Here is a 144,179-nt window from a genome sequence, read left to right on the forward strand (position 1 = left end):
CACGGAGCCAACAGCGTGAGCAAGAGGCGAAGGAGCGGTTCAAGTCAAGGGCGTTCCTCACATATGTCTGCAATTTTTCGCCGAAATTAGGTAGAATCATAAGGAAACATTATGTCAAGGTAACATTCAAGCCACCTACAAAGACTTGTGCCGTTCTCGGTTCGGTAAAGGACGATCTGAGATTGCGGAGGGCCGGAATCTACAGAATATCTCTTCAGTGAGGAAAAGCCTGTGCTTGTCAGACAACACGCACATTGCGAGAAAGGTGCGTTGAACATGACCGCCACACTCACCTTTCGCAACTCAGTAATTCAGCCACAGCCGAGCATTGTATCTCCACAGGGCAGTCCATGGTTTATTCTGACACGAAATCTTGGCCTCGGGGAGATCCTTCTGGGATTCAGTTGTTAAGAAATCTGTGGAGACAGGTTTGGGGTAAAATCTTATTAACATTGATGGCAGAGCTCAAATCGAAAAATGCGTGGTACCCAGTGATTTCTTCAATATCTAAAGAAATGAAACGTTGTATGAAAAGTGAAACGTCTAGGGGCAGATAATTTTTATTAATCTGGCATTTGAATTTTAACTCCGTAAGTCCGCATTCCGACAGAGAGCGCGCATATACACACAACAAAAAAAGTTTTGCATCACCCCGGTTCCCAGGACTCCTGAAGATAGACGTTGACTGTGGATATTGTATCACAGACACAGTTCCTTTGACTGTTCAGACATGTCACTAAACCCACCCAATGATGTGAACTGCCGGCCTGGGTGGCCGAGCGGTTCTAGGCGCTACAGTCTGGAACCGCGCGACCGCTACGGTCGCAGGTTCGAATCCTGCCTCGGGCATGGACGTGTGTGATGTCCTTAGGTTAGTTAGGTTTAATTAGTTCTAAGTTCTAGGGGACTGATGACCTTAGAAGTTAAGTCCCATAGCGCTCAGAGCCATTTGAACCAAAGATGTGAACAAACATGCCTGAGCAGCGTCTATTAGACGGACGGGGTTCGACGGCAGATCAGTTCCAGTCATTCCATCAGGAAGAAAGTACACGGCTCGTGTTGTCTGTAGTTCAACCATGCCTAGACGGTCAATACCGCTCTTCGATCGCGTCCGCATTGTAAATTGTGCCAGGAAGGATTCTCAACAAGGAAAGTGTCCAGGCGTCCTGGAGTGAATGAAAGCGATGTTGTTCGGACATGGAGGAGATACAGAGAGACAGTAACTGTGGATGACATACCTCGCTCAAGCCGCCCAAGTGCTAACACTGCAGTGGATGACCTCTACCTACGGATTACGGCTCGGAGGAACACTGACAGCAAGGTCATCATGTTGAATAATGCTTTTCTTGCAGCCACAGGACGTCGTGTTACGACTCCAACTGTGCTCAGTAGGCTGCATGATGCGCAACTTCACTCCCGACGTCCATGGCGAGATCCATCACTGCAACCACGACAATATGCAGCGCGGCACAGATGGGCCCAACAACATGCCGAATGAACCGAGGGTTGGCATCACGTTCTCTTTACCGATGAGTGTCGCGTATGCCTTCAACCAGACAACCCGGTCAGGCTGAACGTCTTAGATACAGTGTCCAGCGAGTGCACCAAGGTGGAGGTTCCCTGATGTTTTGGGGTGGCATTATGTGGGGCCAACGTACGCCGCTGATGGTCATGGAAGGAATCATAACGGCTTTACGATACGTGAATCCCATCCTCCGACCGATGGTGCAACCATATCGGCAGCATAATGGTGAGCCATTCGTCTTCTTCATGGACAAAAGTTCGCGCCCCAATCGTACACATCTTGTGAATGACTTCCTTCAAGATAATGACATCGCTCGACTAGAGTGGCCAGCGTGTTCTCCAGACACGAACCCTATCGAACATGCCTGTGATAGATTGAAAAGGGCTATTTATGGACGATGTGGCCCACCAACCACTCTGAGAGATCTACACCGAATCGCCGTTGAGGAGTGGGAGAATCTGGACCAACAGTGCCTTGATGAACTTGTGGATAGTACTCCACGACGAATACAGGCATGCAATGGAAGAGGACATGCTTCTGGGTATCAGAGGTACCGGAGTGTACAGCAGTCTGGACCACCATCTCTGAAGGTCTCACTGTATGGTGGTACAACGTACAATGTGTGGTTTTCATGAGCAATATAAAGGGTTGAAATGATGTTTACGTTGATCACTTTTCCAATTTTCTGTACAGGTTCCGGAACTCTCTGAACTGAGGTGATGCAAAACTATTTTTGATGTGTGTAGTATCACCATTACACAGGTGGCTTGCACTATAGATGGAGCTATGTTCGGAGAGGGCGCGAAACTCGACAGAGCTCGCTCATGCAGTGGCTGCCTTTGCGCATGCGACTTCGCGCCAATTTTTGGTATACAGTTACCGGCGAGAACTAGCAATCTCCAGTGCAAAACGCTCAACTGAAGATGGTTGAAATATCGTGGCAAGAAGCCGACGTCATCCTGCTGCAATCCCGAAAGTTGAAGGAACACCTGTTGATTTTGCAGGCACCGCTCTCACATGGCACCGGTAAGCAGAAAGTCAGTTAAATAATTAACACAACCGAGGATAAATCAGATGAGATCCTCAAAATATCTCTGACATTTTGCGGGACCACTTGCGATCACCTATGGCAAACGCTTATAATTATACACGCCGAAAAGGATATTACTCACTACAATCTATTTTATTTCATTGTCTACACTAACTGAAAGTAAGTGTCTGCGACAACTGCTCCACAGCCAATTTTATCTGCAATTCCTACGGATACAGACCCGTGTTAGCTTGTCCATTAAATATACACTCCTGGAAATGGAAAAAAGAACACATTGACACCGGTGTGTCAGACCCACCATACTTGCTCCGGACACTGCGAGAGGGCTGTACAAGCAATGATCACACGCACGGCACAGCGGACACACCAGGAACCGCGGTGTTGGCCGTCGAATGGCGCTAGCTGCGCAGCATTTGTGCACCGCCGCCGTCAGTGTCAGCCAGTTTGCCGTGGCATACGGAGCTCCATCGCAGTCTTTAACACTGGTAGCATGCCGCGACAGCGTGGACGTGAACCGTATGTGCAGTTGACGGACTTTGAGCGAGGGCGTACAGTGGGCATGCGGGAGGCCGGGTGGACGTACCGCCGAATTGCTCAACACGTGGGGCGTGAGGTCTCCACAGTACATCGATGTTGTCGCCAGTGGTCGGTGGAAGGTTCACGTGCCCGTCGACCTGGGACCGGACCGCAGCGACGCACGGATGCACGCCAAGACCGTAGGATCCTACGCAGTGCCGTAGGGGACCGCACCGCCACTTCCCAGCAAATTAGGGACACTGTTGCTCCTGGGGTATCGGCGAGGACCATTCGCAACCGTCTCCATGAAGCTGGGCTACGGTCCCGCACACCGATAGGCCGTCTTCCGCTCACGCCCCAACATCGTGCAACCCGCCTCCAGTGGTGTCGCGACAGGCGTGAATGGAGGGACGAATGGAGACGTGTCGTCTTCAGCGATGAGAGTCGCTTCTGCCTTGGTGCCAATGATGGTCGTATGCGTGTTTGGCGCCGTGCAGGTGAGCGCCACAATCAGAACTGCATACGACCGAGGCACACAGGGCCAACACCCGCCATCATGGTGTGGGAAGCGATCTCCTACACTGGCCGTACACCACTGGTGATCGTCGAGGGGACACTGAATAGTGCACGGTACATCCAAACCGTCATCGAACCCATCGTTCTACCATTCCTAGACAGGCAAGGGAACTTGCTGTTCCAACAGGACAATGCACGTCCGCATGTATCCCGTGCCACCCAACGTGCTCTAGAAGGTGTAAGTCAACTACCCTGGCCAGCAAGATCTCCGGATCTGTCCCCCATTGAGCATGTTTGGGACTGGATGAAGCGCCGTCTCACGCGGTCTGCACGTCCAGCACGAACGCTGGTCCAACTGAGGCGCCAGGTGGAAATGGCATGGCAAGCCGTTCCACAGGACCACATCCAGCATCTCTACGATCGTCTCCATGGGAGAATAGCAGCCTGCATTGCTGCGAAAGGTGGATATACACTGTACTAGTGCCGACATTGTGCATGCTCTGTTGCCTGAGTCTATGTGCCTGTGGTTCTGTCAGTGTGATCATGTGATGTATCTGACCCCAGGAATGTGTCAATAAAGTTTCCCCTTCCTGGGACAATGAATTCACGGTGTTCTTATTTCAATTTCCAGGAGTGTAGATTTAAATCGCCACAACTTCTAATTGAGCCAACTAGCTTCTTTATTACTGCTATGGTCGATGCTTCTGGCGAGAAGATACTGGCGACATTACTCCCATATTCTAAAAATTATGCAATTCCTCTTCAACTTGATCTCGCACAACGAAAGACACTAGACGTTCTCTACTAATCTTAAGCACTGCTTATTCATTTAACTATGTTGCATAACCTAAGAACAATGAGGTGACAAAAGTCACAGGATACCTCCTAATATCGTGTCGATCCTCCTTTTGCCCAGCGTAGTGCAGCAACCCGATTGGATTCACCTGCATAGGGCATGGATGTGTGTGATGTCCTTAGATTAGTTAGGTTTAAGTAGTTCTAAATCTAGGGAACTGATGACCTCAGCTGTCAAGTCCCGTAGTGCTTAGAGCCATTTGATCCATTCTTGGTTGGATTCAAGAAGTCGTAAGTCCCTCACAGAAATATTGAGCCATAGGAACATGAAGTCCATGAATGGCTGCTAATGGTCTCCAAGTATCAGAACATAACCGTTCCCAGTCAACGATCGGTTCAGCTGGACCAATATCATTATGGAGCCACCACCACCTTGCATAGTGTCTTGTTAACAACTTGGGTCCATGGCGTCGTGGAATTTGCGCCACACTCGGTCCATACCATCAGCTCATACCAACTGACAGCTGAACACATCTGGCCAGAACACGGGTTTCCTGTCGTCTAGGGTCCAACCGATGTGATAAAGAGCCAGGAGAAGAACTGCAGCCGATGTCGTGCTTTTAGCAAAGGTACTATCGTCTACATCTACATCCATACTCCGCAACCCACCTGACGGTGTGTGGAGGAGGGTGCCTTGAGCACCTTTATCGGTTCTCCCTTCTATTCCAGTCTCGTATTGTTCGTGGAAAGAAGGATTGTCGGTATGCCTCTGTGTGGGCTCTAATCTCTCTGATTTTATCCTCATGGTCTCTTCGCGAGATATACGTAGGATAGAGCAAAATTTCTGCTTGACTCCTTGGTGAAGGTACGTTCTCGAAACTTTAACAAAAGCCCGTACCGAGCTACTGAGCGTCTCTCCTGAAGAGTCTTCCACTGGAGTTTATCTATCATCTCCGTAACGCTTTCGCGATTACTAAATGATCCTGTAATGAGGCGCGCTGCTCTCCGTTGGATCTTCTCTATCTCTTCTATCAACTCTATCTGGTATGGATCCCACACTGCTGAGCAGTATTCAAGCAGTGGGCGAACAAACGTACTGTAACCTACTTCCTTTGTTTTCGGATTGCATTTCCTTAGGATTCTTCCAATGAATCTCAGTCTGGCATCTGCTTTACCGACGATCAACTTTATATGATCATTCCATTTTAAATCACTCCTAATGCGTACTCCCAGATAATTTACGGAATTAACTGCTTCCAGTTGCTGACCTGCTATATTGTAGCTAAATGATATGGGATCTTTCTTTCTATGTATTCGCAGCACATTACACTTGTCTACATTGAGATTCAATTGCCATTCCCTGCACCATGCATCAATTCGCTGCAGATCCTCCTGCATTTCAGTACAATTTTCCATTGTTACAACCTCTCGATATACCACAGCACCATCCGCAAAAAGCCTCAGTGAACTTCCTATATTATCCACAAGGTCATTTATGTATATTGTGAATAGCAACGGTCCTACGACACTCCCCTGCGGCACACCTGAAATCACTCTTACTTCGGAAGACTTCTCTCCATTGAGAATGACATGCTGCGTTCTGTTATCTAGGAACTCTTCAATCCAATCACACAATTGGTCTGATAGTCCATATGCTCTTACTTTGTTCATTAAACGACTGTGGGGAACTGTATCGAAGGTCTTGCGGAAGTCAAGAAACACGGCATCTACCTGGGAACCCGTGTCTATGGCGCTCTGAGTCTCGTGGACGAATAGCGCGAGCTGGGTTTCACACGATCGTCTTTTTCGAAACCCATGCTGATTCCTACAGAATAGATTTCTAGTTTCCAGAAATGTCATTATACTCGAACATAATACGTGTTCCAAAATTCTACAACTGATCGACGTTAGAGATATAGGTCTATAATTCTGCACATCTGTTCGACGTCCCTTCTTGAAAACGGGGATGACCTGTGTCCTTTTCCAATCCTTTGGAACGCTACGCTCTTCTAGAGACCTACGGTACACCGCTGCAAGAAGGGGGGCAAGTTCCTTCGCGTACTCTGTGTAAAATCGAACTGGTATCCCATCAGGTCCAGCGGCCTTTCCTCTTTTGAGCGATTTTAATTGCTTCTCTATCCCTCTGTCGTCTATTTCGATATCTACCACTTTGTCATCTGTGCGACAATCTAGAGAAGGAACTACAGTGCAGTCTTCCTCTGTGAAACAGCTTTGGAAAAAGACATTTAGTATTTCGGCCTTTAGTCTGTCATCCTCTGTTTCAGTACCATTTTGGTCACAGAGTGTCTGGACATTTTGTTTTGATCCACCTACCGCTTTGACATAAGACCAAAATTTCTTAGGATTTTCTGCCAAGTCAGTACATAGAACTTTACTTTCGAATTCATTGAACGCCTCTCGCATGGCCCTCCTCACATTACATTTCGCTTCGCGTAATTTTTGTTGGTCTGCAAGGCGTTGGCTATGTTTATGTTTGCTGCCATAGCCCATTAACGCCAAATTTCGCCAACTGTCGTAACGCATATGTCAGTCGTACGTCTCACATTGATTTCTGTGGTTATTCCACTCAGTGTTGCGTGCTCTGTTAACAATCACAACTCTACGCAAACGCCGTTGCTCTCGGTGGTTAAGTGAAAGCCGTCGACCACTGCGTTGTTCGTGGTGAAAGGTAAAGCCTGAAATTTAATATTCTCGGCTCACTCTTGACACAGTGAATCTCGGAAATCTGAATTTCCTAATGGTTTCCGGAATGGAATGTCACCTGCACCTAGCTCCAATTCAGATTCCGCGTTCAACGTCTATTAACTCCTGTCGTGCGACTAAAATCACATCGGAAATCTTTCCACATGAATCATTTTCGTGAAAATGACAGCTCCGTCACCGCACCGCTCTTTTATACATTTTATACGCGACACTACTGCCTTCTGTATATATTCATATCGCTATCCCGTAAATTCTGTCACCTTAGTGTGTTCATAACGTTTTAAGTTCTATAACGTTTTAAGTTCTTTGTATGCAGTCGCAATGGAAGCTAGACACATTTGATGAAAGTTCTGGAAACTATAAAACACAGAAGTGTAGAAGCAGAAAAAGTTAGTCGTCGTCAATAGAGTTTGCCACCAGCACGGTTAGCTACTGAGGTACTTGTTTATACTTAGCGTGGACTACGACCTGATCCGCAACGACCGACCAATGGTGGCCGAGGGGTTCTAGGAGCTTCAGTCTGGAACCGTACGACCGCTACGGTCGCAGGTTCGAATCCTGCCTCGGGCACGGATGTGTGTGTTGTCCTTAGGTTAGGTAGGTTTAAGTAATTCTAAGTTCTACGGGACTGATGACCTCAGATGTTAAGTCCCAAAGTGCTCAGAGCGATTTGAACCATTTTTTTTTTTTAATCCGCAACGAAATCGACTTTCCATTGTACTTCACCATTCTGGACTAAGAATACCATAGCTGTGGGGAGCCATTGCGCTGACACGTGACCATCTTAATCAGAGACATGACCTCGTCTGTGTTCACCTGAAATTCTGCCGTTGCTCCACTAATTTTTAGCCGCAGTATGAGCTTCTGCATTCTGTCCGCCACTGATATCGGCACCAGCAAGGCAGCTTGCAACAAGCTAGCCGCTTTTGTTGTCTCTTACCGGCCAAGGCAGACACTTGCTAGATGCTCCTGCCTGCGTCATACAGAACGAAGCCGACGAGACGTTCGGGCCTTGTGGCATGCGTCACAGCTCGTGACACTATAGGTCTTACGACTTCAAGCGTCCGTCTTCGGCGGGAAGTGAGTTACTGTTTGAGACGAATCTAATAATTCCTCACCGCACGTTTTAGTCACGCAAGCTCCCGATATCAAATGACAAAATTAATACTTTTAGTGGGTATGCTATACTGATTTCTTGCGGGCTCCAGCCGTAGTTGAGCGTTCGCGATATATGTCGGCCACGTCGTCGAGCGTGACGTCACAAGTTTGTTACGAAGCCCGTATTTACCGTAGGCCCGCCTTCAAAAAAGGTGACCTATGGAAAGGGGCAGTGACGCAGTGATTCCCTGGACCGAAATCTGGGCAAGATTTCCTAACTTTCCCGTGACTCTTCGACAACCATGTGGAGGAATGTTTTGTATGAGTTTCCGTTCGTTTTGGAACACGCCGACAGCGAACTAAGACTTTCTGTTTTTCTGCATCTACCATCGATGAGCCAACTATAGATATAAGTGATGAATCCTGCTTCATTAGCCTACCGGACCATCAGGTCTTCGGTAAAACTGATGAAGACGTTGACTGATCGTACGACACAATGACGGCTACTGCTAAAAAGACGTCTCGTTAAATATAGCTTGCGCTGCCACTGTTACTTTGCGAGCTTTGGCAACTTGTAGCAAATCATCAGGGTTGGATCACATGACTCTAAAGCCTTTGCATTAAATGCGAACATGTATAATAAAATTATGGATTAATGCATCCGCACACGATGTGCTACAATGGTTGCAAGAAAAATAACACTTGTGTGCTGAGCCTTGTAAGTCAGCAGCCCATATTGCGACTGTTTTCTTACATTCCTCAACCACATTGATTAAATTTGAGCCCAGTTGCAACTATCCGGGTTTGATGACTGTAAGAGTCAGCAGAGCGCAAACATCAGAAAATCTCAAACAGCTGGCGTTCGAGAGTGGATGTGGGTTTCGTATCACTTTGTACAATTCTTCACTAAGAGGCAGAAAGAGTGCTCTCTGCTGCTACAGGGTCAGTTCTGTGACTTGCTTTGGAGTGAAGGGCAAAACGACGTAAATAGACCACCAATTGTCATTTGCCTTCACGAAGCAAGCAAACGACTGAAGGGGAGCTGTTGTTCGTTTTGTGGTCATTGTAATCAGTGTCTATGTGGCTATTACAGATTCCACTGCTTGTCTTGCTGCTGCTACTGCTTTTACTGTTGGAATTCCTACTGCTTTTCTTGTTGTTGTTACTGCTGCTGCTGTTTTTGCTGTTGCAGCTGCATCTTCTACTTCCACAGCTTTATAAACTCTGGATTCATGTTTCACACTCAATAACAGCAAAGTGAGAAAATTCCTCATCGTCACGTACTCTGCCTACGTACATCACTCGTACTGCCAGTGAGGCGGAGACTACTGGAACAAACAGGCCGTTCCTGTTACCGATAATGGCAAAGTTAATGAAGTGAAAGTTTATCCAGAAGCAAGGTCCAGAGCGTAGCGAGAATCTTCGTAAACATGTGCAAAACTATCTAGAAGGTACTGAGATAAGAAACATATACACAGCCACATTAGGTGTGGCAGCGAAGTAATGTGTGTGCGAGATATAAGACGTTCAGGGTAACATTGTTCCGAGAATTGCATTGAATTTCTTCCATGGAATACCAAAACACACATACAGGTTGGTTCAAAATGGCTCTGAGCACTATGGCACTTAACATCTGTGGTCATCAGTCCCCTAGAACTTAGAACTACTGAAACCTAACTAACCTAAGGACGCCACAGACATCCATGCCCGAGGCAGGATTCGAACTTGCGACCGTAGCGGTCACGCGGTTCCAGACTGAAGCGCTTAGAACCGCACGGCCACACCGGCCGGCAGGTTGGTTCTTGTAATATACTACTGGGATTATAGATACCTGATTGCTGAGATAGTGTTAGCATAACGGAATTTAAACGCGAGGAAAGTCCATATTTAAGACAGTTGGCTTACACCTGTAACGTAAAAAGTGTCTCATTGCTGGGAGTATCACGGAGAATTAAAAGACTGCATACAGGCCTTCTTTGACTATGCATGTGCGGTCCTACTACATTAGATTAACTAACTAACTAACGCCCAAGTGACGCTTTTTGATGACAGATTACACATTACTGTGCGGATAATATATGGTTTATTCTATAAGTTTTATGTTCTCCCACAGATGGCTATTCGTTCTGTTGAACACACCCTCTGTTTTAAACAGCGCGAAAACACATGAAGAAGAAGAAAAAGATGAGAAATAGTGGTATTCTGTATATTGCATTAGGTATAAATCTGCGAATGACACTTAACATGGGAAGTACACTAGCTGTTGTTTGATACGAGAGTTAAGGTTTTCCGTAGGCAACTATGCGTCGATGTGAAAATACTGTGATGTGGGTGCTGTCACTGTAGGGGCAGCTACACAACTTGCTTTTGGCAACCTCTCCTACTGCTGTGTATCACCCTTGAAGGGCGAAGAGTAAATACATTGACTTCATTTCCCCCATTTTGTAATTCAGGAATGCGCTGTGGTGCACGATACTCCAACGGCTGTCATTCGAAGCAATTCTTTTAAATGCCGCCGGCCGGTCTGGCCGAGCGGTTCTAGCCGCTTGCCGGCAGAAGTGGCCGTGCGGTTAAAGGCGCTGCAGTCTGGAACCGCAAGACCGCTACGGTCGCAGGTTCAAATCCTGCCTCGGGCATGGATGTTTGTGATGTCCTTAGGTTCGTTAGGTTTAACTGGTTCAAGTTGTAGGGGACTAATGACCTCAGCAGTTGAGTCCCATAGTGCTCAGAGCCATTTGAACCATTTATTTCTAGGCGCTTCAGTCTGGAACCGCGCTGCTGCTACGGTCGCAGATTCGAATCCTGCCTCGGGCATGGATGTGTGTGATGTCCTTAGGTTAGTTAGGTTTAAGTAGTTCTAAGTCTAGGGGACTGATGACCTCAGGTGTTAAGTCCCATAGTACTCAGAGGCATTTGAACCATTTTTTTGCACACGAAGAGCCATTGCACTCACCATATGTGGCTATGTGGAGTAGATTCACAGTCACCTTTATTCTCGGTCAGCTCCACTTTGCAGATATAATACGTTCCAGAGGACCTGTGAGGTGTACCGTGACGTGTGCACGTTATGTTGACCTCCTTGTACAGCATGTGATACCTCCTTTGAAAAAGAGTAACTGTGTAGAAACCACCGTTTTCATGCTACTGTCTCTCACCCAGTGAAAGATCTATCTAATGCAACGTTTCACAAACGTGATATCTGCAGTGGTTTTCCAGGTGCATAGCCTCACCTGATCCGAATCCATGCGACTTTTGGCTTTGAGGATATCTAAAAGAAGGCATTTACCAGAGACACGTTCGGTCTCTACCTGTTCTGATGGCCAGTATACAGGAACACGTAACTCAGATTCCACCGAAACAGCTGCGGCCAACTGCAATTCGTGTCGTTTTACGGATGCAACACCTCGTCGACGTCTTAAGTGCTCACATTGAACAAGTAGTGTAAGCGGCAGTTAACAATAAAATCAACGTTATGCCTTCTTTGACCTTTTCTGCCCCCGCCCCTTTCCAATCCATTACATATGGAAACATTTCTATACGTCTTTCTTACATTCACAGGGCCAGATTTGTACCTGGTGGCAAAAATTGTGATTAATTATTTTCCAGCGTAGATCGGTTCCACATTAATGAATTAGGATGTCCATCAAGTTTTGCTAAAATAGGAAAAATACAACCCACACTGAACATCTGTGAGTAGCTACATTTTAATTATAACGGCCTGGTATTAAATGATACGTTTAATCAGCGAGTAGCAGGAGACTTCTTAGAAATAACCACCACCGTTTTATAATAATGACCGCTAGCGGAATTTTCTCCTATGTACAGCCTGAAGTAGAATAAGAGCTGTGTGGCGACCTTAACACTCCATCGCGTGGGTAGAAGGCATCTTCGGACCAGGAGTGGGAAATCGCATCAGCTAACAAGTCTCTGAGTTGTCTCTGCGGAAACTGTTCTAGCAAATCCATATGTATGTCAGTTGTTACCAACTTTTTCGGACAAAAAAAGAAAAGGCCATTGACTCTGTTGTGCATTAAACCTTACAACACATTCATTTTATGGGAATCCCAAACGTGATTAAAGTCAACATGCAGACTTACCGTATCCTTCATTCTCACACTGTGCTTGTTTGGTTTACCTTGTATGTGAAATGGAGCCTCGTCTGAAAAACAAATTCGTTAATAATAATGATTGCTAGTGGCGATTCGTGTCACTATCAGAGCCACAAAAGTTTTTCGGCAATTTCCATCATCTGGTTGTAACGACTATCTCATCTGGATTTTATATGTAGACTTCTTCGCACTGTGGTCCTAAGAAATCTCTAGTTCACGAGATGCACATCGACTACCTTTAGAAGGACGTCTATTACACAGCTGCGAAACTCTGTTCACTCATCGTACTCCGCCCTGATCGCGAAGAGTCCAACACACCGCCGCTCTGTTTAAACTTCATGTGCCACGCAACCATATTCCTTCTGTCAAGTGCTTTGTTCTGTACTGTCCCGTGATACACTACTGGCCATTAAAATTGCTACACCACGAAGATGGAGTGCTACAGACGCGAAATTTAACCGACAAGAAGAAGATGCTGTGTTATGTAAATGATTAGCTTTTCAGAGCATTCATACAAGGTTGGCGCCAGTGGCGCCACCTACAACGTGCTGACATGAGGAAATTATGCAACCGATTTCTCATACACAAACAGCAGTTGACCGGCGTTGCCTGGTGAAACGTTGTTTGATGCCTCGTGTAAGGAGGAGAAATGTGTACCATCACGTTTCCGACTTTGATAAAGGTCGGATTGTAGACTATCGCGAATGCGGTTTATCGTATCGCGACATTGCTGCTCGCGTTGGTCGAGATCCAATGACTGTTAGCAGAATATGGAATCGGTGGGTTCAGGAGGGCAATACGGAACGCCATACTGGATCCCAACGGCCTCGTATCACTAGCAATCGAGATGACAGGAATCTTACCCGCATGGTGTAACGGATCGTGAAGCCACGTCTCGATCCCTGAGTCAACAGATGGGGACGTTTGGAACACAACAACTATCTGCATGAACAGTTCGACGACGTTTGCAGCAGCATGGACTATCAGCTCGGAGACGATGGATGCGGTTACCTTTGACGCTGCATCACAGACAGGAGCGCCCGCGATGGTGTACTCAACGAGGAACCTGGGTGCACGAATGGCAAAACGTTATTTTTTGGATGAATCCGTTCTGTTTACAGCATCATGATGGTCGCATCAGTGTTTGGCAACATCGCAGTGAACGCGCATTGGAAGCGTGTATTCGTCATCGCCCTACTGGTGTATCACCCGGCGTGATGGTATGGGGTGCCATTGGTTACACGTCTTGGTCACCTATTGTTTGCATTGACGGCACTTTGAATAGTGGACGTTACATTTCAGATGTGTTACGACCCGTGGCTCTACCCTTCATTCTATCCCTGCGAAACCCTACATTTCAGCAGGATCATGCACGACCGCATGTTGAGGTCATGTACGGACCTTTCTGGATACAGAAAATGTTCAAATGCTGCCGTGGTCAGCACATTCTCCAGATCTCTCACCAATTGAAAACGTCTGGTCAATGGTCGCCGAGCAACTGGCTCGTCACAATACGCCAGTCACTACTCTTGATGAACTGTGGTATCGTGTTGAAGCTGCATGGGCAGCTGTACCTGTACACGCCATCCAAGCTCTTTTTGAGTCAATGCCCAGGCGTATCAAGGCCGTTTTTACGACCAGAGGTGGTTGTTCTGGGTACTGATTTCTCAGGATCTATGGACCCAAATTACGTGAAAATGTAATCACATGTCAGTTCTCGTATAATATATTTGTACAATTAATACCCGTTTATCATCTGAATGTCTTCTTGGTGTAGCAATTTTAATGGCCAGTAGTGTGCCACAGCTCACACTGCGACTTCTCCTCGAGTGGCACTTTTTCTGCAACAACGGTGATTGAAGTACTCTCGCTCCGCAAATAAAGTTGGTGATTTACTGTTTTATTTCTCACAAATCAGAGATTAGTGAAATAAAATAGACTCACCTTGTACGTTTATGATTATGAATATACCACAATGTCGATGTGTTCCACCTCAGGTGCACGAAAGTCTTCGAGATGATATACCATATACAGGCACAATACCGATCAAAATTCTTTGCAAAAACGTTCTCAGAGGCGTTCTGTAAGTGCATACCATACATTTCCTAAAAATCCATACACTTACGCACAGCACTCTGAATGGGAGGGCTATCACACATTAAGTTTGATTCCACAGTATTCCACTTGATATGTGCTTTAACTGTTTTAGGGTAGTCTAGTAGCACAGGAGCTGTTTGATTGGTGAATAATGCGGCTCATTCGTTGTGTGAAATTATTAGTCTCAGTCTACGTTGAACCCTCGATCTATGCTTTTACATTGTAAGTCACAGAAAATAACAGTACCTTAATACGACAGGTATGCCATGGTATTGATAGCGGCAACAGTTGATGTATATCGCTGCGATGTGGTATAGGATAGTCTCAAATCCCTGCTGAAAGTGTTTCATAGTGTTTCTGCATTTTAGGCGGTCTGTTTATATTTCTTCTCTGTGCGAAGTTTTTGAATATACGCATTGAGGATATCAGAACTAGATGGAACAAGGCGAGGCTCTTAACATTAATTTTTGATCCTATATAGTTTTTATGGATGAAGGTTATCGCTAAAGTTCCTCTGCGCGCAGTGTGAAGTGGAATAAGCATGGCCGTCAGACGCCACATTCAGTAAGCCCTCATATAACATGGCATGTACCGGCGGCACTTCTCTCAAGTTCAAAGAGCCGTCGCGCGACGCATGCTAAAACACTACCGCTACATATGAGGCAAGTGCACGTCAATGACGCGTTTTTTTAGGCTCCGGTGATTGAATAAAGTAGCAAAAGTTGTAAAAGTCAAGTTGTTAAATGAGTTTAGTTCTTTTATTATTGAGAAATAGAGTAACGGTCATTGTTGGTGGTGACGAGCATTCTTCCTACTGCATCTCATACGCATCTAAAAAGAATACAATGATTTCAGAATAAAATTCGGTCCTGAAGCTTTTCCCATTTACGAGCCGTAGCACTTTAACACGAACATCACTTTTGTGAGGTCTGTATCTGACAGAAGCGAGAGCAGCAAATTCGGAGTTCGGAGACAGTGGCCGGATCATACGTAATTTGCGCTTGTACAAAATAATAGCAAGTCGCTGTTAAATGATCCGCAAATAATCTCAAGAGCTCGTTTTGCTTATAGCAAAATGAAATCAATGACTGAATGCGAATTGTATTTGGCACATTGCGTCTCTCTGCAATGACCTGCTGAGCTTTCGGTTGGAACTAGTTTTCCTGGAACAAATATGTCAGAATCATAATTCATGTACAACTTAATAATTGCGAGGAGTACTTTTAGCTGTAAAAGGTAACAAATATGTAAACGTAATTAATTATAAATCAATGATGTATCTACGACAGAGACACTTCTGCTTATTTAGATGAAGACAAGAGAAGTGGGGAGATTCAATTTGCCTTTTTATAAAACACATGAAAATAGAATTTCTCCGATTCGTTTCAGCCACGAGCTGATTTTATTTAATATTGTTGATCTAAATGTACAGTCCATACGCGTTTTTTTTGTGTTTCTCACAGGCAGCTTGAAAAATTTTTTTAATAAAAGAGCTCACATTCGCGTAAGAAAAATACTTTGAAATAATTCATCCACAAAAAGAGACATTCTTCGCTTAATGCTTCAATGTTAAAGCCAGGACGGTGACGCAATCATGATCACGCACACAACAGCTGATATGCGTCAAGTCCTGACACTTGCTTAATTCTGCTTCTCATAGAGCACAGGCCTCGAATGGAGAGCAAATGATGACATTGATGTCAGTGCGATGCTGGCATAACAAGTGTGTAACGCCAGTATAATGCTGGTGCGATCCCGTCTGATCGTTCAGATCATTTTGATAATTGGAATAATTTATTATAAGTGCAGAATTCAATACAAAATGGATCAAAGGGGTCCGTCCAGAGCAGAGCAGAGAACGTGAATGATTCCTATTGGACCGAGATGGAGCTTGATTCCCATTGTACAACCTCCATCTCTCCTCCCTCAGTGACCTTGGCACATGTCTTCAGTGGCTTTCAATATGACACTGGCCATAAGGTGCTAACGGATGCTGAGTCAGAGTTCTTTTTGCCAGAACGTATACTGCACCTCTACTACTGGCGTCATCATAAATTGAGTGGTACTAAGTGAAACAAGAAAATCTTGGTAGTGGTACGATTAAAGTCAGTTAATTGTTCATTCAGAGGTCATAAGACATTTCTATTCTTCTCCCTTAAAATTTATAAAGTGACACTTTCTTATGGGATCTATGGAACATTCTGAATGAATTAATGTTATTTGTAAATAGCTGCATTACATATTATGTCTTCCTTCTTTCTTCTTTGTTGCAGTTAGTTCAGAATCAGAATTCCAGAGTAATTTCTTTTTCCACATTTCTTATACCTTGCACATTGTTTCACCGCAAATACTTTACAGGGCATGGCTGCATGAAAGCGAGACATCTTCTGCAGCTTATGCAAGAAGCTGCGGAAACGGACCACTTCGAGCGAGCCCGGCGAACTTACGTGAGGGTGCTTACCTGCTCGTAAGCCAGATACCCAGATCTAATCTTCAGCATTCTTCTGTAGCACCACATTTCGAAAGCTTCTATTCTCTTCTTGTCCAAACTATTTATCGTCCATGTTTCACTTCCATACATGGCTACGCTCCATAAAAATACTTTCAGAAACGACTTCCTGACTCTTAAATCTATACTCAGTGTTAACAAATTTCTCTTCTTCAGAAACGCTTTCCTTGCCATAGCCAGTCTACGTTTTATATCCTCCCTACTTCAACCGTCATCAGTTAATTTGCTCCCCAAATAGCGAAACTCCTTTACTACTTTAAGTGTCTCATCTCCTAATATAAATCCCTCAGCATCATCTGACTTAATTCGGCTGCATTCCACTATCCTCGTTTTGCTTTTGTTGATGTTCATCTTATACCCTCCTTTCAAGACACTGTCCATTCCGTCCAACAGCTCTTCCAAGTCCTTTGCTGTTTCTGACAGAATTACAATGTCATCGGCGAACCTCAAAGTTTTTATTTCTTCTCCATGGATTTTAATACCTCCTCCGAATTTTTATTTTGTTTCCTTCACTGCTTGCTCAATATATAGATTGAATAACATCGGGGAGAGGCTACAGACCTGTCTCACTCCCTTCCCAACCACTGCTTCCCTTTCATGCCCCTCGACTCTTATAACTGCCATCTGGTTTCTGTACAAATTGTAAATAGCTTTTCGCTCCCTGTATTTTACACCTGCCACCTTCAGAATTTGAAAGAGAGTATTCCAGTCAACATTGTCAAAAGCGTTCTCCAAGTCTACAAATGCTAGAAACGTAGGTTTGCCTTTCCTTAATCTTTCTTCTAAGATAAGTCGTAAGGTCAGTATTGCCTCTCGTGTTCCAATATTTCTACGGAATCCAAACTGATCTTCCCCAAGGGCGGCTTCTACTAGTTTTTCCAATCGTCTGTAAAGAATTCGCGTTAGTATTTTAAGCTGTGGCTTATTGAACATATTGTTCGGTAATTTTCACACCTGTCAACACCTGCTTTCTTTGGGATTGGAATTATTATATTCTTCTTGAAGTCTGAGGGTATTTCGCCTGTCTCATATATCTTCCTTACCAGATGGTAGAGTTTTGTCAGGACTGGCTCTCCCAAGGCCGTCAATAGTTCTAATGGAATGTTGTCTACTCCCGGGGCCTTGTTTCGACTCAGGTCTTTCAGTGCTCTGTCAAACTGTTCACGCAGTATCGTATCTCCCATTTCACCTTCATCTTCATCCTCTTCCATTTCCATAATACTGTCCTCAAGTACATTGCCCTTGCATAGACCCTCTATATACCCCTTCCACCTTTCTGTTTTCCCTTCTTTGCTTGGAACTTGGTTTTCATCTGAGCTCTTGGTATTCATACAAGTGGTTCTCTTTTCTCCAAAGGTCTCTTTAATTTTCCTGTAGGCAGTATCTATCTTACCCCTAGTGAGATAAGCCTCTACATCCTTACATTTGTCCTCTAGCCATCCCTGCTTAGCCATTTTGTACTTCCTGTCGATATCATTTTTGGGACGTTTGTGTTCCTTTTTGCCTGCTTCATTTACTGCATTTTTATATTTTTTCCTTTCATCAGTTAGATTCAATATTTCATCTGTTACCCAAGGATTTCTACTAGCCCTCGTCTTTTTACCTACTAGATCCTCTGCTGCCTTCACTACTTCATCTCTCAAAGCTACCCATTCTTCTTCTACTGTATTTCTTTTCACCATTCCTGTCAATTGTTCCCTTATGTTCTCCCTGAAACTCTGTACAGCCTCTGGTTTAGTCAGTTTATCCAGGTCCCATCTCCTTAAATTCCCACCATTTTGCAGTTTCTTCAGTTTTAATCTACAGCTCATAACTAATAGATTGTGGTCAGAGTCCACATCTGCCCCTGGAAATGTCTTACAATTTAAAATCTAGTCCCTAAATCTCTGTCTTACCATTATATAATCTGTCTGAAACCTGTCAGTATCCCAGGCTTCTTCCACGTATACAACCTTCTTTTATGATTCTTGAACCAAGTGTCAGCTTTGATTAAGTTGTGTTCTGTGCAAATTCTATGTGATCGTTTCTTAGCTTTGGTTACTGATCATAACTTGAAACCAGTGCCTATGAGTTTAATTTGTACACCATAGCACTGAAGATGATCACTATGTGATTGAAAATCGATTTTGCTATCAATAAACCATCAATATCACGGCCACCGCTGACCTTCCTTCAAAGTTCTAAACATGCTGTAGGTAAAAAGTAATTATAGGTGGACCATTTTCAGTCTATATTTCTTTCACAAAGTCCCAAAGCTCTTTCTCTGGACATTGCAGGACTTTATGGTAATGGAGGTTAGTCTGAAACTTGCGATTTCTTTTAAATTCATCGTGTACTCACCTCTGGACTACTGTGTGCACTTGTCTACTTTTATTGCAACTGTATGACTAGTAGTTGGTCGTAATATATGAAATGTAGATATAGCTCGTCAAAAAGAAAACGATGTCCTGTAGGAAACTGGGTACAGGAGAGTAACAAGAAGAAAACGACATAGTTCATGAGAGGAAACCTCTGTTAACCTTGCAAGCATTATCAACATACCTAACAAATCTGCCGTGTCAGAACAATATTGATTCTAAAAGCATTACAAAATGCATACGAATGAAAATAAATTATCGTTACATACGTATATTAAGTTAATGATGTTTGTTCTGTACAGTAAAAACATAAAAGTACGTGTATCTGCACATTTCATGTGACGAATTACTAAGCCGATACCTGAGGACACTCGGGCTACACATAAATTCACGAACAATGTCGCCACAACACTGGTAGAACATGACTGCCAAACGTCAGACGAGCTGCATTTTACAGATGATGGAGAGTCAAGCGCGCAGTTAAAATCGATCTCTGCGCTAATTTGATAGCTGAGTTTATGGACATTCACGTCCTTCTAAGTGCCCATTGTCACATCTACCTCCTGGTTTAAAGTTCGTCTGAATTAACACGTTACTACCGAGACATTATAGATCACGCGTCTTCCGGTGATACATGCAAGGCAATACTAACAGTTAGCACAATCTACGGCCTAGTCCTGATATCTGCAAGGTGATACGGCGTACGGCGGAGACTTCTGCCGATGATCAGAGTAGGGTCGAGGAGATGCTTGGCTTCCTTTCACACGTGCGCATTCTTCTTTCGTTTTCTTATTTCAGTCACACAAAGCTCCAGGGTCCACGGTATTACACACAGCAGGCCAAGGACGGTAAGAACCCAGATACTTGAACTAAAGCTGCCAGTCAAATCCTTTAGTTTACCTGAAAAAGAGAAACGGAATTGTATTAATGTGCTGATACCTATGAATTGTAGTACGGAATTTAACATTTAAATTACAAGTTTTACACATTCAGAAGGCTTAAATTTGCTGTTACAAAATATGTTATAAACTATTTTGATTTAATGATTGATTGAACTATAAAAACTGAAAGAAAATTATTGAAACAACATTACATTATTTCCTGTAATAAAACTAGTGCGTAATTGTAACGCTCAATCTAAAATGGGTTTTTCTCTTTTTTTCATTTGCTTTGCTCTGCACAGTTTAATACTATTTTTGCAGTTCATTTCACGTAATGTGGCAAATGTAAAAAATTATGATGAAATCAAAGATATATAGAGTGGACACTGCGCATGACGTCATTTTACTGAAATCAACATCTAAGTCACGTGACTCCGGGCTCGAAGCCGATTATGTCATTACGCATTTCTAGTGCAGAATTTACATTTTTTTTACAGATCAAATGTTGTGTTGTTGTGCTTTTTCCTAGATGCAGAAGTAAAGACCTTCACATATGCTCAGATAAGTCTTTCTTTGTATCCTGCAGGTTAGGTATAGTGACGAAAATCTCAGTTGTTGAAATGAATTACTTTAAAAAACTTGATATTTCCATAAGTTGAAAGTTAGGACGTATGTTCGTCTGGGGATGTAAAACTTGGTGAATAACTAAGCTTTGAGATGACATATCATTAATATGTAGCTCACTACGCCAGTGTAATCCATAACCCATTACCCTATCCATTCTATATGCACTTCAGTTTTCCTCAACAATTTCACTTTTGTCAATTTCGACGCTTAGCCAAGTTTCTGTTCCACTGTTTTTAAGTCTATTTCAAACTACGTCACTCTATTTGATGTGTTTCATCAAATTTCACAAGGAACTGAAACCTCATCTGTAAGATGTATTTCTTTGTCTCGTGAACCAAAACGTCAGGATCTTCTTGAAACGTAATTGACTCAATAGCTGAATAATATAGTAGCGAATACAGAGGCTCATTAAAGTATACAACACATGCGTTTTCTATAATCTAAAGGCTAGACGTAGACAGTCTGGCATTCCAAGATGCTGATAAGTAGATGTTTAACATGTTGGTAAGTGAATGAGGTATTATTTATGTTATTGAAAAATCTAAAACGCACTTTTGCATTCAATAATTACGTCGTTGTTAGATATAACATAATATCATAGAATTTATACAAAAGTATTCTTGTTCAGAATATGATTGTACACAATAACGCCATATTAAACAACCACTGCATACATTTGAGGAATTGTTAATCCCCAAAACAAGTACCAAATACAGAGTGAATTAATGTAAAATAATGTGCATCTATGGAAAAAACTGCATATTCCCTGAGAGTCTGTAATATTATTAATAATTGGAGGAAGTGTTAAGTAAATTACGACGCATAATAATTTATAAATTCATTTGTAAAGCGACAAATCGATTGTCACTGATTAATTATCTGATAATGAAAAATATTACATTAATTATTAAAAAGATGCCATTACTATCAAGATAGTAACTGCGAGGTCTGTCTTAGAGTCTTCGTGTCTGTCTCAAAGTCTTTGTGAAGTATTTGAGTTTTCTTAGACATAGCAATAAACCACATTTATTTTCTATAAAAAGTGTGTGATTTTACAAAATTTCCGTACCGTGGATCAACAAATGTTTTTTCCATGATAATCAAAAATTCTATCGATTTAATGTGATAACGCTGTATCTAATTTAAGAATGAGAAAATATGCAATACTTAAATAACATGATGTACACCAAAAATAGACGTGGTGCTAGTTTATTTTCGCAGTTTCAACAGAAAATACACAATATGTAGTGTTTACTTAATTTCGATCTTCTGAATGTAGAATCAATTAATTTCAGCAGCTAGTCATTCGACAGTATAACATGGTGCAAACATAAAAATAGAAGACCCAGAACAAAGTTCTCGGATTAGAAAGGATGTAAGACAGGGCTACAGTCTTTCGCCCCTACTATTGAATCAACACGTCTAAGAAGCAAAGCCAGAAATGAAAGAAAGTTTCAGAAATGGGATTAAAATTCAGGGAGAAAGATTGTCAATGATAAGATGTGTTGATATTATTCCTATGCTCAATGAAACTGAAGAAGAAGACTTACAGAACCTACTGAATGGAATAAACAGTCAAACGAGAACAGAATGTGGATTGAGACTAAACCGAAGCAATACGAAAGCATCAGCAATAAGAGTAGCGACAAATGTAATATCTACGTTGGCGACCATGAAGCAAACGAAGTTAAGGAATTTTGCTACCTTGAAATCAAAATAATATGTGGAGGACGAAGCAAGGAGGATGTAGAGTAACACGGAGTGCGTCATTAATCAAAAGACATCTATTAGTATCAAACTTAGGGCTTAACTTCAGGAAGAAATTTCTGAGAATGTGCGTTTGGAGCACAGCATTCTGTGGGAAGTGAATGATGAACTCTGGGAAAAGCGAAAAAGAGAAGAATCGAAGCATGTGATATGTGGTATTATAGAAGAATGTTGAAAATTAAGTGGTCTGACAAGATATGGAACGAGGAGGTTCTTCACAGAATCGACGAAGAAAGGAATACATGGGAAACACTGACAAGAGGAGACAAGGATGATAGTCTATGTGTTAAGCCTCAAGGAAAACTTCCGTCGTATTTGAATCACTTATAGAGGGAAAGACTGTAGGAGAAGACAGGGATTGGAACACATCCAACAAAGGGAGCACATGTAACTCTGAAATGAAGACTTTGGCACAAGACTGGTGATTAAAAAAAAAGTAGATGATGGAGTATATCCTAAAATCTCTGGACTGGATGGAGAGTCGCCTAATCGGAAAAAAGCCTTATACGCAACCCAAACACATAAATCTACGTGTAGTTATCGTCTGAGCCTTTTAGGGAGGCCCTTCAGATATTTACCTAGGAGAGGCCCGAAGGCGACGTTGAGGAGCCCAGTGAAGACACTCTGCAGTCCGAAGGCAGCGGGGAAGCGGTCCGGGCTGCACACCTCTCCCAGGACCAGTGTGAATACGCACAGGATGAAGCACTTGGAGTAGCCCAGAAGTGCCGACAGCACCATAACGGACGTGTAATCCGCGAAGAAGATGTACACTGCAAACATAGGAATACTTATTTGTTTGACTTTATTTATTTATACGTCACGTTCCATAGGACCAAATTGAGGAGCAAATCTCCAAGGTCATGGAACGTGTCAGTTCAAGAAATTACAATGTAAAAGTAGTAACAGATAAAAATAAAATGTTAATGAACCCGAAAAAGTCAAGCCATTAGTTTAACGCAATCAACAGCACAACAAGAATCAGCTTAATTTTTCAAGGAACTCCTCGACAGAACAGGAGTGACCCATGAGGATACTCTTCAGCTTCGAAAGCGCGTGGATTACTGCTAAGATTTTTGAATTTTTGTGGTAGCTTATTGAAAATGGATACAGCAGTATACTGCACACTTTTCTGCACAAGAGTTAAGGAAGTCCGATCCAAATGCAGGTTTGATTTCTGCCGAGTATTAACTGAGTGAAAGCTGCTTATTCTTTGGAAATAAGCTGATGTTGTTTACAAGAAAAGGCATTGAATAATACATATATTGTCAAATATAATGTCTAAATAAGCAGACTAGTGAACAGAAGTCGACAAGATGTTCGCCAGCTTACACCACTTATTGCCCGAACCGCCCGCTTCTGAGCTAAAAATATCCTTTTAGGATGGGAAGCACTACCCCAAAATATAATAGCATATGACATAAACGAATGAAAATAAGCAAAGTAGACTAATTATCGTGTCCAACGATCACTTACTTCAGACACCGTTCGAATAGTAAAAATGGCAGCGTTAAGTCTTTGAAGAAGATCCTAAACGTGGGCTTTCCACGACAGTTTTCTTCTATCTGAACACCAAGAAATCTGAACTGTTCAGTTTCACTAATCATATGACCATTCTGAGAAATTAAGATGACAGGTTTTGTTGAATTACATGTTAGATACTGTAAAATCTGAGTCTCCCTGTGATTTAGCTTATGTCATGATCCGCATTGTTTGAAACTGAGCCAATGTTGCACACAACATCCATTACTACCAAGCTAATGTCATCAGCAAACAGATATATATTCAAGTTACCCGCAATACTAGAGGACATCTCATTTATATAAATAAGGGACAGGAGTGGCCCCAACACCGATCTCTGGGGCACCCCCCATTTTACAATACCCCACTCACGCCCCACATCACAGCCATTCTCAACATTGTGGATAATGACTTTTTGCTGCGTGTTGCTAAAGTAAGAGGCGAACTATCTGTGAGCTACTCCCTGTATTCTGTAATGGTCCAACTTCTGGAGCAATATTTTGTGATCAACACAATAAATATCTTAGTTAAATCAAAAAATATTTCTTGCGTTCGAAACCTTTTGTTTAACCCATCTAGTGCCCCACAGAGAAAAGAGAATATAGCATTTTCAGTTGTTAAAGACTTCTAAAGCCTAACTGTTCATTTGATAGCAAATTGCGTGATATAAAATGATCAATTATCAGATAAATTAAGGTATAATCATTTTCAATAACTTTAGCAAACACTGATGGCATAGAAATAGGTCTAAAATTGTCTAAATTATCCTTTTATACCTTTTTATAAAGTAGCTTTAATACTGAGCACTTTAATTGTTCAGGAAGCTGGCCATTCCAAAGGAAAAATTACAAATATGGCTAAATACAGAGCTATCATGTGCAGCACAGTACTTTAATATTCTGCTAGGCACTGCATCTTATCCATGAGAGTTCTCAGTCTTAAGTGATTTAGTTATTGACTCTGTCTCCCCCTTGTCTGTATCACAGAGGAGTATTTCAGATATCAGTCTCGGGAAGGCATTTGCCAAAAGAGTTATATGATTCCCTGTAGAAACTAATTTTTTTTTTAATTCACCAGGAATGCTCCGAAAATGATTGTAAAATACTGTATATATGTCTGATTTATCAGTAACAGAAACATTTTTACTACATTTTTAAGCACCTTACAGTACTGTTTGCAATGGGCTACTGCAGCTTGATTGTGACTACTTCTACTTTGGTTACAGATAAGGTATTTTAACAAATGAATGCAATGAAATAAACATTATGTCTGTATGTAGTGTACATCCAAATAACTTTTATTTAAGAGCTTTGAGTCATCAGCCTTCTGACTGGACTGATGCACCCAGGCATGAAATGGTCTCCTGTGCCAACCTCTTCATCTCAGAGTAGGACTTGCACCCAACGTCCTCAATTATTTGCTGGATATATTACAATATGTGCCTTCTTCTACAGTTCTTACTCCCTACAGCTCTGTCAAGTAGCATGGAATTTATTCCCTGATGAGTTAACTCAAGTCCTATCATTCTGTTCCTTGCTCTTTTCAGTATTTTCCATATGTTCCTTTCTTCACGGGTTCTGCAGATAATCTCTCCATACCTTATAAGTCTACCTAATTTTCAACTTCCTTCTATCCATCACATCTCAAATGCTTTTATCCCCTTCTTTTCCGACTTTCACACTGTCCATGATTCAGTACCATACAGTGCTTGAAACGTGCGTTCTTTGCAATTTATTCCTAAAATTAATGCCTGTGATTTATACTAGCAGACTTCATTTATTCAGGAATGCCCTCATTGTATATGTTGGTCTACATTGTGTGTCCACCTTCCTTTGTCTGTTATGTGTCCTTTTTTTTCAGTTTACCAGAATTCCTTCACTTTGTCTACTTTGTGGTTCCCAATGTTATTGCTAAGTTAATGCCAATTTCATATCTGCTACTCCTCGTTATTGTCATCTTTCTTCAGGTTACTGTCTATCAGTCTCCAGTGATCATTAGCTGTTTGTTATATTAAGCAGTTCTTCTGCTGTGAGAATAGCAACGTCATCAATGAATCTTAGCATTGATATCATCTCACACGGAATCGGAATCTCACTCCTAAACCTTCGTTTATTTCCGTCATTGCTCCTTCAGTCTACAGGTCGAACAGTTGAGACGAAACACTACATGGATTTCTTAAACCCTTTCTAATCCGAGCACTTTGTTTTCCACAATTAGTGTCGCGTCGTAATTCTTGTGCATGTTATACATTACCCCTCTTTCTGTACAGTTCATACGTATCATTCCACCTTCTTACAGTGCTGAACGCTCTTCCCAAGTTGACAAATCCGGTGAAAGTGTCTTGATGTTCTTAAATCTTGCTTCCATTATCAAGCACAGCGTCAGAAGTCTACCTCCCATACTTTTACCTTTCCTACATCGAAAATCATCGTCGTTTAACTGATTGACAGTTTTCTTCTCCATTATTCTGTATATTATTCTTGTCACACTGTCGACGCATTAGCTGTTAGTTGTGCGACAATCCTCGCTCTTATATGTCATTACTCTCTTTGCGACTGTGTATGATACTTTTCCGAAAGTCTGATGACATGTCTCCAGACTGGTAGATTCTACAAACCAACATGAGTAGTCGTTTTGTTTCCACTTCTCCCACTTAGTTTTTTCTTACAGCAAGTCTTCCAAACCTCAGTTAATCCCTGGCTGTAAAACTGGATACTTTATGTTCTCGATATCAACTCCCAATTCTTCTACTGTTATGTCATCAGGCAATTCCTCCCCATCGCAGAGGCTTTCAAGGTACTTTTCCCGCCTATCTGTTCTCTTCTCTGGGTTTAATGATGGAATCCCTCGTGCATTCTTAATTTTGACGTTTTCGTTTCAATTCACGGAAGTTTGTTTTGACTTTTCTCTGTGCTTAACGACGATTGACTATTTCGTTTCCTATTTCTTCCCATTTTTTCTGCAGCCATTGCGCCTTGGGTTCCTTGCACTTCGTACAAATTTCACTACTAAGTGGCTTTTGAATTATATATCGCTCTATTCCTCTCTTTTCATGCAAATTTTTTAATTTCCTTCTTCCGCTGGTCCAGTTGATTTGTTAGATTACCCAAAGTTTCCAGCAATTATCTTCCTTGTACTCATACCTGTACGCCTTACTATCCAATACTTAGTTTCTAAGCCACAGTGAGGCTGTCCATCTGGAATCTTCGCGTATCTCAAGGTCTTTTTCAAGTCTGCCTCCTCCTCCAAAGACTTTTGAACACTATATTCGATAATGCCCACTCCCCTCCCCCCACCCCATGAACCACGGATCTTGCCGTTGGTGGGGAGGCTAGGGTGTCTCAGCAATACAGATAGCCGTACCGTAGGTGCAACCACAACGGAGGGGTATCTGTTAAGAGGCCAGACAAACGTGTGGTTCCTGAAGAGGGGCAGCAGCCTTTTCAGTAGTTGCAGGGGCAACAGTCTGGATGATTGACTGATCTGGCCTTGTAACACTAACCAAAACGGCCTTGCTGTGCTGGTACTGCCAACGGCTGAAAGCAAGGGGAAACTACAGCCGTAATTTTTCTCTAGGGCGTGCTGCTTTACTGTATGGTTAAATGATGATGGCGTCCTCTTGGGTAAAATATTCCGGACGTAAAATAGTCCCCCATTCGGATCTCCGTGCGGGGACTACTCAAGAGGACATCGTTATCAGGAGAACGAAAACTGGCGTTCTACGGATCGGAGCGTGGAATGTCAGATCCCTTAATCGGGCAGGTAGGTTAGAAAATTTAAAAAGGGAAATGGATAGGTTAAAGTTAGATATAGTGGGAATTAGTGAAGTTCGGTGGCAGGAGAAACAAGACTTTTGGTCAGGTGAATACCGGATTATAAATACAAAATCAAATAGGGGTAATGCAGGAGTAGGTTTAATAATGAATAAAAAAAATAGGAGTGCGGGTAAGCTACCACATTATTGTGGCCAAGATAGACACGAAGCCCACGCCTACTACAGTAGTTCAAGTTTGTGTGCCAACTAGCTCTGCAGATGACGAAGAAATTGAAGAAATGTATGACGAAATAAAAGAAATTATTCAGATAGTGAAGGGAGACGAAAATTTAATAGTCATGGGTGACTGGAATTCGGTAGTAAGAAAAGGGAGAGAAGGAAACGTAGTAGGTGAATACGGATTGGGGGAGAGAAATGAAAGAGGAAGCCGTCTGGTAGAATTTTGCACAGAGCATAACTTAATCATAGCTAACACTTGGTTCAAGAATCATAGAAGAAGGTTGTATACATGTAAGAATCCTGGAGATCTAGAAGGTATGAGATAGATTATATAATGGTAAGAAAGAGATTTAGGAACCAGGTTTTAAATTGTAAGACATTTCCAGGGGCAGATGTGGACTCTGACCGCAATCTATTGGTTATGAACTGTAGATTAAAACTGAAGAAACTACAAAAAGATGGGAATTTAAGGAGATGGAACGTGGATAAACTGACTAAACCAAAAGTTGTACAGAGTTTCAGGGAGAGCATGAGGGAACAACTGACACGAATGGTGAAAAGAAATACAGCAGAAGAAGAATGGGTAGCTTTGAGGGATGAAATAGTGAAGTCAGCAGAGGATCAAGTAGGTAAAAAGACGAGGGCTAGTAGAAATCCTTAGGTAACGGAAGATATATTGAACCTAATTGATGAAAGGAGAAAATATAAAAATGCAATTAATGAAACAGGCAAAAAGGAATACAAACGTCTCAAAAATGAGATCGACAGGAAGTGCAAAATGGCTAAGCAGGGATGGCTAGAGGACAAATGTAAGGATGTAGAGGCTTATCTCACTGGGGGTAAGATAGATACTGCTTACAGGAAAATTAGAGACCTTTGGAGAAAAGAGAACCACTTGTATGAATATAAAGAGCTCAGATGGAAACCTAGTTCTAAGCAAAGAAGGGAAAGCAGAAAGGTTTAGGAGTATAGGGAGGGTCCATACAAGGGCGATGTACTTGCGGAGAATATTATGGAAATGGAAGAGGATGTAGATGAAGATGAAAGGGGATACTGCGTGAAGAGTTTGACAGAGCACTGAAAGACCTAAGTCAAAACAAGGGCCCGGGAGTAAACAACATTCCATTAGAACTACTGACATCTGCTGAGCAAAATGTATGAGACAGGAGAAACGGGGGGGAGGGGAGGGGGGTTGTTTTGGGGAAGAGACCAAACAGCGAGGTCATCGGTCTCATTGGACTAGTGAAGGACGGGGAGAGAATTCGGCCGTGCCCTTTCAAAGGAACCATCCCGGCATTTACCTGGAGCGATTTAGGGAAATCACGGAAAACCTAAATCAGGATGGCCGGACGCGGGATTGAACCGTCGTCCTCCCGAATGCGAGTCCAGTGTGCTAACCACTGCGCCACCTCGCTCGGTCGACAGGCGAAATGCCCTCGGACTTCAAGAAGAATATGATAATTCCAATTCGAAAGAAAGCAGGTGTTGACAGATGTGAAAATTACCGAACTATCAGTTTAATAAGTCACGGCTGCAAAATACTAACCCGAATTCTTTACAGACGAATGGAAAAACTGGTAGAAGCCGACCTCGGGGATGGTCAGTTTGGATTCCGTAGAAATATGGGAACACGTGAGACAATAATGACCCTACGACTTTTCTTATAAGCTAGATTAAGAAAAGGCAAACCTACGTTTCTAGCATTTGTAGGCTTAGAGAAGAGAAATTTGTTAACATCGAGTATAGATTTAAGTGTCAGGAAGTCGTTTCTGAAAGTATTTGTATGGAGTGTAGCCATGTATGGAAGTGAAACGTGGGCGATAAATAGTTTGGACAAAAAGAGAATAGAAGCTTTCGAAATGTGGTGCTACAGCAGAATGCTGAAGATTAGATGGGTAGATCACATAAATAATGAGGAGGTATTGAATAGGATTGAGGATAAGAGGAATTTGTGGTACAACTTGACTAGAAGAAGGGATCGGTTGGTAGGACATGTTCTGAGGCATCAAGGGATCACCAATTTAGTATTGGAGGGCAACGTGGAGGGTAAAAATCGTAGAGGGAGACCAAGAGATGAATACACTAAGCAGATTTAGAAGGATGTAGGCTGCAGTACGTACTGGGAGATGAAGAAGCTTGCACAGGATAGAGTAGCATGGAGAGCTGCATCAAACCAGTCTCAGGGCTGAAGACCACAACAACAACAACATATATTTCGTGTTTTCGAAGATTTTCCTAACATGTCAAATTACCTTGCCGTGTGTTTTTTACCCATTAAAAGTTAGACTTGACAACATATGAAAAAATACGTATTGCATTATTTTGACCCTTCTACATAACCTTTATCTTGTATTCTTTTCTTTTATTTCTTTTTTTTTTCATTTACTGCCCTGTCAGGAGTAGAACTATAATGGGAAGACACGTGCGAAGAGCTACGCAAAATACAATCTATGTTAACTGAATCTTCCGTCGGTTCTTGCTAGAACAACATTATAATAAATCAAAAGCGCTAGTTTGCTATTGTTCTACAGTATTACTTTTATTGTGTTAACCGGTTTCCGGCTTACAAGGCCATCTCCAGACACTTACCAAAGAAGTTACAGTGTTTCTAAACAATAATGGAAAGAAGTTACACATCTAGGTTGTAGCAAAAACGTACAGCGAATAACATCTTTGACAGTGTGGTGGTAATGTAATGTAAAATGTAAAGGTTGAATAGTAAATAAATAAAAACCGAGTTAAAAGGGGAAAACAGGAACAGGAACAGGAAGCCCACATAAGGTTACATTAACAAACAAAGTCAATAAAATAAAATAAAACTAATACTTCACGAAGTTACTTGAGGAGGTATAATACATGGACAGTAATACACAAACCAACTACAAGAAGAAAGAATTATCAATTTAATTACAGAATGTATCAGGAACTTAAGCAATATCAAAAAGATAAATAGAAAGGAGTAGATGCAGGAAACTGGGGGAGTGGAGGGAACATACAGTAAATGCTATCTTTGAGAGTGTGGTGGTACTGTATTTTAAAATGTAAAAAAGCTGAACAATACACTAATTTGATTTTATTGGTTTTGTTTATTAATTTAAACTGTTATGTAGGTTTGTTGTTCCAGTTTTTTGTTAAAGTTTTTTCTGTATACTTCGTTTTTATTTATTTACTGCTCAAATTTTTACTTTTTACATTGCATTTCCAGCAACTGTCAAAGATGTTATTTGCTGCTCGTTTCTGCTTCAATCTAGATGTGTAACTTCTCTTCCAGTGTAGTTTACAAACATTGTAACTTCATTAGTTACAATACTCAGTAAATGACTGAAGATGGCCTTGTAAACCGAAAACCGGTTAACACAATAAAAGTAATACCAAACAACAAATACAATTGATGTTTGATTTTAATGATATCTTCTAGCGTTACGAAGTCTATCTGAGCAGGTGCTTCGGCCATCAGGACATTATCGAATGCCTTTTATTCATCGTAGACGTTAAATTTCCTTCTATGATGCGACGAACAGATGGTATTCGAATGAAAACGACACTCTTTACGTAGACAAATTTCATTCATTCCTTCTGACTGATAATAAATCCAAACAATTTTTTTCGTACGCAGCACAGGCCATCGCAGAATGCTTATATGCACTAGAAAAATAATATTATCAAGTATCAAAGAAATTATCTCGTTGTTGCTCTAATTTTAGTTGTTAGTGTTTTCTGTGTGTTTGGTATAAGACATAATAATTCTGTCAGCTGTTATAGGTCAACTCGTTCTTAAGCAGCGGTGTACCATGTCACAAAATGGCAACAATGCCTGTGAGTTGTGCATCATGAAATCGTAAGCTTTTGGTTCGCTGATATACTCACTTGTTCTGAGGAGAACAGACACAGCAGCACTGATGAGGAATAAGATTCTGTTGTTGGGGACGCAACAGGCCCCTATTACTACAAGGGTGAATCGCCCTAGCAGGTCCGCCACGCCCGCAACTGACATGCAGAATGCGGATTCCTCGCGGCTGAGGTTGTTGTGAAACAGGTACAGCGGCAGCAACGTCATGAACATCATGTCTACGAAGAAGACCAGCGACGTGCCGATCAGGACGTTAGTGAATCGGAGGTCTTGCATTAGCCGCAGATCCAACAGGTCTATAATTACTGACCACCACCTACAAAGAAAAATACACAATTTAAAAGATTTTCATAGTAAAATGTGTTTGCTGCAACAGGAGAAATATGTTACTATTTCAAGAAACTTCATCCAAGTTACGGCTTATGCTTTTTGTTGACTTTTTCTTGTTAGCATTTTTTGCATACTTGGCGTAAGTTGTACAAGGTGAGAGCTAACTAGTAAAATATGTATTATTAGTAACTCGATATGCGGGAAAAAGTTGTAACGTAACAGCGCTATACGCACTTATATTCTGACGTTGTTTATCCATGTTAACAATGTCTATCTATTCTTTTTGCGAGATTGATTACTGAGCATTGCCAGTATTACTTACGTTTGAATTTATTGTTTCTACACTGTAAAGGAAACATCGTGAATATTTAATGAAACTGAATCATAACTAGGTATGTATGAACTGAAACTCTGTACGAATTAATCTTGCCAGGAGAGAAAAATACCACTATTTTCGAACTTGGTCTTCTACCACGATAAAGACTGCCACTCTTTGCACCTCCTAGCACGTAGCTTCCAGGAAGAGCATCATCAGTCACCGTGTAGCCACTGCTGAATTCAGTGAACTTCAAACAGCTGCAGTGGTCCCAAGTAGTGAAAAATCCAACAACTGATGTTAAACTGCCTCGGGTCGAAGAATAAGGATGCGCACAAGCCATGTTAAGGCTCTGACCATAATCTAATAATACAAGGCTGCATTCAATGCAGTGGGAGTAATATGAATTTGGTACCGTCGTACTTGTCGTGTTGAGCTTGGGTATAACTTGCTGCAGATGATCTAAAGCTGCTGCAGTCTGCTGATTGGAAGCTGCATAGAAATTTTCAGTTGTTCTAGGACAACATTACACATACTTATTTTAGTTTCGTGAAGAAGAAAAGCTGCCTTTATCTGCCTATCACATTTTAACAAGAAAATACATCTGACTTTTGTAATGTTAACATTGCAGTTATTGATATCTGTATTTTACACATATTACTTCCCATTTCTATGCTGTTTTGCAGAAAGTTTAGTTGTGACTTATAAATGTAACATCTTTCCCAGTTCGTTAAAGGAGCTGTGAAGACTTAACCCATTCAGCTTTAATGTGGTATCTAAATCTCTGTTCGTACAAGTGTAATTAAGATTAGACTAGAAAACAACAATCAGTAACACACAAATATCAGTAACATTTTCTTGGATGTTGTTATAAAGGAAATACTTTTACCTGTTACTACGTCATATACGATTCGAATAGAAATTATGAACTAAATCTGTCATTCTAACAGCACATCAAAGTTTTACTTATTTTTCTTATGACGGAACATATCTGGTATTGACATATGGATAGGGAGTTACTGCCTGCTTCACCATCTTGATCATTATTATAATCTAAAAGCTGTGCAACAGAGAATAGCGATAGTTAGTTGTCACTATAGTCGACATAATCATCTCCAAAGATTCAGCAACAGTTTTAGATATTTAAGATAATTGTCATTTATTGTTCGGTCTCAGTTGCACATTTTTATTAGATTTCATGTTTTGGTCATTCTGAATCATTTTCAGATATAAATATCTGAAGTGTGATTCTGAATAGACAAGACACAAGTACTTAGATCTATGGACGATCTAGAGTGATCGAACCATGTAATCTAATAAAATATATGTAAATCAGACGGAACAATAAATGAGAATTATCACAGTTGGTCACCTGGTTACTTCATAAAATAAATAATTGCCCTATAGCGACCGGTCAGCGATGGTATAAAAGATTTACAGGTGGAATTTCTGAAGGTGAGTTGTGCTATTTCCAGCCTATTATAAGCATGGGCACTGAATTGGTTATTGTACCCAGTGTAATCTCTTGCCTGGTTAGTTATTATTTCCAATGAAGCACTCCACAAAACTAACTTGGATGAATTGTCAGTTATGATCTCTCTCGGCACATGAATAATATATGTCTTCTAATTAGAGTGACATATGTAATTAAGAAATGGTGTGGTGAACTCAATGATAACATAACAAATGAATATGTAATTATAATACATTAAATATCAATGTAATTGGCGAAATAGCACTGCAGGTAAAGACTAAACAAAAACAGTAAAAATGTCTTCATGAGTAAAATTTCAAGCTGCAGCGTTACAGAGATGCCAGTGAAAATATAAGTGGGAACATGATTCGGAAACGATGATGTGAGAAATGTAGATAGCGAACCATTAAACGAAATTAGCAATTATAAGGAATGATTGAGGAATGCTTGCGGATTACTTGTATTAATAATTCATATTAATTGATAGGATAATTTTACTGCAATTCAGATGATTAAAGTTCATCTATCCATACCAGTATGTTCCTGAGGAACTACAGAACTGTCTTACCGGTTGCTGCACAGTTATCATCTCACATTCTATAATTTAAGACGTTAAGTAAGTTTGGCGGACGGTTCATTTCAAAAGCGTTATCTTTCTTCACATTACAGAAATGACCACTGTGCGGAGGGATCTCTTGGAAGACTGCCGTTAAAAAGAAGTGGCGTGAGGTACCATAACAAATACGCCTCTGCAGCCGCTCGGTCTATTTTTCGCGTCTACTATCCTTAGAAAGCAGACTCACATCAGTTGGACCTATAGAGGGGAATGGGTACTGTTTTGTGTTAAATGGCACTGCTGTTGGTATTGCTATACTGCGGAGGCAAAGACTGATTACTTCTCTTTCATTTTGCTCATTTCATTCGGTTCATGGTAGTTCAGTCCCGGACCATTTACTTCATACGGACGTGATTCCATATTAGAACAGTATTGGACACCAGCCCCTGGTGTTCCGAGATGGTAGGAGTAAGTAAAAGTGATCACAAGAGTTAAATCGGAATGGTTCCCATTAATCACATTCATGCTCTACTGGTTGCTGCACAGGTACTGATCACCACATTCAAAACCCTGGCTATGGAATAATCATGAGGTGATATAGCTAAGATTTCCCTCGTTACTCCGATTGCACAATCTTTTGGCAACGGCAACTATCTTCCGAGCGCTCACTACACGCCGTCACTCATAGGCCAGCTGCCAGTGACTGATGCTTTCTGTAGGCGGGAACAAAGGCATAGCTGCGTTCGTTGTTCCCAGCCACAACTCCACCGAAGGAAGTCTCCCGCCCTCCTTTGATTTACGCAGGAAAGATGATAGTCCGATAATTTTTGAAGAGACATCGTATATCTAAAGTTGTAGACAGTTGCCAACCCATTAAAAGTGTTTCTGTCAATGAGTTGCAAGCAGGAGTTGCTTTTCAGGGAAAATACCTGAAAGAGACTGCTGGTAGGGAGACAGAGCGAGTGCTTTTCCAATCATTTTCAGTTGACGATACCATTCATCTAAGCTGCCCCTGTAGAGAGCGATGGAGAGATCGCATTGTCGTCGCTAAGACTAAGGACTACGAAACCTCACGTATCCTTCCAGTGTATGAAAATGGGTTATACCTCAGGAGATCAACCAAATCTCAGGTGACGTGACTCGCACATACGAGATTTATATGGGAAGTCCGAAACACGCGAAAATACATGTCAATTTGTGCTTCAAGTTCACAGAATGTCTTGAGTAAACATCTTTATGAATATTCGCTCATCAGTTACATTTTTTGTAGAACCTCAGTAAACATTACAAAACCTGCATTACATACAGCTCTTAGAAATTATTTTTCAGTCGTAACTTTCCTTTGCCTTTCCTTTTCACCCTTTTCTTGTTAGTAGTAACAAATAAAATATATTGAGAATTATTTCGGGTTATTTGAAATGTAAGTAACGTAAGACGTCAAATTAAAAGAAATTTCCGCACTGGAACTCGACCCCGTGGCCTTCGTATCACCGTTCTGTGCTGTTTTCGCTGCAACAATCAGCGGCTGGCAAATACGCTGCCATAAATGGCTCATACCTCGCCCGACCCGAGCCAAAAATTCTATTTTTTCTGAAAGTTTGGGAATTTGGGGCTTCTATTTCTGTCACTTTCATTTCAAGCCAAGGCCCTCAAATATCACAAATCTGGACGAAATCGGTCGGACGAGTGAACGCGGTCCCCTTGTAAGAATCCATGCCAATGGTTAATCAATATCCGCCAAAAACTACTAGTACGCAAACATCCTCATTGCCAGCACCAAGTCTCTTCAAGGCCGCTATAACATCTCTTTCTCGATACTGTTGTTAACGTAGAGTTTTTATTTCGTTTTTACTTTCCTCACAGCTATCTGCGGTCTACACTCTTTAAACGTATACATATTTCGTTTGGTGATACACCGCGTTTGTTCCTGTTGTGATAGTCTTTCCTTCTAACGTCAGTGAGGCATGGCTTCAGTTATTCAGTTAAACACTCACATGTTCTTTACAACAAGCAGTCGTATTCAACCTTCTTTCTAATCGGAATCACTTTATCAGCACTCCATGGGAGCTATGAGGAGGACAGCTGCAAAAGTCTTCACTGATTTAAAGCATACTTCTGAGCGAAAGCTTCGGCTTCTACTGACAGCGTTGTGTAACATCGGATGAGCTTTCAACATACCTATATAAACTTACGTTCGATTCCATGCAGCATCTGGGCGGGGACAGCGAATCTAGCCAGTCTACACTACTTCGCAGACCCTTGTTGTGTGTAAAAGGAACGCGTAACTAGCCACTGGAGCTAACGTAAAACTTTGAGAAGCCACCGAAAGCGTTAAACCTACGACAGTTTACAGACTCTGACGGGAGCTCTGTCCGGTTATATAGAGAATTTGCCAGTGATATAGCTCCACTGTTAAGCGCAATTTTCTACTGAACCATTATACTAAGAACCGTTTCCAACGCCTGGGAAAGATTCTATGATGGAAAAAGTTGGCACATGCAATTATTATTTTCAGTTGACACCAAATCTATTGGACTACGTTATACGTACACTATGTGGTCAAAAGTATCCGGACACCCACGAAAACATGCGATTTTCATATTAGGTGCATTGTGATGCCACCTACTGCCAGGTACTCCAAACCAGCGACCTCAATAATCATTAGACATCGTGAGAGACCAGAATGGGGCTCTCCGCGGAAGTCACCGTCTTCGAACGTTGTCAGGTGATTGGGTGTCACTTGTGTCATTCGTCTGTACGTGAGATTTCCACACACCTAAACATCCCTACGCCCAATGTTTCCGATGTGACAGTAAAGTGGAAACATGAAGGGACATATACAGCACAAAAGGGTGCAGGCCGACCTCATTTGTTGACTGATAGAAACCGCCGACAGTTGAAGAGGTTCGTAATGTATAATAGGCAGACATCTATCCATACCATCACATAGGAATTCCAAACTGCATCAGGATCCACTGCAAGTACTATGACAGGTAGGCGGGAGGTGAGGAAACTTGGATTTCAGGGTCGAACGGCTGTTCATAAGCCACACATCACGCCGGTAAATGCCAAACGACGCCTCGCTTGGTGTAAAAAGCGTAAACATTGGACGATTGAACACTGAAAAAGCATTGTTTGAAGTGTCGAATACGGTACACTAGGTGGCGATCCGATGGCAGGGTGTGGATATGGCGAATGCCCAGTGAACATCATCTGCCAGCGTGTGCAGTGCCCACAGTAAAATTCGGAGGCGGTGGTGTTATGGTGTGGTCGTGTTTTTCATGGAGGGGCTTGCGCCCCTTGTTGTTTTGCGTGGCACTATCACAGCACAGGCCTACACTGATGTTTTAAGCGCCTTCTTGCTTCCAACTGTTGAAGGACAATTTGGGGATGGCGACTGCATCTTTCTACACGATCGAACAACTGTTCATAATGCACGGCCTGTGGCGGAGTGGTTACACGACAATAACATCCCTGTAATAGACTGGCCTGCACAGAGTCCTGACCTGAATCCGACAGAACACCTATGGGATGTTTTGGAACGCCGACTTCGTGCCAGGCTTCAACGACCGACATCGATATCTTTCTTCAGTGCAGCATTCCGTGAAGAATGGACTGTCATTCCCCAAGAAACCTTCCAGCACCTGATTGAACGTATGTCTGCGAGAGTGAAGTTGTCATCGAGGCTAAGGTTGGGCCAACACCATATTGAATTCCAGCATTAGTGATGGAGGGGGCCACGAACTTGTAAGTCATTTTCAGCCAGGTGCCTGGATACGTTTGATCACATAGTGTTATGTACAGTAGTTCCATCCTACAAATATAATGTGTGTTAAATATCTTGTACGGCTTATTGTGTATTTTGGTGGTGGGGGTCAAGAACGTTAGTTGTACTAAGAGAAAATCTTAAATTTCATGAAGGCTCGAAATTGTCATCTTATGATGGAACATCACACTCGAAACCAAATTTTGATGACTCAGTTGTTTTATAGTTTTTGTTTTGTTTACTAAGTAATTTGTGAAGGATTGCGGATGAAGTGATTGAATTTCTTGGTGTCTATGCATGATTCTATTCTACCAATTATATATAAATATGTCTTGAGGTTGATAAAAGCAGCCCAATTGAAAAAAACTTGACCACAGCATTATATTTTCTAGTTTTTCTCGTCATATTCATAGTGCTTTAGAAAAATCTCTTGGGTTTAGTTTACGAACACCATCACTGAGAACTTGATGATATCCTTAGAAAGGTTGAAATGTGTTGCAGGAGAAGTCGTTGATCCTTTTTGTTATTTTGTGAACAAAATAGTGTAGGTCCAAGTTTTATTAAACTGTTATAATTGGTGCGCCATGATACACACCAACTGACACCACCTGTAGCAAATGTAGGCTACTGTGTTTTGGTTAACATCTTAAGAAGGCCAAACCCGGCCTAAAGCGGTAGTAAAAGCTACATAAAACCTTATCCGAACTGTTCATCATATTACAAGAAATATCCGATTTGGATAAGATATTTTAAATTTTCGTTAGAAACTGAGTCGTTTTGGTCTCGTCCCGTGGGCTATCAGCTGCTCTACTGAAGCTGAAGACTGTCCAGTGCGAATGATTGTCTCTGATCGGTTCACGTTCGCGAGAATTGAGTTAGAGCTCACGCAAAATAACGAGGCACCGGCGCTTAAACACCTTCTCGTCAACGCTGGGCGAGTCCATCCCACTGTTCCCAAGGAAAGGCCGCGTCAGTTGACTGCCTCTAGCCGAGCTACTCACTTCGAGTGTTCTAGTCGCTGTCTCTTTATGACATGGCATGGCACCAGTCTTAACGCATCACTAAAATAGGGAAAGTCCTTCATTATCGGACACGTGTGATCATACGCTATACTGTTAAATTTTTATCCGAAGAGGCAAATGGGGACGCGAAGATTTCTTTAAAAATTGTTCTTGCAGGAACCACTGACTATTGCAGCCGCTCTATAACGCGAATAAAGCGTCGCAGCGAGTACAGGTGTTGGAAAAAAATACGGAAAAACCGCGAGCGATGCATGCTTGAACATAAATGCAGACGCTACCCATCACTGCGGGTGGTGCTGTTGTATTTGACAACGAACCTGTGCAGTACCCACAATACCTTGTGCGTGTCAGTTACGGCCAGAACAGTGTTCTGTCATGTTGTGAGTGCATTACTCCGGAGCTAAGTGAATTCGAACGTGGGCAAGTTGTTGGTGCTCGTATGGTGGGGGCTTTTGTAACCAAGACAGCCGAAGTGTTTCGTGTTTCAAGAGGCACCATATCGAAGATTTATCCTGCATACAGGGAAAGCGGAAAAACATCACCCTCTTAGTCAAATCACGGATGAAAGCGTGTGTCGAGTGACGAAAAATAAAAGGACGACAGTTGCAAAATCAGTCCAGAATTGAATATCGCACTCGCGAATCCTGTCAGCATCAAATCAACGCATAGGAATCTCCATAAGCGGGACCCTGCAAGGTGAACTGGATTTCCAAAACCTCGCACACTGTTCCAAATGCTCGTAACACGGAAACCAAACGCAAACCAAAAAACCTGAACTAAGAAGCTACGGAATTTAATCGGTTGACGCTTGTTGCTCATAGCTGCCAACGTCTGTTTTGTTCATCAAATAAAAAGTGTAAATGACTTCTCCTGCAACACAATGCAACTTTTCTATAATGTGGTTTTATTTCTAATGAGAGAACCACGTTCTCGAATTTACATGTGTCATACGCCGTTCCAAGCCTACGACGCAGACTGCTCGCTGACAACAGTGAAACGTGGCGGGTGTTTGGTGACGATTCAGGCAACCATATACTTCATGGCTCTGTCGTTACTCTGTAACGTCACATTACTGCCTAAGATATGCTGCTGAACAGGTATATCCTATGGTACAATATTTGTTCCCCAATGGTGAGGCTGTGTTCTAAAGAGACAGGGCCCCTCTTTCCACATTTCGCATCGTGCAGGACTGGTTATGTGCACTGAAGAATGAACTGTCACATTTTCTCTACCCCCTAAAATCACCAGATCTCAAAATTGTTCAGCCTTTGTGGTTTATTTGGAGAGACAGATAATAGTTACCTGAAGTTGCCGTTAGTTTGCAGGAAGGACGGTGTAAAATATACTTGAAAATCATACAGGACCTGTATTTATCCATTATGAGACGACTGAAAGCTGTTTTGAATACCAACGGTTTTCCTACACCGTTTTAGGCGCGTTTGGTGTTTCCCTATTTTTGTTCACCGCCTGCACTTTTCAACGCTTCATTACACCGAAGAAGGCCAAGAAAATTTTGCTTTTAGGTAGTTGAACAAACAAGATGTCAGAAGACTTACATATTATTTCTGCATGGCACATGTTTATTTTACTTTGTTGATATATTAGAAAGCCATACACACCACTATACTACATCTTTCACACCTTTTTTGTTTCACGACACTCCTTTCTGGCAGCGCACGATCGATGGGTTTTTGCTTCGTTAATAATTTGTTTATTTGATTCTTTGTCGCTGTCATACTTAGGAATTATTTGCATACTAAGGTAGTGGTTCTCAAAATGTGCGGCAGGGTGCACTGGTGCGCACTAGAAAATTTCAGGGTGCTCCCTGTAATATTTTAGGAAAACATATGCCCAAATATAAAAGAACATATAGCTACTCAATTTTATTCATTTCACGTCAGGTTTAACACGGAACGAGTTCTTACGTTTTGTCGGATTATTCAGTTTGGTTAAGGAAATAAGGTGGCTTATTCTCCCTATTCGGAATGTTTGTTTAATAGTTTCTCATGCCTTTCGTCTTGGCAGGGTAAGAGGCATTTGGGTGACACTCGTGCTTCAAGATTCTCTTACAGTTTTATACAGAGTTTCCAGAATGAGATTTTCACTCTGCAGCGGAGTGTGCGCTGATATTTATACAGAGTTATTTGTTCGTATTGTGATAATGTATGTTTTTTATTGATGCAAGTTGTATTTTCTGTAGTCTGGACGCGAAATTAAAAATAAAGTGTTATTTTATCACAGTATTTGTTTCCTATACTGACTGTTGTCAAATATTCCTCAGAAATGTGTATGCAGTGTACCCATAATTATTTGAGGTCATTTACATGCGTCCGAAGGTCAAAAGGTTTGAGAACCCCTGCTCTAAGGCAAGTGAAACGAGGCACCACGATGGAGTTACCCGAATGGAACGACAATCGGCAGATGGGCTGTACATTTGTAGACAAACAAATAATTGCAATTTCAGAAAAATTGTACGAGTTGTTCAAGGGAAAGAGCTTCACAAATAGAGGAAGACAGTAACACGTTGGTCCACTTCTGACCCTTATGCAAGGAGTTATTCGGCTTGGTATTGACTGACAGGATTGTTGGATGTCCAGCCAAATTCTGTGCAATTTGCTCGTTAGATCGTCAAAATCCCAAGCTGGTTAGAGGGCCCTACCCACAACGCTCATATTATCAATTGGGGTGCGATTCGGCGACCTTTCTGGCCGATGTATGATTTGGCAAGAACTTAGGTAAGCGTGTGCGGGCGGGCATTATCTTGTTGAAATATAAGACCAATATGGCTTGCCATAAAGAGCAACAAAACGGGGCGTAGAATATCGTCGACGTACCGTTGTGCTGTAAGCGTGCCGGCCGTTCGTTGTGGCCGAGCAGTTCTAGGCGCTTCAGTCCGGAACCGCGCGACTGCTACCGTCGCAGGTTCGAATCCTTCCTCGGGCATGGATGTGTGTGATGTCCTTAGGTTAGTTAGGTTTAAGTAGTTCTAAGACTAGGGGGCTGATGACCTCAGATGTTAAGTCCCATGGTGCTTGGAGCCATTTGAAACATTTGTAAGTGTGCCACGGATGACAACCAACGAGTTCTGCTATGAAATGAAATACCATCCCTGATCATCGCTCGTGCTTGTCGGTATGTATGGCAATCCACCAGTCAGCTTGGTATTCCACCTATGTCCAGTCGTCCCTAGACACGTCTTCACTGGTCATCAGGGATCGATTCGGAACGGGAACCGTCATTTAGTTCTACTGCAGTCACTGAGATTCCAGGGCGAATGTGCGGCCTTGTTGGTGTACACGGTCAATGATAGTTGGAGCAAATGGAGCCTTGCGCTCAGCCTCCTTTCTGTGAGCCGTCCATTAACGGTCCTTGTGGTCACTGAAGCACCAGTTGCGCGTTTGATCGATGATAACGATGAATTCGGGGCTCCGACTGCCTCTCTGACCATTGCTCGGTGCTCAGGTTCTGTCGTCTGTCTAGGTCGACTACTTCCTTCTAGACTTCTCGTACGGCCATGGTTCAAGCTTTGCTGGCAATATCGTCGGATAGTCTTAGATTGCACATTGAATTTCAAAATTTATCGAATTATTGAGTGTACTGTCATAGCTTTCTAATACAATAGTGTGCATGCTCGCGAGCTGTAGCTTACAAGTTATATGAGATAAAATTTTCTGCATAGCTTCAGCTGTTGAACAGCACGTCCCGTACCGCACTGTCTTCGTTCATAACGGAGACCCTACTACTATTGCTGTCTCCACCACTAACACGCTGTCTGCGCAGGTGCGGGCCAAGTTAGTACGTGTGCGTTCTACTATAGAGCTGGCGCTCTCAGTTGTGCAAGCAGTAGAATTTAAGGTTGGATGCTTTGTAGTAGGAAAGCACACACACACACACACACACACACACACACACACACACACACACACACACACACACATACACGTCTCGCTACAAAGGACAACATTCTTCAAAAAATTGATTAAAGTAAGTCTGATCCCCTGGCTTCGACCTAAGTTTTCAGTATTATTCCCTAGTTCACTATCAGGTGGATCGTGAAACTGGAAATCCTTTGCTACATATTCCTAAGTGGGAGTCCATTTGCCCTGCTCTCAGTCTACTGGGCTACTTGACTGACGAGAACACATTTCTATAATTTCTCTCACAGGTAATGTATTTAACAAAAATCAGGCGCTGTATTTGGATCGATGATATTTCAGTGAAGTAGTGATCTTTAATTTTCTTTTTCGTCCACATTTTGTTGTGTACCGGCTTCTGATAGTATGAAATTCAATGTGTTGACAGAGACATCAAAAGCCTGGTTACACTTTATGGAGAACAAACTATCAGTTGCAGTAGTTGTCATTCTATGAGGGCTATTTTTTTCCAAGGACTGATCGGTTGCGAAATGGAAATCACAGTGAAAATCTAAAATATTGTATTTGAAACATTCGCCTACACCTTCTAGATAGTTTTCTACATAGTCACCGCTCCTTCGGAGACATATACATAAGTGTGGTACCAACATTCCAAAACCCACGTCAGGGAAGGCAGCCTATGCTTTATGCCACTGATCTATGCTAGTCTGCAGCTCGCCGTCTGTGGGAAAATACTGCGATCAAAGCCAGGCATTCATGTGATCAACGAGGTGAGAATCAAAGGGAGCCAAGTGCGGGCTGTGAGGTGGGTGACCAAACACTCCGTATCGAGAAATCTGCAGGAGCGTCTTTGTTATTGCTGTAGTGTGCCACCCAGCATTCATGAAGAAGGACGATGCCTGATGACAACATTCCTCTTCAGTTCTGAATTGCCCTTAGTAGGCGATTCTGTCGAATCGCCTATTCTACTAGCTGTACAACGTCATCGGCTGACTCTCGCTTACTTCCCTGACCGCCTGCGTCATAAACATACGGTATGTACTTCCTGGTTAAAAGTTCCTGCACCATTGCCGCACTTTGCTGTCATGCATGAATGTTACATAATGTGGGCTGCCTGAACCACTCAGCATGAAGAAATCGAATAACAGTACGCGCTTCGCATTTGGCGGGATTCTTTACTGTTTGGCACCCTTACGTGCTCTATGTACGCTCAGAAAGGGTCATCGGACTTTAACTGTGGTTTTAATTTCGCAAGCGATCGGATATTGCAAAAATAGTAGCACTCACGTAACCTATTTATCGGATGGGAATGGGAACTAGCGCCGGCCGCTGGTGGCCGAGCGGTTCTGGCGCTACAGTCTGGAACCGCGCGACCGCTACGGTCGCAGGTTCGAATCCTGCCTCGGGCATGGATGTGTGTGTTGTCCTTAGGTTAGTTAAGTTTAAGTAGTTCTAAGTTCTAGGGGACTTATGACCTCAGCAGTTGAGTCCCATAGTGCTCAGAGCCATTTGAACCATTTTTTGGGAACTAGCTGGAGAGTGTTGTGGAGTTGGCTAGGAACGGTAATGAAAAGTGCAAGTTTAGAGTGTAATGGGATTTTGCGTTTCTTTTTTTATTCCGTGACCGTCTGAATAAACCAATATTTCTGAAATTTCACCAGCCATGTTCAATAATATCGATCAGCCAAGTTACATTGCTCCAATGGTGTCAACTCACCTAGATTTCACAGTTTATTTAAAATTTTCAGTGTTCACCGAGCTCAAGGTACCTGCAGAGAAACTGCTGCTTAGAGATTAGTTGTTTCAGAGCATTACACTGCAATAGAGAGCAAAGTAAACTGCTTGGGAAAAAAATGAAGCATCCAGAACACCTGGTAAGATTTCAATCTCACTTCATACATATGCACACCATCAGTGTGTACGTGAATGAGTGGAATTGCAATTCCCAGTCAGAGGCAGAATGACCAGCGAATTAAATTGGTGTTGTTCGTGTTTAACCTAGGTACCAGGCCTAGTAGGCTATTAAGAGGCATAAAGTGCATTAGACATTGCGTGATTACTGTGAAGTACATTGTTGTTCCAGGTACTTGCGTAGGATACCGTTATCAATACCAGGGAGAATTTAAAAGGGCCTTATTGTGGGTCTCCATTTGGTCGGATAGTTGAAACGTGCAGTGTTCAGATTTGGAAGGGGGACAGTGACCTGATAATAGTCTGCTTGGAAACGTTAGGGTGGGCATACTCGTCATCAAGCTTCCGATCGACCATGTCGGAGGATCACCGTATTGTCCATCACGAACATCCTAACCCTTTCACGTCTGCGCCTGCTACCCAAGAAAAGTTCTACATTCTGTATCACCCCATACGATTAGTCAAAGGCAAGCAGTAACGGTTTAAGGAATTTCTGTTCCCTGCCTAGGTTACCGCCAGCACCACAATACAAATGACTGCGTTTGAAGCGCTGCTGGTAAATGCTATCGCACTGTGTTCAGCGATGACCCGCGTTTCTGCCCTACCGTTTCCGACCTGGGGAAAAGTTGCATTGACATCATTTAGGAGAGGCACAGAGGTAATACTATTGGTGTGGGGAGCCATCAGGTATGTCTGGCACTAGCGCGTTCTGGCCACATGCACACTCTGATAGGTGTCGAAAGGGTTCCCTATACTGCCGACCCTTAGATGTCGGTGAATGGCCTGTCTGCGTAAAGTTAACATTTTTCAGGTGCCCAGCGAAGGTGTGCAAGTGGAACAGAGAGTGTCGCCAAAACTGGGAGGTCTTAAAGGGACCCATTGCCGGTCTATTCACGCCAGTTTCAATTTCGCAGCCCCTCGTGCACATGTCACAAGTAGGTGGGAACAGAAAGGCTGAAAAAGCATAAACATTCTTTGCTGCTTTGGACCCCATTCAAACTCCTTCGAATGGTCTGAACGGTCCCCACCGCTTCCACTCTGTATACAAGAGCAAAATTGCGGTCGCTTTTCTCTTCAGAGGGGGAAGATCACGTGCAGTGGTGTTGCTGGTCCACGATGTCCTTAGAGAATGGCTGAATCGCTCGGGGGGTGTCAACAGTGTCAAAGGTTGTCAAAACAGCCGCCCTGTTGCTCATCAGAATGCGAACTGTCCTTTTCGACCGCAAAATGTGTGAAAATGACGTTCTTTATGCCACCTCTTGAGGACTTCGTTCTGAACGGCAGCGTGTCTCAGATATTTTCCTGGGCCACCCACAAATAGCCCCGCGTGATTTCCACACTAGGCATCACATTCGGAGTACGACTAACTTCCAGTCGTCTGACACGTCCACGGTGGCGTTGGAAAGAACTGTGAGAAACAGGCTGCCAATGTGATATCGTTTGCTCACCTTACAATTCACATGAACTTCGACCTCTGTCCTTACTTTCACATCTTCCTGTTTGAAGCGTCGCCGAGCCTGAAGGTGACGTTGCAGGGCACCATGTTTTTGCACCGTTACAGAGAAAGTCAAATTTTAAACATCGCATGCAATGGGAGACAGCTAGAAGCTTTCAAATAAGTGGCCCTTTAATTATATACACAGAGTGTATGTCTCTCCTAAGAGATAGGCGCATTTTGTTTCAGCAGATAGTTCGAATCAGTCCAAACAAATACAGCTCATCACGTCTTCCATGTTGATCCCAGCGTAGGTGGAAAGTATCGGTTTGTTTCACGTTGCAAACAAATTCATTTCTTAAGTGGAAATTTACGTGCTCTTTCGACAGGGCGATATTCGTCTTATCGATGTGTGTTAACAGAGACAGTAAAGCACGAGGAATAACCAGTATTCCTGCAGTGACTCCACCGCCCTGGCCCACACTGACTGCCGCCATGCAGAAGCGCTGCAGAGTCGCTGATGGAGTACTGATTATTCTTCGTGTTTTAGAGTTTCTGTTAATACATACGGATAAAACGAATAGTGTACTGGACTAATTTCGGACCATTCTATCGAATGTGCACGTAAAATTGCGATTCAAAAATCGTTTTATTTGTGATGGCAAACATACAGACGTTTTACTTCGACGCAGGACATCGTATGAAAGACGAGGGGAGCACGATTTGTTTGGGCTGACTCCCACTACATCCGAAACATCAGAGAAAATGCACCTGATGACCCACAGAAATGACACACACACACACACACACACACACACACACACACACACACACACATACACTATGTGATCAAAAGTATCCGGACACCTGCCTGAAAATGACTTACAAGTTCGTGGCGCCCTCCATCGGTAATGCTGGAATTCAATATGGAGTTGGCCCACCCTTATCCTTGATAACAGCTTCCACTCTCGCAGGTATGCGTTCAAACAGGTGCTGGAAGGTTTCTTAGGGGATGGCAGCCCATTCTTCACGGAGTGCTGCACTGAGCAGAGGTAACGATTTCGGTAGGTGAGGCCTGGGACGAGGTCGGCGTTCCAAAACATCTAAAAGGTGTTCTATAGGATTCACGTCAGGACTCTGTGCCGCGCGGGATTAGCCGAGCTGTCTGGGGCGCTGCAGTCATGGTCTGTGCGGCTGGTCCCGGCGGAGGTTCGAGGCCCTCCTCGGGCATAGGTGTGTGTGTTTGTCCTTAGGAAATTTAGGTTAAGTAGTGTGTAAGCTTAGGGACTGCTGACCTTAGCAGTTAAGTCCCATAAGATTACACACACATTTGAACTTTTTTTTTCAGGATTCTGTGCAGGCCAGTCCATTACAGGGATGTTACTGTCGTGTAACCACTCCGCCACATGCCGTGCATTATGAACATGCTCGATCGTGTTGGAAGATGCAATCGCCATTGCCGAATTGCTCTTCAACAGCGGGAAGCAAGAAGGTGCTTAAAAAATCAATTTAGGCCTGTGCTGTTATAGTACCACGAAGAACAACAAGGGGTGCAAGCCCCTCCATGAAAAACATGACCACACCATAACACCACCGCATCCGAATTTTACTGTTGGCACTACACACGCTGGCAGATGACTTTCACCGGGAAGTCGCTATACCCACACCCTGCCGTCGGATCGCCACCTTGTGTACCGTGATTAGTCACTCTATACAACGTTTTTCCACTGATCAATCGCCCATTGTTTACGCTCCTGGGTAGATGTCTGCCAATTACACATTACGACCCTCTTCAACTGTCGGCGGTCTCTGTCAGTCAACAGACGAAGTCCGACTGTACGCTTTTGTGCTGTACGTCACCCTTCACGTTTCGACTTCACTATCACATCGGAAACAGTGGACCTAGGGATGTTTAGGAGTGTGGAAATCTTGCGTACAGACGTATGACACAAGTGACACCCAATCACCTGACAACGTTCGAAGTCGGTGAGTTCCGCGGAGAGCCCCATTCTGCTCTCTCACGATGTGTAATGATTATTGAGGTCGCTGGTTTGGAGTACCTGGCACTAGGTGGCAGCACAATGTACTTAATATGAAAAACGTATGTTTTTGGGCGTGTCCTGATACTTCTGATCAGATAGTAGAAAGGTATATCAAATATCTGTATCTGGCCCATCGGGGGATATACATACTTGTTACACGTTAAAGTGCTCTACACAGATTCTCCCAGGTACTTGACATCAATCGATTTCTAGTGTTTGTTCACCGATTCTTTAGTCAAACGTAATCTAATATTTTCTTGTGGATATACTTCTGTTGAGACTTCCGTTGATGTTAGTCTCTTATGATGGTGTCGTCAATTGATTATTGCTTCCTGATGACGTACCAATGAGAACAGAGAGCACTCTAACCTTTTGGACTGGTTCTCCGTCGTCTGCATGGCCTGTTCCGGGAAAGGGATGCTGTTGAAGCTGGCGATAGAGATGCGTGGACGCCGGACGGCGTCGCTGATCCTTGCCACGCTGCTGCTGCGCCGCCGCTCCTGCAAAAATACATCACACACACACAAGGCGCTTCAGTAGTAGCTGATTAAACTGGGAAGGTTGCGCTGCATCCAGGGTAAGGTGTCAGATTCACCTTCCCTCACGCAGGAGAGCCATGTGGTCAGATGTCTTGCCCTTTGTAGTACAATTATGAGCTGTAGGGAAGCGTCCATTTCACGGCTGAGTCAAGGTTTGCCCCGAGGGGTGAATCATCTGACACACCAGAGACTGGTTACAAGCTTGCTATTATTTTGGAAATGGATGGAGACGGACGTGGAGCCGCAAGAGTAGTGATTTCTGGTAGTATCATGTTAGGAGCGGAGCACGATTGTCAGTCCATGTGCCTACAAAGGATGCTATGGGTACTGCGGTTTATATTACTGAGAATGACAGCCTTCAACAGCATATGTGTCTTGTTCTTGATATATTATGCCCTAGGTTCAGTTCTGATAGTCAATAATGTCCAGTTAAGCAAGGATGAATACAGGATTATCATTGGAACATGATTCCCCCAGAATGACGAACGTACTCCCTCATCTTAAATCCTGTTGAGGATTCTTTCCTCTAAGTGTAACATGGCGTTGATGAAGCTGGTATTAGGGAAGGTCGGAGAAGGAAATACGTCGTGCTCTTTCAAATGCGCCTTCCCGGCTTTGGGCTTAATCTCTGTAAGGAAACCACGATGTAACACGTCGGGGGGTACAAATGGGAGGGGGTGGGGGGGGGGGGGGACCTTAAACTGGTGGTGTCGTTCCTACTTTTCTTGACCGTGCACCCTGTCCACACCACGTACCTGGCAATCCCGCGGCTGTCGTAATGTTCTGCTCCACACTGCTGCTAGCTTGCCTGAAATTATCTATCGAAATATGCAAGCGGGTTTAGGGGAGCCACTCAACGTTAAAACACAACTCTGTCCTATGTCTGGTATGAACATCTATATTCTGAGATGATACGGAAACCACAGGTTGCACTGTTTACAACTTTACACTCTAAATAGTAAATGTTATCCCAATTAACAATTTTGATTATTAACAGTCCAAAATATCATTCGGACGAGCGTACGCGTAACCGACACGACGCGGGTGATTGTTGATGATGCGGAAGCCGAATGATCGAACGAAAGTTCTTACGCTCGTCGCACATACAGATATCTGGTAATCGTCCTCCTTGTAACGATATAACACTGTTCGTAAAGTTAGTTTTTCAGTTCTCAGTTCTCACTTGTACGAGCTTGCGCGTAACCGTCGCGGCGCGGCTGATGGTTGATGATGCGGAACGCGATGATCGAACGCACGTTCTCACGCTCGCTACAAATCATTGGCACATGATTGCACTCTTTTGTGGTAAATAGTATTACTGATTCACATTTGTTCATTCTTGGAGACCGAACACGGCACGGATGATCGATGCTATGCGATACGCAACGAGAGGATACATAAATATGTTATTAACGCCACTGCTCATTTTCAATTACTTCTTGACGCACTTTCCTCTGAACCATTTCCATATGTCATCACTTTACTGTAATAGCACTTGTAGCAACACTTAAATCTGAATACTAACAATGCTTCTACACTCCTGGAAATTGAAATAAGAACACCGTGAATTCATTGTCCCAGGAAGGGGAAACTTTATTGACACATTCCTGGGGTCAGATGCATCACATGATCACACTGACAGAACCACAGGCACATAGACACTGGCAACAGAGCATGCACAATGTCGGCACTAGTACAGTGTATATCCACCTTTCGCAGCAATGCGGGCTGCTATTCTCCCATGGAGACGATCGTAGAGATGCTGGATGTAGTCCTGTGGAACGGCTTGCCATGCCATTTCCACCTGGCGCCTCAGTTGGACCAGCGTTCGTACTGGACGTGCAGACCGCGTGAGACGACGCTTCATCCAGTCCCAAACATGCTCAATGGGGGACAGATCCGGAGATCTTGCTGGCCAGGGTAGTTGACTTACACCTTCTAGAGCACGTTGGGTGGCACGGGATACATGCGGACGTGCATTGTCCTGTTGGAACAGCAAGTTCCCTTGCCGGTCTAGGAATGGTAGAACGATGGGTTCGATGACGGTTTGGATGTACCGTGCACTATTCAGTGTCCCCTCGACGATCACCAGTGGTGTACGGCCAGTGTAGGAGATCCCACACCATGATGCCGGGTGTTGGCCCTGTGTGCCTCGGTCGTATGTAGTCCTGATTGTGGCGCTCACCTGCACGGCGCCAAACACGCATACGACCATCATTGGCACCAAGGCAGAAGCGACTCTCATCGCTGAAGACGACACGTCTCCATTCGTCCCTCCATTCACACCTGTCGCGACACCACTGGAGGCGGACTGCACGATGTTGGGGCGTGAGCGGAAGACGGCCTAACGGTGTGCGGGACCGTAGCCCAGCTTCATGGAGACGGTTGCGAATGGCCCTCGCCGATACCCCAGGAGCAACAGTGTCCCTAATTTGCTGGGAAGTGGCGGTGCGGTCCCCTACGGCACTGCGTAGGATCCTACGGTCTTGGCGTGCATCCGTGCGTCGCTGCGGTCCGGTCCCAGGTCGACGGGCACGTGCACCTTCCGCCGACCACTGGCGACAACATCGATGTACTGTGGAGACCTCACGCCCCACGTGTTGAGCAATTCGGCGGTACGTCCACCCGGCCTCCCGCATGCCCACTATACGCCCTCGCTCAAAGTCCGTCAACTGCACATACAGTTCACGTCCACGCTGTCGCGGCATGCTACCAGTGTTAAAGACTGCGATGGAGCTCCGTATGCCACGGCAAACTGGCTGACACTGACGGCGGCGGTGCACAAATGCTGCGCAGCTAGCGCCATTCGACGGCCAACACCGCGGTTCCTGGTGTGTCCGCTGTGCCGTGCGTGTGATCATTGCTTGTACAGCCCTCTCGCAGTGTCCGGAGCAAGTATGGTGGGTCTGACACACCGGTGTCAATGTGTTCTTTTTTCCATTTCCAGGAGTGTACATGAAGAGCTACACACTACACAACATAACAGTACCGTTGTAAGAGGTCCGAGCAGATGTAATTTCGATGTATTGCTCACGCGCTGCCTGCGATATGTAAGGTATAAGAGAATTTCAGATCAGAGAGCAGTGTTGACTGCAGGAGGAACTGTGTAGCTGTAGCGGTAAGTTGTTGCTAGCGAGCAGTCTGGTCTGGTCTGGTGTATCGTGTTGGCTGGGCCGGTCGTGGTGCAGCGATGCCGGAGCCTGACTATTATTGTATAAGGTAAAAAAGCAGCCTCGCGCATAAGTAGTATTGTTGTCTAAAGTCCCATGTAAATGTTTTAAAAATGTCCTAATAATAATCTTCCTCATAAAAAAATAACTTTTAACAACCATTCATTTCAATTTTAAAGAATTTGCTAATTTCTCCAATCCACGATCATCCCGATTATAGCAAAAGAAAAATCAGTTGTTTCCTTTCATAAATGACAAATCTATTGGCCAGCATTGCACAGGGCTGTATTGTAAGAGCAGATATATATGCGTTATCCGGCAACTTCATTGAGGTACTATGTCCGGTTTTATGTATGAATTTCAAGTTAAACAGCACGACACATTTAAAGCCAAACATTACCCTATTCCGTATATTCACAGAGAACAAGTTAAGAAAGAATTGCAAGCTATGCTTGACCATGGTATTATTGAACCGGCAGTTAGTCCGTACATAAACCCGCTCCATATTGTTGTTAAGAAAAAGGATGGTTCACTTCGCCTCGTACTTGATTCGCGTCACACCAATGACATTATTATTAATGAAACAGATCGTCCTCAAACACTAGAAGAACTTCTACAGAAATTTCATGGTACTGCTATTTATTCCACATTAGATTTGAAATCGAGATTTTGGCAAATTCAGCTCCATCCGAACTGCAGAAAGTACACAGCGTTTCTCTGTTTTGGTGACTGTTATCAATTTTGCAAATTACCGTTCGGTTTAACAATTTGTTCAGCAGCATTTATTCGCGGTTTGAATAGTATACTTCCGACAGAACTTAAAGACAGAATCACAACGTATGTAGACGACATTCTTATTGCAGAAGCTAACTGGTCTGAACATAATCTGATTCTTGAACAACTGTTGCAAACTTTTCGTTCACAAGGACTCACAGTTAATCTTAGCAAATCGCACTTTGGTAAAACTTCCATAAAATTTCTTGGACATCTAATTTCAGCAGAAGGCATTGCGCCTGACCCGGAAAAACTTCAAGCTTTACGTGACATTACTGTTCCAACGACGAAGAAACAACTACGCAGCTTTCTGGGTTTAATTAACTTTTTCCGTAAATTTATTCATTACGCTGCTTTAGACACCCCTAGATTATGCCAGTTGACGGGTAGAAACACTATTTGGTCGTGGGATAGCCAAGCACAGTCTGAATTTGTCAATCTGAAACAAGCTTTGTTGAATGCACCACTTTTACCACACCCAGTTCTTCTAGAAATTTTTCCATTGCCACCGACAGTTCTAACACCGCTTTAGGCGTACACATTTTTCAGGAAATTGAAGAAGACGGTACTACAGTAATTAAAAACATCGCCTTTGCGAGTCGCATTCTGTCACCTGCTGAACGCAATTATTCTGTTACAGAACTTGAAACATTATGTGTTGTATGGGCATTTACGAGATTTAGGCATTTTCTTTATGGAAGACATACTACCGTTTACACAGACTATAGAACTATCCAGTTTTTACTTTCAGCAAAATTTACACACGACAGATTAAGCAGATGGAAACTTTATTTACTGGAATTTAATTCTACATTTGTTCACATTCCCGGTACACAAAATATTGTAGCAGACGCACTATCCCGTTCTCTCAGCAACAATCAGCAAGACATCGCAACCAACTTCTGCCAAGCAAATTTTAGCGTCATGTACAGTATATTCAACAAGTTGCATTCGAAAATTTTATTTCGTCATCATTACGAGACATAGCACAAGAACAGAACAAACCATTACACTGTACGCAATAACATTCTGTTTCGCCGCTCTCACCCTGACAGCAACAATTGGTTACTATGCATTCCTGACGAACTTGTTAACAAATTAATTTGGTATACTCATTTAAGTTACGCACATTATGGAGCCAGAAAATGTTTTCTTATACTGAGACAGAACTGTTATTTTACGAACATGGAGAAACGTATTCGACGAGTTTTAACGTCATGTAAAATCTGCCAGAAGGCTAAGTCAGACACGACTTCACATATTCCTCCGTTACATCCCACTGTACCCGTTAAATCGAGACACATGGCCGCTGTAGACATTTTTGGTCCGATTCCCAGAACTAATAGAGGTTTTTGCTACATCTTTGTCGCTGTTGAACTCACTTCGAAATTTGTTACCTTCACTCCGTTACGCAAAGCTACTGCTAAATCTATTTCGAATGCATTTGTAAAACATTTTTTATTTCATGTAGGGCATGTATTAAAAGTAATTTCCGACAATGGACCACAATTTCGATCTGCTATATGGTCACGTATGTTACGAGCAAGAAACATTTCTCCGATCTATATATCCAGGTATCACGCTTCTTCGAACCCTTGTGAACGACTAATGAAAGAAATTGGTAAACTATTTAGAATATACTGCCATAAAAAACATATTGATTGGGATACACACATACTCTCATTCCAGGATGTAATTAACTCCATACCAAAAGAATCTACTATGCTATCTCCGACTGTTATACTGAAAAATGTTGAACCACCCAACAAAATTAAAGAACTAGTATCTTTTCCTACATCTCGTCGACTACGCCACCATGAAATAATTGACATTGCGCTGAACAACATCAAACGTGCCGCAGAGAGCCAGAGAAAACAGCAAAAACAGGTTTGTACACGCCGTGACTTTCACATAGGACAGAAGATATTAGTACGTACGCACTATTTATCCAACAGAGGAAAGAGTAGATGCAGTAAATTTGAGCTTCTATACGCAGGTCCATACAGAATTCGCAGCATTCCTCACCCCAATGTCGTACACGTCGAAACTTTGAGAACCAGAAAAAGCAAAGGCAATCACCATACCTCCAATATTAAACCCTTTATTGAATGAATATACTTTATGATTTATCACACTGTAATGCCATTTCCTGAATCTTAGATGACCACTTATGCAATTATATTTATATGAACACTTACTGATAATTATCATATTTTTTCTTGGCAAGCGCCCGGCAAGGTAAGGTTAGTAGGTCGCTTTTCTTGTCGTTACACATCAGACCGTGCACATTTTTCCAGATAAACTTACATATTTTATGACCACTTATGCAATTCTATCTATGTGACTACTTACTGATGATTATCATATTTTTTCTTGGCAAGTACCCGGCAAGGTAAGGTTAGCAGGTCGCTTTTCTTGTCGTTATATCTCAGACCGTGCACCTTTTCCATTTTTTGGTGTATGTATGATTGTTTTCCTATCGAAAGTAGAATTTTTGTCTGTATGCACTATGTAATCTTTAAGATATAACAAACACCAGTTGACTTTGACATTTTTTCTTATGATATCTCAATATCTTGACTATTCTACACTTTTTGCCACTACATTACGATACTGTGTGTACATTTTTTGCACTTGAAAACTGTCTATGTTTTTGACCTAATACGTTTTCTGTCATGCTATGCTTATGCTTAATTGTACCACTATAAACAAGTTTTTATCTAATGGGTATACGATTTAAATGCAAGATATTAATCCTTATTCATCATTTTCAGAAAGCAATAACGTGTACAAGAAATAAATTAAACAAACCACAGTAGATTACTATGAAATGGGAATTTCACCTTCGGAATGAACGAAAGTAAATGCAATATCTTGTCATGAAGAGTAAATGGATCAGAATTAACAAGCATTAACCAGAATATACTATACACATCGTATGATAGCAGTCTTAACTAATTATTTTTCTTTCAGAATACCAGGCGATTGATGCAGGCTGTCAGACAGAACTACACATCTTAGTTTTAGTGATGAAATATGCTAGAAATAAGAAACTCTATAGTATTAATAGTTGTATGAAGTAAATGGTAATATGAATAATGAATAATGAAGTGTCCTCTTTTGCAGATGGTAATAAATGATGATGAATAGTTATATGAAGAATATGCTAATATGAATAATGAAGTTTTTCTTTGCAGATGATGATAGTGATGAAGTTATGGTAATATGAATAATGAAGTTTTTCTTTGCAGATGAGAATAATGATGACGTTTATATATATTTACTACTAGTTAAGAGATGGTATGTAGTTATTTAAGTATTTGTTGCAGTTCGTTTTGACAGTATGTATTACATCGCATGGTATAATGACTGAATGTTTTGGAAAGGACAGTCAGAGTACATACATATTGAGTACACGTTTCATTACCTGTTAATTCGAAGTTCACTACTTTTCAGCATAATATGCGTTTCTTCTTTCAGCTCAATAATCCATTTTGTATTTTTTCCAGGAGAAGCTATTCATGAAATTAATGTGCTATAAGCAGTTAGTCATTAAACCTGTACTAGTACTTGCATTTTTTTCCCATTTGTGTGTATCATTCATGAATGTGATCACATATACTCTACTTGTTTCATAACCTTGCTACAGCTGACTCATGACGAATGACGTTATTAATCCTTATTTCCAGCAATAAGTCAAAAGCAAATATTTTCATGCCCCAGCAATTAATTGTCGATCCCAACGCAATGAATTGCTAGCAAAAAAAAAAAAAAAAAATTATTGCCAGTCCCAAATATTACCAGTATACAACCAAATAATGCTACCAGTTTAAGATATATTTCTACTTCTAAATATAATACAAATTTCTCTGTTGTATTGAATCCATTATATCTATGTATTACTGGACTACAGACCTTGAGTAATAGTTACAGTGTGTTGCATTTTAAATATGTCCTATGTCACTTGAATGATGAGTTCTGAGTAATACTGAATGATGACTTATGCATTAATGCTATTCCAATAATTAATTCTTGTTTTGAATGATGACTTCTGAATAATACTGAATAATGTGTTGTAAAACTATATGAATACTTTGTAACTGGCCAATGAGCGCCAATAATTACCGCAATCAGATGAGTTATGAATAGTGTTTTGTAATATTCAATTCTTGTTACATGTTTAGTGCCAATAATTATTATATTGAGATGACTTATGAATAATGTTCTGTAATACTCCATACATACATAGAAATGTTTAGTAACTAGCCAATGAATGCCAATAATTACTCAAATCGGTTGATAGATTAGTGTAATTCTCAATGATGACTAGCATAAGACTTAATGTCCTTCACCTTCTGACCTAATTACCAGAAATTACTGCAATATCCGTTTGTCCTGTCCATCCTCATGATCATGGAGCACTATATTTGGTTTTTGCACCAATTCTACGTTGATGTGAGAGTATGGATTCTACAAGAATGTGGTGTTGACATATCAAGCTGTCCACCACCTTGAACGATGGAGATGTTATTATGGTCCTACTGTTTGGTGTACCTAATGTACTACCAAAATGATAACAATGAATATTAATACAACATTTCAGTGTCTTGGCTACACTGATAAATACTTCAGGGAAGAGAACTTCATATTGTCTCACTTCGTGTTGTGCTTCTGTAGAAAGATATGGACTTTCAGTACAGCTACGTGCAACCTACTATGCTACAACCATGATGCAATCCTTCCCATTCCTTTCCTAGTTCTTGTAAAATGCTGAAGATTTTTACAGTGCGTGTGCACTTTATTTCATTTGTTAACAAGATCAGTTGTCCTAAGTATGCTAAAGACTTTTACAGTGCGTGTGCACTTTATTTCATTTGTTAATATGATCAGTCGTCCTAAATATTCTAAAGACTTCTACAGTGCGTGTGCACTTTATTTCATTTTTAGGGTAATCAGTTCTTGCAAAATGCTAAAGATCTTTACAGTGCGTGTGCACTTTATTTCATTTTTTAATAAGATCAGTTCTTGTTAAATACTAAAGACTTATACAGTGCGTGTGCACTTTATGTCATTTGTTAATATATTTTGTATTCAGTGCGTGTGCACTTTATTTCACTCCATGATATGTTGTAAATTTGCTAAAGACTTCTACAATGCATGTGCACTTATTTTCATTTTTAGGGTAATCAGTTCTTGTAAAATGCTAAAGATTTTTACAGTGCGTGTGCACTTTATTTCATTTGTTAATAAGATCAGTTGTCCTATAAATACTAAAGACTTACACAGTGCGTGTGCACTTTATCTCATTTGTTAATATATTTTGTATTCAGTGCGTGTGCACTTTATTTCACTTCATGATATGTTATGTAAAAATGCTAAAGACTTATACAGTGCGTGTGCACTTTGTCATTTGTTAATATCTATTGTACTCATTGCGTATACACTTTGTCAATCAGTAATGGATATACTCTGTGACTGTAGACTTAGTAACTAAATAGATTTTAGAAAAATTTTTTGCTCATGGCAAGTCCAATTGACTCACCATCGCTGCCAAATTTTTGACCCCCCCCCCCCCCCCCAGTGGAGGGTTATGTAAGAGGTCCGAGCAGATGTAATTTCGATGTATTGCTCACGCGCTGCCTGCGATATGTCAGGTATAAGAGAATCTCAGACCAGAGAGCAGTGTTGACTGCAGGAGGAACTGTGTAGTTGTAGCAGTAGGTTGTTGCTAGCGAGCAGTCTGGTCTGGTCTGGTGTATTGTGTTGGCTGGGCCGGTCGTGGTGCAGCGATGCCGGAGCCTGACCATTATTGTATAAGGTAAAAAAGCAGCCTCGCGCATAAGTAGTATTGTTGTCTAAAGTCCCATGTAAATGTTTTAAAAATGTCCTAATAATAATCTTTCTCATAAAAGAAAATAACTTTTAACAACCATTCATTTCAATTTTAAAGAATTTGCTAATTTCTCCAATCCATGATCATCCCGATTATTGCAAAAGAAAAATCAGTTGTTTCCTTTCATAAATGACAAATCTATTGGCCAGCATTGCACAGGGCTGTGCCAGAAAAATTTATTGTAAGAGCAGATATATATGCGTTATCCGGCGACTTCATTGAGGTAAGAATTTTTCTTTTTTTTATTCAGAATGACCTTTCAGGGCCATGACGCAGCACTGCTGACGTCCAAAATTTACCAGGTTAAATTCGCAGTCAATTATTGAAAAGTTACAAGTGAGCGACAATTTAATTGAGAGGTTAATTACATTGTATTATCACCAGGTTACTGAATTAATTTTTTGTTGAGACGTTACACTGAATGTGAACGACATAATTATAATGTTTACTGTTGAGAAGTTTAGGAATTTTTGTGTTGTGAGGTTACGCCAAATGTGAAGGAATTCTGTGTAGGTTTCACCGTGTCCCGCCCTCGACTCAGTACAGACGCGGATGCCCGCAAAGATACTCCACAACTAAGCCAGACATCTGACAATACGCTTACAACGAGTAACCTAAATCTGGACTGAAGGAAGACATCGAAGCAATTCAGGTGCGGGCTGCTAGATTTGTTACCTCTAAGTTCTAACACCCCCCCCCCCCTCCATGAACCATGGACCTATGCCGTTGGTGGGGAGGCTTGCGTGCCTCAGCGATACAGATGGCCGTACCGTAGGTGCAACCAAAACGGAGGGATATCTGTTGAGAGGCCAGACAAACGTGTGGTACCTGAAGAGGGGCAGCAGCCTTTTCAGTAGTTGCAGGTGCAACTGTCTGAATGATTGACTGATCTGGCCTTGTACACTAGCCAAAACGGCCTTGCTGTGCTGGTACTGCGAACAGCTGAAAGCAAGGGGAAACTACAGCCGTAATTTTTCTCGGGGGCATGCAGCTTTACTGTATGGTTAAATGATGATGACGTCCTCTTGGGTAAAATATTCCGGAGGTAAAATTGTCCCCCATTCGGGTCTCCGGGCAGGGATTACTCAAGAGGACGTCGTTATCAAAAAACTGGTGTTCTACGGATCAGAGCGTGGAATGTCAGATCCCTTAATCGGGCAGGCAGCTTAGAAAATTTAAAAAGGGAAATGGATAGGTTAAATTTAGATATAGTGGGAATTAGTGAAGTTCGGCGGCAGGAGGAACAAGGCTTTTGGTCAGGTGAATACAGGGTTATAAATGCAAAATCAAATACGGGTAATGCATTAGTAGTTTTAATGGTTAAAATGGCTCTGAGCACTATGGGACTTAACACCTGAGGTCATCAGTCCCTAGAACTAAGAATCTACTTAAACCTAACTAACCTAAGGACATTACACACATCCATGCCCGAGGCAGGATTCGAACCTGCGACCGTAGCGGTCGCGCGGTTCCAGACTGAAGCGCCTAGAACCGCTCGGCCACTCCGGCCGGCGTAGGTTTAGTAATGAATAAAATAATAGGAGTGTGGGTAAGCTACTACAAACAGCATAATGAACGCATTATTGTGGCCAAGATAGACACGAAGCAAACACCTACTACAGTAATACAAGTTTATATGCCAACTAGCTCTGCAGATGATGAAGAAATTGAAGAAATGTATGATGAGATAAAAAAAATTATTCAGGTAGTGAAGGGAGACGAAAATTTAATAGTCATGGGTGACTGGAATTCGAGAGTAGGAAAAGGGAGAGAAGGAAACATAGTAGGTGAATATGGATTGGGGGAAAGAAATGAAAGAGGAAGCCGTCTGGTAGAATTTTGCGCAGAGCATACGTTAATCATAGTTAACACTTGGTTCAAGAATCATAAAAGAAGGTTGTACACATGGAATAATCCTGGAAATAGTAGAAGGTATCAGATAGATTATATAACGGTAAGACAGAGATTTAGGAACCAGGTATTAAATTGTAAGACATTTCCAGGGGCAGATGTGGACTCTGGCCACAATCTATTGGTTATGAACTGTAGATTAAAACTGAAGAAACTGCAAAAAGGTGGGAATTTAAGGAGATGGGACCTGGATAAACTGACTAAACCAGAGGTTGTACAGAGTTTCAGGGAAAGCATAAGGGAACAATTGACAGGAATGGGGGAAAGAAATACAGTAGAAGAAGAATGAGTAGCTTTGAGAGATGAAGTAGTGAAGGCAGCAGAGGATCTAGTAGGTAAAAAGACGAGGGCTAGTAGAAATCCTTGGGTAACAGATGAAATATTGAATTTAATTGATGAAAGGAGAAAATATAAAAACGCAGTAAATGAAGCAGGCAAAAAGGAATACAAACGTGTCAAAAATGAGATCGATAGAAAGTGCAAAATGGCTAAGCAGGGATGGCTAGAGGACAAATGTAAGGATGTAGAGGCTTATCTCACTAGGAGTAAGATAGATACTGCCAACAGGAAAATTAAAGAGACCTTTGGAGAAAAGAGAACCACTTGTATGAATATCAAGAGCTCAGATGGAAACCCAGTTCTATGCAAAGAAGTGAAAGCAGAAAGGTGGAAGGAGTATATAGAGGGTCTATACAAGGGCGATGTACTTGAGGACAATATTATGAAAATGGAAGAGGATGTAGATGAAGATGAAATGGGAGATATGATACTGCATGAAGAGTTTGACAGAGCACTGAAAGACCTGAGTCGAAACAAGGCCCCGGGAGTAGACGACATTCCATTAGAACTACTGACGGCATTGGGAGAGCCAGTCCTGAAAAAACTCTACCATCTGGTGGGAAAGATGTATGAGAAAAGCGAAATACCCTCAGACTTCAAGAAGAATATAATAATTCCAATCCCAAAGAAAGCAGGTGTTGACAGGTGTGAAAATTACCGAACAATCGGTTCAATAAGCCACAGCTTAAAATACTAACGCGAATTCTTTACAGACGATTGGAAAAACTAGTAGAAGCCGCCCTTGGGGAAGATCAGTTTGGATTCCGTAGAACTATTGGAACACGTGAGGCAATACTGACCTTACGACGTACGACTTATCGGCGGGGTCAGGGATTTTCTCTGCCTCGTGATGACTGGGTGTTGTGTGATGTCCTTAGGTTAGTTAGGTTTAAGTAGTTCTAAGTTCTAGGGGACTGATGACCATAGATGTTAAGTCCCATAGTGCTCAGAGCCATTTGAACTATTTGACCTTACGACTTATTTTAGAAGAAAGATTAAGGAAAGGCTAACCTACGTTTCTAGCATTTGTAGTCTTAGAGAAACCTTTTGACAATGTTGACTGGAGTAGTCTCTTTCATATTCTAAAGGTGGCAGGGGTAAAATACAGACAGCGAAATGGTATTTACAATTTGTACAGAAACCAGATGGCAGTTATAAGAGTCAAGGGACATGAGAGGGAAGCAGCGGTTGGGAAGGGAGTGAGACAGGGTTGTAGCCTCTCCCCGATGTTATTCAATCTGTATAATGAGACAGCAGTAAAGGAAACAAAAAAAAATCGGAGTAGGTATTAAAATCTATGGAGAAGAAATAAAAACTTTGATGTTCGCCGATGACGTTGTAATTCTGTCAGAGTAAAACGAGGATAATGGAATGTAGTCGAATTAAGTCGGGTGATGCTGAGGGAATTAGATTAGGAAATAAGACACTTAAAGTAGTAAAGGAGTTTTGCTATTTGGGGAGCAAAATAACTGATGATGGTTGAAGTAGAGATGATATAAAATGTAGACTGGCAATGGCAAGGAAAGCGTTTCTGAATAAGAGAAATTTGTTAACATTGAGTATAGATTTAAGTGTCAGGAAGTCGTTTCCGAAAGTATTTGTATGGAGTGTAGCCATGTACGGAAGTGAAACATGGGCGATAAATAGTTTGGACAAGAAGAGAATAGAAGCTTTCGAAATGTGGTGCTACAGAAGAATGCTGAAGATTAGATGGGTAGATCACACAACTAATCAGGAGGTATTGAATAGAATTGGGGAGAAGAGGAGTTTGTGACACAACTTGACAAGCAGAAGAGATCGGTTGGTAGGACATGTTCTGAGGCATCAAGGGATCACAAATTTAGCATTGGAGGGCAGCGTGGAGGGTAAAAATCGTAGAGGGACACCAAGAGATGAATACACTAAGCAGATTCAGAAGGATGTAGGTTGCAGTAAGTATTGGGAGATGAAGAAGCTTGCACAGGATAGAGTAGCATGGAGAGCAGCATCAAACCAGTGTCAGGACTGAAGACCACAACAACAACAAGTTCGAACAACACGTCAGCGTTACGGAGATGCTTCTTGAACTCAAATGGGAATCACTGGAGGGAAGAAGGCGTTCTTTTTGAGAATCATTATTGAGAAAATTTAGAGAACCGGCATTTGAAGCTGAATTCCGAACGATTCTACTACAGCCAACAATCACTGCGCGTCAGGACCACGAAGATAAGATAACAGAAATTAGGGCTCATATGGAGGCATTTACACAACCGTTTTCCCATAGCTCTTTTTGCGAGTGGGACAGGAAAGGAAATGACAAGTAGTGGTAGACGAATCCCTCCGCCACGCACCACACGTTGGCTTGCGTATTAGGTGTAGCTGTAGACGTTGATGGATGGCCGTCCTGCCAAATACGTATCCTGTACAGAGTAAGATGGGGCAAGGGTTAGTGAACTCGCTTTCGGGAGTACTATTGTTCGAACCCTTTTCAGCCCATCCAAATTTAGGTTTTCGGTTATTACCCTAAATCGATTAAGGTATATATCGAGATAGTTCCTCAGTAAATTACGAGGGCGATATTCATCCCCTTACTTGTCTAATATGAGATTGTACTCCGCCTCTAATGACTTCACTGGCTATGGGACATTAAACTCTAACCTTTCTTCTTTCGAATCCAGTGTCTTGCCTTTGCGTTACCTCGCTCGATTCTAGCCGGAAGGCGTGCAGCGCTAACAACACCACCATCGATGTCACTCTCCATAAATTATTTGTGCATAAATGTAAGTGCATTCAAGAGAGCAGCCATACTGACACAACCCAGGCGAGATATGTGCCTAATTTATTCCTTGTATTGGCACCACACATCCTACTGACACTTTTTGCGATACTGGAGAAACCTCATTATCACCGTCTCACCTGGGATACAGAATGTTGACAAGGAACTTCCAGAACACTAATTATCGCCGTGTCACATGTTGTTTGGTGGCCGTGGAAGGTTTTAAGACATTTAAGGTGCATATGACGATTTGATTCCATTGCAAAAGGATAAAAAACCTGCCCAATATGAGTCAATGTTCCGACTCTTATAACAACGTTACCAACATTACGTTAAACTACAGTTTTCTTTTCTTTCGAAGATCTCTTAACTTATATGTAAGAGTACAAATGGCTACTGCTTGTCATATACGGGTTTGTAGTTTGTTAATTACTTCTATTCAGCCGGCTGGAAGTGGCCGTGCGGTTCTAGGCGCTGCAGTCTGGAACAGCGAGACCGCTACGGTCGCAGGTTCGAATCCTGCCTCGGGCATGGATGTGTGTGATGTCCTTAGGTTAGTTAGGTTTAACTAGTTTTAAGTTCTAGGCGACTAATGACCTCAGAAGTTGAGTCCCATAGTGCTCAGAGCCATTTGAAGCATTTTTGAACTTCTATTCAAACCACCTCCATTACCGAGCTCACTAGACTTCGGAGGTAATCAGTTCGATCGTGGTAGTGGAAGAGATATTGACCGCCAGTATTTGGCCAGTAAGTGGAGGAAAGATTCCACATCACCTGACTTTGCGCCGGTGCTCTGCGTTAAATTCCAAAACTCTGCGAAGTGTCTCAAGTACATTGTTAATGGTGATCGGCGTATCTGATTGACAGGCTAACCTCTGCGTCTCCCTTGGTGGCATTCAAGAGAGCAGACTATGCGATAACACCTGGTTTCATTCCCCCTATTGCTTCAGTCATAACACCGCAAGCACAACCCCACACTACACGAGCACTTATCAGTCATCCACATTTGACACTTCGTAATAAGCAGAGCAAGGCAACGCGAAATCACCTGCACTAGGACTTGGCCCATGACGCCAAAGCTTCATTCCCGTGTCCGTCACTTGTATTCTTTTTTTTCTTTTTTTGTTTACTTTATTTGGTCTTCATCATTATAACACTATTTAGCCACGCTTTTATTCTGAGCGTGCGGCCAACTTTGACATCTGTTCACGAAGTCCTCCGCCTTAGAGAATGGATTGATCAGGAGAAACAAGTTTCATCAGGATTTGGTAACTGTTGTCTTGTCTAATAGACTTTTTGTGGGGAAATAATGAAAGAGGCGTCTGAAAGAGATTTGTGCCCGTCTCGATTTACTGTAGGGTATTGCAGAGGATTTTCGTTACTGATGTTGCCTGTGTATCTGCATAATCCTCAAAAAGAAATGGATCGGGAAAAAATCGTTCAATAAATATACAATGAGTCTGTGGCTAACATCCCCAACTGCATAACTTCCGTCTATTATGCCTGTAGAATCCGCCGATAGTTCTAAAAACTTTCGTTTCCGTTATCAATATTTTAAAGTGGGTTGCAAAAATATTGCCTCTTAGAAGCCAGTGAACCAAAAGTGTGAAAAAATCTTATTGAAATCCTTAAAGTCGGTACTTAGGCTGTTAGGAAAGTAAGTTGAAATTGTATTTTTCAGCAGATGTATTACATTTTTATTCAGTTTCCTTCATCAGTATGTAGCCGGCCATGATTATTTCTTGTTGATCGGGCCGTCGACGAAGAGGTCATTAGAAACGGAGCACAACCTGGAATAAGGCCATTGTAGTGAATGAAATAGGACGCTTTCATTTGAAAGGAATCGTTCCAGCACTCCCCCTGATCGATCAGTGAAACCTACAGATAGATGCCCACACAGGGCTTTGAGTCATACTTCTCCTGAACATGAGTCATTTGTGCTGACTACTGACTCATCTCACTCGGTTTCTTGTTGGTGCTGTTGTGGTCCTCAGTCCGAGGACTTGTTTGATGGAACTCACCATGCTAGTTAGCGCTGTACAAGTCGGTTCATCTCAACGCACTTACTGGGACCTACATCCATTTGAACCTTCTTGGTACACTCGAACCTTGACCGCCTAGTAAAATCATTCTCTGTCCCCCGACGTCTCTCCATTACCAAATTAACAATTCTTGATGCCTCAGGATCTGTCCTATCCAACAATCATTTCTTTGCGTCAGGCTGTGTCATCAGTGCCGTATTCAGTGATTATTCTACCTATCCATCTAATCTTCAGCAGTATTCTGTAATATTTCGTTTAAAAAGTTTATACATCTTCTTGTCTGCACTGTTTATCGTCCAAATTTCACTTCCATATACGGCTACGCTCTACCCAAGAACTTTCAGAAATGGCTTACCAACATCTAAATGTAATGGTCATTTTATCCATGCTAGATCTTGTGAACTCCGCGGCCGTTAATGAATGTTGTCTACCGACCACAAATGTTTTTATATTAGAGCCGTAAACAGCTTCGGGCATTCATACCCGTCTTCAGATGGCTAAAGTTTCCAGTTACTTCAGTGTTTTCAAAAGCAGCTTCAGCTCCGGCGCTGTATAAGAATATTTCAGTTAAAACAAAAGTCTTGTAAACTATTTAACCTAGTGAGGCTGGGTGCGTTATTCATCACATTTAAATGTATATTCGATTCGAGATTCGCCCCTCATTCCAAGGTTAATACCAAGTACGTATCTACAAGTATGCTCGAACGACTTGTCTGGAATATCGGTAATAAAGTACATTCTGAAAATCTCATACTTTAATGGCTTAATGCCGAAATTGCAATTGCATGATAAAACACTGAAAAGAAATTGAAATTCTTTAAAAATTGTAGAAGCTGTGGACCCTTACTGCAAGAAAAAAAACTTTATTTCTTATGCCTGAAATATTAACACTTGTTCCAAATTTGTCTTCAGTTCCCTTCACTACCAGTTCAATGCAGGCAATTAATAACATGGGAGACACGGTACAAACCCGTGTCACTGACGTTTCAACTAAGTCTTCCCTTTCATGTCCTTCAACTCTTATAACCGCTTCTGGTTTCCGCACATGTCATAAATAATCGTTCACCCTTTATTTCATCCCTGATAATTTCAGAATTCCAAAGAGTATGTTCCAGTTCAAATAGACAAATGCTTTTTCTTCAATCTATCTTCTCAGACGAATCGTAAGATCAATATTGCCTCTCGTGTTCTTGCGTTTCTCTGGAACTCTAAATCATTCTCCTTCAGGATAGCGTCAACTAGTCGTGTTAATATTTTGCAACAATTAATTATTAAACTGATTGTTATTGTTCATAAACTACAGTAATCAGAGATGCGTTGTACTGATCTATTTTCGATTCACATTACTATAGAACGGATATGTGTAGCGAAATAAACGAAGTCAGTTATCCTCCCAGCAATAACATTAACACAAAATGCCCACACTGTGTTTTGGCTCTGAGCACTATGGGACTTAACAAAAAAAAAATGGCTCTGAGCACTATGGGACTTAACTTCTGAGGTCATCAGTCCCCTAGAACTTAGAACTACTTAAACCTAACTAACCTAAGGACATCACATCATCCATGCCCGAGGCAGGATTCGAACCTGCAACCGTAGCGGTCGCGCGGTTCCAGACTGTAGCGTCTAGAACCGCTCGGCCACTCCGGCCGGCGGGACTTAACATCTGAGGTCATCAGTCCCCACTGGGTTTTACTAGGGAGAGTTAACGGCTTAGTCAGTTCTCTTTCCATGTTTCTTCGATTTGAGAAAGATGTACGGCTTCCTTTTTCTAGCGAAAAACCATTAGTTCAGAGTGAAGGAAGTTGTTTTGCAGTGGTCTACATGGTAGCACCAACATTCGATACAGGCACGCTTAAAAAATGTGCGATATCTTAGTGACTATACTGTCTTTGTCTGTGGGACAGCTAACGTGAAAGAAGTGTAATACTGATCGTTGTTAATTGAGGTCTATACTCTACTTTCTGTTCATTTATGTTAACACAGTTAACAAGATAGTGAGTTCTCTAGTGTTAAGCGCCGCTTAATTATAAGAGAAAAGCAAGTGTTCCTTGCGAAAAGCAAATATGGTTCCCAGTAAAAAGCTGTGTACGACGCTGAAAACTGATCAGCCGCGGTGGGCAATACATTGGCACTGTCTTAGTAGACAACGACGCTACGAGCCAGTAGACAGACCAACAGCGTCATATTATAGAAACTGCCAACATTGACGCATCTGGCGATAACTACATGCTGTTCTGAAATAGTTGGTTGTAATGCGTGTGGCACATACGAATTGTTGGTCCTAATGATCAGATTATCTTTGGACATCCAACAGGCATCAGCTGCAGAGAATCTGTAGATTATTTGGTATACGAATCCAAACCATAGAGTTTGATACTACTATATATCTGATTTATTCCAAAGGCAACCGGTTTCCGTATTCCAGTGTGCCATCATCAGACCCTCTACGGTAACATAGTTGGGTTGGTTGTTTGGGGGAAGACACCAAACAGCGAGGTCATCGGTCTCATCGGATTAGCGAAGGAAGTCGGCCGTGCCCTTTCAGAGGAACCATCCCGGCATTTGCCTGAAGTGATTTAGGGAAATCATGGAACAGGTAAATCAGGATGGCCGGACCCGGGATTGAACCGTCGTGCGGCCGGCCGAGGTGGCCGAGCGGTTCTAGGGGCTATAGTCTGGAACCGCGCGACCGCTACGGTCGCAGGTTCGAATCCTGCCTCGGGCTTGGGTGTGTGTGATGTCCTTAGGTTAGTTAGGTTTCAGCAGTTCTAAGTTCTAGGGGACTGATGACCTCAGAAGTTAAGTCCCATAGTGCTCAGAGCCATTTGAACCATTCCCGAATGCGAGTCCAGTGTGCTAACCACTGCGCCAACTCGCTCGGTGGTAACGTAGTGGCTGAGCTTATATTGCCAGAAAAAGTGTCATGCAAAAGCGAACTATACGCTGGTACCGATTTTTAGTTCGCTTCTGCTTGATTTTTTGTCTGGCAGTACAAGCTCAGCCACTGTGCCACCACAGAGGGTCTTATGATCACATAATAAAATGCCATAACCGGTTGCCCCTGGAATAAGTCGGAGATGAAAATACAGCTGTTGGTTTATTTATTGATGGTTATATGTTTACTTGTGGCTTGTTTTATATCTAAAACCGTCGATATGAACAAAAATTGGAGGTGAAATGTGATTTCATTTTCTGACTTATGGTTGTTTAAGGATAGATTCATTATAAAATGAGAGGTTATAAGAGCAATTGACTGACGTTTAATTTCTTCGACTACCAAACGAAGAATTACGAATGAAGTGATTTAAAATGTGAATAAGGTTCTAGTAGAAATGATAAGAAACAACTGTCACTTCCTAAGATACAACTACCAATTGTTACGAACACCCAGCTAATTATAACAAAAGGAAATGTAGAGGTCGTGACGTGTTAACTTCAGCGAAGCCTGTGCATGAACGCTCTGTATTACGTTCGACAGTTCATGCAGTACGGTGTTTGCCGAAAGTTATTGTGAAACCGATTGGTGCGGTACGGCAACATGTCTACAAGACATCATTTGCTTGCTTACGAACATGGATGAGCAGCTGCGTGGCTCGTAGCCGATCGAAGTGTCTCTAGTGCGGCCAGAGTAACAGCTGCTTTCAAAAGTGTGATCTCGCGATTAAAAACGGCCGCTGAAGGTGGATATGCTATGCGAAAGCATGTCGGTGGCCGTTCACGGAACACCACACCGCAGGAGGATCGATACGTAGCCCTAGAGGAACAGATATCTCACTCCTGAGCAGATAGGTGCAGACTTTGCTACAGTTACTGTAGCCGTGTCACGGCAATTAAATCAGGCTGGTTTCTATGCTCGATAGCCTGTTAAATGCATCCCACTTCAACGACGCCATCACCGACAAAGAGATCGGTGGTGTAACGAGCATGTTTGTTGGGGTCAGCAACAGTGGTCCAGAGTGATGTTCTCCGACGAATATTGCTCCACTGTGGCAAGTGATTCTGGCCAGCAATTAGTGTGGAAAAAGAGGGGAACACATTACACACCACAGAATGCTCATGAACGTTATCGGAATGGTCTTGGCGTTTTGGTGTTGGCATGCGTTATCCACGACGGCCGAACACCGTTGCATGTCTTTGACAGAGGTACCGTTATAACACAGTGGTATTGCAAGGGGAGATTATTCTGGTTTATGTCCGTCTGTTTAGGGGCGCTGTAGGTCCCGACTTCCTGTTTGTGGACGACTGTGCCCCTGAAGTGTCGGACACACTGGAAAGTGAAACTATTGAACATATGGAATGGCCTGCTTACTCCACGGACCTTAAACCTATAGAGCAAGCCTGGGACGTTCTACGCAGGCGAACACCCCCTCTCCAAACCGCACGATAGAGAGAAGTGGATCAATATCCCACAATGAATCCTCAACAACTTGGTAGGCAGCCTGCATAACAGGTGCAAAATGTGCAATTCTGACTTGAGTCAAACATGTACGTTATTTATGCCTGTTATCCTGCTTTCCCATGTGGTGAAATCTGTACCATTTTTCATAACGAGTATACCACTCTACAGCTATCACGCGCGTACAGTGTTTTACGTCGTGCCCCTGATTATTCCTGTCCAATAATGTCTCTGTTCCTTTACAGTTGTCAAGAAGTGATATGTACTATCAGTAGCTGTTTTTATAGTGTTTTATAGTTGTTTGAATTGTCCTTATAAATTATGGTATATACTGCCACAGACTGTTCCATTCTTGTCAGCCTCACAAGCTTGACCCAAACTTTTCTTCCCGTCATGTATGCCTTTTACAGAATTATTTAACACCATAGTTTTACTACTTTCTGCTTGTTTCATTTATATGTAAGTAGCAGGAAGAAAACGATGTTACACTTGCACTAGTTTTCTGTTTACACAGCATTCTATTATATATTTTCTCTAGGAAGATTAATCTGACTACGACTGCAATATGCTTAGATCAAGTATTACCTATCTACAAAAGATGTTGAACAGTGCCTGAAAATGATTGCGATTTTCTTAAATGCAATATATATATACATATTTAAGAAAGCTATAAAGATCAGCCACCCAGAAAATTATATATGCATTACTTTATGTTTAAATATTTTGCGGGACATAAAGTAAAATTTTCATTGCATTTCACAATGAACTGTACAATTATGAAATCCTTTACCAGTCCGCTAGGAGCTATTGATTTCTTTACGATTATGCTAAGCCTTAGGACTAAGGAATCCGTAAGTAGTTACTACTTACAGCTTTAGTACTATACTGTGATTTTGGTATTTAAATTTCAAGTAAATAAAGAAATAGAAAACTGTGTGTGGCAAGGTCATTGTACTCACATTAGAATTGTTGCTTTTCTCGATAAGATCCCGTTTTTCTTCTTCTCGCTGCGTCACCAGGTCATCCGCAGGCATTCTCTCCTCTTCGTCCAGATTAATAGGGCCGTTGGAAGCCTCTTTCTGCTCCTCACTGACTTGATTGGCTTCCTCATTCACATAATCCACTCCCGCCATCTTTCCAATAACTCCCTTCCTTTCTTCCCCGGCAACATGAGGTCCGGATTCCTGGTCTGCCGACTTACGATGGGTGTCGGCACCCCCGTCATTCCCCTCATATCTTAAAGGTTTCATAGGGAGAGCTGCGGGTATAATCAACAGTACAAGCGCGCTGATTATAAACTGAGTGGTTCTGAAGCCGAGAGCAGCAACTAGTTTTTGTGTCATTACGGGCACTCCGACTCCTCCCACGCCTATTGCGAACTGTACGAAGCCCATGACAAAAGTCCTTTTGCGGTCGAAATATGAGTTGATTGAAGTGAAAATCGCTGGTGCGATGAGTCCAGAACCAGCACCTGCAAAAGAACGATAAATGATTTTTTCTACTGAATACATTGGACGAAAACAGTAAAACACTGTTATTTAATCTAATATACACACATCGAAAAAGTCTTGCATCGCCCCAGTTCCCAGAACTCCTGAAGACAGACGTTGACAGTCCCTTTGACTGTTCAGAGATGTCACTAAACCCACCCAAAGATATAAATAACCATACACGAGCAGCAAATATTAGACGGAGGGGGTCCGACAGACGATCAGTTCAAGGCACACCACAAGGAAGGAGGTACACGGCTCGTGTTGTCTGCAGTTCAACCATACCTAGACGGTCAGTACCACGGTTCGATTGCGTCCAGATTGTTACTTTGTGCCAGGAAGGGCTCTCAACAAGGGAAGTGTCCAGGCGTTTCGTAGTGAACCAAAGCGATGTTGTTCGTACATAGAGGAGATACAGAGAGACAGGAACTGTCGATGACATGTCTCGCTCAGGCCGCCCAAGTGCTACTACTGCACTGGATGACCGCTACCTGCGGATTATGGCTCGGAGGAACGCTGACAGCAACGCCACTGAGCTGAATAATGCTTTTCGTACAGTCACAGGACGTCGTGTTACGACTCAAACTGTCCGCAAGAGGCTGCATGATGCGCAACTTCACTCCCGACGTTCATGGCGAGGTCCATCTTTGCAATCACGAAACCATGCAGCACGGCCCGACAACATGCCGAATGGATCGCTCAGGATTGGCATCACGTTCTATTCACCGATGAGTGTCGCATATGCCTTCAACCAGACAATCGTCGGAGACGTGTCTGGAGGCAACCCGGTCAGGCTGAATGCCTTAGACGCACTTCCCAGAGAGTGCAGCAAGGTTTTTGGGTGGCATTATTTGGGACCGACGGAGGGCGCTGGTGGTCATGGAAGGCGCCGTAACGGCTGTACTATACGTGAATGCCATCGTCCGACCGATAATGGAACCATGTCGGCAGCGTGTTAGCGAGGCATTCGTCTTCAAGGGCGACAATTCGCGCCCCCATCGTTCACATCTTGTGAATGACTTCCTTCAGGATAACGACATCGCTCGACTAGAATGGCCAGCACGTTCTCCAGACATGAACTCTATCGAACATACCTGGGATAGATTGAAAATGGCTGTATATGGACGATGTGGCCCACCAACCACTATGAGGAATCTACACCGAATCGCCTTTGAGGAGTTGGACAATCTGGACCAACAGTGCCTCGATGAACTTGTGGATAGTATGCCACGACAAATACAAGCATGCATCAATGAAAGAGGGCACGTGCTGCTGGGTATTAGATGTACCAGTGCATACAGCAATCTGGACGACCACCTGTGAAGGTCTCGCTGTATGGTGCTACAACATGCAATGAGTGTTTTTCATGTGCAATATGATGTTTATGTTGATCTCTATTATAATTTTCTGTACAGGTACCAGAACTCTCGGAAACGAGGTGATGCAAAACTTCTTTTGATGTGTGTAGTATTTCACCTTCCCGAAACTGATACTAAATTTCCACACATACTGTAATAATTACAGTAAGAATCTAACAATGCCGTTACTTAGGAGAGAGAGACCGAATGCTTACTGCTGGGATGGATACTCTTGGAGTACATCTGGAATTGAAGGGGCGTCCGGGGACAGCCAGTCTGCACCAGCGCATTCTAGTGGTGTTGCCTGCAGGCGGCTACGCTATCTCACAGGTTCTCCCTTTACAGGTTCACTTCTAAAATTGTCAACAAAGGTGAGCGCGAGTCACCGGGGCTTTTGGTGAACTGGGGGCTCTTATTAGTAATACTCCTCGCCATTTTATTCACGCTTGTGCCCAAGTCGCACCCTCCTTCATCTCTTCCTGTTATCTCGCCACAGGTATACGCCGAACAGGAGGGCTGAAAAGGTATGGGTACCGTTTGCTGCTTCAGCTAACGCTCAAATTTCGACGAATGGTTTTGTACGGTCCCTAGTGGTTCCAACTTGTACATGAGAGCAAAATGTGCACTCACGCTACATTCCAAAGGGGTGAGATAATGTTCAGTGGATTTACAGCCCCATAATACCTTTAGAGAAGGGTTTAATCATCAAGGAGGTGTAAATTGTATCAAAGGTTGTCAAGAATATCGTCCTGTTGCTCATCGGCTTGTGAACTGTTGTTTTCGACTGCGAAATGCATGGGAATGAACGTCCCAGGGTAAGGAATGATTTTATTGATGCCCTGTACGAGCACTCCCTGGGGCATCCCCTTGTCTATTTTGAGCGGCGGTGAATATGGAATATTTTCGTCGACCACTCATAAGAAAAGGGCGTTATTTCAACCCTGAGCGTCGTGGTTATGAGATCCATCACGTAGGCATCACAAGGAGGGGTGAAATGTGGGCAAGAAGACTCGGGCGTACTTTCCATAATGAATTGCGAGCACGGTTAACTACTTAGTCACCGTTATTTGCAGTGATTGTTAGTGTGCGACGTGTAATATATTTCAGCCGGGAGATATTGGTATTTCCACTCTTCATTGCTATCAGTTCGTTTGTTGCAGTGGTGATCACTTGCGAGTGCGGTCTAGTATTTAGTCACGTGGTATTTCAGAGGTCCAGAGGTAGATTATTTTTCGCAAATTGGAAGCTGTTTACAGTCCCGTGTCGTAGTGATTCAATCTAATGCTTTGCGCACTCAATTTCCGTTATCCTCTCTTGCATCTCAGGCTGTTTACTGTGTTACTGGAAGGCGTATATAGAAAACTCGCATTTCTTTGATTACCAGAAATCCTGTTCACGTTCACATTCACGTACTGTAAAGCCCAAGTGGTGCATATGAACTGTTTGACTATTTGGAGTTTTCTGATTAGTGGTTCTCACGTATGCTCTCTTCAATCATTTTCGTAATTTTCGTGAGTAATCTTGAAGCACGTGTTACGCGACACCATGTTGGATACACGTGTTGCTAATATCCTCTACTGTTAATTTACTGATTATCTACGGTTCATATAATGAAGTAGTTCAGTCATGCACACTTTCTCCCATGAATTACTAATAAATATCCCACCCTCTACGTGTATAATTTTCGGGTCAGATCAAGGAGAGTTTCGTCGATGACGCCGGGACGGAGATTTGCTGTGGCGGATTTTTATAGAATGTATTTTGACGTTTACATGTAATTGCGCAGAACATAATATGAGGCATCTAGCTTTTGCAACAGCACGTTCAGATTTCTCCCTGAGCTACATCAGTACCGTATTCAATTACTTTGGTGAGATATTTATTTTCAGTGCTACATCATTCCGGTTTATTTTCAGATAAGAATATTGTGATTACATTCAAGGGGAATCAGCCCATTTCACCGTGCTTAGCTACAAGCTAACCACATTTACACTCTACATTTCTGAGAGGCATTTATAAGTGATTACACCCTCTTGGATGTTCAGTTCCACAATCTACACATATCTGTTTGACGTTGGGTGGATTTTTGTATGTGTTTGTTATTGTGATTAGTTCTTTTGCTCACTTCGCAGTCAGGTAGCATTTACAAACTGATAATTGGATCATGAACATTCATGTAACAGTACTTAGCTTCATGAACTGGGGCTTAGTCTAAATTCATTCAGTTCTAAACGCAGCGCTCAACTTACAGCATATGGTCCCAGTTCACCTTCTACATGAGAAAACCGTGTGATTATATCGTCTTCTGAATCACTCCAACAAGTTGAGACCTAACAAAAATGGTTCAAATGGCTCTGAGCACTATGGGACTCAATATCTGAGGTCATCAGTCCCCTATAACTTAGAACTACTTAAACCTAACTAACCAAAGGACATCACACACATCCATGCCCGAGGCAGGATTCGAACCTGCGACCGTAGCGGTCACGCGGTTCCAGACTGAAGCACCTAGAACCACACGGCCACAACGGCCGGCTGAGACCTATCCTGTGAAGGTGAATACGGGGGCTTTCACGATGTAAGCGCTCGCTTTTCATGGCCGTTAAGTATAACGAATATCCCAACCCCAAACTGTACCGTCATGTTGGATTAATAATAAATATGTGTGGCCTGGTATATAACATGCGCATACAGCAGTATGGGATAACGTGCCACTGCTGAATTTTTGTACGGTGAGTTTTAATTAGTCCTAACATATTTAAGGATTTGATTTTATACTGTATTTAACTTTTAACCTACTACTAAGGCACTGAGTTCGTATAGCTTCTTTTTATTAGCATCCTTGAAAATAGCCTAAAACCGAAATTTTGCAATAGCCCAACAAATAAAGAAAACAAGTGAAACTTCAGCCAGTGTCAAGACATTTAAACAATCAACTATTAAAGTACGCGTGAGTGTGTCACACACGCATCCCGTTTCATGCCATCAGTGTCTCATATATGCCTTAATGCTCACGATGAAGGATAATCACAAAGTTCTACCATTTTTAATTTATTCAAGTGCAATGTAATATAGATAGCTACTGGGGCAATCATTGTACTTACCCATGATAACAGAACAAAGTATGAACTGCACGAGAGACGTCCCAAGTGCAATACACCCGTTTCCTAATCCGTATAGCAGGCCGCCCATCATTGCAATCTGTCTGAAGGAGAATCTCCTGAAGAGTGTGTTGCATAAGAGTCCTGAAACACGCAGAGGCAAAATATTCTTCGATTATATATTAGAAATCTGCCAAAACAAAATGCCTTTCTTGGGTGGAAGTAACCAACCCTAAAGACACAGTATATCATTGTGGTGTGGTTTACCTGAAATGAGGTGACCGCATCGTTTCGATGAAAGGTCGTCTTTTGTGCCTGATAGAAATCAATTGATTATTACAGATATGACGCAGGGTTTAACCTAATGCCCTGGTTAACGCAAGACACTTCTCAATCCGTTAAAATTTTTGTCTCTGGTAGCCGCTTCAATGAAGTAAGCAACGCTTCAGCAAACGGATTTACAGTAAATGCGAGTTAGGTCAGATCAGTGAGCACTCACACTGCTTACGTATTTCTCTCTCTCTCTGTCTCTCCCTCTTCCTCTCTCTCTCTCCCGATCTTGCTCATGTAACTTATTGTTTGGTACATATTCAGATTTAACTGTAATTTCTGATACCAACAGCTTTTTATCATAACTAATACTCTGTTTTCAGTCTTTATCTGTTGTAGAAAAGACTCACTGAGTACTGAGAGCCATATTTTACTAGAAAAAGTACAAAGTGTTATTTAACGATATGGGAAACATTGTCAAGACAATATCCCCATGCTTACGTAACAGTATGTTTCGCATGACGTCCCCACGAAATGTTATAATACCTTTGAGTTTGTTAGACAGATTACTTATTACGAACCGATACTGGAATATGCTCTTGTTAGACATAGGGAACAGAAGATCGGGTGGCGCCTGCTTCGAATATGCACTGATGGAAAAAAGGATTGAACCACCATTAAGGAGTTGTAAGACATAAACAAAAGTTGGTAGGCATGTTTCAACATCTGAAAGATTTCGCGAGAGTCGTATAAGAGCGGCACTAGTAGCGCCAATATAAAGATGCAAATCAGGTTTCTTTAAATACACGCTGTAACGGTCATAAGCGTTCTTTCTCTTTGAGATTGGACGTGGTGAGTTGATGTTAGTAAAGAATGCCTTTAAGACGATAAACAGGCCTTTATCAACACCTGACTGAGTTTTAATGAGGTCGTGTAATAATACTAAGAGAAGCTGCGTGTATCTTCTGTGATACTGAAGGAAGTCTTGGTAGGAATGTAGCTACTGTGCATGATTATTGGCAGCGGTGGTCACGGGAATGTTGCAAGCAGACCGGGCTCCAGACGACCACGAGGAACTACCCAGAGGGAAGTCCATCGTGTTCGGCAATAAGAATACATAAAACCTTCATTTTAACGCTGATTATTTTCGAAAATGCCTTTTAATGAAATATAGGTGACTACTTTTTCTCATGCATTCCTTTCGTCCTTTTTACATTTTCCTAACAAACATCTCGACTTTTTGGTAACATATTTGAAATTCAGTATTGAATTACTGGTCTTTGCATCAACATGAATCTCAACTTTTCGCTCATTTCTTTAAAAAATATAGTTGTTCAAATCAATGTTAATATATCATGTAGAATATCTTCATGATTTATATTCATTTCAGTTTGTCATCTAATGAATTCATCTTTGTATGTTAGTAAATTAAAGCGTCCCGCTGCGTTTTTCTATCTATATGTAAAGGCCAATTTCAGGTACTACAGTGGGAACTGTGACAGGTTTTCACCAATAGACAGACTGGTTCACGAAGAAGGTTTGTGTCTATAATTTATTACCGCTACCAGCCATAGGTAATTTAGTGCTACTCTTGTAAAACCAGGGAAGGTCACTACTTAGACCCTAATTCGTATAGTAGAATTCTATACAATTAAATAAGACCTTAACTGCTGCGTTAAAGGCTTTTACATAAAAAAGTGCTCTTTAGAGGTTTTTGGGTGTTACTTATTACAGTTTCGCCTGGTAGCATCCTGGCTTTGTGCATGCATGGAGAAAGGTGACGGGGTGATGCTTGGTGCATAGGGCAGTGTAGCCTGTGACGCTCCGTTACCAATACCAGAAACGTCATTCTGCTGCGTTTCGCTGAAGCGTGCACTTTCTGGATGACGTGGAACATTTAGCGTTGATTTTCATATTAGTACAGGTATGATCGAGGTACTTTAAGAATGTAGCTTTCGTTAGAGCTGCCATGAAAAAACACAGGTATGAAATTGAGAAGCAATAGCGACAGTTTGCTGAGCAGATATAAGTTTATCTAGTGTGGTGCTTGGCTTCAGATTCTAGTTGTCATGAGGTTCTTCGACTTCGTGCGGTGGCGCCAGCTGTAAGCGACTGGTTGAAGGGCGCCCGGACAGCCAGAGCAGGCAGTCTGGTGTGATCATGTCGGAATACTGTACTTGAAAACTGCAAGCTCCGGTTAGTTGATGCAGCAACGGGAAGTTAGGCGTCGTAGTCGTTTGACTCTCGGCCACGTTTTCTGCGGCACGCTGCTGGATAGCATTTCTACTGGAATCCGAATTAGCGCCCAGCATTCTACGAATTCCTGTCTAATTAGCTACGACACCTTGGAGTATTAGAGTGGGTTGAACTTCGAGGAGTGGAAATCTTTTCGATTAGTTATACGGCATTCCAAGGAGTATTAAACACATGCGGTATGTTTCTTCTGTTACCTAATGTGGCTTGTTTAATCTATACTGTGTCCTCCGGGATTGTGAATTTCTTACTCGCTGTTCTGAGTTTTCGTTTCCGAACTCGTGTGTACGGGGTTAAATAAGGAAAATTGTTCTGAGCTTGCAAACGTAACAGAGCCTCCCGTATGGCAGTGGATGTTGCTGACACAACTAGCTGAGCACTGGAGCTGAAGTTTTGAAGTTGCCACCACTGTGGGTGTTGGGCGTTGATCTTGTACGGTCCAGTTGTAAGAAGTGACATATTTACATAAGTTTTACCCAAGTGCTTCCTGTATTAAATTGATTTAATATCCTGGACCACAGTCGTGGCCAGAGAGTGTGATGTTAAAATGTCATGTAATGTATTTTAAGACAGATATTGTAGTGGTTAGTAGTTCTATCTTTGCCACTTTGCCTTGGGGTTCCAGAACGTAAGTGGGGCTGGTCATAATAGTGGTTTAATGGGGCGTAATTTTCTGTTATTTTATGGAAATGCTTGTTACATGTTGAGCTTTGTTCTGAAAGAGTTCTGTTGTAAGGCATATTCTCTTGTGTAGAATAATTACTGTGCAGAGTGTAGTTTGTGGGTTTATTAATGTATTCTGAAAAACTAACTTCGATTGAACTGGGCTATAGTATCCATATCTGGGGAGGGGCAGGAAGGAAGATAATACTCTTCTAATAGTACATGAAGCAGAATTTAGTTTTCGAACAAGATTCTGAATATGGGCCTTCCACGACAGGTACCTCGACGCCCAGGAACTTGAACTGGTCAGTCTCACCAATCACATGCCCCTTCTGTATAATCAAACAAAAGTTTTTGTTGAATTGTTGAATTCCTTGTTACCAAAAGCAAAAACTGAGTTTTACTGTAATTTAGTATCAATTTCTTTTCTACAGGCTTTGAATTTATGTCTTGAACTGCATTATTTAATACTGTGTCAATATTGCACACAACATCCTTCATTACCAAGCTGATGTCATCAACAAACAAAAGTATTTTAGAATCACCTGTAGTACTGAAGGCATATCATTTATATATAAATAAGTAACAGTAACAGCTCCAGCACCGACCCCTGGTCACCCCACCATCCTCCCCCCCCCCCCCCCCCACTTAACTGTGCCCCGTTGGAATTGTACGTGGTAGCCAGTCGCAAACCTCCAGAAGATGACCATCTACTGTCTATCCTTAAAGTAAGAGGTGACCAGTAGTGAACTACTCTCCTTATTCCATAATGGTCCAACTTCTGCAGCCATATTTTGCGATCAACACAAACGAACGCCTTAGTTAAATCATAGAAGACGCCTAGCGTTCGCAACCTTTTATTTAATCCGTCCAGAGCCCCCTAGAGAAAAGATAATATAACAGTTTCAGTTGTTAAACCATTTCTAAAATCGAACTGTACATTTGACAACAAATTATGTCAACTGACGTCTTGTAACCTGTGGACGCACCCTCTGTATAAGTAGCTGCCAGTGATACTCTTCATATGACTGTATTTATGTAATATTTTTGCTCTATTCCGTAGGAATTAAGCTTTTCCCTTAAATTTTTTACTAATAAATTGTAAGCGTTTAATTAATAAATGTTTGAGTTGTAATTCTGTACTTTAATAACCCAAATATCGCTCGACTACACCATGTGGAACACTAGAGAGAGTCAGAAGTACAAACAGTGGCCCAACGTGGCGCTCATCCCAGCGTTGCCAGTTAGCATGGTAGGCAACGGTTGGGGCGCGAGGCTTGGGACAGACAGACACTGGAGAGACGACACCGCAAAGTATTCTGCATCCTTCCGGGTCTCGCACCACCCGTGTCACATGAAAACTACCGTAACGGCTTGGCGGAATGATACATCGCATCTGACCAATGACAGCAAACGGGCATTAAATGGTGTCGTAGAAGGCATAGAGAAGCGGAGACCAGGCAGTCAAAAAGCCCTACACACAAATGAATGAGGAATACCGGTCTGGTGTCGTTAATAACTGATCTACGAATTTTGAAGTTGCCTAGTCGTCCGAGATGCACGCATGGTCCTCACCAGAGGATTGAGTCACTGAAGATTGTGGGCCATGTCTGAACTCTGATATTCATAATTTTAGGAGACAGTAATATACACTGAGGTGGCAAAAGTCACGGGATGCCTCCTAATATCGTGTCGGACATCAATTTTCCTCGCGTAGTGCAGCAACTCGACGTGGCATGGACTCAACAAGTCGTTTCAAGTTCTGTGCAGAAACACTGAGCCACACCTGTACAGCCATTCATAACTGTTAAAGTGTTGCCGGTGAAGGATTTTGTGCATGAACTGACCTCCCAATTTTGTCTCATCAGTGTTCAGTGGCATTCATGTTGGGCAATCTGAATTGCCAAATCATTCGCTCGAATTATCCAAAATGATCTTCAAACCAGTCGCGAACTGTTGTAGCCCAGTGACGTGATGCATAGTTGTTTTGAACATGAATTCCATGAAAGGCTGCAATTGGTCTCCAAGTGGCCAAACATAACCAATGTCCAATCAATGATCCGTTCAGCTGGACCTTAGGACCCAGTCCATTCCTTGTATACACAGCTCACACCATTATGGAGCCACCACCAGCTTGCAAAGTGCTTTTTTCACAACTTGGTTTAATAGAGTCTGCACCACACTCAGCTCTTACCAAATGAAATCAGGAGTCGTCTGACCAGTCCGTCTATGGTCCAACCAATATGGTCACGACACCAGAAGAGGCACTGCAAGCGATGTCGTGCTGTTAGTAAAGGCACTCGAGTCGGTATTCTGCTGTCATAACCCACTAACGCCAAATATCGCCGCCCTGTCCTAACAAATACGTTCGTCGTACGTTCCACATTCATTTCTGCGCAGTGTTGCTTGTCTGTTAGCACTGACAACTCTATGCAAACGTCACTGCTCTCGGTAGTTAATTGAGGGCCAGCGGCCACTGTGTTGTCCGCGGTGAGAAGTAACGCCTGAAGTGTGGTATTCTCGGCACACTCTTGACACTGTCGATCTCGGAATACTGGATTCCATAACGATTTCTCTTGCATTTAGTTTCAACTACTATTCAACGTTCAAAGTCGGCCGTGCGGCCATTGTACTGTGTATTGAACCGGGGACCTAGAAAGGACGGAGAACCTTCGTCCCGCCGTAGCCTTAATGGTTCACAACCCCACAACAGGTCACAGCAGTCCACCCACCCCGCCGCCGACCCACACCGAACCCAGAGTTATGGTGCGGTTCGGCCGCCAGTGGACACTAATCCACCGCGCGGATTCGTGCCGGGGGCCGGCAAGCCTTCCCGCTCGGAAAGCAGCGCGTTATACCGCGCGGCCAGCTGGGAGGGATGCCGAGCGGTCATGCTCACGCCAGAAACCTTTTGACATGAATAACCTGAGTACAAATGACAGACCCGCCAATGCAGTGCCCTTTTCTACCTTGTGTTCGCGATATTACCGCCGTCGGTGTGTGTACATATCGCTATCCCATAACTTTTGTCACCTCAGTGTACTCTGCACCATGGGGTCAATGCTGTAATCTGTTATGGATGGGCGCCTGTAATTGCAGTGAAGTAGGAGCCTCACCTCGTACAGTAACTGGTGACTGCTGAACCTGAAACTGCCTGATATGAATATATATATATATATATATATATATATATATATATATATATATATATATATATATATAATGGCCTGCAAAGTGGGCACCCTCGACTGCTTAGCATTTACACAGCAGAGAACAGCATACCTATGAATGAACTGACGCAGGTCCAGACGCTGACAATGGTGGTCATCGCTTCGGCACCCTCGCCGAGCTGCTGCAGGTAGTCCGCGAAGACGAACGGGAATGACAGGATGGGTATAATCATCAACGCCTGCAAATGAAAATCCTCGATACAATTTAGAGAATATCATCTTATCTGGCGTTAAACTCACCAGCCATTGGCTACATTTCTGCTTAACAACTGCAATAATAAATGGATTTCACATTATCTGAGTGACCAACATGAAACTGGTGAGTACACAAGGACAAAGTTCAACAGTTCTATATAACACGCTGTAGACAGGTGCATGCTAAGCAAAGTTATCAGGTTTTGGCAGCCGCGTTGGATAGCTTCTACCTGAGTGAAAAGAGCTTCATTAAAAATGTAACTGTAGCCTCATAGACATACAAAAATTGAATGAAACCAAAATTAGCTTGAGGATTGTCTCCCGTGAAGCGTTCACCGAATCCGAAAGTAAAACCGTTATGACAGAAAATCCTAATAAGGTTTGGCCTGATGTTAAATCAGTAAACGGATTAAAGCATTTATCTAGACGCTCGACACGCGAGTGACAGGTAAAATCCGAAAAACTTAAGCTCTTGATTCTAAAACGGTTTCATTGAGAAACATCGTACTGTGCATTCTTCTTTAAATTTTCGCACAACCGTCAAAATGACAGGTGCCGAAATGAGTGAATTCATCATCAACAAATTTAACGTATTACGGACAAATAGGTAGAAAGCTCTTTTATTGTTTAATTATATGATTCCAGAAGAATCCGTGCAAACGATCACATACATTAAATACATGGAATTGTGCGTACAAAGTGAGTTAAAGTAGAATTATAGCATAAAACTAATCGCTCCACACAACTTGTGTTGTACGAAACACGGCAAGGAAAATTTCAAATCATATGATATGACGCAAATAAAGGTGTGATGTAGACAAGTGCTACATCCACCTTTGTAGTTACTTCCTCTGTATAACTTCTATTTCTGGTGTAAAAAATTTAAAAACCATTGTATTTGGGTTCACACGTGTTCTCCACTCGCAGGTAAGGCAGATACCAGACATATTCATTGGAAGTATCTTCAGGAAGTGTAATTCACTCACGAAGGAGGTAGCTTAGAAAACACTCTTTCGACAAATACTTTAAAACAACTTGCCAGTCTGAGATTTGCGCTATATGGGATTGATAGAGGAAATGGGGAAGATCCAAAGAAGAAAAGCGCATTTTGTTACAGGTTCATTTAGTAAGCACGATAGCATCACAGAGACGATCAACCAACTCTAATGGGGGAATGCTGAAAGAGAGGCTTTCTGCAACACGGTGTGGTTTACTATTAAAGTTTCGAAACTACGTTCTTAGAAGAGCAATATATTGCTTCCTCCTATTCTCGCGAAGAGATCCCGAAGGTAAAATTAGAGAAATTCGTGCTCACGAGGAGGCTTACCGCTAATTGTTCATATCGCGGACCATCCGCGACTGGAACAGGAAAGGTGACAGGGACAGTGATATACGGAGCACCCTTCACCACACACCGTAAATTGGTGTACGATGTAGGTTTATAGCACATTCTCAATCTATTATCTAGTTGCCATATCTCCAGTTAACGATCACAAAGAGTTACGGAACTGTACTACAGCATGTTTACTTCTTACTCATGATTTCCCATTACATTCTCTCTTCTGCATTAAGTCAGTGTTATTTATTCTGATATGATACTGTGAAAACAATGAAATAAATTGTATTGCCACCATCCATATATCGCATACTGAAGAGATGAAGTACACAGTTCTATATATCTGTGTATTAAACCAAAGATGTGGTGTAGTAATTACGAGGTAGTCTTCATATTTAAGAGGTAAGTGGTTCAAATCCCCTTCTGGGAATCTTGACACTAAGTCACTCTAGGTGGACAGCGGGATATTTTTTTTAAACTTACCTGTTCTTTCAGTACCCATTCATCCACAACTGAACACGCACTTCGTCTCTAACGGATTTAACTGTGAAATATACTGCTAGGAGACTGGGATGAATACTAGCAAGACATCCAGCCTCCATAGAATCGAAACACTATCCCTAGTAGATGAGAAGCCTGAGATTACTAAATTATGATTTATTGTAAAGAAAGACATTAGAAAAATGGATGGTTAAACTTCTTCAGTAAAAACCCATTACAGAAGTAAAGCAGGGTGTAAGTATGTGTGTATGTTTGAGCTGTCCTTTCAAAGTCCGTGGATAGATTTCAACCAAATTTGGCACAGGAACAACAGGTATCACGAGTATGAGCACTGTTGGCTTTATAACTTCCTCTCCCCAATAGAAGTGTTGATACAAACAAAAATTGTTTTTCTTTCAGTCCCTATCATATAGTCTCCCCTGCATGACAGACATCTTATGTTGGGTTTGCTCTGCCAAATTAGTCTGCTTTGTAGGTGAGCCTACATGTCTTGGGCAAGAAACAGTTTTCCAGACCGTAACATGTAGGCTGTCATACAAGACAGGTGTGTTGTGTTAGAGTAGTAACAGGCTGCTTTATCAACGTGCTTTGCATGGTGGCCTGTATGTCAGGGGAAAATAAATGATTTTCAAGCCCCTAATGTCTAACTTATCCTGCATGAAATGTGTGTTGTGGGAGTAGTATCAGCCTTCTTTATTGAAAAGTATTGCAGGGGCTACACATGCTGATGAGCGTGACTGGGACAGGTTGAGGTGGATAGAGAAGATGATGAACAAAGCAGGGGGAAGAGGAAAGAGAGGGGGGAGGAGGGGAGAAGCATGAGGCAGGCAGTAAGTTAGAGCAATAATGTGCAGACGGAAAAGGAAAAGGGGGAGGCAGAGATGGGAAAAGAGGGGGGAAGGAGGATGTCGTCAGAGGGAGGAGGGAGAAAGATATGGTCAGAGAGAGGGGGTGTAGGAAGTGAGGAGGATGGGGTGGATAGACAGAGAGTGGAATAGGTGGATGTAGAGAAGAGAGGAGGAGGTGTGTTCGATATATGTGTCAAATAAATACACAGGTGAGGCTGTGGAGAAGAGGTTTGTGTATAGTAAATAGAAAATACTCAAAGATGACTTATGTCTGAAGGACACACTGTCTAATAGCCTGGAAATGAGGAAATGCGGTGCCAGTACGATTATTTGCTTTTTTTTTTTTTAGATATGAAGGAACAGATTAAGATGACGGATGCTGTAGCAGTGCAAGTACGTCTTCTACTAAGGTAGAAACATCCAGAATCAAAGAAGGAAGTTAAACTATAACGTCATTTCTAAGGCAAAATTTCAGGCATTTTCTCTATACACCAATGAAAGTAGTTTCTAAACGATAAAGGGGATAATGGGAATTATTTGTAAATCGTAACTATAAGACGTTTGCTGCACCTAAATCAAAGTCCAAGCAGTGAACATTAAAAATCAGCGTAAAGACATATTTAAACAGCAAGCAAAGTTAAAACTGAGATACAATGATTTTTCTCTGTAGCAGAGTATACTTTGTAATAAGTTGAAAACTTTGTGCAGTAGAGACTTTAATGTGGAACCCTGATTTTCACAAGTACCATTCATGCAATTTAGCCTTTCTAACAATCGGTGATGCGGTGTTAAACACTGAGAAGAGAGCGGATAGGGAAAAAGAGTACACTTAAGGCCTCTACGAAAGGGAGGAACTATCTGATGGCCTGATACAAGAAGAAATGGCAGTAAATAGGGAAGACATTGGGATCCAGTATTACAGTCAGAGTTCAACGTAACTTTGACAGACTTGTGATTAAATAAGGTAGAAGAGGCATCGCTTCGAAATTTCTTAAATATTTAGGGGATGTGGCAACCAAACGGCTACCCATGTTATGTGAAATACATAATACGGGAGAGACACCATCAGACTTTCCCAAAAAATATCATCCAAACTACCCTGATGACAGCAACGGCAGGCAAGTGTGAGACTACCAGACAAGAATAATATACAGCTTAATGGAGAAGGAAATTGAGGACTAGTTATATGACAATCAATTTGGCTTTAGGAAAGGTAAAGGCACCAGAGAGGACATTCTGAGTTGACAATGGAAACTAGGCTTTAAAAAAATCAAGACACGTTCATACAATTTGTTGGCTTGGATAAAGCCTTAAACCATGCAAAACGCTGCAAAATGTTGGAAATTCTAATAAAAATATAAATAAGTCATAGGGAAAGACTGGTAACATACGATATGTACAATAACCAAGGGGGGTAATAAGTTTTCAGACTAACATTGTCGTGCTCGAAATGTCCAAAAAGCAATGACGGTGATAAAAGAAAGTTTCAGGAATAGGATTAAAATCCAGAGTGGAAGGATATCAATGAAAATATTTGCTGATGGCCACTGGTATCCTCAGAGAACGTGAAGACGAATTAAGGGCGTGTTGAATGGAATGGACAATAAGTACAGAAGATGGACTCACAGTAAACCAAAGAAAGACGAAAATAATACGTAATGTCATAAATGAGATTAAAAATTAACTTAACATCAAATTTGGTAACAACGAAGTAGATGGAGTTAAGAAATTCTGCTAGCTTGTAAACAAAATATCACATGTCCCACAAGGCTAGGAAAACATAAAGAGTATACTAGAACAGGCAAATAAGGCATTCATGGCCTAAAGAATTCTACTAGTATCAAACATAAGAAATAATTTGAGTAGAAACAGAAGTACAACTCCAAGCCGCTAAGAACGCTGTTGTATAGCATTTATTGTGATGACAGTTTCAGCAAACTGCGTTTGCATCGTCAGATTTGTAAATCATAGATCAACATATTCAAGAATATCGTAATCAGATGTAAGGGGTCGTAATACAGTTCTATATAAACGTGAACTATACCATGGAATATAACATGCCTTCTGCAGCACATTTCACTGAATTTCCATCATATGCATATTACACCTGTCATATGATAACGATACTTCATGAACTGGAGAACAATAACTATTACATAAAATAACGTATATATAGCACTGATTACACGAACTCATGTTAGCAGAATGAAGACTGAGATTCTCAAGTAAACAATGTACGGCAAAGGATATGTTATATTCCATGGTATAGTCCATGTTTATGTAACACTGTACTATGACCCTTCACATCTGATCTCAGTGTGCTTGAATATGTTCATCTATGCTTTACAGATCTGATGATGACAACGTATTTTGCTAAACCGGTAATCGCAATAAATACTGCACACAAGTGATCTTAGCTGTTTGAAGTTGCACTTCTGTTTCGACATTAATCTCGATCGCTCCCTAAATTGATAATGTCAAGCAGAAAAGAAATAATTTGAGGAGTCAATTTCTGAGACTATACATATGGACCATATCATTGTACAGTAGTAAAGCATGGACTTTGTGGAAATCGGAGAAGAAGAAAATCGAAGCATATAAGATGTGGAGCTAGAGAAGGATGTTGAAAATTAGGTAGACATATGAAATGAAGTTCTCCACAGAACCTGCAAAGAAAGGGGCGTGTGCGAAACGTAGATAAGAAGAAGGCATAGGGTGATATGACATGTGCTAAGGCATCAGCGAATAACCTCCGTGGTACTAGAGGGGGCTGTTGTAGGCAAAGGCAGAGATTGGAATACTTACAACAAGTAACTGAGGACGTAGGGCGTAAGTGCTACTCTGAGATGAAGAGAATGTAACAAGAGAGGAATTCTTGACGAGCTGCATCAAAGCAGTCAGAAGACTGATGACGAAAAGAAAAAAAGAAAGTCTTCAATGAGTGTGTCAACAAGATACGGCTTAGCTGAAAAAGAGAAAAAGTACGTGGACTCGCTTCGTCACCGAAGTGAGATACTTACCAGTGCTAGGGGCGATGTTACACGGTAATAGCGTGATATCTCATGGGGATGACTAATGTATTGTCCAATGTGTTTATGTGACAACTAGCTTACCGCCCACAGCTTAGCTCGCTTAGACTGATTGGTCTGCACACATATTTTTTCTTTAATGGAATTTTTATGTTCACAAATTGCAACGCCTTGTAAACGTTTCACGCTAATTAAGACCAAAGAAGCATGGTCTTTTCTGAATGTATTTCTGATGAAAAGAGATTATGGTAGTTGGAGTCCAAGGTTTTTGTTAATCATCCCTTTTGAGTTCTTGTAATGTTTCCACAGAAACTTTCATCCTGTATCACACACTTCTTTCTATCTAACCGAGAAGTCAAATACCAGTTTCCACAGACTCAGCTTTAAAAATGTTGTCATACAACGAAATATTTTCTTAAAAATTTTCAACCTGCATTTCACCCCCTCAGGAGCTGGATTTCCGAAAAATAGTAAAACACATATTTTTTTGTTTCTAACACAGAAGCCAAATACAAATTTTCATGTTAGCTTTGACAATGTTTTCGTAATTAAATTCACTAGTCCTTTAATAATGACTTATTTTCCAAAAAATGCTTTATACCCACAGACATTAAATTTACATAACTGCTGAAACATATTTTTTTCATTACTGACTGGAAAAGAAATACCAATTTTCCAAGGCCTGGCTTCCAAATTGCCTTAATAGCGACATGTACTCAAAAAACTTTCTACCCATATTTGACCCTCATAGGGGTGTAATTTCGAAAAGTCCCTTCTTACGCGACGTCTACAGTATGAGGTGAACACCGTGCGCAAATTTCAAATTTCTGACATTAGTGGTTTGGGCTGGGCGATGATGAGTCAGTGTGTGAGTCAGTGAGTAGGGACATTGCCTTTTACGTACGCAGATAGCTGAACAGTAGTACTGCCTTTAGGAAAAGTGGTTGGGCTGGCTGCGCTACAGAGCTAGGCTGGTGTGGTTGCGAGTGGAGCAGGTGAGGGTTCGGTGCGCTGTGCTACTCACGGCGCTGAGGGCGACGGCGGCGGCCACCACCCACCCCCAGCCGCCGTCGGGAGCCGGAGGGTGTCCGCCGCCCGCGGCCGGCCCCTCCTTCTGCTTGTGGCCAGTGGATGCCTTGGCCTTGCCCGGGAGTTCGTCGCTCTCCGGGACCTCCGGTCCCTGCTGCAGACCTCCGTTCTCATGGTTTTGATCCTCAGCTTCCTTCTTCTGCTGTTTCTGTGTGTCGATCAGCATCTTTGTCTGTCGCTATGGCTGTAACAGAAACAAAACGCCAGACGTACAACACCAAAGAACTGCACTGCTGGTCATTAAAATTGCAACAATGTGTATACCGTATGCAACAAATGTCGAAATGGCATGGCGTATGCTGTGTACTAGTATGCGCGAATGATAAAGTTTCATTGCGTCAGAGTGAACTTTTTAGAAGTATTAGCAACTGCATTTAAGTATGGGTTTCTCATTCAGAAGTTGAATGAATATGTTGATTTGGTTGCGAAAAGACAGTGTTATGCCTCGTGCAGAAAGAAGGAACTTCTACAAACACACGTCGGAGTCCGACAGCACCAGTGCCCTGACGAGACTGCAGTTTAACCTTTGAGTCACAAATATTTTTAAAAAAAAGTCGCATTTTAAAATTTTATAAGCGAGTGAACCTTTCCGTCACAGTAAACAACGAATACAAGAATAAATTGGCAGAAAGTAAACAATCAATGCCTTTAAAGTTGTGGTTTCCCTTTGTAGGCATTGGACATAAAGTTTTCAACCTTCCATCAATTGATGAGATATATTTGAAGACAATGTCGCTTTATTCCTGGTCACAAACACACATCTCGAAACTTTTAAGTATTCATAGTGCCTGAAAGAAATTATAGTCCTACAGAATAAGCAAAACTGGGCCCAAAATTTATAAATTTGTATCAAAATTACATACTGCTCCAGTGGTTTTATTTCTAAACCACTCATAACAGCAATAAGACGAACTTAAGCTTACGCTACAGTAACTGTAAATACACTTACTTTCACTGTCAATGATTTCCTCAATACAATCACTGAAAGAAATAGAATGATTACACAGAGGAAACTCAGTGTATCACTAAATGTCTCTGTCTTGCAGTAGCATCGGTGGTTTAATGCAAAAGGCAATGCCACTTTAAAGAGGAAAAAATAATAAAAAGTAGTAGTTTCAGACGGAGACTACAGACTGTAAAATAGTTTTATTTAAAGTCACGACCAGTTTTCCACGAACTGAAGGCACATCTTAGGGTGATATGTACAAAAATGAATAGTTTACTTTATCAATTTCTCTACAAATCGCGTAAGGATTAGTCTTCAATTGATTGAAACCCGTCGTCATATTGAACAAAAGTATTTTACAGACACCGCAGTTCATTTCACTTAAAATGTGGAAATGTGTTGCATTTGCACGTAGTTTAAAACAACGATCTCAAGAAATCACTGGTACTCATAGGGATAACGTTCAGTGATGTTACTGTTCTCATTGGTCGCCATTCCACGACTAGCGCCGGAAAGGACAGGCATAACTTATTGTTTGTGCAGCCGTGCAGGGTGGGACAGCCAGTAAAGCACCTTGAATAGTGATATTGTTTGCAACTAGACAAATGTCCGAACTTCGCCGTGTTGGGACCTGGAGCACCGTGGACTGTCAGCTGCGGCTCCTCTTGAAGCGGGAGCAAAGAAAGGTGAGCCGACAGCGCAGCACCAGCGACAACACGGAATACAGGAGTACCACGACACCATCGTTTCATACGAATTTCGGTTCAACTGGTCAAAGCAAAACCACATGTTGCCTCTGTAATCCTCCCTCACCTACCTCGATACACTGGACATGCGATTTTTTCCCTGGTCAGCACGTTCACGGTATCTCTCACTAACTGAAAATGTCTAGAGATGGGTTGCCAAGAAGCAGGCACGCCACTACTTTTCAGCCACTATGATTGATGACCTCTAGCTTATAACTGAATTAGCTTGGATGCCTAGCCTTGTCAGAGCCATTATTACTGCCGAAAGTGGCAGCTCTGTATACTACAGTTTGCTTTCTGTACATGCCACGAACAGGTATAAATTTAATAATGTTTTCTTCTCCGTATTGTATTCTCGCAAATAAGATATTTTCTTCCCTTCCTTATGTTGCAATTTTGCACCTTTCCTGTGTTCACAAGGGGATGGAGAGGGAGATAGGGGGACGGACGTGACACATGCACCCTCTTACAAATTGGGGTGCTTTCAACTCAGTCTAAAATAATGTGGCTGTAGCATCAACTATACTCGTATTCAAAACTTAACAGGGAACGATAGGGTGACGGTCAAAAAAACAATAAAAATTTTTTATTACGTAATTCGAATGTATACAGGGTGTCCCAGCTATCTTGTCCACTCAAAATATCTCTGGAACAATAACAGCTATTGGAAAACGACTTTCACCGATATCAATGTAGAGCTGGGGCCCATGAATGTACATATTTGGAAACATTCTAAAACGAAAGCATATGTGTTTTTTAACACAAACTTATGTTTTTTTAAATGGACCTCCTATATTTTTTCTTCAACAATCAATAGCATGACAAAGCACTTACACAATGGCGTTGATTGCATCGCAATATTCCCATTACATCCCGAGATATTAAGACGCGAAGTTGACGCTTGAAACACCCGACATGCACTGCTAGAGCACGTCCTGAGGCTCAGGCGTGAACCCCATGCTGCCCGTAATCGCTATGTGATTGGCATGGGTAATCACACTTCCATACATATCAAGAGGTCCGAAACGAATAATACGGTCTGCTGCCATCCTGCATTAACGTCGTACATTCCAGCAGGTATTTATCCCATAGGCTAGGGGTGATGCGGTTCTGTAACATATCTGTGTACCGCAACGTTAGTCACAAAGTTAACTTCGCTTATCGTTAATTCGTTACTAAAAAGATAATGCCGTTCAACGTTAAAACTTTACTTTGCTGTAGATCTAGCGCAAGTGACAGTTAATCATTCACTCGTAATAGTAAAATTCATGTTGATGGTTTTAGTGAAACAAGCAAGTGGACTAAAAGTTTTACCGTTGTTTAGGTAAAAATATTTTGATTTGGGAAGTTTAGGTAGGACATAGAAGATGAATGTAAACATGTTTAACCAATTAGTTTTATTATCACATAATTATCAATGTTATGTTTATCTAATGCGTTAAATGACAAATTGTTGCAAACAAATGTTTCTTAACATCACTGGGTAAAATGGCCCTTTGTAGAAACTTCCACTGTGATACCAGCACTACATACTAAACATAGCGTTCACATCTCATGCTCAAAGTGATGCCCATTGGCTTGCATACATAGGGTCACTCTGCGGATGAAGGATGCCCTACTTCGTGCTCCTGTTTCCTCTTTGATGGCTGTACAAGCATCAATAATGCGTTGCTTCATGTCCTCTGGTGTTGTTGGTTCATGTTGGTAAACAGCATCCTTCACTGCTCCCCAAAGAAAATAATCTAGCGGTGTAAGTTCCGGAGATCGGGCAGGCCACCTAACTGGGCCACCTCGTCCAATCCACCTACCAGGGAACTTACTGTTCAGAAGTCGTCGTGCTCGTAAGGCGTTATGTGCAGGGCATCCGTCATGCTGATACCACATGACCATTCTCCGGTTCAGAGGTACGGTGTCCAAGAGAACAGGAAGATTGTGTCGTATAAATCTGGAGTATTGTCTGCCATTATGGATGCCATTTATAAAGAAAGGTCCGATAATGGTATCTCCAATAATCCCACACCAAACATTAACTTTCCACGGACGTTGATGCTCTACCTGACGGAGCCATTTTGGATTGTCTGGGGACCAATAATGCATATTCCTCATCTTGACATTTCCTTTGTTGGAGAATGATGCCTCGTCGGTAAAGAGAACATCTGCAAAAAAATTTGGATTAGTCAGAAGTTTTTGCTGAGTCCACCGACAAAATGTTACCCTATTGCGGAAGTCATTTCCATGAAGATCCTGGTGTAAATGAACATGGTAAGGATGAAATTTATAACGTTTAAGAATACGCTGTGCACTTGATTTCGACACACCAACTTCACGTTCAATTTGACGTGTGCTGATTTGAGGATTCACAGCTATGGTAGCGAGCACAGCAACTTCAGCACGTTCATCTGTGCGTGTTCTAGGACGATGTCGAGGTCTTGGATTTAAGCTTCCCGTTTCACGTAGACGAGATGTGAGACGACCAAACATCCGGCGCGAAGGCGATGACTTGTCAGGGAGTCGTCTTCTGTACAGTCGTTCTGCCTGAACAGCATTTAGTCCACCTACAATAGGGTACAGTACAGGTATGTAGAGTAGGGTAGAAAACAGACATATTAACTTAATAATCATAATGTTCGCTAACAGTACTATCAACAAACAAGCAATCTCATAACGTATTTCCCGTCAACGTACGTTCTCCATAGATCAGCAGCATTTCTACCATATGTTCATGTGTGTACATTATACTCTACAGTATAAGTTCCACAACACATCGTTTATTCACAATGTGTACTACCTCCGTGCCGTCACTAGATTACTCTGATGCACGACTACACTGGCAAGCGGTGTACTGCACGCCAAAGCAACAACAAATGGGATGCTCGGAGGGTGGTGGAGTACAGGAGTTTGCATGGGTCGCAAATCATAAACAAGGCGAAGTGGGAACTACGTTGGACACTTGACTAGGTAGAGCCAGGCCCTGCGCGACAGGCACAATGGGTCATATAACGCATTAGATAAACCTTAATTTGAGTGTGCAGGATAAATAAGACAACCTGACGGGTGTACACCGATCGGTACTGGTTCATATTGTGTACGTAGATACGCAAAACGTGCAAGAGGGAAACCATTATGTGCTTATGAGACTTGATGGCAGCAGACCGTATTATTCGTTTCGGACCTCTTGATAAGTATGGAGGTGTGATTACACATGTCAATCACATCGCGATTACGGGCAGCATGGGGTTCACGCCTGAGCCTCAACACGTGCTCTAGCAGCGCATGTCGGGTGTTTCAAGCGTCAACTTCGCGTCTCAATATCTTGGGATGTAATGGGAATATTGCGATGCAATCAACGCCATTGTGTATGTGCTTTGTCATGCGATGGATTGCTGAAGAAAAATATAGGAGGTCCACTTAAAAAAACATAAATTGGTGTTAAAAAACACATATGCTTTCGTTTTAGAGTGTTTCCAAATATGTACATTCATGGGCCGCAGCACTACATTGATACCGGTGAAAGTCGTTTTCCAATAGCTGTTATTGTTCCAGAGATATTTTGGGTGGACAAGATAGCTGGGACACCCTGTATACATTGAAGAATTATTTCCCAAAATATTACGCGCGAACTCCAAAAAATTATTCTGTGAGCTTTTTAAGCTAAAGCAAAAGGTGAATTGGAAAGTTATAAACACAAAACGAGACTGCCACAAGTCGTTAACGTTGCCATCACCCCTGTTTGTACCGATTTGAGTAAACCAGATTTGCTGGAGTGTTATTTGCGCGGTTTTACTCAAAATGTGAACGAAAGTTTCAATAGTCTCATTTGGAGGTACGCTCCAGAAATAACATCCAACCGAAGCGAAATTGTCAACATTGCTTCTAATTTGTCAGTCGGTCTATTCAGTATAGGCCATACTGCATTAATGTACGTGACAGATGCCCTTCAAATCAAAAATTGGTGATGAAGTGCGCCGATTCTGTGAAGATAGAGACACCAGCAGCGATGCGCTCAGCGACAAAAATGGCTTATCAGTTCAAAGTAGCAGAAAGCGACAATCCACTAGCCGGGGCGATAGTTATTATGGACTAGACATTGATGATATCCTGTAAGTTTCAAGTTTTGCCCCTTTTTCTTATATGATTTTTGGTCTTCATGGAAGCAAACTGAATTCTCTTCAGCTCATCGTGGCCGATTTTTTATGTGGATATTTGATATTTTTTGGTCCAAAAAATAGAACTCCAAAAATGGCCATTTTTCCAAGTATCTATAATTTCGCCAATTTTTTTTTCCTTCAAAATCCCTAGAATGAAAAAAAATTACATCTGTACGGATCACGGTGAAGTACTAATTTCATGTTTCACATAATCACAACTGGAGTTACAGCGACAAACGTCGATCTACCTCCTTTCAGAGCTGCCTCGGGAAAATTCTAATTACAGAGTGAAGACATTAATATTTCTCAATAAAAAATACAAAAAACTTTCAATGCATGCTTCTTTCATTGCAGTAAACCCCACTTGTCTACTAAATTCCAGTATGGAGAAAAAAAATCCTGAATCAGAAAAATATTTTCGTGTCACCTTGTCATTCCCCCTTAAGCATGACATGTCATTGATAATTAACATAGCTCGATGAAAGTTTGACCATAAATGGAAAGAACTGCCGCAGCATAGTCCAAAGACAATAATTACGCTGAAGTCACCGTGACTCATCCTTGTACGGCGATATGTGGGAGTATGTGATGCACCCAGGGACATTAGCGAACATATATGAAGATAGTAACTGTTCTCGGAAGAACAGATACCATTGATGACCGTGCAGCTTCTCTAGAATAAATGATAATTAATTGAAACCCTCAGCTGCCGACAGGTGTTGTTGATATACGTCGATGGGAACAGTTGAAAATGTGTGTCCCGCCGGGACTCGAAACCAGGATCTCCCGCTTACATAGCAGACGCTCTATCCATCTGAGCCACCGAAGACGCAGATGAATAGCGCCACTGCAGGCACTTATCCCTTGCACGCTTCCCGCGAGACCCACATTCCTAACTGTCCACAATCTACATACGTAATGTTCTTCATAGATATTTGCCCATCCCCTCATTACTCGCACCCACTAAGGTGCCGATTCCCGTAAGACTTCGGGCAACCTGTGCGCATTCGCAAAGACGAAGGTCAATGGCCGGGTAGCCTTTAACTATATATGAAGATAGTAACTGTTCTCGAAAGAACAGATACCACTAATGACCGTGCAGCTTCTCTAGAATAAATAATAATTAATTGTCCTCGGTAGCTCAGATGGATAGAGCGTCTGCCATGAAAACAGGATATCACGGGTTCGAGTCCCGGTCGGGGCACACATTTACAACTGTCCCCATTAAGGTATAACAACAACACCTGTCGGCAGCTGAGGGTTTCAATTAAATATCATTAATTCTCGAGCGTGACGTTTTCGGTGATCCAGGTGTTATGGTGTGAAGAGTAATTATGTTGCATAGGCGTACTGACCTTGAAGTCTTTGAACACAGTACACTCACTGGCCAACTTTATTGTGGCACTGTACTCTTCCCCATGCGTGTCTTTTCGGGGTGGTTATTCGGCCCTTACTTTATTTTCGTGGACGTCAATGCGCGACCACACCAGACTGCGCAGGTGGAGGAGCTCTTAGAACGAGATTTGGACGAATGGATCGGCTTGCCCATTCTTGCGTCTGAAATCCCACCGAACATTGGGGAGACGTACTGTAGGACGTTCACATGCATCAACTGCCATTCGGCACTTGTCAACCACTCTAGTGTAGGAATGGAGCGTCCTACCATAAGAACATCTTATCAACTTTGTGGGCAACGTAGAAGAACGTTGCAGAGCGTGCATTACCAACAGCATTAAGAACAATGGCTTCAAATGGTTCAAATGGCTCTGAGCACCATGGGACTTAACTTCTGAGGTCATCAGTCCCATAGAACTTAGAACTACTTAAACCTAACTAACCTAAGGACATCGCACACATCCATGCCCGAGGCAGGATTCGAACCTGCGACCGTAGCTGTCGCGCGGTTCCAGACTGTAGTGCCTAGAACCGCTCGGCCACCCAGGCCGGCTATTAAGAACAATATCTGGCCTTTTGTGAAGTCCAGGGGCAATCATGAAACTTGGTAACTTCAGTGCAATTGTTGCCTTTGAGCGAAAATGTCATTTCTGTTCATCTCCTTGAGTATTTATATTAGTTACCTTTTTTACTGCACTATACTCTTGTATTGTATGTATTGCATGTTACCGGGGGCCTAGAAACGACGGAGAGGCTCCGTCCCCGTCGCAGCCGTAGTGGTCCACAACCCCACGACGACTACCGCAGTGCACCTCACCCTTCCACCGCCCCACACCGAACCCAGGGTTATTGTGCGGTTCGGCCCCCGATGGATCCCCAGGTAACGTCTCACACTAGACGAGTGTAACCCCTATGTTTGCGTGGTAGAGTAATGGTAGTGTACGCGTACGTGGAGAACTTGTTTGAGCAGCAATCGCCGAGTAGTGTAGCTGAGGTGGAATAAGGGGAACCAGCGCGCATTCACCGAGGCAGATGGAAAACCGCCTAAAAACCATCCACAGACTGGCCGGCAGACCACACAAGTCCGCAGGGCGGATTCGTGCCGGGGACCAGGCGCTCCTTCCCAGGCTAACCGGGCGGGCGCACTATGCTATAGTAGTTCCTTCTATGTACTGACCAAGTTCCATAGAGCTATGTCACTTGACAGTCAGGCATCACACGAAAGTTATTCTGTCCTTAGTTTTGGACACCAGGGTATACGGGGTGCACCAGGACTCCACCAAGCCAGCCGCTGTGGCCGAGTGGTTCTAGGCGCTTCAGTCTGGAACCGAGCGATCGCTACGGTCGCAGGTTCGAATCCTGCCTCGGGCGTGGATGTGTGTGATGTCCTTAGGCTAGATAGGTTTAAGTAGTTCTAAGTTCTAGGGGACTGATGACCTCAGATGTTAAGTCCCATAGTGCTCAGAGCCAAATGAACCATTTTTGGCTGCACCAACTGACTTTCAAATGTGGTAGTATCGATTACAACAAGAAAGTAACGTCTAGTATACATGCACTATGAAGTAGTTTTTCATCTTCGCTAATGTGAGAAACATATTTTTTACTAAAGGCTCATTGTTTTTCATATTTTGAGAGGTGATAGTATGGACCAAAATAAGGAAAAATGTCCAGTAAACGTGGGCTCTAACGTGCTGTGAGCTATGAGGACTTGTTCGTCTCCTGTGTGAAACAGATCTTCTGCTGTACACGTGCTTGTAGCTCTTAAGATATGCATTTAACTAGACATTTTTTTCTTGGTTTGGTTTATCTACCACAGCTGAAAGTAGCCTGATTCTAGAAATTTAGTAAGAACAGTACCGGTACATGTTTTCCATTGTCAGAGGTATCTGGACGATTTTCGTTTATAACTTTCGCCCCTGTCGTTTTTGGACCAGGGTACCTTACCTTAAATTGACATATTTCCCCTTCTCCATCACCCCTGAAAGTTTTAGGCGACATCACATAATCATCTCTTATAAGGCCTGGTAACAATCTTAACCACTGCCAACAATAACACTCTCTGATGGCCATTCTACCTGTCACAGTATTGTAATCATCAGAGTATTGCAATTCCCGTGGATGGCGTGTATTTGTACGAAGTTACGTATCCATCCGACCATATCTTCTAAACGCTTTACTTTTTTTCTCAGGCAGTGTATGCCTGCATTTCGATGCCAACAGCTCGACCGTTTTGCGTCGACAGTAAACATCCCGTCCACTTCTATCAAGTGAATTTAGCCACTTGGAACTTTTCACAGCGTGACAACAGAGTTCAAGATATAGAAACAGTCTGCCTCTGATAGGCCACATTTAATAGTTGCTTCGGAACACGAGGAGTCTATATTCTTTCCGATCGGACATCGTATCCAAAACACACAAATAGCCCTCTCGATAAACAGACTGAATTTTGGTGGTAATATCTGTAAGCGGTCATCATGGGTTAGAGAATAATGTCTCCGTGTCGAAACTGAAACATCACCGCGAAGACGATCATGGTAGTCATTGCGATAACCCATTAACCTTTTGTATGAGTGAATCACGAAACATCTTGTAATGTAATATTGTCTTCACGACACTATTCTTGCTTGTTACCGTAAACATTTGACTTGTTTGATTTTGATCTTATTTTCGTATGGTTTTCCAGGTTTACACATTCTTCATAACACTAGTGTGCTCCAATAAGTGTACAACGATCTGATTGTGACTGGATATCACATTAACTGAAATTTCTTTAAATAGTTCAAATGGCTCTGAGCACTATGGGACTTAACATCTGAGGTCATCAGTCCCCTACAACTTAGAACTACCTAAACCTTACTAACCTAAGGACATCACACACACCCATGCCCGAGGCAGGATTCGAACCTGCGACTGTAGCGGTCGCGCGATTCGAGATTGAAGCGCCTAGAACCGCTCGGCCACACTGGCCGGCAACATTAACTGAAGCATTCTCTGTATGACAGGCATGAGGAGAGGCAGTTTACAACCTGATTAGGAAGCCGAATGCAGCACATACATGTACGATCTCCACTGTTCCAACCAAAAGTGATTTTGAACTAACGCGATTACTTTTGTAATAGGAATTTAGCATCCCGAATACAGTCAAAACTTTAGAGAACACCGATTTTGTTCCTATAAACAGCTAATCTCTCTATACTCCGTCGCAGCAGAAGGAGTGTACTTTCGTACTGTAGAGAGTAAGAATCCTATATATCAACCACCTTGTAGCTAATTTTGCTACCAAAAGTAACTTCCGCTATCTGTTCCGTACGGTGGAAAACAAGATAACGGTGTTTATTACCTTGAACTGCTGTGTGTTGACGTTTATTTGCACAACACATTATTGTGAATGTAGGTTGTTGCACTGGGTACGCATTGTTCCATAATATGGACACACAATGAGTCAGTTTGCTAGAAGAGAAACTTTTTAGTTTAGGAACTTTTCAATACTGACTCTCTGTAGTACTTCTGAAGCAGTAATGAAGCAGACGAAAATGTTAACACTAGAAAAATAGCCTTGTTGGAAGTACTTCGAATGTTTGATAAATTAGATTTAAGTATCGAGTGGGTTTTCTCATAACACGCAATGAAATAAAAGCACAAGAGGAGGAGGAGAAAATTAGTATTTAACGTCCCGTCGACATTGAGGTCATCAGAAACGGAGCACAAACTCGGATTAGGGAAGGATGGGGAAGAAAATCCACACCTTTTCAGAGAAGCCACCCCGGCATTTGCCTGAAGCCATTTAGGGAAATCGCAGAAAACTTAAATTATATTGTCAACATTTCGCGGCCCTGTCAGCAACTGTATAAATATTAATTTTAATTTTAATAATCAACAGACTCAGTTGCGCCGTTTACCTAGAATGTACCTAGGTTTCAGTCGGGATAACCCAACCTTCTTCAGAATAACAGTAACTACCATTTGTCCATAGCGAACATCGTCAAGCTAAAACTACAAATCCATAAATTATCGTCAGACTTATATAGAACTGCCGCATCGCGGTCGCGAAGTGGGGCCGAGGCAGTTCCAGATAAGTCTGACGATAATTTATGGATTTGTAGTTTTAGCTTGACGAAATCCACTATGGACAAACGGTAATTACTGTTATTCTGAAGAAGGTTGGGTTATCCCGACTGAAACCTAGGTAAATTCTAGGTAAACGGTGCAACTGAGGCTGTTGATTATTAAAATTAAAATTAAATTATATTGGCCGAACGCTGCTTTGAAGCGTCGCCATCCCGAATGCGAGTCCAGTGCGCTTACCACTGCGCCACTTCGCTCGGTTTGTTTCAGAAAGCATGTCCATAAAGTAGTGGCATCATTTTAAAAAAATTATAATTTCGAAACTACTACGGGTAGAGCATCGTGACTTCTTGTAAAACGTTCAGCAGCTCCAAAAGTGTGTTAATCCTTTTGTGCTTTATTGCAGATTGACTTGGAGTGCATCAAAATGGCGACAGACCAGGTGAAGGCGCAATTTATCATCTGGAATGCAGAACCAAAATCTGTGGCAACAGTGCTGCGGAATTATCGACGCCAGTATGAGGGTACACCACTGGTAAAAATAAGCATAATGAGGTGGTTCCTCGCTGAGAAAACCAGAATGTTTACCTAGACATGCTCGAGCAGTTCCTGCTGTCATATATTGAAAGGCTGCAGCCTTCCACCATGTTCCAAAGTAATGGTGCACCTCCACAGTGGATTTTTAAAGTGAGGTATGTGCTGAATGACAAATTTCCTGAGAGATGGATGGTTTGTGATGGTCCCATGGCATTGAGTCCGCTCTCTCCCGATGTCATCCCATTACACTTCCTTATATGGAGTTAAGCGTGTACGCAACAGCAGTCAGTGACATTGTTACCCTTATTGCAAGAATCAGTGCAGCAATTATAATTGTTAATGGTGCAATGCTGAACCGTACAAAGGCAGAGCTCGAACATTGCCTTGTTGTTCTACGGCCGACGAGTGGGAATCACATTGAATGTATGGCACAACTGAAAGGAACTTTGAGAGATGCTAATGTTTTACAACCAAACGCGATGCTCTTTCTATAATAGTTATAAAATTATGGCTTTTTGAAATGATAGCGGAACTTAATGTATACCCTAAGCAGAGCGAAAACTATTTAAACCGACAGACTCTGGAAAGCTGAACGAGCCATCAAAACAAATATCTTTCTCTAATGTCATATTTTGGTGTGAGACTTTTTTAAACCTGTAAAAGCGCCGGCCGGTTTGGCCTAGCGGTTCTAGATGCTTCAGTCTGGAACCGCGCGACCGCTAAGTCACAGGTTTGAATCCTGCCTCGGGCATGAATGTGTGTGATGTCCATAGGTTAGTTAGATTTAAGTAGTTCTAAGTTCTAGGGGACAGATAACTTCAGATGTTAAGTCCCATAGCGCTCAGAGCAATTTTAACAATTTGAACCCATAAAAGCGGTTTTATCTCGATGAAAATTAATTAAACCAACAAACACTTAGAGATTAAAAGGGACACCGAAAACACTTATTGTAATTTTTCCTGTGAACCGTCATTATATCAGGACATCAAACCCTACAGCAGAGAAAAACTAACACAAACAATTTTTAATCTTTATTACCAAGAGACAACAACGTTAACAAGACATGACTATTTCAAGTACACTAGAGGTTCAAAATGCCCCCCCCCCCCCCCCGACTTGTAAACAAAGGTTACACCGCCTGTAAATGTTCTGTGTAACACGGTCAAAGATTGCAGGAGTGTCTTTAATTTTTCCTGCTGCTACTACTATCTGGGAAACCAGATCTTCCAATGATTCAACAGCAGTTTTTTAACAAGGATTCGCATCTCTTGCCATACCAAAAAAAGCCAGAGCAGGCCATGGCACAGAACCATCTCTGCCAATCCACTTTTCTGGAAACTGTCTGTTCAAGAATCGACTAATTGGACTGAAATGTGGCGGCGCCTCGTGCTGGAACCACATAAGCTCTCTTGTAGCGAGTGGCACGACATCCAGCGGTTCTGGCAATGCTCTGACGAGGAAATTGTAATAAGGACAACCGTTTAATGGACTTGGTAGGAGATATGGCCCAATCAAAAAGTCGCCGACAACACCAGTCCATACATTCATGTAGAACCGCACTTGACGAGTGCTGGTAAATGTGGCAGGTGGATTAAACTCACTCCAAACATGTGAACTGTGGATGTAGAAGACCTCATCGCTATGTAGTAAGTTCCAACCACATCGGTGTACTGACTCCAGGTGTATCGCTCCGTTAGTAAACAAACACTACTGTGGGTCAAGACATGCAAATAAATGTGAACGTGGAACAGCTACTATAACGGAAGAGTGAAATACGCCCTCTATTTGTTCAACAGGAGCCGTTAGTACAACAAATCAGTCATTACGACTGAAAAGGAAATACGTTCTCTACAGGATTAAATACCGCTCATAGGCAGGTATGACATTAGAGAAAACTATTTTTTATAGTAAAGACAGCCCACTGGTTGCAATGGATTTTATAGTCGAATTGATCATGGTTTCGACACTTAAACTGAGGGAGTCCTCATCAGAATTTATATTACATACGTAAAAAGTTGAGCATAACAGCTCTCGTCATACAATTGTATGACGAGAGCTGTTATGCTCAACTTCTTACGTAAGTAATATAAATTCTGATGAAGACTCCCTTAGTTTAGAAGTCGAAACCATGGTCAATTCGACTATAAAATCCATTGCAACCAGTGGGCTGTCTTTACTACAAAAATATTTTCACGGTTGCTGCACACAGATATGTTTAAAGTTGTAAGAAAAATATTTGTTTCGGTCTCCAATGTAACCTCACAGAGTCTGTCGGCTTAAACTATTTTCACCACATATGTCTTCTCATGAGTGTAGTTAGAAGCTTGGGGTGAATTTAAAATTTTAAGTTACGGTTGCAACTACAAAGTTTTTATTTAAAAAAAAACATCCGATTTTGCATAGGTATACACATGAACATAAAATCTTGGGGCACTATTTGTATTTAGTTTAGGTTCAAGGTTTTCGTTTACCTTTCGCAATTGTTTGGTGTGCCCTCCTCGGGGCGCACTTAAAAAGAAAAGGTCATATGGTTGTCAAACTCGTACCACACGCGTACGGTCATGTCTTATATCATTCTCTGCTGTTGCTATGTGATGTTGCAGATCACCCAATGGTGTTGGAAGGTGAGGCACGTAGACGGAGGCTCTCACAACGGTGACAATCACAGAAAAGATTAGAAAACGCAGACTACAATGCTATGGACACCTATACAGAATGTCATCACACAGAATGACCAAACAAATCTTTGACTGGGTAACCACTAGAAACAACAAATGGGTGCAGAGGTAAAAAACGACATGAACCAACTCAAAATCAAACACAATAAACGACCGAACAACATTCAGAAACATCATTAGTAAAAGTAGATACATTGTGACAAACGAACAGGCGTAAAATGGACCGAAGAAATGGACCGAAGAACGCAAACAAGATCACAGCCGGAAGATGAAAGAAATATGGGCAACCAAAAAGGCAACCAAGATGAAGCCGAAGACATGAAGCCGACAAGACGCATTGACAGAGGACCGGAAACCGAAACACTGCAAGCGAATGAGAAAAGTTTGGGCAGCAAGGAAAGAAAGCAGCAAAAGGGATTGGCCATGTAGTTTTGTCTAACTGCGCTCTTTAAAGGCAAAACACCAATTTATATTCACATCCCGTGAGGAGAGACGATCCTAGAGTCCAATAGTGCGAAGTGAGATTTTTACTGTTGTTATGTTTAGGATGCTCATTATGAAGAAATGCTCTTACACGAAGGTGCCAGTGCGATGGTATTCAGTTGTGTTGAAAATTGAAATTTTCAGCATATTCTCGCAGCTTTTCAATGAACTAGTAATCAAGCTCCATCAGGGAGATCCCTACCGGCAACTAAAGGAATGGGCGACTCACAACTAGCATAGTGATAGGAACAACCAAATGAAAACATTCGATTCAGTTGGTTACTGGAAAAAAACCGACTCCTTCGGTTATAGGTTTACTCACCGATTTCTGTTGAGTAAAAGCAGTCTGTGGGAGCAACCAAGTCGACACAGTCCGGCGCATTGAGTCCTGAGCAGACTGGCGATGATAAATCATTACTGTTGACCGAACTTCGTAATCGCCTGTTGTCACTATTATTACAGTTCAGATATTTGCTTCTGATTCTGCTAATAAGACGCTTTTAATCCAGTTTTTCGTCCATATTTCTTAGTCAGTACGGGTTTTCTTAATAGTGAAGTTTGTGTCTGGAACAGACTGCCAAAATGTCAGTGGCGTTGGAATGGAAGAAAGCATATGACTGTATGAAAAGTCATCGTCATAACAAATTCAGTGCGGCACACACTATACGCAAGGATGAACTATATTCTGGAACTATATTAATTAAAGAAAAATAACAAATGACAAGAATATCTTGCGAAAAAATACTTCTCACAAGTAACATATACACTTAAAAGGAAATGATGACGTCGTCATATAATTAAAAAAAAAGTGCTATCTGTTTGCGACACCTCATTTTTACCAAAAGACAATTATTGGTGGTGGATGCAAATCAGCAGGAAGAAACAGACAGAGCTCCAATATTTTAAAATAAAAATTGTTGTCATTTATTGAAACATAAACTGATAATGTAACAATAGTTATTAAATTTTTAAAACCAACCAAAAATCGATATTTAGTGCCAGAAATAAGAAACACTCGAATGGAACTTAATAAACACATAAATTTTTTAAATAGTTCAATTTTAGAAATATAATCGAAGTTTTTATTCATATATCCTTCAAATAAAATACGTTATTTGTCTCTAAAAAACTGGTTACCCTAGTCATGGTTCACCTATAACCGAGAAAGCTGAAAAAGTATGTAAGTGAAATAACTCTAACCAAGGATAGGGAAAGCATTCGTGTAACTGATATAACTGACAGAGACTTGTGTTAGTTGATCGTCTCTCATTGAGCGGAAGTACTCAAACCTTGAGAATGAGTAAAAAACATTAACAAAGCTGCCATTCCTGAAGAGAGTATTTGCATTTGGTTGTTTTTTCGACTTAAAAAACCGACCAAGTGGAAAGAAAGGCAATCTAATGGCCAGTTGGTTGTTAAAACCAGACTTTTGTCCCATCACTAAACTAACGTCAAGGTAAGCTTTTAGTTTCTATATGCAAGTTAAATTTCAGCTCAAGTTGCTATCATCATTCAGCATATGGTATAGTCTTGTGAAATCTGATTCATGTATAAGGCTGTGCACAGAAAGAAAATAGCATGAAGTAGTCTGAACCACCGCTAAAATATCCCCTTGCTATCTAATGAGGCAGCTTGTAGTGGTAGCCAACTAACAGCGCCGACAGATGTGGACCCACATCTTCCAGACTCTCTCTGCTCGCTTTTGCTGTACCAGATGGCGATCGGCTGTGCTGGTGGAATTGATGCACACATCCTGCAATATTTACGTTGAGATTTAACAGCAACCAGACTTTTGAATTTTTTACTTTTCGCATTACTTACAGCGTTATATGTCATGTTAATGATGAGGGACCCATTATTTAGACAATGGCCATAGTTACTACGTTATGTCACATATAAGTAACGTACTGCACGAAATTCGAAAATGCAGTGAAAAATGGGGATCACTATGAATTCACATTTGGTGCATATTAGACCATAAATTGCCTTATATAAAACCTAGATAACTTTTTGAATTTTCTTTAAACTTGGGAGGAGATTAATATGTGCCTGGAATCGCGAAAAAATGGATTTTATTCAGCGCACTCACTTTCGATGGCATGCGGACAAGGAAAAATTCATTTCAGTCCCGCAATCTGTAGCTGGTTAGTTGAAATTTTCATCTAATACCAAAAATTCCGCCACTACTGCTCCTGAGACAGGGGATCTATGCTCTTAAAGTCACTGTTTGATGCATTTTCGGTACATATCTTCACCCAAATTATTTTGAGTTCGCTACCTGTACTATCCTCACTACAAATTATCGTAATTTTTACAGTTAGAAATAGACTCCACCAACGGTGTTCAACCAACGTTTGCGATACACATTTAGAATTTCGCTGATATTGCCATCTGGCTTCAGCTGCCTTTCTGTCCCTTACATCATTGTTAACGTTTATAAGAGACACCAGTTCTGGAAGCCTTACATAGGCGCTCCTGCCAGTTTCTTTCTCCGATCTACTGTGGCGTACGCTACTCTTTTTAATTAATGGGTGGTATTCTTCCTTGCCTGAAATCAGAACGCATCTTTTCGGGCTCGTGGGGCTAAAACACCCACATTTGTACGCCACAAACATTCTTCTACACTAGCAACCGCTTCCTGCGTGTAGTGCACGCCTGACCTACTAAGAGGGGCATAAAATTCCCATCAGATACCGCTGGTCGAGAAAACTGCTTCTAAGATCCTCACAGAATCGTCTGAGTTTCTGATTTAACCAGAGTATCGCGATTGCTTCTTCGAACGATGTTGCAAAACGGAGGTCTGCTGCCACTCCGTGCACGAGATCATCAACAAAGCAGACAGTCGCGTGTAGGAACCGAGGATGGCCTCTGAACCCAGGAGTCAGGCTTCATATGTGCCTATATGAGCGACGATTTGCAGCTGCGCTTATTCACTACCGGCAGAGGCTCCTCCAGACACTGACATGACATCCTAGCAAGCAAACAGAATGAATCCTGGTCTTCCTTCGTGAACTGTCCCCTAATTCCTTTAGTTGTACCGTCACTCGTCTCACGTTGGAGCTGCCAGTGACAAGCAATCCAACCCTCTGCGCATGTCCAGACCTTTCAAGAATATCGACGCCACTCCCGACGTATAACCCGTCTAGGCTCAAACGTGCTTTTTAGCCACTCACTGTCAGGAAGAGCGTCGACGGAATCAGAAAGTGCTGACGTCAGCGATCATAGGTAAAGCTGCCGGTACTTGAGGTGCTAAAACATTCATTTCTAGAGCCCCCACACCACCGCTTTCCAGGGCAGCAGCGAGAAGTCTGTCTACCGTGACCAACACAGCTTCCAGCTGTTTATAGACAGTGATCAGTTTCCCTGCACCTTTACACAACGGGCATAGGCTCACCCAGATTTAATCAATGTTCGTCTATAACACAAGGAATATAACACTAACCCTAGCAGCCGCCGGCTACAGTGTATTCGTAGGAACTGCTACCATACTACTTTTGATTTTTACTGCACTCTACAGTCAGCTCACGCAATGCACATGCACTAACATTTACGCTGAAACTTGCAAAAAGTTAGTATACACTTGTCTACACAGTAAAATAGATATATACAAGTTACTTATTTGCAAGCCGGCCGGAGTGGCCGAGCGGTTCTAGGCGCTACAGTCTGGAACCGCGCGACCGCTACGGTCGCAGGTTCGAATCCTGCCTTGGTCATGGATGTGTGTGATGTCCTTAGGTTAGTTATGTTTAAGTAGTTCTAAGTTCTATGGGACTGATGACCTCAGAAGTTAAGTCCCATAGTGCTCAGAGCCATTTGAACCATTTTTGAGCTTATTTGCAGAAACTCGTGAGAAGGAGAACTAAACTAAACCATCTGTATAAACAGAAACTGCCGTTGCTTGTGGCGCATGCACTTGACTCTGCTGATGTGGCTACTGGGCCCGATTGAATCTATCACAGTTTGTATCCAATTTGAAGCTGATTTAACCCCTCTTTTAACCAGAGTATACCGTACATCCGTTGAACAAAACCCCACGTCCTGTAATTGGAAAAAATCTTGGGTCACGCCCATTTACAAGAAGGGTGAAAGAAGGGAATTACAAAATTAGCGATCAGTAGTGTTGTAGAAACTTAGAACAAATTCTGAGTTCAAACGTAGTGAGGTAGCGTATCTCGGACAAAATGATCTCCTCCATGCCGACCAGCATGGATGCTGTGGTATCACAGATCGATACCAGCCCCGCTGGCGTTTCACAATTGGCAACGGAAACGCATGTTTCCGACAGACGTCGACAGCGGGACACTGGACTCGCATTGGGGAGGACGACGGTTCAATACCGCCTCCGGCCATCCTGATTTAGGTTTTCCGTGAATTCCCTAAATCACTCCAGGCAAATGCCGGGATGGTTCCTCTGAAAGGGCACGGCCGACGTCCTTCCCATCCTTCCCTAATCCGATGAGACCGATGACCACGCTGTCTGGTCTCCTTCCCCAAAACAACCAACCAACCAACATCGACAGCGGTCTCGCGGGGACCTGGTGGATCCAATGATGCATGCCCGCTGAGCCACGCCTTCAGTGAAGCCTGTGCCGCCAGATATAGTGTTGCGAACAGCAGCTACGCGGGACACTCTCAGTGACAGTCTTCAGCAGTCTTGGTCTTAGCGTTTGACAGTTCGCTCATTCATTAGTGGCAGAAACTCTGCACTGCCTGAATCTTGCTGCTTATAATACCTGGACTTTATTGCTGTTCGACGTTTGGTTTTCTTCGCAACACTTGGAGAAAGCTGCAAGTTAAGTAAAACTTCTATTTACCATATTTACGTGTTCGCTAATCATTTATGCACCTGTACAGCTTCTCTACGACGAAAGCTGCTGCTCCACCTCTGCTTACCGTTGTGTAAGAAGTAATGTACAACATATTCCGAATATATCGATTATGTGAGACCCAACATGGATTTTTCTTACATGAACAGGGCAGTCAGGTAGATGCAATATTACTTGACATTCGAAAATCATTTGACCTAGTTCCACACATACATTTATTATCGAATGGGTGATCATACGGGATATCAAGTGAAATTTGTGACTGGAGTGAGGAATTCTCGCTAGAGCTGACACAGCATGATATCGTGGATGGAGAGTCATTTACAGATGAAGAAGTAACGCCAAGTGTGAACTGGGGGCTGTTCATATATCACATTGTATATCAATGGCCTTCAAGTGTGCCCAGGGTGTGTTCATGCACTATACTGTACATTAATGGCCTTGCAGACAATATAAATAGTAACCCCAGATTCGTGCAGAGGATGCAGTTACTTTTAATGAAGTATTGTCTAAAAACTAATGTATAAATATTCTATCAGATATTGATAAGATTTCAAAGTGGTGCGAAGATTGCCAATTTGCTTTAATGTTCATGTGTGTAAAAATACTTAACAAAACAGGAAAGCAAAGTATCTTGCAGCTACAATACAAACGGGTCGCAACTGAGTGCGGGCTACTCATAGAAATACCTAGGTGTAACACTTCGTATTGTAATGTTACACATGTGGGGGGGGCGGGGGGGGGGGGAAATCATTCTGCCACCTACAACTGGGACGAGAAGAATTTCCTTGCGCAGCTGAATAGTAGCCAGCGGGCTCAGGGCAGTGGGCACGACGCGGCCGGTCCAGCCGAAGCGACTGCCACAGCTCTGCCCAGCTAAAAAGGCTGTCGGCATAGCCGGAAATGGGACACTGCAGAGCATGTGGACGTCGGTTGCTCACTTAGCCGGATACACCAGAAATGATGGAGTGTGAGTCTGTCTGAAATATGGCTACTTACAGCCCTTAGAAGTTCTACAATAAATCACAGTTAAACAATTAAGCTAATCTGAATACTTCTGCGATCTCAGAAAAATGAGGTGCATCAGGGAAGCAATATGTCTTCAATATCTCAAAATGGCTCAAATGGCTCTGAGCACTATGCGACTTAACTTCTGAGGACATCAGTCGCCTAGAACTTAGAACTAATTAAACCTAACCAAACTAAGGACATCACACACATCCATGCCCGAGGTAGGATTCGAACCTGCGACCGTAGCGGTCGCTCGGCTCCAGACTGCAGCGCCTAGAACCGCACGGCCACTCCGGCCGGCTTTCAATATCTCAAATACTAAAGAAGTTAATATATTATAGTGACTAAATATTTTCACAATGAACATTAAAATTGACACCTTTTCAATGCTTGAGCGATTTCAACAAACGATTTCTCAAACAAATGGTTCAAATGGCTCTGAGCATTATGCGACTTAACTTCTGAGGTCATCAGTCCCCTAGAACTAAGAACTACTTAAACCTAACCAACCTAAGGACATCACACACATCCATGCCCGAGGCAGGATTCGAACCTGCGACCGTAGCAGTCGCGCGGTTCCGGACTGAGCGCCTAGAACCGTTTGACCACCGCGGACGGCGGTCATAAGTCCTCTAGAACTTAGAACTACTTAAACCTAACTAGCCTAAGGACATCACACACATCCATGCCCGAGACAGGATTCGAACCTGCGACCGTAGCAGTCGCGCGGTTCCAGACTGTAGCGCCCAGAACCGCTCGGCCACTCCGGCCGGCAAACGATACCTCAGATGATAGCATTGCACCATAGCTATCAACCCTGAAAGCTAAGTATCTCTAACTATTTTATTTATTGATGTATTATGTTTTATATGTTTTCTTTATGCAAATATTTGCCAGAACAATATATCCTCCACAACAGCACACCAACTGTAAACGACATTATTACCTCATATCTTGTCATACTTCTGTAATTATTTAATGAACATGTTACTATTTCTTCCAATAACATTATATATGATTACAATCTGTTTTAAAAAGCCATGGTAACTTAAGAAATGGTCAGTCGCATGCGTTAGACACTACTATTGAAAAGAGTGCCAAGAGACGCTTCTATCAAGCAGGCGTAAATAATTGTTTAAAAAACAATTTGTTGTAATTTAACATGATTGCTCTTGATCAAGGATACTGTCTTATTTACTTCTTAACCAACATTTATTTATATATACTGTGAATGGTCTCAATGTGACCGAATGTTTAATAATTTTTTTTATTTAAATGTTGTTGCAAAACATTAGTGTAGTATGGGAAATGAGCAAGCGTGAATTCATGTCTCTATAACATAAGAACTATGTATTTTTGGTGGAAATGACCATCAGAAAATGAGAGTTAAACAGTACCAGAACACTGCCAGAGTCACACACTTGCTGAGTGGTGGGCTCAAGGGAGTGATTTGGGACACCTTACATTGAGGTCTAGCGGAAGGCAGACCTGTCGGTGGTAACATGGATTATTCGGTCATGTGGGTTATTCTGGGCAGTGAACGACCGCTAAATACTTTAACTTTTGAATGGGCTTTCATGAGGGTTAAATATCCTCCAATGGAGAATTTTTAACTTTTCCACTTGCAGTACAGAATAGGGATACACTGAGTATGAGTTCGTACTTGTGTTCATGTGTTAATGTATAGATTGTCATGCCGAACGCTTGATTATTGTGAGCTGCCGGCCGGAGTGGCCCAGCGTTTCTAGGCGCTACAGTCTGGAACCGCGCGACCGTTACTGTCGCAGGTTCGAATCCTGCCTCGGGCATGGATGTGTGTAATGTCTTTAGGTTAGTTAGGTTTAAATAGTTCTAAGTTCTAGAGGACTGATGACCTCAGTTGTTAAGTCCCATAGTGCTCAGAGCCATTTGAACCATTTATTGTGAGCTAGCGAATATTTTCGTTTATTGTGATCACTAAATGGACTTAGTTTCCTGCGTATCTTGGATGACTACATCTATATCTACATGGTTACTCTGCAATTCACACTTAAGTGCCTGGCAGAGGGATCATCGAAACATTTTCATACTACTTCTCTACCAATCCACTCTCGAATGGCGCATGGGAAAAAGGAACATCTAAATCTTTCCGTTCGAGCTCTGATTTCTCTTATTTTATTATGATGATCATTTCTCCCTACGTAGGTGGGTGTGAACAAAATATTTACGCATTCGGAAGAGAAAGTTGGTGGTTGAAATTTCGTAAATAGATCTCGCCACAAAGAAAACCGCCTTTGTTTCAGTGACTGCCACCCCAACTCGCGTATCATATCAGTGACGTTGTCACCCCTATTGCGCTATAACACGGAACGAGCTGCCCTGCTTTGCACTTTTTCGATGTCCTCCGTCAATCCTACCTGGCAAGCAGAGGACGGACAAGTGTAATGTAGGCTGTCTCTTTAGTGGGTTTGTCACATCTTCTCAGTGTTCTGCCAACAAAGCGCAGTCTTTGTTTCGCCTTCCCCACAATATTATCTATGTTGTCTTTCCAGTTTAAGTTGCTCCTAAGTGTAATTCCTAGGTACTTAGTCGTATTTACAGCCCTTAGATTTGCGCGATTTATCGTATACCCAAAATTTATCGCATTTCTTTTAGTACCCATGTGGATGACCTCGCACTTTTCTTTGTTTAGAGCTAATTGCCACTTTTCGCACAATACAGAAATTCTCTCTAGATCATTTTGTAATTGGAATTGATCGTCTGATGATTTTACTAGACGGTAAATTACAGAATCATCTGCAAACACTCTAAGGAGGCTGCTCAGATTATCACCTAGATCATTTATATAAACCAGGAACAGCAGAGGGCCTATGACACTACCTTGCGGAACGCCAGAAATCACTTCTGCTCTACTCGATGATTTACCGTCTATCACTACGAACTGTGACCTCTCTGAGAGGAAATCACGAATCCAGTCACACAACTGAGACGATACTCCATATGCACTCAATTTGATTAATAGTCGCTTGTGAGGAACGGAATCAAAAGCCTTCTGGAAATCTAGGAATATGGAATCGATCTGAGATCCATTGTCGACAGCACTCATTACTTCATGGGAATATTTTCTGAATCCGTGTTGGTTAGGTATCAATAAGTCATTTTATTCAATGTGATTCATAATGTTCGAGTACAGTATATGCTCCAAAATCCTAGTGCAAATTGAGGTCAGTGATATGAGTCTGTAATTCAATGGGTTACTCCTGTTTCCAGTCTTGAATATTGGTGTGACCTGTGCTACTTTCCAGTCTTTAGGAACAGACTTTTCGTCAAGTGAGCAGTTGTGTATGATTGCTAAGAAAGGCGCTATTGTGTGTGGATACTCTGAGAGGAACCTGATTGCTATACCATCTAGACCGGAAGACTTGCCTTTCTTAAGTGATTATTTAGCTAGCGGATGCTGCTATCATTCTCATAATGCTCTTAATGTTACTTCATTGAATTTGGTAAGGTTATTCCCTGTAGGTATTAAATTGCTTATCGTAGGACCACTTTCCATATATTTTAGATTTACATTATTAAATAAACATTATTCAACATAATTCTCTGGTGTCACCTACATCATTTACAGACGTTGGAATGGAACCCTTTTTATTAATTATACATTTATCTTTAATATTTCTGTTTATTTTATTAACTCCCAGTTTGTGGCTCGACCGTACGTCATTATCAAGCTATTTTTGTAAACAAGACCGTGCATAACCCAGTTATCTAAACTGCGAGCAACATCAGGTAATGTCGTACTTGGTTTGCTCATGTGTTATGCTGGATAGAGAGAATCAGCCACTCATTAGAACATCCATTACGTAATGTCACAGTAGGGATATGAAATAGAACCATCATCAAGTCTCGGTCATAGTTGAAGGTGGCAGACTTCGTGTGGTTGGTAGACTGATACGGAAATGCAATCAGTCTACAAAGGAGATTGAAGCTTCCTGTCAGATTACAACTGTGTACCGAAGCAAGTGCTGCACCAACTGAGGTATCCATTCATGGCGGATCGTGAGCCATGCTTCGATAGCTACCTCGGCAGAGCACTTGTTCACGAAAAGTAAAAGTCCAACGTTCGAGTCCCGGTCCAGCAACAGGTTTTAATTTTCTAGGAAGCTTCAGATCAGAGCAGACTCCGTTCCAGAGGGAAAATTCATTCTTGATATAAAGGGTGTTGATTGCAAAACGCTTGCACGACCCATCGTATAACTTTGATCAAGGGTATGGGTGCGATATCAGGTAGTATTAACAGGAAATACTGGAGTACCCAAACAAGGGGTGAACGAGTGGTCACAGGTTTGGCTCATGAGAGAGTACCACGGAGATACTGAAAAATATTGAACTAATCGACCCATCAGCAGAGAAGTAAACTAACCAGAGAATGTCTCTTCACGAAGTTTCAAGAACCATCTTTATTTGGGGAATTTATGAATATACCACATCCCTCTACCTATCGCTCCCTTAGGAATCTCGAATGCAAGATTGGACTAACTAAAGTTCCCACCGAGGCGTTTCAGCAGTTAGTCTCCTGCACTCCTTACGCTCAATAAGAGGGACGACTTGAGTTTAATCTACACTAGACGATAAGGTCATTAGAAACGGAACTATAGATTGAATTGTACTAGAAATCGGCCCCTGTATTTTCTGTGTGAACAATCTTGAATTTCCCCTAAGTAATCTAGGAAAAAGAAGGAAAGAATCTACCGAAGGACAGCCCTATGGAGATTTGGACTCTAGTTGTAACAAGGCGAGTCCAGTGCCTCCATCTAACGGCAGACCGGCTCTACGCCAGACTACAGAAAGTTGCAGTAAACGACAGTGTGACAGATCACGACGTAATCCACAGTGCTGGTTGAAGTGGAGAACTTTGAAATTCACGCGCCGGTCGAAATTCACCTATGCCTGGAGCGTTGTGAATTGGGTGAAAGCGCACCGTGTCAGCTTCCACTAAATGGTCGAGATCTGAACTGGGTAGTTGAAATCTGTTGCGGTCGATTTTCAGTAACAGTTCTCAGACTTATTTAGGATTGTAATAGGAAAGCCTGTGCGTGATAGCAGACTTACTGCATTTGAAATTAATCCCCATCAAACAACAAAAGCCCTGCTGAATGCAGGTCCATAAGAAAAAGGAGGATGATTGTCTTTTGTAACTTTTAAGAGGTACAGAAGGGGGTCGGGAGATCAATTTTTTTAGTCTTTACGAAAAAAGACTCAAATTTACGCATTTTTCAGTAATTCGCATTTAGACTATAGTGGACTAAATACGTAGAGTCGAATGTACGCTGCACGTCTTAGCTCTCGTGAAATATTCGTAACGGACATCAGCTTTTTTAATGAAATTTTGCACATACTGCTAGAGTTGTGTTGAACACTAACGTAGTGCTACAGATGGAGGTGCTATAAGGTTAAACATAATTTGTAGTTCGATATGTAATCGCTGATATGGACAAGTGCATGACAGCTTTTCTCTCGTGTGATAAATTATTTTAAACTCACATACTTGTTAAGATCTTAAGAAAATAAACCCATTTTTATGGTTAAGATCACTGTCTGTTCAGGTCACAACCTCTAGAGGCAATAGATAACCGACAGATAAATGAGTTTCAAAAAAGGTAAATTCTAATTTCTGAGTTGCACCTCCCAGTAGAGACCCACCAGAGGAAAACAATTTCTTAAATTTTGAGTGTTCCTCTGCTTCACATATGCTACGCCAGTAACAGTAGTGTGCAGAGGCTAAGCAAGTGAGCGAAGTGACGCGCTACAAATAACCGCACCGATTCCAGTAACCAGCGGTACGTTACAAATGCGTATCCCTACACAGCGCACTCAAACCAAAGAGTATATAAGGGAGTCTGAACTTTGTTTGGGCGCTAAGAGATAACAGATGCTTTCACAACAGACTTGAGGCACAGTGCCAGAAGAAGCCGCGTTCGTTTGTTTACGAGTATTTTGTGCTCGCTACCTGTGGCCAGCGGCCGCTGCAGCCCGCAGTTTCTCCAAGAAACAAGCGTTGTCCACAAGCGTTCATCCATAAAGGAGACGGCGTATAGAACGATACTTGAGCAATGTTCGAGTGTTTGCTATGCACAACTCTTTATCCTACAGTTTAATATCAACCATAAATAATGATAGCAACGTTTGTTGTGTAATTCGGTACAGAAAAAATTCATCGAAATGCAGTTTGTTTAAAATTGTTTATTTACTTTTACTGATAACCTTTAAGATAGAAATGCACGAAATAAACGTTATCTTAGTGTATGTAATACAGTTATCGAATAATAGCATAGTCGAGGTTTTATCGGATCATTTCATGGTTAATGCCAAACTTTTTTGGGAAGACAAGTATTCCGAAGAATTACGGCACAGTAAGTTGGAGGTCACTAAACTTACGAGACTTTCTGCCAGACAGTTACTAAGATAGTCGAGACAAGCGATAGGTTGACAGTAAATTCTGCAACACTTCCATCAGCATTTTGCTATCACTTTTATTCGAGATTATATTGTGTTACGCAGTGATGAAACACATAAAAAATTATGGCGACCTCTGAAATTACAGTTCTTGTTATTCGCCAAGTCTTTATTTTCCCCCATTACTACACTACGTTTCGTACTGCAACTAGCCCTGCTTCCACGATATTACAATTGAATAATATTATCGTGTTAACCGATTACAGAAACCATTGCTCGTCAAACCTTTAACGATGTGGGCGGTAACAAACAGGCAAAACTCATATTTGTCGTGTCAAATAATTACTACTTACATCACTGTCTTTTCACCAACTATGTTGCAAGATCACATCAGATAGAAACAAGACATATAATATAACAGAGAGAATAATAATCTCAATGTCTTCATTTATTTATTCTTTCTGTTCCTTTTAATCTCAATGAAACACTTTCCTCATATTATTCCAGACTTTCACAACTGGAACATGCTGGGATAAAAATTTCGTCAGTCTAGTACATACGAGTGTTTATCTGAACCCTTACGAAAGCAATCTGCAATAATAACATAGACACTGGAGTGTGTAACACTATGCAGTAGCCATACTAAGGGAGAACTTTGTTAAATAAGAACTTTCCCCTACGGCGTTCTTCCCCTCCTTTCGTTCCCACTAGCCACCATAACCCCAAACATTAATCCTCTCTCACTGTCGTACGAAATACCGCCTACTCTTTACAGTGTGGTTAGAAAATACTATAGTAGCCTATCACTTAAGAGCAACCTATCTCGCAACTCATTTTTGTATTACTTCAGTCTCCGATCTCACGCGCAACATCACATATCGAAAATGGAATGGAACAGACATCTTACAAAAGTAACTGATTTTTTCTATAGGCTCACCGCATAGTTCCACCAGACTCTTACGAATTCCCGAATGCCTAAATACCTTCTGTCTGCTGTTTTGATTTACTTTGTTTTATTTATTTATTTATTTTGGAGATTAGAAATTTGTTGTAAGATCTTATGAGACCAAACCGCTGAGGTCATCTGTCCCTAAGCTTACACACCACTTAATCGAACTTGAACTAACTTACGCTAAGGACAACACAAACACCCATGGCTGAGGGAGGACTCGAACCTCCAACGGGAAGAGCCGCTATTTATTTTGATTAGACTCATTGGGGCATTCGTATATCTGGCAATGGAGTCAAAGGGTTCGAAATGCTTCATCTGCTTACGTATATTGGTGGCATTTGCTAACTGTTGACACAGCGAAAGTAATATATTTACAAATTTGTTAGTGTATCGGTTAGGTAACCTATGCCTGTACTGATCCTGAGAGTATCATTCCTAATTTGGCATATGTCGAATATGGCTGTAGGAGAATCTAGCAGCACTTCCATTTTTCTGAGATGATCAGGATATTCAGCTACTTTCAAAACTTCTTTTTCTCTGAAAGCCAATATGCATAATTACTCCATAATGAATTGTGGTTCTTGATAGCTTACCAGTCGTTATTGGTGGTCGTAGTCAGGGGTGACGGCTACGTTTGCTGTTGCGGGATACTTGTGGTATCTGGATCTCACAGGCCGTTGTGGTCTTTAAAACCTCTGAGTAGACACTGAGGACCAATCCCACCTACTTCGTTGTTTGTTGACACGCCAAATAGTGGTAGCTTTATGTAATTGCCCCGGTGGCGTTTGGAGGCTGAGATAACGGCAGCTACTGTCTCCGTGTAGCGACACGTATTAGTGTGTGGATCAAACCCCACTACAGGGCACAAGCGGCGCGCGCCTCCACCTTCCAGACCACAACAAGCGTTAACGCAAATGAACTGTAGACATCGATAGCACTGTTCATTGGAGAGAAGGAAATTCGTCTGAGATTCAGCGAGCGTTAGATCAGATACTATCTAATGGCCAGCATGCCTTTCAATGCCTCTTTCAATTGTGCTGTAATTCATTGGAAGTAGGAAAATATAAAAGAGACATTCATTTATATATGAAGAAAGTATATAAAACAATGATTACCTCATCATTGCGTTATATGTATGTTTCTTCAACTGCTTTGGCATAGACAATATTTTTGGTCTTTAGGCCCTGTGAAAAGACAAATTTTTCGTCTGTCCCACTCTTGAGCACGTAACATATAACTGACCATGTCGAAAGCGTGGGTTTTCCGTATGTAATCCGTACACCTGAGGCGACTGGCCGTATGCTTTGTTGATAGTCACTGAAAATGCTAGGTGAACAGGAAACTGTAGTCGTTGAAATGAAATCTCCGTTTGACTTGTCATTCAGAGTTGTCGCTTCGATGATGTTTGATATAAGGTTTTTGACAGTGAGCCTGGTTCCATTGCACAACTGAACTGGGTTAATGTTGGGCAGAAGAATTATTGGTGCCCTAATTTTGAGTGATAATGTGTGCAGTGGGACACCAGGAAGATCCACAAAATTCAAAAACTCAACTGGATGTTTTGAAATGCCGTCGATGTTCACGACGCTGTAAATCGACTTGCAGAAGACAGAGTCGCACACAATTTGTTGATGGATGACGTAGCTGATTGCATTGACGTCGGCGTTTTTTTCTGCCAAAATAAGATGTTTCCAAAGTCATTGATGATTTTTGTAAATTGTGGCAATATCTGGAACATCTTTCTCATTTAACTGTTCGACGGACGAAACACTAAATTAGAAATTCAGTGCAAATGAAATATATTTTATCAGTTGGAACTTTTCCATTACCAGTGTCCTATGGATGTTTTGAAAACATAGCCAGCTCATTTCGGCGTGGATGTATGCACATATTGTTCTTTCATATGAGCGCATGCACATGTCGTCGCTTTTGGTATAATGGTTAGTGTCTGTCGGGTGTCGTCTGCTAACAAAACGAGAGCTCCACCGATCGGTTGTGCACTTCCTCGTAAATCTCTAAGGGTTCGATAAAGCGCTTATCTGTTATAGCGCTCTCATCCAGGCAATCAGTCTCCAATTTGCAGTACTTTTCCCATAGTACATTAAAAAAAAAGGAAGATTTATTCAAAAGAAAGAGATTCAGAAATTAAGCAAGTCAATAACGTGTTTATCCACGTCTCGCCATTATGCAAGCAATTATACGACAAGGAGTTGATTGTTAGATTTGTTGGATGTTCTCCTAAGGGACATCGTGCCAAGTTCTGTCCAATCGATGAGTTAGATCGTCAAAATACAGAGCTCGCTGGAGGGCCTGTCCATAATGCTCCAAACGTTCTCAGCGAGAGAGAGATCCAGTGAGCATTTGGGCAAAAGTAAGGTTTGGAAAGCACGGAGACAAGCAGTAAAAATTCTGGCCGTTTGCGAACGGGCATCATCTTGATGAAATGTAGGCCCATGATGATTTGCCATGAAGCGCAACAAAACCGGGAGCAGAATATCACTGTCATATCGCTATGCTGTAAGGGTGAAATGGATGTCAACCAAAGGGGTCCTTCTATGAAAATAAATTGGCGCCCCAGACCATCACTCCTGGCTATAGGGCAGTATGGCCGGCCGACAGTCGGGCTGGAATCACATAACTGTCTGGAACGTCTCCAGACAGGTCTTCGTTGGTCTTCGGAGCTCAGTTCTAAGCGGGACTCATCACTGAGAACAACTATACTCCATTAAATGAGATTCGAGGCAAAAGATGCTTCAAGAGACACACCGGATTGCTGTGGGATTCCAACCTCTGACCAAGTGGGGTGGCGCAGTGGTTAACACACTGGACTCGCATTCGGGAGAACGACGATTCAAACCCGCATCCAGCCTTCCTGATCTAATTTTTCCGTGATTTCCCTAAATCGCTTGAGGCAAATGCCGGGATGGTTCCTTTGAAAGGGCGCGGCCAACTTCCTTCCCCATCCTCCGCTAATCCGATGGGACCGATGACCTCGGTGTTTGGTCCCCTCCCCCAGATCAACCAACCATTCGAGGCCATCAATCACTTTCAAATTTACAGATGAAGCTGGATCTTTCACATTAATTAGCAGCATTCTCAGGTAGTAGTATTATGTATTATTTGAATACAGCCCATTGCCTCAGAAAATATTAGATTCTGATTGTTTTATAACCTTGAACTAGCGTGTTTTGTCTAAGTCGTCGAAATATTTTCGACGCAACATTGCATGTGTAGTACTTTGGCACCTCTGCGTACTTCAATGTTTTTCCAACTACATCGTCTTGGCACTGCACCACAAATGCTGTCAGAGTTGTCGGCAGTAATAATTCATGCGTTCTCTTGCTTGAAATATATCATTTGTCCATTTACAGAGTGAACACTAAGATAAACAACATTGGGGTGCCGACTGTGATTTGGGGAACTGAAAATGTGTCAAAGTGCCTCTTTGCTGCTGATGTATCGACCGGTTTGAAATTGTACATCATCTGTGCGCTCGTCGATAGCACCGTCCCTGAGTACTGCCATACCAGTGCTGTTGTTAAAGTATTTCCATATATACTTTATTCATTTAACTGAATTGCAATGGTCGACATTTAGATGCGCTTTAAATGTTTTTGATAACAAAGGCCAATACAATACAATCTATTTTTTAGTAAGTGGGCTGGTCAGGGACGTCATCGACGAGCCATGGACTTTCCTCCTCTCCCCCATCTTCAACCCTCTGACAAAGGCAATTGTCCTATGTATAAAAAGGCAAGACTTTAAATTTTGGCGGTACATTATGCAGTTTTCAACATTTTTCGGGGCCAGCTGGGCTAGTGTGGAATTTGAGTTGTCGTCGTATAAAGTATAACTTGGCGGGAAGTTCAAAATGGTACATTGGAATGCTGGTTGACTTGGAATACTGGGACAGGGAATCTGGAACTTGGAATACTGGGACAGGCTCTGTGACGTCAGAATACAAGATGGAGATGCAAGATGGCCGACCTGGAATACTGAGGGGGTAAATCCAAGACTCTGAATTCTGGGACAGTCTCTATGGCATCAGAATCCAAGTTCCGGAATACTGGCAATATGACGTCTGAGACGAAGGATGTTTGTGCAGGTCGAGCCCTGCGACGTGTTTTTCTCCGCTACTATTCATTCAGTGGTGTGTGGTCATTGCTCCTCCTACCTCTAAGTTTCGTTCGTTCCGCTTTATATATTTAACACCACACTGGGAGTGAAAGCTCTCCCTCAGAGGGATGTGGAGAATTTGTGCATACTGCTTTTACTAACTCTCCCAGGAGACTCACCGGCGAAAGTTCCATGCACAGAAACGTCACATGCATACTGCTGACTCATCTACCTCACGCAAAGTGGAGCCTATCGCCGCAACCACACTGCTTGGCTTAAGTTTAACTCCGAATGTGCTATGTTTTTACCGCATAGTTCGAGAAATCTGCCATTGCCGTGTCACCGCGCCCCACTGCGGCGTCGAAAGACACGGCCGCAGGCCTCGCCGCGTCGTCTGCAGGAGTCTCTGTACCGCCCAAAACATAACAGATCGCCAGCTGGTAGTCAGCTCACCGTCCGTCACTGCCAGCTCCGAGCAGAGAGGAACACTGCGCGCATGCTACTGATTGGATAACCTACCACTACAGCGGAAGCTTTTGCGGTGGATCTGAAGTCGAACAAAACTATGTTAAGGTGCTACACTTGTAAAATTCACACAAAAATAAATTGTATCTGCAATGGACTGTGAATATTTACCAATAACAACACAACCAACATCACAAAGGCCGGCCGTGGTGGCTGAGCGGTTCTAGGCGCTACAGTCTGGTACCACGCGACCGCTACGGTCGCAGGTTCGAATCCTGCCTCGTGCATGGATGTGTGTGTTTTCCTTAGGTTAGTTAGGTTTAAGTAGTTCTAAGTTCTAGGGGACTGATGGCCTTAGAAGTTAAGTCCCATAGTGCTCAGAGCCATTTGAACCAACATCACAAACCCATTTTTTTCTTTATTCTTATTTCATCCCCCATGCCCCATACGGGCGGGATATGGGCTGTCAGCAATACGAAATTCCACTCTTCAGCCAAGAGTGCTCATAAAAAGATAATAAAAGTAACAGAAAAATTAAGATATATGAACTGATTCCATTTTAACCTAATCATGGACAACTAAAAGGATGAGGAATATACAGGGTGTCCCATTTGTCTTGGCCACCGTAAATAACTATTTGTCCAGATGAAAATTACAAAATGTTTCAAGCAAATGTTCTTTAGCCGTCAGGGGGACAGCAATCAGCATGATTGCCTTCGTTGTAGTTTTGTCTTTTTACAAAGATATGAAGAGCGGTATGACTTTTTCAAATGGCACCCCGTATTTTTTCTTCGTTAATTCATTTCCTCCCCTAAAGACCTATTCAAAAACGTATCACAGTGTGCCATTCACTGAAACAGAACGTTGTTAATTACATAACACAACATTGACGTTGACGCTCCCAACGCTTACTACAGGTAATGGAACACATCGACGTGCTGACGTTGACAGAGGACATACGTAAACATAAGTAGAATGCACACCGGTCATTCCGTCAGCCATCGTCAGTTGAAGAGTTGTGTGAGTAGAACGTACACCAACGACGAAAAGGTAGAAATACTACTGATCTATGGGGAATGTAAGTTAGCAGAAGATTAATTGCATTACTGTTTTCTTATGTACGGGTACATTAGGTACAGTAGTTTAGTCCTTTTAAATACTGTTTTGTAGAGCAGGCATACAGTAAGGGCTGCCCTTCCTACAAACTACATCGACATAACATTTCTTTTATTGTTGTTGTTGTTGTTCTTTAAGGTAGGTGAAATGATACGCAGGCAGCGGAACTGTACAGAGAGCGATATCCTGACAAGAACCCAACTTCCCGACGGATGTTTTCTCGTCTTGTTGCGCAGCTTCGGGAAACGGGGAGTTTCAGCCCGTGAAAACGCAATTGTCGTAGCACTCGCACAGACGAAGCTGCCGAAGTTATTGTTCTTGCTTCAGTTGCTATGAATCCACATGTGAGCACATCACAGCTTGAACACGAGATTGGCATTCCTAAAACCATTGTACATCGTATTCTTACACGTCACCTGTTACATCCATGTACACCTCCATCAAGAATTGTATGGGAATGATTTCCAGAATCGTGTACATTTCTGTCAGTGGGCACAGCAGCAAGTTCTCGCCAACCCGAACTTCTTCTCCAGTGTTTTATTTACCCATGAATGTTCCTTCTCAAGCAAAGGGCAGGTAAATATAAGGAACATGCATTATTGGTCCAACGACAACCCACGATGGCTTAGACAAGTGGAACATCAGCGTCAATGGAGAGTTAACATCTGGTGTGGGATGCTTGGTACTACAATTATTCTTCTGTGAAGTTTGGAAAGTAGGAGACGAGTACTGGAGGAAGTAAAGCTGTGAGGATGGGGCATGAGTCGTGCTTGGGTAACTCAGATGGTAGAGCACTTGCCCGTGATAGGCAAAGGTCCCGAGTTCGAGTCTCGGTCCGGCACACAGTTTTAATCAGCCAGTTAAGTTTCATAGTTTATGCTACTCTCATTGCTGGTTGGTGACAGTATAGTCAGCGCCTGATCAAGTATTTCTTTTTTACATAAACAGATACATAAAAAGTAATTTTGGTCTCTCGGCTGATTGTCCCCTGAATCACAGTAACGTCTTCTCACTATCCATTACCAAAGACCACCTTAAGCCGATTCCAGCCCCTTAATATTCTAAGAATTACTGTGCAGTCCTCTTCCTGCTACAGTCTTCTGCAGAAGGAAAGCGATGTTTACTTATTTATTTTCTTTTTGTAATTTTAAGCTTGACGTACGTTCAGTGAGCAGTGACCACATGCAGTACAAGCTTTTATGTGAGTCATGATTGTAATTCACTGAAGGCCTGTGGTGATAGTAACAAATATATGAGTCATTCAGGTTTTCTTTGGGCTTATAGATAAGCCAATGGAGGTGTCATCGTAGTCACATCCGTGTATGATTTTTCAGTTATTCACTTATGAAGCTGTCTGGACTTGATACAAATAACACAAACATTTGGTTTACACAGGTTGTTTCTACAAGGCATATCCCGTTCACACCAAGTTTAGTCATGCAGTAGATGCTGCCAGGGCTTAACCTTTTAAATTATGTATTTGATTTAACTTCTCCCTACCTACCAAAATGCAAGACCAATTATTAACTCAGATACTAAACTGGCCAGATATTTTAGTTCGCAATACAAATATGTAAGTAACAACGTTAATGCCTCTCAGTATAACGTAAGACAAAAAGACTGCACTATCTTTATGACAGTAACTCTACGCTACCTGTGCTACCAAACATTGTGAATTGCATACTGGAACGATTAGCTACCGACCGAGCCGATATGTGAAACATATATCAAACTTGCAGCTCCACAAGCTAACATAAGGTGCATGGGGGACGATATTTTGTACAATTAGTAGCCATCTCCTTTCCTGTTTCACTTGCAAATGTAGCGTGAGAAAAAAGGCTATCTATAACCCTTCGTAGGTAATTCATGTGCAGTCTTTTCAATAAACTAGGTAATACCAGAATTCATATTCAAGACTGAAAAATGACCGAATTATTTCCTTTAAAACACGAGAAACTAACAGGCAAAACCTTCAGTTCTCTGGCCATAACGCTACTTAGATTTATTTCCTAAAAAGCATATGAAGCACAGATCGGAGAGATGGTGTGAGTACCACGAAACCATGGCTTTTGGTTTCCGGATAATTACACACCATTAGGTTCTTATATCATCCTTTAATAATGCTCAGCTTATGAGTTAGTCCGACTGGATACCTTTTAGAGGTAAAAAAGTAATGTCGATGCATGATTGGCTAGGATAACCCGAAGGATACGTTCAAGCACCTAATTGGCAACTTGGTTTCGTGAAGTGTGAAACTGATTTGTTTCAATATTGCTGATGAGAAACTTTACGCCACTATCCCTCCTCCCGTTTGCCGTACAGCACATGGCGCACCCAGACGGTTATCCATCCAAATACTGGTCACACCCATCATTGCTTAACAACAACACTACACCCATAATATCGGTATTATTTCCTACAAGTACAAAGGATTTATGCAGGAACGTATTAAAATCGTCCACGACAGTCATCGAAATGTTTTTCAGCGGTTGTAGGCACGGATTCTAAACAGAGGCTACACTCAGTGTCCTCGTAACAAACACGTCGGAAGATTTGTAAGAGATGACAGAAGTGCAGATATTCTTGCTGAAATTAATATCGACCTACGTCTTACAATACGAACAATACTATGGACTCTGATGCAAGCAAAAGTCCCGTCTTGAGAGTTCGCCTTGATACTTGTTTACGTCAGACTTACCATAAAGGCACGTTTTCTCGGAACCTGTGCGTCACATCGTTTCCAGCAAAATGTGTTTCGGGCAAACCAAAACGTGAGATTAGAATGGTTAAGTTCACATTAATTGCACGCTGCTATAAACTGAAGACTTCAAACTTACTTGCAGTTCCACAATTTTAACAAATTATTAGAAGTTAATAAAAATTTATGTTTCGGCCCATGGCAGCAGGTGTTCAAAATTTTTTACGACTTCTTCTAAACACTGACGTGCCACTATGAGAACCCCGACGTATAAGGCTTGCACAGAAATATGGAAACACTGCGAGAAATGCCTGGTTGCAAAATATGCGAGGTGGTCAGAACAGAAACAGTCTGAAAAATTGTAAGGGTGTAACAGAGTAGGTTATGCTGACAAATAACAATTAAGAAAAAATTCGATACGCGCCGATTCTGAGTTAGTTAGCATTGGAGTTGGTCAATCAGGTTGTTGCGGGCATAAACTCAAGCTGTTCGCCGAGACGGTGCCGTCAAAAGTGCCTTCATTTGGTTTCCTAAGACCTCGCGCGCTTTCATCTTCGCTATAAGAACTGACATTAACTGTATCTGGCGGACCGCTTGAACTTTCGCGCGCAGCGAGTTGATGGGCTAACTTCAATGCTGATTAACTCGGAAATGGGCGCAACGTATCGAATTTTTTATGAGCAATACTTCTCAGCACAACCTAGCCTTACAACCTTTGCAGACTATTTTGACCACCCTGTATACAGATGCTAGCCAAGCCTGCAGGTCGCGCTGTTATATTTGACCACGAACGGCAACTATAAAATGTCCTCGATTCGTTGCAAGTGTCAGTCGCGGTAAGAACAGTGTTCTGTGTAACTGCGAGTGCATTATGCAGGCCAGCCGGTGTGGCCGAGCGGTTCTAGGTGCTTCAGTCTGAAACCGCGCGACCGATACGGTCGCAGGTTCGAATCCTGCCTTGGGTATGGATGTGTGTGATGTCCTTAGGTTAGTTAGGTTTAAGTCGTTCTAAGTTCTAGGGGACTGATGACCTCAGATGTTAAGTCCCACAGTGCTCAGAGCCATTATTTGCATTATGCCGCAGCTAAGTGAATTTGAATGTGGACAAACTGTTGGTGCTCATAGCTTCTTATGGTATGTGCTTCCGTAACCGAAGTATCCGAAACGTTTTGTGTTTCAAGAGGCATCGTATCGAAGCTTTATACCACAGACATGGAAAACAGCTAAACAACACCCGCCAAGTCAAAAATCAAACGAAACTGCTGCTGAATGACAGTGACGGACGGACATTGAAGAGGACTGTGAAGGAAAATAAGAGGACGGCAGCTGCAAAATACACTGCAGAAGTGAATGTCGGACTCGTGAATCCTGTTAGCACCAAAACTTCTAGAAGAGTGCTCCAGAAGCAAGAATTGTAAGGCCAACTGGAATTCCAAAACCACTCTTCAGTGATGCAATTGTCCGTTACAGGAAAATCAGGTGCCGAAGCCATGGAACCTCAATTATGGAGCAAGGGAAGAAAGTCAGATGAGTCTTGATTCACATTGTTATCAACTTCTTGCCGAGTTTACGTCCCACGAGTGAAACATGAAGGGGTTTGAATTGGGCAGTAATATCGTGGTATTCCATGCGCCCGATGGTTACTCTGCAATATCGCATTACTGGCAAGGATTATGTGAGCATTTTGGGTCATCAGGTCCACCCTTGGTACAATGTTCGTTCCCGAATGGTGATTCTGTTTTCCTGGATGACAGGGTCCCTGTTCACATGGCTCATATAGCCCAGGACTGGTTTCGTGAGCATGAGGATGAATTCTCTCATCTTTCCTGAACACTAAAGTCACCAAAACTCAATATTATTGAGTTTTCCTTTTCCATTTCGAAGAGGATGGTGCGTAATCGCTATCCATCTTCATCGTCACTGCTTGAGTGGGTGAATGCCTAAGAGACCATACTGCTAAGGTCATCGGTCGTCACTGCCTGAACTGACCACTGTTTTGCAGGCGTAGTGGTATAAGGTTTCTTTGAAAATTGTACGGCATCTGTATTTATTAGTTCTTAGACGACTGGAAGCTGATTTGAATACCATCGGCATTCGTACAAAGTATTAGGCAAGGTAATGCGTTGTCTTTTGGCCTTTTGTCCACCCCTTTATCTCTGCATATAGGAACGGTCAACATGATTGTCGAATTCAGTATTTCTGAATGAGCGAAACGAAGCAGTGAGAACACATCGGACTCGTATTCGGGAAGATTTTGGTTCAAATCCCCGTCCGCCGGCCGAAGTGGCCGTACGGTTCTAGGCGCTGCAGTCTGGAACCGCGAGACCGCTACGGTCGCAGGTTCGAATCCTGCCTCGGGAATGGATGTGTGTGATGTCCTTAGGTTAGTTAGGTTTAAGTAGTTCTAAGTTCTAGGGGACTTATGACCACAGCAGTTGAGTCCCATAGTGCTCAGAGCCATTTTTGAACTACACGTTTTCTGCCCTCTGAAGAAGTTACTGGCGGAACAACGATTCACATGCAACGATGAAATCAAGAAAGCAATCCGATTGAAGTTCCACAGTCAAGCGGACGACTTCTCCCACAAGGGCATCTCAGATTTAGTATCGCAACGGCAAAATGTCTGAACTGTATGGGGGCCATGTGGAAAAGTAGTATAAGGTGCGTTTCTGGCACCAGTTTCCATCGATCGTCATTTTGATATATGAGTCGACTTCGATGCTTATTTGTCTTCTGCTCATCTTTGGCGGCGCGAATTTAACGGCAGCGCGTGCGCTCTGCTGGTGAGGTGTGTCGGGATCGGCGGCGAGCGAGAGTCACGTGGGACTGTGTACGTACGGCAAGAGGACGAGTCGGACAACGAAGGAGAGTGGCCAGTGGCTACGGCGTGTTGAGTCGTGAGTGCAGATCCACCGCCCATGGTGATTTGGTTTTCCTAGAGGTCGGAAGGACAAGATCCTTCGAGTCTGTTTAAGCTACACCGGCCGATTGAATTGGAGTCGCCGAGTTGCTTCGGTGGGTTGCGTGCGGCTTAACTGAATACGCTAGTGTACTAAAAATCCTTTGGAATTGTTTTAGTTGTTTATCACATACCTCGGTGTCGTGACTAACTATCTTAACGGCAGTTGAGGAAGTGTGGCTACGACCAACCAACCGACATGAAGCGTGGTTAAAGACGTAGCTAGAAGTGCAAGACATGCCGAGATACGTCCTCTATTCTAACTTGTAGTTCATTTGGTAGTTTGGCGCGTAAATGTGCGCCGAGATAATTCTTGTCATCTTCGCTTTATGTCATGATTTTTAGTGAACTTATTAATCAAAGTTTAATTTGTATCTGTTCAGTTGTATTGATCACCTGTTTTCTAGATAAGATTGTGTAGTTTATGTCTCAGAATATTGTCTGCCGTTGATGTGTGTTGTGTTAAGGATAATTAGCAGCGGTCGATGCGAGCATGCTAGGAGCAGAGCACCACGGGGGCAGAGAGATATTTAAGGCGCTGTCCTTTCCTTTACATCTTGGTTTATATTGTCACTGTTGCGTGATTCCATCTTCCCGGTGGATAATTAGAGGATTTGAAGTTCAATTGCAGTGCAAAGTTGAGTACATTTCTATGTCATTTCCTGTCTCGTGGATCTCTCGTATTGATTTGAATCCTTGGTCTGCTCGCGTCTATCGCTAATTCACACGCAATATTGAAGCGACCTCATTTTTGGGGTATTGTCATGTGGTCATCTACATCTACATCTACACCCATACTCCGCAAGCCACCTGAAGGTGTGTGGTGGAGGGTACCCTGAGTACCTCTATCGGTTCTCCCTTCTATTCCAGTCTCGTATTGTTCGTGGAAAGAAGGATTGTCGGTATGCTTCTGTGTGGGCTCTAATCTCTCTGATTTTATCCTCATGGTCTCTTCGCGAGATATACGTAGGAGGGAGCAATATACTGCTTGACTCTTCGGTGAAGGTACACTCCTGGAAATTGAAATAAGAACACCGTGAATTCATTGTCCCAGGAAGGGGAAACTTTATTGACACATTCCTGGGGTCAGATACATCATATGATCACACTGACAGAACCACAGGCACATAGACACAGGCAACAGAGCATGCACAATGTCGGCACTAGTACAGTGTATATCCACCTTTCGCAGCAATGCAGGCTGCTATTCTCCCATGGAGACGATCGTAGAGACGCTGGATGTAGTCCTGTGGAACGGCTTGCCATGCCATTTCCACCTGGCGCCTCAGTTGGACCAGCGTTCGTGCTGGACGTGCAGACCGCGTGAGACGACGCTTCATCCAGTCCCAAACATGCTCAATGGGGGACAGATCCGGAGATCTTGCTGGCCAGGGTAGTTGACGTACACCTTCTAGAGCACGTTGGGTGGCACGGGATACATGCGGACGTGCATTGTCCTGTTGGAACAGCAAGTTCCCTTGCCGGTCTAGGAATGGTAGAACGATGGGTTCGATGACGGTTTGGATGTACCGTGCACTATTCAGTGTCCCCTCGACGATCACCAGTGGTGTACGGCCAGTGTAGGAGATCGCTCCCCACACCATGATGCCGGGTGTTGGCCCTGTGTGCCTCGGTCGTATGCAGTCCTGATTGTGGCGCTCACCTGCACGGCGCCAAACACTCATACGACCATCATTGGCACCAAGGCAGAAGCGACTCTCATCGCTGAAGACGACACGTCTCCATTCGTCCCTCCATTCACGCCTTTCGCGACACCACTGGAGGCGGGCTGCACGATGTTGGGGCGTGAGCGGAAGACGGCCTAACGATGTGCGGGACCGTAGCCCAGCTTCATGGAGACGGTTGCGAATGGTCCTCGCCGATACCCCAGGAGCAACAGTGTCCCTAATTTGCTGGGAAGTGGCGGTGCGGTCCCCTACGGCACTGCGTAGGATCCTACGGTTTTGGCGTGCATCCGTGCTTCGCTGCGGTCCGGTCCCAGGTCGACGGGCACGTGCACCTTCCGTCGACCACTGGCGACAACATCGATGTACTGTGGAGACCTCACGCCCCACGTGTTGAGCAATTCGGCGGTACGTCCACCCGGCCTCCCGCATGCCCACTATACGCCCTCGCTCAAAGTCCGTCAACTACAGATACGGTTCACGTCCACGCTGTCGCGGCATGCTACCAGTGTTAAAGACTGCGATGGAGCTCCGTATGCCACGGCAAACTGGCTGACACTGACGGCGGCGGTGCACAAATGCTGCGCAGCTAGCGCCATTCGACGGCCAACACCGCGGTTCCTGGTGTGTCCGCTGTGCCGTGCGTGTGTTCATTGCTTGTACAGCCCTCTCGCAGTGTCCGGAGCAAGTATGGTGGGTCTGACACACCGGTGTCAATGTGTTCTTTTTTCCATTTCCAGGAGTGTATGTTCTCGAAACTTCTCTTCTATCAACCCTATCTGGTATGGATCCCACACTGCTGAGCAGTATTCAAGCAGTGGGCGAAAAAGCGTACTGTAACCTACTTCCTTTGTTTTCGGATTGCATTTCCTTAGGATTCTTCCAGCGAATCTCAGTCTGGCATCTGCTTTACCGACGATCAACTTTATATGATCATTCCATTTTAAATCACTCCTAATGCGTACTCCCAGATAACTTATGGAATTAACTGCTTCCAATTGCTGACCTGCTATTTTGTAGCTAAATGATAAGGGATCTATCTTTCTATGTATTCGCAGCACATTACACTTCTCTACATTGAGATTCAATTGCCATTCCCTGCGCCATGCGTCAATTCGCTGCAGATCCTCCTGCATTTCAGTACCATTTTCCATTGTTACAACCTCTCGATACACCACAGCATCATCTGCAAAAAGCCTCAGTGAACTTCCTATGTCATCCACAAGGTCATTTATGTATATTGTGAATAGCAACGGTCCTATGACACTCCCCTGCGGCACACCTGAATTCACTCTTACTTCGGAAGACTTCTCTCCATTGAGGATGACATGCTGCGTTCTGTTATCTAGGAACTCTTCAATCCAATCACACAATTGGTCTGATAGTCCATATGCTCTTACTTTGTTCATTAAACGACTGTGGGGAACTGTATCGAAGGTCTTGCGGAAGTCAAGAAACACGGCATCTACCTGGGAAACCGTGTCTATGGCCCTGTGAGTCTCGTGGACGAATAGCACGAGCTGGGTTTCACACGACCGTCTTTTTCGAAACCCATGCTGATTCCTACAGAGTAGATTTCTAGTCTCCAGAAAAGTCATTATACTCGAACATAATACGTGTTCCAAAATTCTACAACTGATCAACGTTAGAGATATAGGTCTATAGTTCTGCACATCTGTTCGACGTCCCTACTTGAAAACGGGGATGACCTGTGCCCTTTTCCAATCCTTTGGAACGCTACGCTCTTCTAGAGACCTACGGTACACCGCTGCAAGAAAGGGGGGGGGGGCAAGTTCCTTCGCGTACTCTGTGTAAAATCGAACTGGTATCCCATCAGGTCCAGCGGCCTTTCCTCTTTTGAGCGATTTTAATTGTTTCTCTATCCCTCTGTCGTCTGTTTCGATATCTACCATTTTGTCATCTGTGCGACGATCTAGAGAAGGAACTACAGTGCAGTCTGCCTCTGTGAAACAGCTTTGGAAAAAGACATTTAGTATTTCGGTCTTTAGTCTATCATCCTCTGTTTCAGTACCATTTTGGTCACAGAGTGTCTGGACATTTTGGTTTGATCCACCTACCGCTTTGACATAAGACCAAAATTTCTTAGGATTTTCTGCCAAGTCAGTACATAGAACTTTACTTTCGAATTCATTGAACGCCTCTCGCATAGCCCTCTTCAAACAAAAATTACGCGAGGCGAAATGTAGTGTGTCTGCAAGGCTTTGGCTATGTTTATGTTTGTTGTGAAGTTCCCTTTGCTTCCGCAGCAATTTTCTAACTCGGTTGTTGTACCACGGTGGCTCTTTTCCATCTCTTACGATCTTGCTTGGCACATACTCATCTAACGCATATTGTACGATGGTTTTGAACTTTGTCCACTGATCCTCAACACTATCTATACTTGAGACAAAACTTTTGTGTTGAGCCGTCAGGTACTCTGTAAGCTGCTTTTTGTCACTTTTGCTAAACAGAAAAATCTTCCTACCTTTTTTAATATTTCTGTTTACGGCTGAAATCATCGATGCCGTAACCGCTTTATGATCGCTTAATCCCTGTTCTGCGTTAACTGTTTCAGATAGCTCACGTTCTAGTTGTAGTCATTCTAAGAATATTGTTGATTAATCGATTTGAAGATTCGTGTGGTCAAAATTAAAGTAGCTCCTTAATTGTTTTAGTCATTTGTATATAGTTTTGTTTAGGAAAGTTGGCTAGCTAAACCTTGAAAGATCTGAGTTCTTACCCTTAATCTGTTCCTCAGCTGATTGGAAGTAATGAGAGCTCTGATGGGAATTGTATGGACATTTGTACTATTTAAGTAAAGCTTTACCTGAGTATATTTACCTAGTCATATTCAAATTTCAAGTTTTATGGGTCTTGTTCCGGTTAAAGAAATTTATTTGTTATTTGTCCATGTGATCTTGCCTTGTAAGGCAGTCTCCTGTATTACTCTGATTGTGGTTTTATAACGCTTTTGATTGTAAGAAAATATGTAGCAACTACAACGGATTACTTTTGTGATTTTGGTGTGTCACTACCATTACACATTTCAGGTACACAGAACAGAACTCGTCGGTCTTATTCCGTTATGTACCTTATTTCGGCTGATAAAAAATATGAGAAAAGACTTTCTGATCCACTGTCGTACAATATGCCTCCTCAGAATAAATATTCAAGGTAACTTCTATGTAGTAACATCGGTGGCCGAGTCACTGGCCCTTCGCAACCAGCCCACAGACCAGTAAAAAATGTCAATTAAGATCCGTGTGGTCACCAAGGAAAAGTGTACTGCACACCCATCTCAACCAAATTAAGACCTGTATTGCTTCTGCAAACTCCGCCAGCACACTTAGAAACCGATGAACCATTAAGCGTAGGAGGATGCGTAGACGTCTGCTGGGAACAAATGTATTAAAAACTTCCACCTGAGATCACTATTCTAGCACCAAATGTGACATCATTACTAAATGGTCTCGAATATGCTTACGAACAGGTGGAATAATCGATTACCGTGGCTTCGGCTACCAGATCAGCACTTCCTTTTCTCAATCACTTAATATGGTGGAAGAATAAGTCAGCCCGTCAGCAGATGAGCCTCTGCTGGATAAAAGTAAATCGCAGAGATGAAACGGCAGATCTTGGCCGAAGACGCCAATCACGAGGGAGAAACCAGTCATCATGTGCTACAAGCTATCGACTTTCTATGAAGAGCGAAATATATGTGAGACTAAGGATGACAGAGCTTAGTTCAATAGCAGTGTGTCACTGTTCTGACAAGCGCCAAGATTCACACACGACTGTTCCAAGAAACATTCATTCCGCATCTACCTAACATCATCTCTGCCATGAACGAGTGATGAAGAGCACACCAACCATATCTTATTCGGTTCCATGATTAATCGGCTTGACTCCACAAAGCCTCTGTTGCGAGATCTGATAAAACCACAACGCCTCAAGCAAACTTTAGCGACGTTATTATGAGAAAATAACTAGAAGTTTAACATCTTTCTAGAGAAATTATTATGAGAAAAGAACTAGAAGTTTTACATCTTTCTAGAGCAATTTTAAATCTATCTTTAATATGAAGCAAGTAGCAAAACGTATACAAAATTGTGCGAAATTAGTAATAAGCTATAACCTGATCTTAATCTATCCATCATTGTTAACGAAGGCTTCTCAGAGGCGTGCAATGTATTTCATTGTCTAAAAGGTTGCCAGCTTCCTCGGGATGAGTTTTTTTGATGTTGGTTATTCATGTAGCATACATGACAGATTTTGGAAACCACCTTTCATCATTAGATCTGTCTGGGAAACCTTCCTGGCAGATTAAAACTGTGTGGTGGATTAGAACTCGAACTCGGGACCTTTGCCTGTCGCGAGCAAGTTCTCTACCAGCTGAGTCACCCAAACTCAACAAACAACCACCTTCACAGCTAGTTCTCAAAGTTTCTCAGGAGAGCTTCTGGGAAGTTTGGAGGGCAGGAGCTGGGGTACAGTAAAGCTACGCGGTTTGGTCGCCAGACGTGCTTACGTACCTGAGTCGTCAGAGTACTTGCCTGCGAAAGGCAAAGGTCCCTAGTTTGAGTCTCCGCCCGGCACACAGTTTTAATCTGCCAGGATGTTTCATATCTGCGCGAACTCCACTGCAGAGTGAAAAATTCATTGTCAGTGATACTTATATCGATTCAGTGAGTTGTTTTGCTTGCTAAGCTCCACGCTCAGTGTAGCTTCCGTATGTGGTGTAAAACAAAACGAAAAAGTTCTCATATAATTTTAAGCGATTTTCCAACGTGCTGCAGTAGTACGGCAGTATACTAGTGGTCACCGGCTACCTATGCACGGAAGTATTTCAATAAATTGCAGCCTTAGCAAGTCTGTAACCCTTCAAATAATAAAAGTAATAAACTGGATTATACAGATAATTGTAAGAAGTCTGTAGACAGAGATTTTATAATGATTTCTGACCGGTTGCTCGAATTAAATTACATAAGGCTTATCGAGGGACTAGAAGTTACAACGTGTCAGTCTGTCAATTTGCTGGTCTTTCACACCGTGCTTTCGTCGCGTCACACATGAAGATTAACAGCAATGCCTAGAAGCCGCAAATCATGCGGAAAGATGGTTGCAATGTGGTTTTTCACACCGCACAAGGAACAAAGTTTCGAAGATAACACTTTCTGGTAAAGCTACAGCTCTGGGAAGCCTATACAAATACTTTCTTTTACCTTTCATTACTTTGTTTTTTTCGTTACATTTAATAACAAATGTAGTACATTCAAATATTATGTCTACCTGAACATAAATGTTTCAGTGTATTTTTACACATGTTTGCTGTAAGGGATACCGCTTTTCACTGTCGAAATTGAACAATCGATTGTTAAGGTCGGTCGGTGAAAAGGAGACGCGGTTTCTTGGCGTGACGGCGTGTTCGTGGGTTGGTTTTTCCTGCTTGAAGATAAAACATAAATTAATTTGTGAAACTCATGAATGAGAACTGCAGAAAGACAATGATTAATATTGAACGAACTGTGAACTGTGCCCCTCGCTTTCATTTATATATGATCCAAGACAGTTTTCGCGTGTCCAGTGGGCGAAAATTGGTGAGTTACTGGTGGAACAAGTCGTGCATACAATATCCGATTTGAATATTTCTAGGACTGTGACTGCAGGAGAATAAACCTGGAAGTGTGACGTATCAGTCATTGAAATGAAACTATTTAGCGGGTGCCACAGGCTAGCAAGTTTTGTAGATGAATATACTCCGTAAATACGTCAGTACTGCGTATTTCATACCACGCACACTCTGAAACTGCAATCCCACGACATACAGCTCACGATAACAGATGCGACAGTATCGGATTTATAATGGAGTCTTATCATTAACGACAACAGATACATACTGAAGCGCCAAACAAACTGGTGTAGGATTGCGTATTCAAATACAGAGATATGTAAACAGGCAGAATACGGCACTGCGGTCGGCAACGCCTATGTAAGACAAGTGTCTGCGCAGTTGTTCGGCTACTGCTGCTACATTGGCAGGTTATCAAGATTGAAGTGAGTTAGAACGTGGTGTTATAGTCGGCGCACGACAGATGGGACACAGCATCTCGGAGATAGTGATGAAGTGGGAATTTTCCCGTACGACCATTCACGAGTGTACAGTGAATATCAGGAATCCGGTAAAACATCAAATCTCCGATATCACTGCAGGCAGTAAAAGATCCTGCAAGAACGGGTCCAACGACGGCTGAAGAGGATCAGTCAACGTGATAGAAGTCTAACCCTTCCGCAAATTTCTGCAGTTATCTATGCTGGACCATCAACAAAATGTCAGCGTGCCAACCATTCAATGAAACACCACTCGTGTACCCTTGATGACTGCACGGAACAAAGCTTTACGCCTTGCCTGGGCCCGTCAACACCGACACTGGACTTTTGATGACTGGAAACATGTTGCCTGATCGGACGAGTCTCGTTTCAAATTGTATCGAGCGGATGGACGTGTACGGGTATGGAGAAAACCTCATGAATCCAAGGACCCTGTATATCAGCAGAGGACTGTTCAAGCTGGTGGAGGCTATGTGATGGTGTGGGGCGTGTGCAGTTCGAGTGATATGGGACCCCCGATACGTCTAGATACGACTCTGACAGAAGACAAGTACGCAAGCGTCCTGTCTGATTACCTGCATCCATTCATGTCCATTGTATATTCCGACGGACATGGGTAATTCCAGCAGGACAATGTGACACCTCTCACGTCCATAATTGCTACAGAGTGGCTCCAGGAACACACTTCTGAGTTACTTCCGCTGGCCGCCAAACTCCCCAGACATGAACATTATTGAGCAAAACTGGGATGCCTTACAGCGAGATGTTCAGAACAGATCTCAATCACCTGATACTCTTACGGATTTATGGACAGCTCTGCAGGATTCATGGCGTCAATTCTCTTCAGCACTACTTGAGACATTGGTCGAGTACATGCCACGTCGTGTTGCGGTACTTCTGCGTGCTCGCGGGAGCGCTACACGATATTAGGCAGGTGTACCAGTTTCAATGGCTCTTAAGTGCAGTACGTATACTATCTTCCTGAAAGTGTCAAGATGTACGAGCTCGTATGTTGCAGTGGTGATTATGGTACTCACATTTTGTAACTCTGTAACGAAGTTTGTGTGGCTAAATAGCCGCGCGGGATTAGCCGAGCGGTCTAGGGCGCTGCAGTCATGGACTGTGCGGCTGGTTCCAGCGGAGATTCGAGTCCTCCCTCGGGCATGGGTGTGTGTGTTTGTCCTTAGGATAATTTAGGTTAAGTAGTGTGTAAGCTTAGGGACTGATGATCATAGCAGTCAAGACCCATAAGATTTCACACACATTTGAACATTTTTGTGGCTAATCATTGTGACTGTATCATCAGTGCATGTAACGACACGATACGTTTAATATACTGCATTACTCAAGTATTGGAATGTTTTCTGGTGGCTGAATTTATGACTTACCCCTATTCGTTTACTTTAGATATATTGTTACATCAACCTACCTCTGCATGTGTATTTTTAGATCTAAAGATGGCCATCGTTGACTGAATTTAACAACCTGATTGATGAATACCTGTAGTCTGTAACTGGACTCGTAATAAGATAGGTATCTGGAGACATTTTCGATACAGAATCATCGATTTCCATCATCGTCGCCACACTATCTCGGAATTCTGCAACGAGGTGAGGTGCAGCCACAGCGGAGATTTTTAAAACACTGCTGAATACGTTCGAGCTCTCAGCTGTAAAATATACGTGTTACATGTTGTCTCGTTAAAAATAAAATGCTGTTCCGCTGTAATACCATCTTAGGTCGGTTCCATTGCCACCCCAACAGTACTAAAAATGATTCAAATGGCTCTGAGCACTATGGGACTTAACATCTGAGGTCATCAGTCCCCTAGAACTTAGAACTACTTAAATCTAACTAACCTAAGGACATCACACACATCCATGCCCGAGGCAGGATTCGAACCTGCGACCGTAGCGGTTGCGCAGTTCCAGACTGAAGCGCCTAGAACCGCTCGACCTAACAGTACTAAAATATAAACATAGTGTTTGCTCCACATCCTTACCTACTAGTTCTCTGTCACTTTGCATAAATCAGAGGTCACATATGTAACCATCCATTCATTGCATTTGTCATTTTTCGCAGATTGTAATACCTCACGTAACAAATAAATAATTTTCCGAAGTGGGCACATTTGCTAACGGCTATTATACGGCGTGCGTACGAACGTATCTTAAATGTGCTTTGCTCTGGTTGGTCGTGAACCGCAACCCATACTGGTTTTGAAACTAACGGCTGTTACACATGTTACGACAGGGTTTTTTACAATATTATTCTGGTCGAATGGATTGGACGCTTCATTTTATTTCGAGTGATTGACTGTATTTCTGAATGCATGCACACTTGTTATTCAACAACATTGGTACTATATACTTGTGTCAACTTTAAAGCCAGAGAACGATGTGTATTTAAGTTCTTTGATCCTGGTTTTTGCACGTTTGAGTAAAGATATATTGAGAGTAAATGAGTACAGCTTTATTGATTCTGCGTTGCACAGCAAATTTGAATTCATTCTTCCATTTCAAACGTACAATTAATCACTCGTAAGTAACACATTTCCGTTCATTCAGTGTAACACAACAACTTTATGTTGTCTACTTGGTAATATGGCCATTTTAAATTACGATTGACCATTGTGTTGCGCTATATCCTCTACGTATTGTCCTCGGTAGATATTTTCACCTTAGATAACCTCGATGTGGATGGGTAAACTTCGTTCCTAATGGTAGGAAAGTAACACAAATATTATTTTCCTTTTGAGAATTAGAATTACGTGAGCTGCAGATCCTCTACTCCTTTCTTGCTGAAAGGTACCGCAGCTTACAACCATTTCGGCATACAACTTCACTGTCGGTGTTCTTTGGTTGTTACGTAACAAAAGCATCCCGGAATGAGTCGAATATACTTTAGAAAACGTGGACACCACCAACCATAAAATGAACACGGGAAATCACTTTAAACAGCTTCTCGTTGCGTGTTACCACTTAAGAGGACGCAAACACTTACGAGACATCAGCCTCGAATTACGAGTGGGAATTTCCATCCTTGCTTGTACAAAGTGCACAACGTACATCACAAACTTGGCGATTCAGAGCAATACGCTATATTATATGTCGGAGATACTAGCTTAACTGAAACGGGAGCTGCGACCGAAAACTACTCTCTGCAGATCGCAAGTCATCGATGAGTTTATTAACAGCAGCCAGAACTCCACCATACCTGCATTTGACAGGCACTTATTTCGCGAATAGTCTTTGCTCCGCTCATCCGTTACCTTAGCTCGTACTCTTTATTTCCATTCCACTGCAACTTAATATTCCACACAACCCTCCAAGTACAATACAAAACAATATTTGATATTACTCATTTTGTGAATATACGAGTTGCATCTTTAATGAGTTTTAGATATGTTGTTGTTGTGATCTTCAGTCCAGCGACTGGTTTGATGCAGCTCTCCATGCTACTCTATCCTGTGCAAGCTTCTTCATCTCCCAGTCCCTACTGCAACCTACATCCTTCTGCATCTGCTTAGTGTATTCATTTCTTGGTCTCCCTCTATGATTTTTACCCTCCACGCTGCCCTCCAATGCTAAATTTGTGATCCCTTGATGCCTCAGAACATGTCCTACCAACCGATCCCTTCTTCTTGTCAAGTTGTGCCATACACTCCTCTTCTCCCCAGTTCTATTCAATACCTCCTCATTATTTATGTGATCTACCCATCTAATCTTCAGCATTCTTTTGTAGCACCAGGTTTCGAAAGCTTCTAATCTCTTCTTGTCCAAACTATTTATCGTACATGTTTCACTTCCACACATGGCTGCACTCAATACAAATACTTTCAGAAACGACTTCCTGACACTTTAATCTGTACTCGATGTTAAAAAATTTCTCTTCTTCAGAAATGCTTTCCTTGCCATTGCCAGTCTACGTTTTATATCCTCCCTACTTCAACCATCATCAGTTAATTTGCTCCCCAAATAGCGAAACTCCTTTACTACTTTAAGTGTCGCATTTCCTAATCTAATTCCCTCAGCATCACCCGACGTAATTCGACTACATTCCATTATCCTCGTTTTGTTTCTGTTGATGTTCATCTTATATCTTCCTTTCAAAACACTGTCCATTACGTTCAACTGCTCTTCCAAGTCATTTGCTATCTCTGACAGAATTACAATGTCATCGGCAAACCTCCAAGTTTTTATATCTTCTCCATGGATTTTAATACCTACTCTGAATTTTTCTTTTGTTTCCTTTACTGTTTGCTCAATATAAAGATTGAATAACATCGGGGAGAGGTTACAATCCTGTCTCACTCCCTTCCCAACTACTGCTTCCCTTTCATGTCCCTCTACTCTTATAACTGCCATCCGGTTTCTGTACAAATTGTTAATAGCCTTTCACTCCCTGTATTTTACCCCTACCACCTTCGGAATTTGAAAGAGAGTATTCCAGTCAACATTGTCAAAAGCTTTCTCTAAGTCTACAAATGCTAGAAACGTAGGTTTGAATTTCCTTAATCTATTTTCTAAGATAAGTAGTAGGGTCAGTACTGCCTCACGTGTTCCCATAATTCCTCGGAAACCAAACTGATCTTCCCCGAGGTCGGCTTCTACCAGTTTTTCCATTCGTCTGTAATGAAGTCGCGTTAGTATTTGGCATCCGTGACTTACTAAACTGATAGTTCGGTAATTTTCACATTTGTCAACATATGAACTTTTAAAAGGTTGAGTAAACATTGCAAATTAATTGAAGTATAAGATGAATAGCGATCATAGGTGATAGAGAATAGACCTGGAGATTACTGAATGAATAAGCACAAATGAATCCGGCATTCATGGTAAAGAAGCTTGTTTCAGATTGACATCGGCCCGCTTACAGAGCTGAGAACACTACAATGTCAGCCGTGGGTGGAGATACTGACTAACGTAATCACCATACACATTATGTACAGCAAGAATGGTGTGCATGACATCACGCGAGCGGGGACCTTAACGTGCCGCTTGAAACAGCTTTGGGTAAGTCTTGATAACGCAGCCTTGTGTGTTTGCTCCTCAGTTTTAATTTATAGAGCCGCAGCAGCGTGACCTCTGCTGATAGTTGACCTTAGAAATGTCTGTACTGCGTGTTACAAGGTTGAGAGCATTGCCATTATTAGTTTTCAGACTCTGAAACTACTGCTCCATAGTTTTCTTCCTGGACATCAATCATTTCCACTTCGTAGCGACCAAGGGCAAATGGCTACTATCTACTAGAGGAGAAATACTTTTCTGAGTGAGATATGCATCAGGGAGAGAAACGAAGCGTGCACAAACGTTATTACCATTCGCTGAACGTGCATGCAGCTTATGTGTTTCTCAATATGGTCACTTAACAGTTATCCTTTGTGGATACAAATACAAAAAAGCTAACAGCAACATTCTTCAGAGGGACTTGCTAAAGAGGCCTCTTCAGGAAGCTTGCTATTTTTGCAAACACTTTTGCATCTGTTCATTCATGGGTATACACGTATTCGTTAACTTGCTACGTAACGTCACTTTGCCGTTGTCACGTAGACAATTTTAAGGAGTATAAGGCTCAATTACAGAATTTCCAGTCGGGCGACTCCCTATACTGCGTTGAAGGGTATCTACAAAAATTTGAAGGGCGTTGAACGAGTAATGCAGCACTTTCTCCGCCGGCTAATTTAGGTTGAAAAAATGCAGAATTTGTTGTAGAATATCATGGAATATTCCCGCTTCAGCCCCTGCAGTACATGAAGTTCAGATAGGTGCGTTATACGTAGCTTTCAAAATGGCCTCTGTAACGGAGGTGCGTTCCAAGCAGAGAGCTGTCATTGATTTTCTTTTGGCGGAAAACCAGAGAATCTCTGATGTTCATAGGAGCTTGCATAATGTCTACCGAGACCTGGTGAACAAAAGTACGGTGAGTCGGTGGGCGTGACTTTGACTCGTGCAATGTTGAAATGTGCGACCATTCTCATTGGAGGTGATCGACGGATCACAATCAGACACCTCGCTGCAACTGGACGTTTCTGTTGGTACTGCTGACACTCTAGTCCACCAGTTGGGGTACTCAAAAGTGTGTGCCTGTTGGGTTCCAAGCCGTCTGTCAGAAGACCTCGAAGAGGAACGACGGACCATCTGCGCGCAGTTGCTTGGGGTTATGAGGCTCATCGTGACAATTTTGTGTCGAACATTGTAAAAGGTGCTGATACACAAGTTATTCATTTCGAACCGGAAGCAAAATGGCAATCCACGGAACGGAGCCACTCCACCTCTCCTCCGAAGAAAAAGTTCAAAGCCGCAAGCTTAGCGGTAAAGCGATGGCGACGTTCTTCTGGGACTGAAGGGGTTATTCTGTTTGATGTCTTCCCTTATGGTGCACTATCAACTCTGAAGTGTATTTTCCTATCCTCAGAACATTGAAGAAACTACTTCAGTGTGCTCGTCGCACAAAAATGCAAACGAACTTCTCCTTCTCCATGACAACGCAAGGTCTCCAACAAGTCTGCCCACCCAAGAGGAGCTCACAAAACTTCATCGTCCTTTTTTATCTGAGGTTCTAGTATTCTTCTTGAGATGACATCTTTAACGTTGTGTATTTGAAGGTTATGGGAAGCATTGTTTATGAATTGGAAAACCGGAAGAAGGATTAACATTCATGTCATTCTGTTATTTTTCTATTTAACAGAGGGGTGAAGGAAGTTGAGAAAGGTCGAACATTAGTGCCTTATATGGCGTGAGTGTTATCGTACAAATAGTTTTCTCGCTAGGTGTAGGATCGTTTTGACATGAATCAGGAAGCCCAATGACTGTAGCTCCGTCACGTAAGAGACAAAAAGCTGCTTCTCTCATGAGATTGGAACCTAGAACCAACGCAGTCTTGACTTAACAGCGTGATGACATTCCCATAGGCCTAGTGAGCGACTGCAACGTTCAGTGCTCCCTCATTGTGCTAGTGATAA

General features: G+C 42.4%; 1 protein-coding gene across 1 annotated transcript; it reads right to left on the bottom strand.

Annotated features, from left to right (window-relative positions):
• Positions 1–20,057: 20,057 nt before the first annotated feature.
• On the bottom strand, positions 20,058–90,012 carry LOC124788649 (monocarboxylate transporter 2-like). Its single transcript, XM_047255925.1, has 8 exons — positions 89,782–90,012; positions 82,901–83,027; positions 76,436–76,576; positions 71,443–71,954; positions 49,031–49,161; positions 31,952–32,250; positions 23,151–23,342; positions 20,058–20,197 (listed from the first exon to the last, which is right to left on the bottom strand). The coding sequence occupies exons 1-8, from the start codon at positions 90,010–90,012 to the stop codon at positions 20,058–20,060; spliced, it is 1,773 nt and encodes a 590-aa protein (XP_047111881.1).
• Positions 90,013–144,179: the final 54,167 nt, after the last annotated feature.

This window comes from Schistocerca piceifrons, chromosome 3, assembly GCF_021461385.2.
Source record: "Schistocerca piceifrons isolate TAMUIC-IGC-003096 chromosome 3, iqSchPice1.1, whole genome shotgun sequence".
Taxonomy (NCBI): domain Eukaryota; kingdom Metazoa; phylum Arthropoda; class Insecta; order Orthoptera; family Acrididae; genus Schistocerca; species Schistocerca piceifrons.

Bases quoted from the DNA above. Each gene is read 5' to 3' on its own strand.
- LOC124788649 (XM_047255925.1), bottom strand. From the start codon at position 90,012: ATGCTGATCGACACACAGAAACAGCAGAAGAAGGAAGCTGAGGATCAA. The intron at 83,028-89,781 runs GTGAGTAGCACA...TTTCATTTGCAG, and splicing joins CCGCCGTCGCCCTCAGCGCC to GCGTTGATGATTATACCCAT. The intron at 32,251-49,030 runs GTTAGAGTGCTC...TTTTCTTTGTAG, and splicing joins ACGGAGAACCAGTCCAAAAG to GTGGTGGTCAGTAATTATAG.